At 40.2% G+C, this 110,059-nt stretch overlaps 5 protein-coding genes across 11 annotated transcripts in view; 2 read left to right on the top strand and 3 right to left on the bottom strand.

Annotated features, from left to right (window-relative positions):
• Positions 1 to 299: 299 nt before the first annotated feature.
• On the bottom strand, positions 300 to 35,487 carry INO80D (INO80 complex subunit D). 3 transcript variants are annotated; one of them, XM_080620453.1, is made up of 12 exons: positions 34,675 to 35,487; positions 33,245 to 33,314; positions 25,364 to 25,459; positions 25,006 to 25,252; positions 18,476 to 19,224; positions 15,252 to 15,360; positions 9,714 to 9,938; positions 7,567 to 7,676; positions 5,898 to 6,031; positions 4,448 to 4,665; positions 3,982 to 4,139; positions 300 to 3,013 (listed from the first exon to the last, which is right to left on the bottom strand). In XM_080620453.1, the coding sequence occupies exons 4-12, from the start codon at positions 25,221 to 25,223 to the stop codon at positions 1,845 to 1,847; spliced, it is 3,090 nt and encodes a 1,029-aa protein (XP_080476579.1). In that variant the 5' UTR covers positions 25,224 to 25,252; positions 25,364 to 25,459; positions 33,245 to 33,314; positions 34,675 to 35,487; the 3' UTR covers positions 300 to 1,844. The 3 variants fall into 3 exon arrangements, with proteins under 3 accessions (XP_080476579.1, XP_080476580.1, XP_080476581.1); XM_080620454.1 differs by lacking the exon at positions 33,245 to 33,314; XM_080620455.1 differs by lacking the exon at positions 5,898 to 6,031 and having other exon boundaries at positions 7,532 to 7,676.
• A 3,207-nt stretch (positions 35,488 to 38,694) lies between these two features.
• On the bottom strand, positions 38,695 to 61,826 carry NDUFS1 (NADH:ubiquinone oxidoreductase core subunit S1). 4 transcript variants are annotated; one of them, XM_080620458.1, is made up of 19 exons: positions 61,753 to 61,826; positions 60,909 to 60,976; positions 60,589 to 60,680; positions 59,019 to 59,126; positions 56,386 to 56,462; positions 56,213 to 56,294; positions 55,973 to 56,103; positions 55,036 to 55,221; positions 53,065 to 53,199; positions 52,546 to 52,660; positions 51,409 to 51,554; positions 50,629 to 50,757; positions 49,259 to 49,388; positions 48,609 to 48,769; positions 46,906 to 47,060; positions 46,141 to 46,316; positions 45,562 to 45,696; positions 45,297 to 45,369; positions 38,695 to 44,993 (listed from the first exon to the last, which is right to left on the bottom strand). In XM_080620458.1, exons 2-19 carry the CDS (start codon positions 60,970 to 60,972, stop codon positions 44,902 to 44,904), a joined length of 2,187 nt encoding a protein of 728 aa, XP_080476584.1. In that variant the 5' UTR covers positions 60,973 to 60,976; positions 61,753 to 61,826; the 3' UTR covers positions 38,695 to 44,901. The 4 variants fall into 4 exon arrangements, with proteins under 4 accessions (XP_080476584.1, XP_080476582.1, XP_080476583.1 ...); XM_080620456.1 differs by having other exon boundaries at positions 61,668 to 61,804; XM_080620457.1 differs by lacking the exon at positions 61,753 to 61,826 and adding an exon at positions 61,168 to 61,182.
• Positions 61,827 to 61,834: 8 nt separating this feature from the next.
• On the top strand, positions 61,835 to 66,277 carry EEF1B2 (eukaryotic translation elongation factor 1 beta 2). 2 transcript variants are annotated; one of them, XM_080620460.1, is made up of 6 exons: positions 61,835 to 62,058; positions 62,751 to 62,873; positions 64,226 to 64,349; positions 64,718 to 64,784; positions 65,458 to 65,583; positions 66,087 to 66,277. In XM_080620460.1, the coding sequence occupies exons 1-6, from the start codon at positions 61,838 to 61,840 to the stop codon at positions 66,239 to 66,241; spliced, it is 816 nt and encodes a 271-aa protein (XP_080476586.1). In that variant the 5' UTR covers positions 61,835 to 61,837; the 3' UTR covers positions 66,242 to 66,277. The 2 variants fall into 2 exon arrangements, with proteins under 2 accessions (XP_080476586.1, XP_080476587.1); XM_080620461.1 differs by lacking the exon at positions 61,835 to 62,058 and adding an exon at positions 62,173 to 62,416.
• A 4,657-nt stretch (positions 66,278 to 70,934) lies between these two features.
• CMKLR2 (chemerin chemokine-like receptor 2) lies at positions 70,935 to 71,990 on the bottom strand (the record flags this gene model as incomplete). The annotated part of the gene is made up of 1 exon (XM_080622192.1): positions 70,935 to 71,990. Exon 1 carries the CDS (start codon positions 71,985 to 71,987, stop codon positions 70,935 to 70,937), a length of 1,053 nt encoding a protein of 350 aa, XP_080478318.1. The 5' UTR covers positions 71,988 to 71,990.
• A 37,944-nt stretch (positions 71,991 to 109,934) lies between these two features.
• The window catches only part of ZDBF2 (zinc finger DBF-type containing 2), a gene marked incomplete at its 5' end in the record, with an annotated part of 2,760 nt that continues 2,635 nt past the window's right edge, over positions 109,935 to 110,059 (top strand). The window contains one exon of the mRNA XM_080622043.1: positions 109,935 to 110,059. This exon is cut by the window's right edge and continues 2,635 nt beyond it. Within this exon, the coding sequence (XP_080478169.1) occupies positions 109,935 to 110,059 (125 nt within the window).

The following is a 110,059-nucleotide window of genomic DNA, read 5'->3' on the forward strand; positions in this document are numbered from 1 at the left end:
GGTGTGGGCCTGACTGCTAACAAAATGAATTTCTATAGCAACTTAACTTTGTTCAATGATCCCTTGCTCAAATGATTTATTAGGCCTCTCTGTTACATGTGCTTAGTATCTCTTAATTTCCTGAATTAGACTGAGAATACATGCAGGTAGGATGTTTTACTGTAAGGTAGAATGAAATATGTCAGTAAGAGACTGAAATGTGGGATCTTCCATTCTCTCTCATCTGCATCTCAGAAACAAAGAAGAGTAGAGACTTGTTACATTAAGTAGGAGCTACTTTTACAGTTAAAGTCAGAGTACAGTAGCAAGTTTGAGCCCTATAAAGTCACAAGCAAGTTCCTTTTTCCCCTTCCTGATAGAGATGCAATTAAACACACCTAAGAATTTCCGCTGCTGTTATCTCTTAGATTAAAAACCATAAAATAAAATAAAAATCTAAAAGCTAGTGGACTCCTTTCTTTAAGAACTGAAATTACTACCAAAGAGCCTGAATACTACCTTTAGCAGGTGGGCAGTAAAGGCAAAACTGTGCTGTAGACGGAAGGGGTTCTTATCTATTTTGCTTTAGTGATTTCTCTTTTGGTTAGCCAGGACTGCTGATAGGTACTTGCCAGTTCCTTACACACATTCAGCTTCCTATAGAGAGCATCAAATCCTACAAGCATTGAAAAAATTATATGGCTCCCAGTGGGAGGAAAACTGTCCAAGAAAGTTTCAGTAGCTAGATATAACTTGAGAAATGCATTCAGTTGAAACTTACCAAAGGGTCTGACCTAGGCTTGTGTGGATGGGCAGAATACAAACCAAATTCTTCCCGTTTCAGCTGGGAAATGCCTGTCAGCCTGTCAGGCAAGGAGTTCTTGGACAAAGCCACACTTGAAAAGGCAAATTATCAATGCTACAAGGCCACAGTAATTCAGCAAAGGAGGGAATTTCTGCACAGGAATCTTCACTCATCTTCACTCATGCTCTATTTCAATCCTTCTGGTTTAGTTTCTTTTTTTTTCCCCCTGGGCAAACTTTGTATCAGCCTTCAGATTTCTGAGGACCCAGTCAACTGCTCCCCTTGCTGCTCAATGAATTAAAAAATCATCACAATAAAACAAAACAAAACAAACAAAAAAAAAAACCAAAACAAAAAAACCCCACAAAACAACAAAAAATCAGCATGCAAGAACAGTGACCAGTTCTGGAAGGGGACAACTCCCACTTCTTCACCAAAGAAAAGGAACTGCTGCTCCCTGCACCCCAAACACACACACGCACACAGAGGAGGTCAAGAGACTGTTTTAAGAAAATGCCAAACTCATCTTGAACCATGACCTTGATTTAGGACTTCAGTGCAGCATTCTCAAATCAATGCGTGCAGCCAAGTTTTCCATGCCAGATGCTACCTTTGGAAAAGGGTAAATTAAAAGCAAACAAAAAAAGAAACTTCTGCCCACTGGAAAACTTTCTACCAGATGCTAAAGGGATGGCAAGCACTGATCCAAACCCTAGGGAACAGTAACATGCATCAGTAATCTGAGGTATCTTTCTATTTCTAGGTCTTACTGTTAAGATCAATTGCATCCAGTAACTGTGCTGTATCCTTAAGGAATTTTTGGGAACGTTGAACCTGCCTGCAAGAAATGAGCACCGGTGCGTAACAAGCACATGTGAACGCTACAGCAAGGTTCACAGAGGGCTAACCCTGGTCAGTATTGAAGCAGGGGTTTTCTTCTCAACCCCCTCTTAAAAAACAAAAAGGAAGGGAGGACAGAAAAAAATAAAGAAAAAGGAAAAAAAGGAAAGGTAGAAAACACAGGTCCCCCATCTACCTGCACAGAGCCAGGCAGACAAGCTCAGTTGGAGGTGGTGAAGGGCGCAGATGCGTTATTGGTACTGGTAGCGGTGGCACCGGTCACTGCGAAGCCCGTGGGAGGAGCTATGGAGCTGTGGCTGGGCTGCAGGTCCTTGGGGATGCCACTGTGGGAGCTCAGCTGGTGCCCAAAGGCTGCGCTGAACTGAGGGAGCTGTTGTTTAGGGGAGGTGGAGGCCATGAGCTCAGCGGAGGCAGGACCCATGCCACTAAAACTGGTCTGCGGTAACCCCGGGAGCACACTGGAGCTGTTGGGGGTCACAGTGGCGAAGGCAGGCTGTGTGGTCTCTGAGTGCGAGGTGGTAGGTGGTGTGGACAGGGAGGTGGACAGGAGGTGTCCATCTGCACCAAGAAGGTTGCTAAACGGAGAGGGGTCCCCAAGATTGACAGGAAGATTTCCCCAGTGAGTTCTGGGGTTCACCACCCCGCTAAGTGGCACATCCAGCTGAGTTGGGAGCAAGTGCTGTGCCATCATGGGCATCTCTGCTGAGAAGGTAGCTGCCAGGTTATCACCAGAAAAGGATGTGGTGTGAGGGGATGTGATATGGTCACTGTAGGGAGACGGCACATGCTCACTATCATAATGGCTTCCATGGGGTGAGGAGTGTGAATGGTCACTGCTGTATTGCTGTCGTGAGGTGATCAGGTCATCTGCCTTGCTCAGCAGCTGGGCAGGGTGGGGCCTCTGGGAGGCATGGCTGCCATCATGAAGTCCATGAAACTGTCCTGGGAAGGCTCTCTCCCCAAGGCCACTCTGGCTTATCAGAGTGGCAGAAGTAAGGCCAACGTTGGCTGGGGCTGAGAATTGCCCCTGGATCTGCCCTGCCAGGGGCGTAGGTGGGTTGGACAAGGTAGCAGAACGGAGCAAGTTCTCATCCAGCTCCAGACCGGAGAAATTATCATGTACTATACGCCCATTCAACAGCTCCCCCAGATCCGTGTTAACCTCTCGACTCAAGGACTGCATTCCTGGAGCTCCAGCACCTGTAGAGAACACCCCTATCCCTCTATCTGACAGCTCCTGAACTGGCACACCATCTGTCTGTGTAAGTACTCCAATGGTACTCAGGCACTCAAGAGAAGTCACAGCCTGTAGGGCCCGTTCCAGTTCCTCAGCCTCTTCTGTGGTTGGAAGGAGATCTCCGTTTTTACCTGCAGAAACAAGGACACACAAGTTAGCACACTCTTTTCAGGTGAGCCCAGCACTGGCACTCTGAGGCTGCAGATGTACAGACAGTTCAGTACAGAGCAGTAGAGTATGATAACCTTCCAGAATGGCTTGTGGTACACAGAAAATTTCATTCACCTGTGTTAACTAGATAAGCAAAGTAAAAAATGAGAAATGACACCTTCCTCTTCAATGGAACTCCCTCTCTCCACCCTCCTCTTCCACTACAATATAAGATACCTCCCCAGCTTACTAGACCTAACGTAAAAGCACTTGAATGAGATTTTCTTTAATGCTGCAATAACACAAATAGTCCACAAACTCTCTCCGACTTACCACATTACAGCCTGGAACTGAAAGTCACACAGTCAGTACAAATTTTGGTTAATTTCAACTCAAACACAGTCTGATGTCACCTCATATCAAAAAATGCCCAAAGAAATCACATAGCTCAATGCTGGGTTGTTCTAATTTCTTTGTTGTATGTGATAGATACTAAGTTTTAGAATCCAGAAATTCAAGTACTGTTCTGAGCAAAAGCTAGTTTCAAAAATGTATTTAAAGATTTTATTCTCACTCTCTTCTCCTTTTATCAAAGGCCAACATTGACTGTGATTCCAGCCCCACTCGATGGCAGAAAGATGCCATTACGAAGAATACTCTTGATTAAACTGCAACACTGACAGGCAGTAAAAATGTAAAATGAATTATTAAAATCCTAAACCAATTAGGATTTTTAGAGCAGTAGTTCTAACAGCAAGCAAGAACTACACACACCAGTCTTCTTAATGTTGGCTTTACTTCAGAGCTCACAAACAATAAATGCACACTTCCTTGTCTAGAATTTATTACCTCTGTAGGAAAGCAAGCAGCCCCTCAAAATGTGCTTTAGAAACACTCCCTTTCTCAGTTCACTGTGTTCACTTTAGCATAAAACAAAATAAAACAGCACCTTCAAAGAAATCAAAATCTTGCAAGTCATCGGGCAGCCGTGGCAGGACATCAGAGAAGTCCTCCTGATTCAATTCCAAGTCATGTGGAATGTCTGTGATTTCATTGGCGATGTCATCAGGCAGCTCATCGGCACTCAGCTCTGGCGTTGAGGGGCTCCTAGACAGAAAGTACCATTAGCCCTCAGTGTTCAATTCTGGTTCCTCCAAACAACTACTACAAATGCATATCCATCTATAATGGGTGCTTCCTCACACTTTTTGTTTTGTTTTGTTTTCCACTTTTTCTAGGAAAAGAAACGCTTTGAGAAGGTTTCTTTAGGAAGCTTCTTAACCTATTGATTACATATGTAAAATCCAGCATCAGGAGCAAGACATTTCATCCAACAAACCAAATAATTGCTCAAATTTAAAACACCAACAACGTTGAAGGTAGCAATGGGAAACTGGGGCAGGGCTACCACTGACCGTATGTGGGGCATCTCTACTGGCAGTGAGACACTGGCAGGCATGGTGAGGTTCCCTTGGGGCACTGCAGGAGGAATGGGTTTCTGGGGCCGGCGTGGGCCTCGCCTTCTCTTCTTCTTGTGTTTTTTGGTAAGTGCAGGTGGCTTTGTTTTTTTCCTGGGTTTCCTCTGCTGCTGGTGCTGAACTTTACGGGAGCTGTCCCCTCTCAAGAAATTGTCCTTTGGGAATAAGACAGTAACAGTGGGAGCATATCCGGACCATGTATGCCTTTCCTTTCTTTTTTCCCCAGTCATTCCACAGACATTCACGTGTAATCCAAGAGAGACTGCTAGCTTACACCCAGGCACGGTTACAAAAATTAAGCTGTTTCCTTTCTCATCAATCCCAATGGCAAAAATCATAGATCATATTATGAGGTATGCTAAATAGGAGATCATGCAGTGTTGCTTTAAATACAATCATAACAAACCCTAACTAAAATAATTGCAAAACTGTAACCTTTGGCAGCATTCCTGTAAGTACTGAAGGCAGAACACTGTTGTGAAGTAGAGATAAAGGGAAGAGTGTGCAGCAGCTGAAGCCAACATCCTCAATTGCCCACTGCCATAAAAGAGTAGGACAGCACTGAAGAAACAGAATTAATGCTGTATGACTAGGGTAAGAATGTGGGTAAACAACTAAGGCCTCCTTGTTTTTGAACAGCAATCACTGACCAATGAAAAAAATTAATCAACCATCATCAGTCTTCAGGAGTTTTATGCCCAGTGCCTTGAAGGAGAGGCTACGCAGAAGTGGGTTTGTGAATTATTCTAAAAGCTTTGTTCTGGAAGATGGGAGGCATAAAAGGAGAGCAGAGACCATCATCTCTATTTCCGTCTTCTCTGAACTTGTAATAGGCCACTGCTTTTCCTCTGGGATTCACAGATCCCTGAAGGAGGTTAAAGATAAATTGTAATAGTCACCAACAGGTAAATAAAGTAGCAAACCCATTATTTGTATGCCTGTAACTGCTATCTACACTTCCTCTAGAAAATATTTTGGGCCCCATGTACCGACACTGCTTGAGAAGCAGTGTTCTTACCCACACCACACTCGCACTATACTCAGATCCAATGGTCAGGAGTGAGCCCAATAAAATAACCACAGGATCTCTCACAGTGATTTTCTATTTCTCAATTCAAGAGATGAATCAGATTTCTTTCAGTGAAGGATATTCTCATGCACATTTTACTATATCCTCAAAAGTATGTAAAAGATTTTCACAACTTACTTTATACTAAATGAGAATGTTTGGCATGTTTTACCCTCTTAGGAGAAATAAAAGGAAACAAGCTCTGAAGCTGATAAACTTGCTAGTTGTCAAGCAACAGTTCATAGAAAGACTGGGGTTAAAACTCCTGATAATCCCAATATACAAATATATAAATTACAGTTTTGGCTTTGTACTTACCATTTTTTTGGCATGTTCTTCGCACAGAGGTGTCTGATGTGTAATGTCAAAAACTGGCACAGAGCACTGCTGACCATCTGCAAACTTGGCTGTGCAACTTGAGAAGAGCTGCTGAGAACGGTTCAATAAGATATCTGTACATTTCTGAATCAGGAATAATACAAAAGGCAACGATGGAGGAATGCCCTTTGATTTATCAATCTGATGAAGATCAGAGCCTTCAACTCTACCTGTCCATAGATGCTATTTTTAATGAGTACCTTAACTTTGTTATGCAAGTTCAAAGCTAGATAAAGCTCAAACCCAACTTTTAAAGTGAAAAACTGCATAAATGCAGAATCTCTAATGATTTTATTATATATTGAGATAGTTTTACAGAAGCAGTCATTTCACTAATGAGTTCTTAGCAAAAAGAAGGCTTTTCCTGGAGTCTTAATCAATACATCAATAGAAGCAGTTGGAACAGTGTAGTCAACAGGACTATTTCCTTACACACTAATGACAATCCATACTGAAACATTAAAGAAAGAGTATTTCTTAATTCAATCTTTTAAGGCACATTTTTGGCATTTATCTTTAGAGCACAAAGAAGTTTCAAGATACTTCCTGCTCCTCTGAAAAAAAGATGTGCAATCAGACAGAAAGGTCAAGTAAATCCAAATGTAAGCTTGCTGAGATTTCCTTCAGAAAAATCCCTTGCAGGAGTGAAAATGTTTCCAGACTTACAGCAAATCAAACAGATATTTCATTGTGTTTTTTCAAATAACATTAGAAGCATTCCTTCCATCTTGAGCAGCTCTCACACCTCAACATCACTTTGTATGTTCATAAAATGTTAAAATGCAAAAGAAAGGACAAAGAAAACAAAAAACCTTCAGAACAGTCCAGCTGTCAGACTTGTACTGATGGGTCAGAACCAAGAGCCTGTTCATTTTAGGAGAAACAGTTTCCATTGAGATGGAAGTGCAGAGGGGAAAAAATATGGGTAAAATCACTAGCCCTGACTTCTCTGCTTTATGCACACCAACAAGCAAGACCATAAACAAGAAGAAAAAGCCCCAAGCCAAAACAAAAAAAAAATCAGGATCATGAGGCAAATCCCAAACACAGCTGTACACCATGGTGCTCCCTCATAGAGAGATTTTGAGCTGCTCTGCAGACTACTTCTAAGGAGACTGCAAAAATTAACCAAGAAAAACAAGGCATCTGCAAACCAAAAAGGCTGAAAAGGTGCTGCAGTCTGATAGCTACTGGAACAGCACTAGTCACTTATAAGCTCCAACAAAAGAAGTCACTCCAACAAAAGCACAATTCTTCAGCTGAAACCAAAAAAGACAGCCTGCAAAATTCTTAAGTATTCCAGGTCAGAAGTCTGCCTGCTTATAGCCTTCAGAATCAAGCCTCACATCAAATGTGTACCCACCAAAAACAGCTTACAAAGGTAAAATGATGTGACTATAAGAGGTGCCACTGGCAAACTACTTATCTCCACTGTCTACAGACCCAAATCATGGAGACAAATTAAGAGTGATGATGAGACACTAAGAAACAAATATTTCTTTGTGAAAACATATTTGGCAACGCAAAAACGTAACAAACAAACAAAACCCCCTAAAACAGAGCAGCACCCACACCTGAATGCAACTCCCACACTGTGTTAAGAGGATACGCTGAAAACAATGCCTGGTAAATGGAAGGGCCTTGTTAGTGCACTGTTCTCCCTTCGAAGTCCCACTACAGGTGGTTGATTCTGCATCTCTCTGCCTCACTTGGCTTGTGCTGGAAAGAAAAGAAACATAGAAGAGTTTAGAGACAAAACCACAGGCTCAGGTGGTTAGTTAGCAAAACTATTGCACTGAATGTGGCACAGTAGGATGAAAAATTGTAACACACGTGTGTGTCATGATTCAGATGGGTGCACGCTATTACCAGATTCTACACAGGGACAGATGTCAATGATAGGCGAAGGCGTGACTGCAGTAACAGGATTATTGCTTATTTCAGAGGGCCTTAATTGTAATGAAAGGTGCTGTGTGCTACTATCACGTAAATAGTACAACACCCTGCAACAGAGCCAAGGACAGCAGAAGGTGAGTGTCAACGCAGGTGACCCTTAAAATGAGTTCAACCTCTAGAATACCATGTATTGAGTATGCCCAGATGGGCAGTCAAGTGCACTTCCAAGCCTGTTCATAAATCAAAACATGCCGAGCATCCCCAGAGCTTACATGCAAGCATGTGCTCAGACAAACTTAGACTGATCTCTGGAGTGGCAGAGCCTGACTGTGCTCAACATGGGTAAAAGCTCTCCTCCAACAACGTGCTACAGCCCAATCCACCAGCAGGTGCCCAGAGCTGAGTGCTCCCTCAGCACAGCCTCAATGCTTTGAGCCTGAGCTGCAAGCAGGCAACCAGACAGCAGTGTGGATGAGTACTGTAAGCGTTACACAGCTTGCTTGGTGTTGGCCTACTCTCGAGGCATTTGTCACCTTCATGTAGACAAAGCTGGCGATTCCAGGGCTGACTTTCACGTCTGTACACGTTGTTTTCTAGGTTGACAAAAAGCTGTCTGCAGCCTGACTGTTTTCCTTCAGCCATTTCTGTCATCGACTGCACTTTGACTGAGCAAAGTTTTAGTTAGCAAAATTACTCCTGTGAAAAATTTCATAACTGAAAAGATTGTGATTACTCAAATTAACCACAGCAGTGATGACTGGCATACCTGGCTCTGTCAGTCTACCAAAACATCATCTTTTTTGCATAACAGTAGGCAAAACTGATGGAAAAAAAACCCACACAAAAACCTAAACCAAACAGCAAAAGCTTGTCAGTTCTGGTAAGGCTTTGCAGTAGTTTAAGTCTGAAGGCATTTACACAACTTTGTAAACTAGCAATGTCCCTCTACATTACACCTCTGAGCAGCTCTTCAGCATCATCCCGCCTTCCCAACAACAAACCCTCCAACTTTCAGGAACCACAGCCAGTGGTTTTGTCCAGGAACAAAAGCATCCCACAACCAGAATATACTCTCAGTACCCTACTCCAGCCTGCCTCTCATGTTAGGCTCTCCTACCCCCACAGTCACACATCCTGTAAAGCAAAACCACAACAGCAAAGGTATTCTGCTGATACCCCAGACATAACGCTAGGGTTCAGATTTACTCTGCTCCTGCACAAATACAAATCAACCGACTCTCAGTATGCTGAGAGCTGAAGGGATGTTGACATTATCTAGAAAGAATTCCCACAGAAGGTAACCTTCAGAGTTGTTAGAAGATATTTATTCTGTTGCCAGGTTTCATTTAATGTTAGATTGAGTTAAATCTAACAAAAAGCATGAACTGAAGCTTGATTTGCTGGGAAGATAATTAAGAGGAGGTACAGACTTTTCAGAAAAAGCTGTCTGAGAAACAAAATCTGAATTGAAGCAGTGACCTGCAAACCGGACTGCACACCTTCTAAAGAACCGGCCTTAGTAAAGTACCACGTATTTGAAGGCTGCCAAAATACATAGATTAATTCATAAGAATAGATTTTAGCAGGTCACTAAATTGTTTTGTAACATTTAAGGACTCGGACCCTGATACTGCTGAACAAACAATCCACATTTTAAAGCACAAAGCTGAAGAATGCCTCTCTTCATGGAAAACCCGGTATGCCATGTTTATTTTACTCCACCGACAGGCATTTATGGGGATTTTCTGCTTTGTACATGCCTACCAGTTTCAGAGCTCAGCATTTCAGCTGCTGGATATTCTTGTCCATCTCCACCCTGTCCAGACCCCAGGTTACTGCAGCCACAGGGGAAGGTCTAACCTGGTACGAGCACATGTAGCTCTTCGGAGTTCTTGTATCAGTTGCCCAGTACACTCCGGCTCTCTGCTGGCCGCCTGCAGCAAGGCTTTCCGGAGTGTGTGCCGGCATTTCTTTTGACGAGATTCTGCCCGCTCCAGGCGGCAGAGGTGCTTGTATTTCTGCTGAAAGTAAGTGCAAAGTCTGGTCACCCTGGAACTCCTGTCATCTGCATTGTCATCACTGCACCTAAAGAAGGGAAGATAAAAACAAATAGGCTTTAAGTACTTTCTGGTTTTTTTCCAAGGAAACTAATTTGTTGATTTAATAGACTGGTTAAGTTGGTATCCATCTTCTAACTCCACAAACACCCAAAGGCTGAAATCAGGCAGGGATGCTTGAGAAACGGTAACAGCAGGATTCCTTTTGAATTCTAAAGGTACTTGCCCTTCTTAGTATGTCATTATTAGCGATTACATCAATTCATCATGAAGTCTGACACATTTAAATGTCTGGAGCCTGCTGTTCAAAAAAAAATCTATACTGTTAACCTTTATTTACTGTAAATGTCTCAGCAAATGAGACAAACTCTTAAATCAAAGTGCAATTAATGGAGAGGACAAGGGTGGGGAACTACGTAGTGGAAACTTATTGAAGAAAGGTCATGCTGGAAAAGATGGTCAAATATTAACAAGTACCAAAACTGCTGACTTTTTCCAATTCCTCTTACTCCTGCAGGTAGTGTATTCCTTTCTTAAACAATATACACACTTAACACACCTAGCAGTTGATACTGCTTTCCCCTTGCTGCAGAGTTACAGTTGAGTTACAATGCAGCCACGGAGAAGAAATGCACTGAGGGAAAAATTAGACCAAGGCTAAGCAGTGAGCAGATGAAGGACTAGTCCAATTCTTTCTTTGCTTAAGAAAGCCTGTTCCCATTTATCTTGGCTTTCTGTATGTCCAGGTACATATCAACAAGACCATCAAACCATGACAACACATTCAGTTAAATGAACTAAAAATCATGTAACAATAAAACCATCACTGGGACTTGTTAAAACAACAAGGCCTATGAAGCTACCCAGAAGCCCTCCACAAGAAGAATTCTAGTTTGTAGAATGATTAATTTTTGCTCACGGAGCAACAAAGAGCATGCAGTGAATCTAAGCAAAGCAGAGTTTGTTCAGTTTTTCCTTACAGATCAGAGAAACTTTCTGCTAACTTCCCTACCTGTGAAACAAAGGAATGCCAGGGGGAAAGAACCAAGTCCAAACAAAAGAAGCAAATTAAAAGCTCCTAAGGATCAGACTGCAGAGCTTGGCCAGTGACACTGAATGCGCTTACATCCAAACCTGTGCAGAGCAAAGCAAACCCCAACTGGCTGATGATAGAAGAGATGCAAGATATCAGCCATGATATTTACTAAATAAAGCAAGATTCAGAAATGGAGGCAGCACAGCTGTCCCTGAAAGGCAGCATGACTAAGACCTACTATCCTTTCTGGAAACTCTTATTCTATTTACATGCAGGCCAAATATAACAGACTGCATCGATCTCCACTAAGGCTGCCCACAAAGAGTCCACAGGAGCAAACACTGCCTTGACACAAACACATTTTTATATAATGTTATCTAAAGTCAACCATACTACATATTTTGTTTGTTAAAACAGAATACAGGCAATTTTCTAGAAGCATAAATTACAAGTAATTAGCCTCTGCAGTTACGTGCCTAGCAACAAATACAACTTAGTAAAAATATTTAACATATGTAATGTTTAAAATAGTTTAACATTGTCAATGGAAAGATCTGGGATAGCAAGAATGGCTGCTGGCAAAAACAAACTGCTTAGAAAAATCTAATTGTGTGCTATTTAATATATATGAATGGGATCAATTAGATATAGGTAGGTTTAAGGTCTCCGATTCTGGGCCAAGATTTTTAAACGAAGTTGCATACAAAGTGATTTAATTTTAAATATGGTTACAAATTAGGTTTTTAAAAAGACAGGAATATTCCTCAGTGTTTCTTTTGGGTGAAAAGATGGTTTATTAATTCAAGTGTCCATATATTTGAGACTTTTTACTTCTTTCTTATTGAAATAGACAGAGAAAAGTCATTCTATGTTACAATATTTTGAACTGCATTTTTAAGGAAGTAGATGAAGACACACATACAAGACATAGAAAGAAATCATGCCTGCAATGGGCAAAGGCTTATTTTTAGGCAGTTTCTAAAAGTCTATTCAGAATTCTCTTTCCAGGCCAGCAAGATTAAACAAAACAAATTATATGTTTAAAGAAACCTAAAAATATCACAATAACACTGCCTTCTTTTTCTTCATTAGGCAAGTACTGAAACTGAAAGGTACTTTTATTGTTGTCTTTTCATAAACAAGTTTACCAACTTCTATTCCAGTTTATTCTCTTAAGCTGCATACAAAACTTCAGAAGTTCAACTTAATGTGTGGCATTTCATTCCTATGAAAGTGCACGCAAAACATTTGATAATCCAAAATGCTCCTTCCCAACCCTTCCCTTTAAGATTGTCATACGTAAACATCAGGGGAATTATCACTGCGTGTTCATGAACAAAACGAAGGCAGCATGAAGCAGCAGAAAGGAAGAGCAAAAGGGTAGCGGGGAGCAGCCAGGCACCACCAGGGAACCAGGAGAACACACTCTCTAGTCTGACACACCTCAACAACTATACTTCAAAACCCTCTGTAAGGAGGGATTTGAAGAACCTTCCCTTCTTCTTAGTTACAGGGAGCTAATAAATCCAACTTTCACAATACAGTGGTGGTATTTCCTCCTTTGAGTGAGTTGGTATGAGGCAGGACTCCAACCCTCACACTCCCTTTTCAAACTCGCTACTTGAAATGCTCACTTTATCTGTATTTCAGCATAAGAAGTGAAAAACTACTCTGTTTTAAAGTCATCTGTTTTCCAGCACTTTCTCAGCTGCAAGACCCAGTCACTGAATCATCTGGGGGGAAACTTCACTGGAAAGTGAACTTCACTGGGCTGGGAACAGCCCCTGCTTTCCCTCCAAATCACTGCTCCTGTGGGGAATTCCTCTCTGCACTGTGTCCAGTGCCAATTCCCTGCACTACTATTTGAACTCAAACACTTATGCCTGCCTGGAAGCACTGCATCCTGGAACCCTGTGACACAGGAACCCCAATTTTTCAGAATTAAAGGACAGAATAATAAAAGCAAACATTTGCCCTGTGTTTACACAGATGACTGCAACAACATGAATTTTACAGATTGAAAGGCCAGAATACAGGGGAACTCAAAAATGTATTACCATTAAGACGTGAATTTTAAACAAATCTGGTGAATTTTTGATAGCTTAAGAGCTGCTAGAGTATCACAAAGAAGTTCAACAGGAAGTTAGAAGATTACCCCCACAATCACACAACCAGAAATACTGAGAACAAGCTGTCCAGTAACAAAGAAACTGATTTTTGGCTTTCTTTTACTGGTCTGTTCTGAGAAGCACCACTCCTACTGTGTTCCACGAAGTCCAATGGAAAAAGACAGAATGGAGTTAGCTGGTGGAGAATTATCCCTCTTGCACAGGGCCCATGAGCTCAAACACAAGTGAACAGAGGAAAAAATAGCTTTCATTTTACTATGAAAAAAAGAAAGTAAACTCCTGTAAATTTAGGTATGTGATTTCAGAATCTAAAGGTTTTGGGGAACAACCTCCATTGGTTTTCTGGTAAAATTCAGACTCATGACAAGTCATTGTCTTACTAAGTTAGGAGCCACCATTCTGGATTAGCAAGACAGAGTCATTTTGACAACTCAAATCACCCAAGAAATAGCCTGAGCTAATTCATTTTTAGCAGCAGCCAGACCACACTGCAGAAGTGTTAAGGTGAAACATTACTGGTAATAGATGCCACTACAGAAGCTTGCATAATAGGAATTAAAGTTTAAGAAGGCTGACATCAAGTGAATGCATCAATATTTATCTATAAACAAAATTAGGAAAGTAGCTAAAGAGCTAACGCTGGGCAGGCTAATGGGAAGTACAAAACCAGCTAGTATCATGCAAAAAATTATCCATCATGATTAGTTAAGACAGTGTTTAATTGAGGTGCAAAAAATGCTAGAATGGAACAGAAAACGTCAAGGCAAGCTATTATTTTCTCCCAGTATGTGAAAAGAGTAGGAAGAATCTGAAGGAAGTTAAGACAAACAGAAGACAGAACACACAGAGATGACCTTTATAAGTTTACAAGAAAAAAAGGGATCTATGGGAAAACCAGATCAAATGTCAAAGAGAGACGAGTGCAAGTGAAGTTATTTAACAGATATATCTGCTCTGAAAATTATGTATGATTTAAAAGTCTGAAAGTCTGTTCATGTTTTCTCGAAACAGTTAATTTAAAAGTTGTCTTTTAAGTTAAAATTAGTGTTTGTGAAAGCTCACTCTCTCTCTGACTGCTGATGCCCTAAAAAACAATGGCCATTCATAACAGGAAAAACCCCTTCTTTGTAACAAAGTGAAGTCTACACAGCCTTCGATTCACTGAAGGCTCTCTGTATGTAGCATCCTGGTGTCTGTACTCATGACAGAGATAGAGCTAAGTTGTTCACCTTGTGGGCAGAATTTAGAGATGGTGAGAAGTGCTGGTAAGTTTCAGAATTTCCATGTAACAACAAAGTAACATTTCATTAACATCATTACTCTAACTGTGATATTTAAAAATTAAACAAAGGGAGAGAGTTGTAGTCTCAAAAAGTCCAGTTTCATAGTGAAAGGGAATCACATTATAAAAAGCACAAATTTTATTGAGACCCCAATTTCCTTTTGTTATCAACATGCTTCAGTTATGTTAAAATACTATGCTTAGGATGCTTTGCTTTAACTTTGCACCTTAAAATGTTTACATTAATACACATATATTATCATATTCTGCTGTAAGTTCAGATTTATCACGTAGCAGCATATGGAGAACACTGTAAGTCTTTCTGCACCAGCTCTGCTTATACCTTCAATCACAACACTTCCTGTCAAATAGCTGGGAGAATGAGAGAGGTTTATTCAACACTTAATTATGAAAAGTGCCTCAGCCTTTAAAAAAAACACATTAAAACGTCATCCTGCACAATTACTGTAAAGATTAATGAGTAAAATGTAGCAAGTTTACTAATAAAGCCATTCACAGACAGTAGAAAAGAAACCAATGGCAACTACTTTCATTTGCTTCTAATTCAGGAATTACCTCTACTCAGCAAGGCACGCAAGTTAATGAATAAATCCAACCAAACTCAATTAAATTTAGGCAAATAAGCTTGAATTATTTCCTGATGCATCCTTCTGATAGCAGACTGCACAAAGGTGTCTAAGTTAGGTAGAAACTGGGACAGAAGGTGACAAGCTGTTTCATAGTTCTTGCAAACAAATGAGTTCAAACAATCCTTTGTTTCAGCAAAGCACTTGAAGAAGTGCTTAAATTCTACTAACTCCACTTGAAGTGAAGCTCACATTTACATGATTTATTCCACCAGTGCCAACATGAATACTAAAGAATTATACTCACCCATGTCTATCATAGCCGAGGGTTTCTCGGATAGACCATGCAACCTGGTAAGGGGAGGTTTGCTCTGAATCCTCCAACTCTTCTCCACTGTCTTCAGACCAATCCAGCCCTAAGGGAATTGAAAACACGAAAGCTGGATGAGAAGTGTATCTACCTCATACAAGTCTCTGAGCAAACTATGGTACAAAAGATGAACGTGTAGTATAATCACAAGCATAATTATGTTTGAGAAAGTAATATAATATTCTCAATGATACAGGAAAAGTTACAGTGACAGTTCCATTACAGTGTGCAAATAGCATGCACTGATTTTTGTCAAAGTTGAGTTTTCCTTTTAAAATCCTTATTGGCTTCTTTATCCACAAGCAGTGGAAGCAAGATCACCAGCTTTCTCAACCACAGAAAAATATTCCAGCTTTCATACCAAGCACGTGAGATCTTTAGAGACGAGGTAACAGAGAACTCCCTGCCATGAGGAAACGAGTGCCTGGTAATTTTTAATACTATATGATCTAAATAGGTCACTTTCATTTCTGCTCATATTCTGACCCCTGCTCTGTGCCAGAAGAGAGGGAGAATAGGAAAACTGCAAAACAGAACAGCATGGACAGAGGCAGAAACACAGCTACACAGAATGTTCCTCTGCTCAGCCTCTGTAATTGTCTGCCAAATGCATACATTAGCATGAAAACAGAGCTTAAGGGAGAGATGCAAATGCTCTTACACTTTTGCTAAGCAGCATGCTTTTGCTTAATGATGATGCAGTAGGATCAACTTATTGTATGCACCAGCAGCCTCAGTCAAGCTGAACACAACTGAACAGAACAGCCAGAAACAGAGCCCAGCAAGTTCTCAGGTGGAACAGTTTATCTGGAACTTCACCCTTTGCAGTTTTTCCTACTCTCTCTCCCACATCCAGTGGAATTCTTGCCAATTCCTTGCAGCATGTGGGATCAAATCCCATAACTGCATTTACAAGCCAGCACTATTACATTTTCACTTTCTTGTGTGCTCCCTGAAAATGGAGCAGTAGCTGGGATAAAGTTAAGGAGCACTTTATTTTTGTTAAAAATAAACTAAACAACTCTGAGATGATTCTGAAGTCAGATGCTTTGAATTTGGTAAACGCATCAGTATCTGGCCACCTACTTTCAGAGTTAGACACACACACTTAGAATACCACCCATCATCAGGAGCACCTTCATCATTGAGAAGCAACGCTTCAACGTAAACCAGCAATATCAGAAATCATATTTTTCAGGAACTTTGGCAGCCTGAAAATTCTATTCTTCATTCCTATTTTCAAGATATTCATTTGAAATAAATTAAAATCTATTAAGACATTTAATGAAATGCCAGAATTTACCTTCAACTTAACTGTTTAACTCCTACACCTTCCATTAAAGAATGAAAAAACCCAACTTAATAACTAGATAAAGATGTCCACAGTTGTTACCATGTAACAAATTATTTACCCAAAGTTTAAAAATAAAACCAGAGATCGCACTGTATTGCTTCTAATGGGCATTGCAGAAATGAAGGAATAAAATCTAATCCAGATTCAGCTATACTCACACTGAAGACTGCAGTTACATTAATACCAATTACTTGGCTGTAATGTAGGTACACATAAAACTGGCTGCACCTTTTTAAAGATTCTGTGTAGTTATCTCTAGTGCTACTCTGTCATAAAAAAGAAATCCTGAAATTCTCTGAACCAGCATAACTAGTCCTTAATATAAAGGCATATTATGAATAAATAACAAATGTATTTTCCATTCTCACTTAATATGTGAATTCTGTTACTTTGCCAAACAGAAAATGTTCTAATAGCATACACATACAGTTATGCAGATGAACATGTTCATAGGTCTAATCAGTTTTTGTACTATGCCTCTTTTTCAGGAAACTGTATTCTCTTGACCACTTGAGAATGTAAACTTTAAACACAGAAAGTGATGTTTCTACAGTCTCTCAAAACATGGGTCACTTTCTAAGCTTTTGGGGTCTGTGACACTCAGAAGTGCCTCTGGAGTTGCCATTCCTCAAGAGACACGCATTATATATAGGACCATCAAAGAGGTTTTCTGAAAAACCTCCTTTGGAGACATGCTATGGGATGCTAATTATCTTCTGAACAAATAGCCAAGCTATCCCATGAGTGCCAAAGGACAGATCTTAATAGCAAATTAAAAAAGGTTAATTGAAATAGCAAAAATTACAGATGTTTGCAATTAAATAAGATGCTGTATGAAGAACATCCAGATTTATTTGAAGTCTTTTTTTTTTTTTTTTAAGAAAGGCCCATCATAAAAGGCATTCCTGCTCTAATATCATCCACGGATTCCCATTTCTCTTGACACTATCAGTATTTTACTTGCTAGAAAAGTTCAGTCTAAAACTAAGCAGAAAAGTAAGGTGACTTTGGCAGGTGAGGGAGAAAACAAGTTTGTCTAGGTCTACCTAGGTCTGTATTCATAATCAGACAAATAAGCCATAAGATCAGCCACCTTCTTAACGCTTTAGAGAGTACTACCGACCTAGCAGCAAGTTGGTTATATTAGCTTACATCTTCTCAAGCAGCAAGTGGTTGTAATGATTCCTAGATAATAAGAAGGAAACTATTCCTGCTCTGGAATGTTGACAAGACTTCACCTCCCCAGTTATCTTCTGTAACGGTGCTGCCCTCCTCCAGTAGCCTTTTGCTTTTGTTCATCCATATTCTGTACACCAATAGGCCCCATCAAGAAAAATTCTCTTGTGCTCCAATTTTCCCAGTCAACTGGAAATTTGGATCTGCAGAGAATGAGGGACCAAATCTCCAAACTTTTACTTTCGCTCATTTTGTAATGTGCACTTGTCACACAGCTAACACTCTAACTTTGCTCACTTGTGTGTGTACAGCTGGCACCACCCTTATTACTGGAGTTGCAAACCTTCTATACAACATCTATCATCCAAGCAGTGTTTTCTACACTTCTGACTGATTTCCCAAATGGTTAACAGAACATTAAGAAACAAGCAAAATGCCGTAAACCATACCGGATGGGTCCAGGCATTCTCTGAGCACTTTAGGGCTAAAGAAAACATCCAGAGATTACCTACTCAGGGTTATTTGTCAGGACAACACACAAATGCAGGACAGAGCTAGGAAGACATTTCCCCGTTGTCTTCTGATTGCAAGTTAAAAAAAAGAAGTGGCAGTGTGTCTATTATCTACCCACCTAAATGTGGAAACAGATCAGTCTCCAGCTGCTGTTTTCGAGTGCACAGTTTCACCAGTCTCTGTAGCCGGCTCATGCAGGACAAGTGCGGAGAGAAGGCTGTGGCTTTCATGAGGACCCGATCAGTCCTTGGAGGGTCTGTGACAGGAGCCCTAGCGGGTGGCAGGAGAGGCAGAGGTCTCTTGTTAGACAACTGCCGGGCTTGTGCTATAGTGTGTGTGGTGGGTGCCACTCCCTGCATTGGTAGGCTGGTGTTCGGAGGTTGAGGTGACTTGCAGACTATGCCCTGCGGTAGCCCTGTCGGCTTTAACAAAGCTGATGAAGGTGGCAGATGGGAGCGCTGCTGCTGCAGAGGCTGCTGCTGCAAAGGTGCAGGAAGGGGGCTAAAGTGCTCTTGGCGAACTTTTAAAATCTCTGTCTCTCTCTGGCGCTGCCGGTTTTGAGCCAACTTGCTCTGCAACTTTTTCCTCACCGTTGCCCCTTTCTTTAGGTCATCATCCTCCTCATTGAAAGCAAAGGGGTCTTCTAATTCTGCCTCCAGGTAGTGGAGAGGAAGCCTAGCCCCTGGAGGGGAGAGGGACATCCCATCCAGTCCATTGGGCATCTTCAAGGCTAGGGTGGGCACTGTCAGACTGAAGGCCATAGCATCCATCTGATGCCTGACCTTTACCTCCTCTATGGGATCATTCTTTTTCTTCCTCTCCTTTTTCGGTATAAAGCCAAGTACCTGCAGGTGGCTGTTGCAGTACCTTTGAAAAGTAAAAACAGTCAGTGACTAACTCAACTCCTGTAGGTAAAATCTGAAGAAAACAGACATCACTAAGGGAAGCCTCCCCAAACTCATGTGAATACAGATTGAAACACAAGAGGTTTTATAAGAAGCATCCATAACTGCTTCTAATACAACAGATAACTGTGGTGCTCCCAACCTGTAACAGAAAACAAAATCTTACAAGTGACAATTTGTAATCTCAAGATATAAAAGTCTTCATTCATTACTCACAGGAAATTCATGCACAACCATTCAAAATATTTACTCTCTAACAGGGTAAATACTCACAAAACAAAGTGAACAAAACAAATGCACTGTCTGACACATAAACCATCAAGAACTCAATACATTAAATCTGATCATTTGACAAGCTCCCAAGAAAAAGTACATTGAAGACTACTTCTTTCCATTTGACTGTTCTTTCACTGGAAGTGGCTAACATTTTCATCAACACACACATTAGTATTATTATGAATTCCGCTGTAGCAGGGAGCAGTTTCTTATATGGACAATCTCACTACAGACACCTGCTGAGAAGGGTCACTATTTGCACTGGATGAACAGTAGCATAAATATTTAATAGTAGTTTAACACGATGAATTTTGTAGCCAGAGAATTAGCTGAATGTTCTTCAAACAAAAACCTAGTTTAAAAGAAGTTCTCTGCTGCTAGAAAATGGTTACACAATGACAGGAATACGTATACATACAATCCACAAACATGGATTTTAAGCTCTTCTAATACACATATAAAAAAAAAGCTTTGAAAGTCATGCTATTAAAAGAGAAAAAAAAAGGGAAAAAAGTCTCTGAAAGTCTGCCATGAAAATTAAGAGGAAAGAGTTGCAACTTATGGCCACAGATAAAAAAAAAAAACATACTGAGAAGTAAACAATTAATCTTTGTTTGATTAAAACAAGCAGTTAACAGAAATGTAGAAACTATGATCTGATCCTTTTCCTGTTTCACACAGGCAGGCCCCTTTTGCCTCTGTAGAATGCCACCAGCAATCAAGACTTCTGCCCTTGCAGGATTCCATCTATAATGTGCAGCTTATAGATGAAAACAAAGATATAGGGAAAGAGTGATGCCTATATCAATGTATCTATGGACAAGATAAGGAAATACCCATGAAGGTATTTAAAATCCAGTCAGTATCAATCCAAGAAAGGTAAGGGTTTTTTTAAACAAATAGGTTAAAATTAAATTATTCCTGGTCTTCATGGAGAAAAAACAGCAGAAAAGCCTAAACCACCACCACCACGCCCGGGTTTAACACTTAAGTTTAGTGACTTCCAACTTGTTGAACCACCCCTAAAGAAACTATGTGTGAATTGCTTGTAAAGGGTCCATAAAAGGTAAAAACCAAAAAAGCAAATTCATATATGCTCCTTAACAATCTCCATATATGTAGCTTCTTGAAGCATCCATGCCCATAGGGCCTCATAAATCAGAAAAGGCTGAAAAGTACAGCTACTTATTATTGTCTAAATAATTAAGTTGTAAGCAATAAGTAAATCTAGATGAGGCAAGCTGAAAGCCAGCGATGTGTGAAATCCTTATTAGAACACACTGGAATACTGTAAATTCATAGTGAGATACACACTTCTAAAAATAAAATTACATAATGAGGACTCAACAAAGCTTTCCTTAAAGTCAACAGCACTATTCCCAGAATTAAAATTAAGCACTTTTAAAGTATTTTGTTTGAACAAGACTGAGATCAGTTGCAACTGCACTTTTAGTATGACAGAAAACAAAACAATAAACAGACAAAACCACAAGAGATCTTTTTCCCCCTTTAATTCCGACAAAAAGAGAGCTGTGCTGCACGTGAATGCTTCCCTCCTATTGTTCAGAACTTAAATATCACCACTTTGTGCTTGTGCCAACATGAGAAGGTAAAACTAGCTTGTGTGTTCTCATTGGGAAAAACAAAGGGAAAGCAAATAATAGATAAGGTAAATAAACAGGTAAGAAGCTTGATAACATTCTCTGAGGTTTAGGCTAGCAAGGGTTTTCCTTGTTCATTTAACTGTAACAGAATCATTTTTATACGGCACAGAATAAAGCTTTGGCTCTTACAACTGACCATACTGCATCACTGGATCAACTTTATCTTACGCAGGCATCACCTCTGGACATGAACTCATAGATGCCAGGCTACAACATAATAAAAATATAGATCACAAGCACTTGCAGACACCTGTACACATTGAGCTGGCTCTGTGCTTTAGGCTCTTATCAACTCTCTGCCTTTCAGCACAACTGAGGCTGATACACCTTGGAGTAAAAGAAGCAAGAAGAAACTGGGAAGAGCACTTAGGTCTTTCTCTCTCTGGCTAGAGAAGACTACACACAGGCAGTTTTGGCTAGACGTAATTTATTAGCACCAACCCAACCCTGGCCTTCTCAGGCTCTAGCTAGTCCCATGCAGAGCCAGGCAGGCACACACACCCACTTCCCCATCCTTGAAGTTCTAGGATGGCTTTTTTGTTGGACCTGGTTCAAACAGGCTCTGACTTTACACAGTGCTGCAGATATTAACTGACTCTGCCAGAACCAGTCTATAGCCAGCTGACTTAAGGCAATGAACACTTCGGATCAGATGTAATGCCAGGAAAGGCATTAGTAGTTTTCCTGGGTTTGGCTGGGATAGAGTTAATTTTCTTCCATGTAGCTGGTACAGTACTATGTTTTGGCTGGGTTTAAACCACAACCGTGGAAGACATTACTGGGAAGACTGGAACAGCACCTGTAAGTAGCACAGGCCCTTCCACGCAGCTCTGAGTGTGAAACCTGTTAGGGTCAAGCTGGACATATGAGAGCCAATTCTGATGTGACTGTCTTAGTGGCTCAATTTGTCACTTCTATAACCTGCCTCTGAGTTATTCCCAGATAACAGGATCACATTGAAGATCTAATATACTCTTTTCCACCCCATCATTACTCGGTGACAAAGGCACTTATTTTGTGCAGGTGAGGTCGAATGCAATGAGCACATATGGTAAGAGCAGTGGGTCGATATCCACTAAAACTATCGTAACATGAGACACACAAAAGGTGACAAGCTCTGAAAGCTTCAGCTGGACAGTTTCCTATGTACAACTTGCATTCTGCTTCCCAGCATATCCTAGGGCATGGCTTTCCACATACAACTCCATTCTGCTTTCCACTACATCCCAGACTGGTATTGCATTCTGTCCCTTTAAAGGTACATCCAAATAAACTGGAAAGCATCTTGCATATTAACAAAATATTTTAAAGATTCTCTTGAAAGAGGAGAATTAGAGATAAAATGGCATTTAACCCAGCTAAACTGTAATAACCCTGTACTTGAAAGTGAAGTTGAATTTCAGTATCTATGCATATATTTGGATAAGAAAGAATTAGGAAACGTATTCAGAGGGCATACAGATACAGAACCCATGTCTGTTATCACCCCATGCAAACTCTTTAAAAAAAGCAAGATAGTGAACAGAGAAACAAATAAGGCAGTGAATAGAGAAACTAGACTTCAAATAAGGCAGTGAAGTCATGCACTATTAATAGATCTAATTTGCAGCATGTTAATGGTTAACAAGAAATCTACTAATATGGGAGCATATTAAACATCTTTGTGGCTGGTAGCATCTCATTTGTCTGGGGTCAAGTGATAATTTTTTAATTATCTGTGGACAGACTATGAAGCTTTTGGCATGTAATGCATGTGTCCTGTTAAGACTCTTCTTTTTTTATCATCTTTAAAAGTATCCAGAAAGATAGCTGTCAGAGCATCATACAGCCTGCTTCTGATCATGTACAGTTACATGTCTACAACTGTGACAAAATGACCATCTGACAGCAATTTTGTACACAGAAAATTAAAAGCTATGAGTGAAGACCTCAGACATAGCAAAGATCTCTATATCAAATGGAGTGTGAAAAAAGTCACCTAAGAAACAGATACAGGTTTGCCTGCCAAAAAAGAGGAAATTTAGAGCAGGCACAGTCTTATCACTAGCATTCATTAAGTTTTATTGTTAAAATTAAGCTCTGCCCTAAGAAGCAGTCTTTTAAAATATTCTTTCAAACTATCACATCCTCTCATTTGAAATTAAAAGTTTATTTTCTCCTTCAGACACCTGCTGTCCTCTTCAAGTACTGTAATATGACACTCGACATGCAATTGAATTATTCTAATATAACATACACCAGATGTCATGACCACACTTCACTTTAACTTGAGAAAAATCAAAAAGAACAAAGTGTGAACTCAATTCAAGGTGTAAAGAAAAATCTCAAATTCCATGGCAACATATGAGACCTAAAAAAGTGTCATTAAGTAGTATTATTTCTATTGTTTTTAAGTATGACCCTTGGTAAACAGCAACTCTGGTTCAGTCAGCTCCTGCATCTGAAATTACAGCATACCATTTGTGTTAACAATTTCCATGATCATTTCTGCAAGCTTATTTCCAAAGAGCCTCAACTGTACAGCAGCAAAGAAACAGTCACCGACTGTCAAATTACAGCTTAAAGTTATTCATCTTGTGCCATTTGAGCATTTGCCCTACAGCTTTTGACAAACATTCATGTTTTTTTCTCACTTCATCAGTCTCCTCAACTGAAATGGCAGGTGAAGTGCAAGTTAATTTAGAGCACAGTCCAAATGTTGTTTCAGACAAGAGAGGGAGCTGTGAGCTGAGAAGGAAGTTATGTGTAGGGCACAGTGGGAACACTACTAATAATGCAAAAGGTTAGTGAATAGCAGCTCATAATGTGAAAGGTCAGAGAATGGTGGCTTGACTCCTTTTTGGCATATTTTGTTTATATTTTAGGTTAAAAAAATCACTTCTAACAGATCCAGCCTCAGATAGTTACCATACACGTTAATTAAATACTGTGTTGCATGCAAAGCCTGCAACAATGACTGAAAAACTGAAGTCATACATACCTGGCAGACAAGACAAGACAAATTCTACTATTTCAATCCAAGCAACACCAACAACACTGGTGTTCATAAAGCCTTAAAAAGCAAAGAAGAATGCCCTTGTGGTTGCAGTATGGGCCACAATTCAGTAAATCTGGTTTGAATTCCCAGCTCTCCACAAACTGCAAGTGCTATCTCTTGCAAGGCATTTAATACCTGGGCACCCTGGGCATCTCAATTTGGGAAGAGAGGGGAAGATGAAGGGGGAAAGCAAAGAAGAAATGGGAGTGGACATCACTTTCCCATCTGGTTCATCTGTTATCAAGAAATATTTATTTAATCCAGTAATACAACACGACATATCAATACCAAATCACAAACACTGAATTGTAATTCTGGATTTGGCCCCATGTGTCACTGCTCCCAAAGCCCAGAAGGTATGCATTTTCAGCCGTTTGTCATGAAAAAGCAGATGGAAGCGTGCTTTTGGCACAGCTGGCCAAACAAACAGGCCTTTCTAAGAGCATATACTGTGAGTGACAGAGCAAAATAATTAGAACAGCAGGTAGTGCATAGTAGGTTTGATCCACAGTTTGTAGTGAATTTGAGAAAAGCAAAAAACTCCCAGAAACTTCCTTGGGAGCACGTTATTGCCTCCTGAGTACTTGGCTCCCACAGAAAATAAAATACAGTTTACTGGTGTTAAAACTGTTAAAAAATTCCCTCCTGGAATTCAATCCACTTAGGCCAGTTCCTTCCCCACTCTGAAACCAGGCAGCATCTTAAAAGAAAGCTCATGCCTATGTCCCAGCCACTTACCGCTTTGTAACAGGTAACGACAACTCACCTACGATCCTCAGATTTGGGGATGGGGTTGGTGCAGCGCTGGCTGTTATACTTGGCCACATATTCACATTGCTTGAAGGGGGCAGTCTTGTCCTCCAGAACGTGTCTGATACAGAAGGCGTAGCCGTTAAGTCGCCTCTGCTTGCACAGTTTGGGGCTATATGAGCACAAGGGCTTATTGTCAACCTCAGAGAAGTGTATGTGTTTGCCTTCATACATCACGTGACTCTATTCCTTGTGAACATCAGCTGAAAGAATCATAATATTAAGATAAATCACATAAGGGGGAAAAAAATAAAAGGCATTCAGTTCTAGATTGTGTGTTTCATTTTGGTGGGACAAAGGACCCAAAACAATACCTGATTTTAAATCTTCTGTACCATATCAGTGTTAAGAGAGAGCCCCAAGGACACCTCTATCCTGGAATGATGATGAATCAAGATGAAGTAGATTGTCTAAGGAAAATATCAAAAAGGTCAAAGTTAGACAGAATAAAATAGCTACTATTACTGCTTAAGAACTAAGTGGTCAGGTGCAGTCACTAAACCTGTGGTTCAGCTAGCACTCAATAAGCCAAATCTGCTAGCACGATAGCTTTCAATCAGTATTCACAGATCTTTGGAAACCATGAAAGGAAATTACTGGGGGGGGGGGGGGGGGGGGGGAATAATGCTACTGCCACCGCACTTAAACCTGTCAAACAAAACTCTACTCATCCACCAGAAAGCCACTGGAAGCTACAAATTGAGAAAGGTTAAGTGTCAGATTAGATCACTTGCTTTCAGGAATCAAGTTGAATGATAATTAAGCCATTTGAATGCAGAGGTTTTACTTCAAGTATCTGCTTACAAAAAGGCTGGTGACTATCCCTGCTCTGCAAAATCTTAATTTCATCAGGCAGTGCAAGAAAGCTTTTTTGGTTTTAAAGCTTTCTTTGCCATGAAGACCATTACTGATAAACAGTCTTCAGAGCTTGCGGCTGCCCACAGCTTCTGCAAGCATCAATATGCAGTCTTTCCTGAGGTCATCATGGCTCTTCAGAGCTTTTCCTACCTCCTTGTACTAATTTTAGGTAAATGTGAGCATTAATAATGTCAGAGAAAGTACTCCCATCAATGCCAGGAGAGCTGAAATATTTCAGCAAGAGGCTGGGGTTTTTCCCCACTCAAAAATAGACTCCTACAGTGCAAACCCATGCAATCATAATCATACTTTTCATTTCCCAACATTATGGAGTCTTTGGCAATCATCTTTAAAAAAAAAACACAAACAAACAAGCAAACAAAAAACCCAAAAAGAAACAAAGAAAACAAACAAACCCAAAGTAGCTTCAAATAAAATTAACAGTACACATATTCTGCAGCTACTCAGCTACACTCAGCTTAGTCTTCAAAAGGCAGCTCTTACTCAGAAAGGCCATCCTAAAAGTACTGGAATAAACTCTTTGAAACACTGTATATTCACCGGAATAAACTCTTTTAAACATGGTATATTCATCACTCAGTTCAGTTTCATGTGTCATGTACCAAGCAAATGAATGTACATAGCTGTGATAATGAGGAAATACATTATAAATCAGAGGTATGTGACAAACGTACTGATTTGTCAGATTACCACCTCAATCAACGTACTTATTCCCAAGGCCTGAAATGGCAAGAACATGAGTGCAAGGAGGAAACCTACACAGCCTTTTCAGGAAAGATGCAGTTTCCTCTTGTGAAGGTATAAGGCTTCACTTTCCACTGTATAAATGTACCATGAGAAAACGAAAAGCACTATGGCACTGGAGGACCTACAAAAGCAACCAGGGCAGAACAAAACACCTCTAACAGTAAACTGTATAAACCAGGCCTTACATTAGCATATTATCTAGGAGCAGAAGGAGAGAAGACTACTAAAATTTAAAAACACTCAAAATTACTGAAACAGTTGTACATGTACACGTGCAGCATACACAGCAGACAGAATGGAGATGCGCTACAAAACATAACTAGCGCAAGTGACCTGATTACTCATTTGACAATAATAAGGATCATTTCGCATTTCCTCTTCATGCAAAATTCCCTTTCCACGCACACATGCAAGTACACACCCCCAGGGGTAGAGGCCTCCCACTTTGTTTATACTGGATAGCCACAACACAGGCACAGATATCTAATCCAGTTCCAATCACCTTTCCCAACTTCCCTCAAGGCCTGCAAGCATTATGAGTACATGAAAGTACGGAGCACTTACTACATATATTTGAAATCAATCATTGGAGTATGACCCTTCACAACCTATCAGTATTAAGAACAATAAAGTTCACCGTTGGCCGTGCTCTTCATACATACAGAATGGAAAGAGGGAACCCTCTCTTCTTTGGCATGCTAGGAAGCAAATAATCCTTTCAGACACCTTTAAGGCAGATACTGACATACACTTCAGCAACAACATGGAAGAAAAACATAAATCCCATGGTGACGTGCTCAGTACAGGAGCTGTGATCTCTGTTTGGGTCCCATATGTTTGAGATACAGCCTCCTCCATTACTAAGGCAGCAAAAAGGTTGCCTTAGTCTTAACTAATTGCATCCCATACACACAACTGAAGCTTTTATTTGGTGGCATACTGGACAGGATGAAAAATTTGACAGAATGAGCGCATCTTTCAGCTGGAGTGACTCACGTGCTGCTATTTCTGTTTTATTTACCGCCTTCTTTCAAGCTACGACCATGCTTTGCAGAGCTTTTGACAGATCAATGACCTTCTCCTTTTCTGCCACAACCCAGCAACGTTTCTTTTCTGAAGGTTATCAAGCAGCAGACCAAAGAAAAAGACTACCTCAGAACATTCCAAAGCAACCAGCAAGAAATGTATACCTGATGTGCCTTAGTTAAGCTTCTGCAAAGAAACTGCTCCACAGTTCCCAGCCACTATAATCCTGGATTTATTTTTGTGCCCCCAGTCTTACTTTGGGATTTAACTCACAATTAAGTCTTATTTTTGCATTTAACTTGACTGTGTCAAGGCAGACATAGTATTTTACTTCTCGTTCATCTGAAAGATACAGGATGCAAGTACAATGCCATATGAAACATTTAAGCAAAAATACTGACAATACTCTTCAGGGAAATCAATGAGCAGGAACATCAATTTTTGGGTCTATACACACACGAAGAGATGCTCATGCAAATATAACCATGTTAAAAATCCTGATAGGAATCAATTAGTGCAACAAACAAAAGCAAAGCTAATACACCTATCATCCAATGTTGTATTAAAAAAGCCTACAGCAACTCTCTCAAACTTGCAATTATATCTTTATTGGTAGTCTCCTACATGGACTTCCCAAAAGACAGTGGTGCTATGTGTATACACTGCCAGGATCAGAGACTGAGGTTGTACATAATCTAAAAAAATAGCTTTTTTTATTTATTAATTCCATAGCATACCATATATATATTTATATATATAAGTAACAAAGATTTTTGAATCTACTGATTATGATTTAATCTGATGGCATATTTTATTTTGAACAAAATATAGAGGAGTTCTTAACAGAGCTTTTTGTTGCTACATAAAAAGGTAGCACAAGCATGGAATAGACACATGTCGCTTAACTGAAGAGAACTGAAACTACACTTAGCTAAACAGTGGGTGGGGGAGAAACTATTTTTGTGCCACAGGATTCAGTAAGAGATGACGGAAACATGGACTTCCCCTGGAAAAAATCAAATGCTTAAGCAGCTGTACTTCACTGCAAAAATATCAGGGAACAAAACTTTCCGGAAGCTGTTTTGGGTTTTGCATTTACACTTTACATTGAAGATGTAGAAAGGTTCAACAGAAACATAACTTACGCCTGCATAGAAACATAGCTTATGCCTGCATATGCTCAAACTAACTTTAGCCACAACCCATGAAAGAGAAACCAGAGGCTGCTTCTCGAGGAATTTTCCTTAAACAACTGATTCTGAATAAAAGATTTTGAGCTGGTCAGAAGCAACAGGGCAAAGAACAAAGAAGAACCAAAAAATGTATGTGTGCCATTGCCAAATCATGTAAGACATGAGTGAGGTTTAAAAAATCCTGGTAGGGGATAAGGTCAATACAGAACAATTGTATACCATATCACACAATATTAGAACTACGGATACTTCATGAAGCTAGTAAGAGATTGACTCAAAACATTAAAGTAGCACTTCATTTTTACCACTCATGGGTAGTGAACTGCCAGACCTTGCTGTCACAAGAGGCTATAGAAGTATCATCAGGTTCAAAAAAACAATGGGAAAATTCACAGACAGTGGGGACATAAGTGATGTACCTGCTAGCCTGTCTAATTTAACAAATATGGATGGTGGACAAGGAAACACTTAAAGTGGCTGGGTCTTCATGCTCTTCCTAAATAGCATCATTTACTCCTACTGCCCAAGGCAGCATACTAGGTTGGATCAACCCCTGATCGGACCCAGCAGTGTATTTCTTATGTTCTTATGGGGATACCACTAACATTTGTAATTTTATAACACACTCGCTTCTCCCCTTCTCCCATTTTTTATTCCTGAGCAGTTGACTGGAAGAAAGTCTTATTCTTCTGGCGAAAGCCATATCTGGACACGTGAAGACCAAGAAACTTAGCATCCCAGCAAGACTTTACAGCAAGGACAGACAGGACACAGAGCAAAGCCACACTGTGACATCATCACTTAGAGCAGAGCTACTTGTCTTGCTGAGCGCAGCCACTGGTGGTCAGTAAGACACCAGAAGGTGGTTTGCAAAGTGACTGTAAAGAGAGAAATGAAGGACTTAAATACACACAAGTACACACCTGCGCAACCGTCTGTACCTGCTCTCAGGCATAGGAAGAAGCCAGCTTCCAACTGCTTTTAGTACTGGCAAGCAGGCATAATCATTTCCCTTGCAGCGCACATCAGCTCCAAAACAACAAAGCTGTAGCTCTGCACTCCACACACCCTCTCCCAAAACAGTTAAACAGTTGTTCAGAGAGGCTGGAAAACTGCACAACAGCAAACTCTGGGGGGCAATCTTTGCTAAACCATCCTGAGTATCAGCATTATGTCATATAGAAATCTGGTACCTGACATCATCTGTAGTCTACAGAGAAGTTAATGGCTTAGTCACTATTAGAAAGCCCAAAGTATTACAGCCTCAAAACTCAATCGGCAATTTTGAGGAAACACTGTGCTGAGAATATTAGAATATTTTAAATCATGTGGGTTGGATACATTCTTAAATGTATGCTCAGAACTTGACATTCAATGTACGTAAGACCCTTTTAGGCAATGGAATCCCCAAATGCATTGTAAATTGCAAGGCAATTATATGTCGGTGGTTAAAAGATGTATAATTAAGAGGACTGAACTCTGAGCTTCGCACATTGCATCCAAACAAAAGCCACGATTAAAGAAGTCTTAACTGTTGTCATTTAGCATTTGCTAATACTAGCACAAATTTCATGTTAAATTTCTTGGTGTCTTCATGAAATCTCACAGACAAAGTATAATCATCTACATATGTTTCCTAAACCATCAGCTTGGGGCCAAAAGTGGAACATGGATCTCCAAAAACGTCAGTTTTTCCACACATACAAACAGCGTCAGCAGTAGTTTCGTTGATTCCTCAACAAAGAAGGAAAGAACAATTCCTTATGTTGTCACTGCCTGACCCTTTTGCTGAAACTAACACTAAATATAGAGATCTGAAGAAGTTTGGGCAACATGGAATTATATCCATTTTTCAGAGATGAACAGAGACCATAAAAATCATTGCAAAAAGACAAGCATTTAAAGCTATTTTACAGTAAAACCCTTCAGTCAGTATTAGTAAAAATGCTATTATTAAAGAACACATCCCTTTTTTCTGTTTCATACTAAGAGACTTTAAGCAAACTAGCACCTCTCTGTGAAGTGCTCTGTTCTATCAAGAGAAGCTGCACCACACTGAATTGTGGTTGGCATCAACACAACGAAGTTATAACTTTTGTCCCCGTTCTATGACCTAACCATAACTTTGGCTTAGTTCTGGTCATTTAACAGCTCAATTCTCTACTACGCTAAGCTACCAAACCAAGCCTACTGTGATTCTGACAACAAGAGTCTTTTTGTTAGTAAAAGCATCCAAATTGAGACAGAAAACACTGGGAAGCAAAAAAAGTCAACTACAAGAGTTCCTGTGGGGAACGCTTTTATTAACTAGAGTACAATCGTTACTCAAGAGACCTCTGAAAAGCCACACACAAGTCAAGGTACTGCACTCACATGCAAGTGCCTGACATATCAAGGCACTGTAATATGTTAAGATCTTACTAGACATTTTTAGTTACCACTTGGAATCATGCTTCGGAATACTTCTTTTCACTTGTTAAAATCTACCAAGGAAGACAGAAGCAGCAACATTGTCCTCATTCTGCCTTTTTTGAAAGCTTATTACCTCAACTGTGCAAAAAGGCAGTTTATATTGTATAAGGATGTCAGATGTATTAACAGAAAAGCATCAGTGTATTTTAGGCAATACTGGTAACATAAATTTATTTCTCTATTTACTGCAGTATAATCTAAGTATTATTCCTAATAGCAATGGCTAGAAAACTTACAGACTTGTAACAAGTTTCAATCAACATCAGAAAATATAACTAAGAGGAGGGAAAAATAACCCATTTTGTTCCAAAACTGCACAGATTCTTCTCTTTTTTCCTACACAAAACTTAGGCAGGAATTTCAATTTCAGCTGATACACTCATCTGATGAACGGTACCATATAGAAAATGTGACAACGATAGCCCAAAGCCTGAAAACCAACAACCATTTAAGACTCTAGGAATTCTGGAAAATTCAAAGGATATATAAAGAGAAAAGATGTTAAGTAGGAAGATTCAAAACTGTCGCTAAGAGCACATTCCTACAGACTTCAATAAAATAATTTCCTATACATGGCTATTCCCAACCTAAGGCTCTAGACAGGCTCCTTATCTTTGAAGTCTTTCCAACAAAGATTTCTCTATGTGAGCAGAAGGTCTCAGGCCCCAGTCCTGCAATCACATCCTCACAGGCAGATTCTCGTGCTTGCACAGAAACACACTTATTTCAGTGTGGCTGTAAACAGGCCCACATTGAGAGCCCCAGGGTGAGAGGGGCTGCAGAGAGGTGGCCTTCAATCAGATACAGCAACAAATGGAACGTTAGGCCATTGCGACATTGCAGAAATGTACTTTAAAACGTTATCTCAAAGTATCAAAACCATGATCCTGAGAGAAAGCAGGGACTAAACATACCACAGCACACTTTACATCTGTACTTCAACAAAAAAAGGGCTGTAAGTCCAAGTCTTTTATTTATTCAAATAACAGACAATCTGCACTTGCATATGAGGTTAAACAAAATGCCTCAGTCTTATTTTTAGACCAAATATTGCAAAGACAAACAGGCTCATTTTCACACAATACAGGAATATCATTCTGGGTTCAGTAGGAGTACTTAGTAAAGGAGCAGAGCTCCTCACAGAGAAGCCTTTTAGCAGTAAAGAGCTATCAAAGTTTCAATATGATATTACAATATATCTGTACCTCCTGAGGATTTACCATACTGTAAGAACACAGTACACGCAACTCTGTAGGACCAGGCCCTACGTACAGATCAATTCGCTCATTGTAACAACATTGGAACATCAAAGTAACTCCCACCAGGTAAATTTTGGGTTGCTTTCTCTAGATAATTTATGATTAATAAAACTTGTCTGATACATGTATGTATTACAAATAAATCATACAAAAGGCTGAAGATGGCTGTGGAAATGCTACCAGGCTGTTAAGTGACAACACGGAATACAGGTGCTCTGCTTCAGCCATCTGCAGTGGTACCTGGTGGGTATGGGCAGCCCAAGTGTGAAACACTGACACAACAGGGGTGTCCATGGGGGAAGGCACTCAACTACAGAGGACCAATGCGTTGCCCTAAATTTGCCAATTTTAAGTCTACCAATCCTCAAGAATTGAGAACAGCCTTAAAATAAACCTTTACCGTATGTTGTTAGGTAACAAAGTTAGAAGCAACTACAGATCTACGTATCTTAATCAGATTGGTATAATACAAGGCTTTAAGGTAAGCGTTACTTTAATTTCCTAAACTCACTAGAGGCTACCTGTACAGAGCCATTAGAATTTCGGAGCCAAAAGACACAGTAAGGAGCATCTGACCAAAACCAGACACCTCCCACACTATAAACCGGAGCTAATTCACCTGTGCGGGCTGAAGCACGTTGGTGGGCTTTCCAGTGGACTCACTTCACAACTACCACACGTTCTTTTCCCTAAAAACAACAGAAAAAAACCCGATCCTTTCATTTTCAGTCCCGGGGAGCAGCAGCACCTCACAGGGAACCCCACCCCAGTAGGACCTGGGACTGTGGGCAAAGCTAGGGTCCTCCAGTGGGGACATGACAGGGGCCCAGGGCCCAAATCCAGACACAGCCTTTGCCGTTTAGGGCCGCTGAGGTGATCCCTTTCCGTGGCTGCGGGGCCAGGGGGCTGCTGACCCAGTCCTGCTGATGCCAACCGGTCCCCGGGCAGTGTGGGTGGCTGAGGGATCCCGGCCGCGCTGAGGGGGCTGCCCGCCCCGCACGTGGCGGGTCTCAAAGGCGAGGCCGAGACAGCCCCTCGCTCCTGTCCCTCGGCCCCAGCTAACGGGGCTAGTCTGGGACCCCCATGTGCCGGCAGCTTATGGGGCGGGGGGGGCACTCTGACGGCCTCCCCACCCTCCCAATACCACCTCCCCACTCTCTCCCCAAAAAGTTGTGAGGCCAGTCAGAACGGCACCGGCCCGGGCGAGGGGGTTCACCGACGGGGAGGAAGGGGGGGGGGGAGGGAACGGGACGGGCGTGGAGGGGAGCAGCGGCCGCGGCGCCCCCTCCCCGCCGGCTCCGTCCCCACGGCCGCGGGGCGGACGGCTGCGGCGGCGGGGGGAAGCACCCTAAAAACGCCGCGAAACTTTCCAGGCCGCGGCCGGAGCGGCCCCGCACGCCCCGCGGGACCGGCACCGCCTCCGCCGCGGCGGCCCCGGGCCGGGCTGGGGGAAGGGGTGCACCCCCCCCCCCCCCACCCCCACCCCCACCCCCACCGCCGCTCATTAAAAGGCGTTTCGGCAAATTAATGCCGCCCCCAGCCCCCCGTCCCGTCCCGCGGCGCCCCTTGCCCCGCTGCCCCGCGCCGAAGGGGTGGGGGGGGGAAGTGGCCCCGGCCGAAGCGTCCTCGCCGCCTCCCCTAAGTCGCCAAGCTCCGGCGGCGGCAGGGCTCGGCCCGCTTTGGGCCCGGGGCCCGGCGCGGGGGGCCCGGCAGGGCGGGGAGCGGAGCTGCCGGGCCGCGCCGCGCTGAGGCCTAGCGCCCCCCCGCCTCCGTTCTCCCCAGCCGCCCTTCACCTCCTGGGCATAGGCGCCTCGGCGCCGCACCCCGACCCTCCCCCTGGGCCCCGGCGACCGTCTCACCCCCCCTTCGGCGATCCTCTCGGCGCCCGAAAGCCTCGAACCCCCCCCGGCTCCCCTCACCCCCCGCTGCGGCCTACACCGCCCCGGCCCATCCCCGGCCTCACGTAGACCGCCTCCCCGCCCGCCCTGCACCCTTCGCACCGCCTGCCGCGCTACGCGAGCCCGGGGATGCAGGCCGGGCCTGGCTTACCTTTCCAGCTGCTTTTTTTTTCTCCTCTCTCTCCTCTCCCCCCTTTCCCTCTGTTGGGCTGACAGATCAGAGTTTCCTCCCCAGCAGAGGGACTGGGAATGGGCTCGGGCTCTGTGCTGTGGAGCTGCTGCCCCCCTGGCTCTGAGAAGATCCTGCTTTTTGTGGGGAGGAAGCTTTGGGGGCTCTTTATTATTTTAAAACTACAAAGTGCTCAGAGGGTAGGTGATTATTAAGGGGAATCCCTGAATATATTCTCCAGCAAAGAAGGCAGGGCTGCTGGGGCTGCTCAAGAAGAGAGCCAGCAGCCTCCTACAGCACCACTACAGGCACTGCGAGGACATAACATCAGAGAGCGGCTCCTCTGCCCTCCAAAACAACAACTTTCCTACCATCTTGGAGGTAGTAAAGAGGGAGAGAGGGAGGGGGGAAAAAAGTACGGAAGGTTTTTATAAAGTGTCAGTTTGCGGGAGGGAGCCAAATGGCCAAAACCAATTTTTTTATAATTTATGTGGCTTTTCATTTTAAATAAAAATAAAATACAAAGGCGTGTGGCTGAAGAAATAATTTTCTTTGTAACCTGTTAAGATCAGCTTTCTGGAAAAAAAAAAAAAATAAAGGAGGTACGGTAAAAAATATATTTTTAGTAACTTTGTTTTTCTTCAAAAATGAAAAAATTGTATTTTTTTTCTATAATGCATAAGGTTGATAACTTTGCTGTTGTGTGATAGAGTTAAAATTAATGTGTAATTATAAAAGTTAGTGTAACTTTTTTGGTAGCTTTTCAGTAGAACAGCTGAGATTGACATGGGATGGTTCCGCATAACTCTCCTATTATGTCTTTCTCTTAAAGCATTGTGAATAAAACTGAATGTACAGGTAAGAAAAAAACAGCAAGGTTTTACTTTTGGGGTGGTGGTGTTTTTTGGGAGGGGGGATTTGTTTGGGTGTTTGGGTTGGCTGGTGTTTTGGGGTGTGTTTTTTTTTTATTCTTGGAATATGTCATGTAGAGGAGCTCTGGGGGATTTAATGCGAGTGGAACCTGTGATATATTATCAGCGAAATTCTGCTAACCTGCTAATAAATGTAGCATTGTCTGCCCTTCAGGATGGGATGTGAAAAAATAAAGCTCATAGCGAGAAATTTGGTTGAGTTTTGGTTGTAATGCTTTCAAAGCGTTTTGCAGCCTTCTAAAATCAGTTTTAGTTCTTTTTAAGTTACTGCATTGATTTGGGGTCTTTGTTCCTGGTATTTATGAATAATAGTATTCCTGACTTCTTTACAGAGTTGAGAAATGCTCTAAATTTATACTGCAGTATCTTGTAATATAAAATAGTTGTGTTTTTCTTTGTTGCAGATGTTTTTATTAGACCATTTACTATTTATTTTTACTATTTATAGTAAAAGAATATAAGAAATATTGTCAAAACCGTGTGAGATGCTATGGTGTATCTATGGGTGAAGACATTGATCACTGTGTTCAGCAGACCTGTGATAATGTTTCTTGCGATAAGATTATGCACAGCCTTGCTCAGAGATGAGCTGCAAAGATTATTTGTCCTGAACAAAGAGGAAATAATTAGAAAACAAAGATAGACATTAAAAAAAAAAAAGTATTTAATTTTTTCCATTGTAAAGATTATTCAGGTGGCACGGACTAATTGAACTGCAGTCAGACTAAGGTCATAAGAATGCAGGTATTGAATTACTACTGAGTGTGTTATTAACCTCTCCCCCTTCGCTGTCAAATCTGAAATATGTTGGTTTAGCTCAGTTACTGTAATCTTTAAACAAAAAATAAAAAACCTGAATTTAGATACATTCCCTTTTCAAAACATTCTGAGTTTGCCTAGCTGGTATAGTGAGTGGTTTGTGTGTTTATAGTGGGGGTTTCATTTAGATAAGTGAGTTTTAATTATATTTGAACTCAAAGTCAGCTAGTCTTTAAGTTAAACTGTGTAGAACCAGAGAATGGTTTTGGGTTGGAAGGGGTCTTAAAGATCATCTCGTTCCAATGCCCTGCCACAGGCAGGGATGAGAGTGCAAGATCACCCTCAGTAAAATATATATCTGAATTACACTTTAAACATTGGCCAGGACTTTCAACAGTTAAACAGATTTCTATAGATACCTCCCCTCAAACATCCTGACTTAACTGTTCAATAGGTACACAACTAGATGAGCAGAACCTCACCACTATTTTCAAGTATTCCAAGTTTGGAAACTTTTTAAACTGGAAACTCTTTAATTCCGTAATTTCTTAAGAGTTTTTGTTCAGCAGGAATTTTTCTAAATCACGGTTAGCCTACCCAGCACGTTTTAATATTGTGGAGTGTTGCATTCGGTGGAGTTATTACATAAGAGGTGTTTTTCTGTATCAGATTATTAATCCATTAAATGCATTATTCTGCTCTGGTATTAGAAAAACAAAAAATAATCAAGTATGTTGCTCCTAGATTGTATTTTAAAAGATTTTCTGTTTTGTGTAGAAGTAATGCGATAATTAGGGTACTTCATAATCTTACCAGTCATTATAGTGTGCTTTGGAGCATGAAGTATAATGATTCTTTTTGTAAGATATTTAAGCAAAAAGTACTTCTATGTTCTATATCTAAAATGCATTATAGGAATGACAGGGATTACAAATGTTGGTCATATATGGGATGATTAAAACCCACACTTTTGAAATACTCAAATTATTTCAATTGATTCAGAAATTCAACAAAGGCAGCGTTAAACTAATATTTCATCTTATTTTATTCTAATAAAGGGCCAAATTCTCAGATCCCAGTTTTGCAATTGCTTGCAGGCCTGATTAGTAATTCAGAAGTGTTTGAAGAATCATTCAATGGTTACTTGCTTTAAAACTCTTACATAAAAGTCGGTAGGGTTTTGCTAGAGTACCAAATTCAAGTTTCTATCCTAAGTGATTTCTTGTATCTGGTATTACGCTAAACAACAGGATTGCTTCTTTTAACTGCAGTTCCGTAAAATTCAACTGTAATTCAAGTTCTCTTTATTGCAGTATTTTTAGTGTTTTGGGAAGAGAAGGCACATCATGAACTACCAGGCTATGCTGAGTCTTTCTGTGGTACTCTTGAGAATATCTGTACAGCTCACTGAGGGGCATCTTCGTATTTTTATTCTTTTTATAATGGGATGCAGATGATCCAACATGTTAAGAGAAATGGCAATGAAAGCACTTGAGAACCTGAACACAGAAACAATAGTAAACCTTGTCTCTGGCTATGCGTTTGACTTTGCAGATGTTGACTTTAATCGTATTACTTGCATGCCTAAATTTAAACATGCATCATAGTAGCATTATATGTTTTGGTGACATCCTGAGATCTATTTGATGTGTGTTAATTGCAAAGCCAGAAGCTTAATGATAAGGGAACTGAGAAACATTCTGAATCTACTTTGGAATAGAAAATAGACTAGAAAAGCTGAAATGGGATATTTTTTAGTGTCTTAAAAAAAACCCAGCTTTTTAAGGAGGACAAAGTAAAGAGAAAAAAAATTACTAGATCTGAGTTACATGGACTACTGTGTAATCATTCAACAGAGAAATTGAAATCTGTACATTATAGATGGATGAGTTTATTTAACAAACTTTGTTTCTTTACCTGAGAGGATTAAAAGGATTTGCTTTTCAGTAACTTACTAAAAATTGCAAGTATTATTTTACTTGTTTTGCCGGCAGTACAGTGTTATGCTGTAACACCCTAAAGTAGCATAGTCTGCTCATCTTAGTAATGCAGAATGAAAAGAAGATTTAAAAAAAGGTTTGTTTATCTTTATGGACAAGACTTGAATAGGGAGGTGCATCATTTTGATAGAAGTAGAGCAGTGCTCTGAAATAATGTTGGAGAATGAATTGGACTCTGAGTCTCCTATACAAGGATGACATGTGATACGAAAGCAACAAACATCCCCTGAACAACATAGAGAATTGTACTCTGGAAATTCTGTCTGTCTGCTGCCTTTAAAGTGTCGACATCCCTGGACCAACTGCTCCAGCCAGTAAACACATTGCACACTTGTGCACAGAGTGGTCAATGAACATTAATGTTCTCTAAATCACTAGTTTCTGGCCAATGAGGCATACTTAGCTGGTGTGTCTCACCGGTATTAATAGTGAGACAGAGGGCAGTGACATAGTAAATAAGCTTTGTGAGTCTAATAAAAGTAATAGAATAGATGCTTTAGGTTGTATACCGGTTACTGGAGGAAGCTGCATCAAGAAATGAACCCTGACTCTCTCACAAGGTCATATGTGCCCTAAGTGTAGACCTCAGGAATTTCTGGAGCATGACTTAGACTCGGCATGTGGTGAAGAGTCTGGGGTTTTCAGCAAATAGTGTTGTAACATCAGCATCTTGGTATTATTCCTCGAAAGAACAGTTCCAGCGTCTTCAAATGCTTGTGAAAGGGATCAGCAGTTTATTTAAAATGCAGATGAATATTGTGAAAGGGAGCAACAACTCTGTGTAGATGTTCATTAGAGACTTTTATACGTACAGCCACATTTCCATAGAAGATCTTGTCATATTTAAACACTGAAAAGGGTGACAAATAAAAACCAGAATTATTGATACATTTTTCTATGCAGCATCTTGAGCAGCAGCTTTTATGTGTTATCGGTTTGTTTGGTTGTGGTAATTTCTGGAGTCAAGCTAACTGGTAAAGCCCAGCATAGTAGGATTACTGAAAAATGCTTATTGTTACTTTTCAACAGTTTTTTAACATAATCATTTTATTGCAGTGGTTGTCTCTAGCACATCTGATAGCTGATTTCATAACCAGCTGTGGATTTCAGTAGGAGTGTAGTTGTGGAACTAAATAGTTCTAAATATACTAATATTTAAATAGCCAATTGGGAGCAGACGTATGCTAGCTATTGCACAATAATATCATTAATTGTGAACTATACTGAAAATAGTAATTAACTAAGACTTACTAATCTGTTCATCATCAATGTGTATTTTACTGTACATTAAATAAATGGTACTGTCTTCCTAAAGCTCAGCAACGACAAAATAGTAAGACTGTTATTTGTGGGAAGGTTGTCCAGAGTACATGAAAGGCATCTGTAGATGAAGGCTTCTTTAATTAGAAGACAAATGAATGGAATAAACTGTCCCAGCAGAATGCTCTAATACAGTCCCATTTTACTGGAAAACCCACTGTTAATTCAAAGTATGCTACTGTAGTTTTACTATCTGCTGCTGTCTATTGGTATTTCATTAACTGTAATTGCAGCAGTTAAGAAGCCACACTTCATCACCAGCTCTTCTTTCTGCTATTAGTTCACTTGTTCATTTACATTCAGGACAGAGTAGGTCTTGGTCATCACTGCAGATTGGGAAGATGAGAATTCCCACTGTGGACTAAGTCAATGATCCCTTATTCTTCTGAGAGTAGCCATAAAATGCTTTCAACAAAGGTGTGGAATAGCCTGTGATGGATAATTCAAACATGAAAAGCATGCAGGACAGGGTTTTTTCAAAAATGGTTGGTGTTTAGTTAACATCAAAGCATGAGGCTTAATTACTGTCCAGGGTCATGAGATTCCAGGGGATTTTGTAAGTTGTTACCTATGAAGGTTTTTGCTTTTAATTTGTTTCTTTTTGATGCATGGTTCTCATCTCTGATCCATTTCAAACATAGTCACAGGTGTACAGAAGGTGACAAGAAGGAATGAAATTATTTCTTTGAAATATTAGTTAAGTATATTCAAAATTCAATATTAGCACCAGAGGGAGGAGATGTCTCTACCAGATAGTATGTCTTGCTACACAGAGAGGCCTCTAAATCTCAGTAGGCTTCTCAGCATTACACACTGTGAACTGATGCTTGTGTGTAGCCAGTGGGAAACATTAACAGTGTTTGGTATAGCAGGCTTTGCTGATGGTAGAGTTTGAACTGCAGGGGTTTGTGTACATTGCTTATGACCCTGTGCTATTTCTCTGTTATGCTCAGCTGTGGATTGCTGGGGATACCCAGGTACTTTGGGACACATTGCTGACATCATTCAATCAGCTAATATGTGTTACTGTAAAGTGGCTTTTGGATGAAGACACAACAGAGAGGACTGTGATTTGTATGAGCTCCCCTCCCAGTGAGGGAGTCAATGTTTGTTTCTGAACAGTTTTCCATGTTACTCTCTAAACTTCAGTGCAAAAGGTAGCTGAGCCCATTTGATAATTAATAATAATAAATAATTATATGATAATATATAGTAACATATTAGTAATAGTTGTTTTTTTTTTTAATGGGAATTTAAAAACTGCTTTTTGAGCAAGGCAGCTTCTCGGGTAACTCTGGGAGAACTCACCCCATAGAACACATACTTCTATCCTGATACACAGCTTACTTCAGTTGTCAGTGAAATTGTTAACTTTTCCTGCTCTTCTAAATTCCATGCTTACTTATTGCTGATTTTTTTCCATGATGGTAGTCACAATCAAGTCCTGTTCTATCAGTTTGCTTGTTAGCACTTTCTCTGTTCATGTCCTGCCAGTGCCTTGAAAGAGTCAGTCTTTCAGCCCTTCATTACTAGAGGTGACTTCATCTAATTGCATATTCTAAGGGCAATACAACAAATCATTATTGAGATGGTCTTGTTTTGGAAGAGGATGTTTTGGATTAGCCACTGTTCGGAGTGTTTTGTGGGGACAGGGATGGAGATGAGGTTTTACTACCTTTTCTCTTTGGATTAAGGCTGATGCCAGGCTGCCACTCTACTTTTTTTTTTAGCTCTCTGAATCTGAGCTGCTTTTCTATAGGCTTCCAACAGTAACACACAGCACATCCCCCAACCAAGAAGAGAGTAGACACTGTCTTGCAAGATTTTATCAGCATCAGAAGGGGCATTGATCTCAAATCTTTTACTTCCCAGGGAAATGCTGCAGACACTTCCTTTTCTGCCTTGAGCTATGCTTCAAAATGCATTAAAAAAAAAAGTCAGTTATGAATGGCCTAGTTTTGTTGGCTCTCTTGCTGAGAACATACTTCAGTTTGGCTTGACTTCCATTTGGGACCACATTTTCTGGTTTCTTTTTATCAAAGCAGCTCACTAAATCAGCCAGGATTTAAAGCAGTCTCCCTCTGGGACTGCAGGGATGTACCCATGGGACACCGGTGCTTCCAGAAAGGTGGCTATTGAACAGGGTTTTTAAACTTTTGTTTGTTTTAAAATTGTATGGTGAGACTGAGATGCTTACATTTGCCTGCAGTATTTTGACAAAGTTTGTTTCTCTTTAATCTGACTGCTGGTGTTAACCTGCCCTAAACTTGCTTGAAAATTTAAGTGCATAGTATGGTTTTACCTTGCATTAACATACCCTTTTCCTTCTCCATTCCCCATAGCCTTCTGCAGAAGACAAGGCTACATAAAGGCAACATTTAATCTAAACCAGGTTTGGGGTTAATTGCTTGTATGTAAGAGCTATGTTTACACAGTGCTTTGTGGAGAGGATACTTAATGACTAAACCTACCCATCTGTCTCCCAGACACATGCCAGTTCTTTGTTATGCTGTTTGTGTGGGCAGAAGTGTACAGGAAGCAGAGATGAAGGTTAGTGAACCATAACGGGCGATGCAGCCAGAGAGACATTCTGCCAGTTGGCCACCAGGTGGTACTAGGGCTGCATTTGGGAAATCAGATCTTCAGATCTGGTCTTGGCTTTAAAATAAAGTGGGATAACCCCCCTGCCCACCTCTAACAGAGTCTGGATAAATGTACTCGCCAACACTACACTGGGAGGTTAGCTGCATCAGCAGAACTGACCCTTCAGGCAATGTACTGCCTAGCTAATATGCCCTTACTTAGACAGTCAAGAATACTTTGAGGATGTTCATCTCCCACTATCCCAGCTTTTTATTGCCACCTTCTCATAATACTCTGCTTTAATCTGAGGTTACAGCTTCAGAACCAGCAAGTACTAGCACCAACTGTAAACTTCTTAATAAACAGAACTAAGTTGCATGAATAACCCTGTTTCTATAACTTTTGCTCCAATGCTTTGCCCAGCCTATGTCATTTCTCTTCCTTTGCAGACCCATATCCTTTTATTGGTAGCTGGACAAAAGTCCACATGTACACTGACTGTCCAGCCACCAGAGCAAACAGAAGAGATAAGGGAAGATCTACACAGTAACTCAGTTGATAAGAGTGCTAATTTAGAGTTCTCATTACTATCTAGTGTCCAACAGTCAAATCTGTAGACAGGCTTGTTGCTATTACCCAGTTCAGCTGAAAAGGTCTATACTCAGTAACTAGGGAGGTAAAAGGGTAGAAGCAGGACAGACAGCACCACACGTACTTATCTTTCTTGTCTTTCAAGGTAAGGCCTGGAAACTTCCTGAATAGAAATAAGGATCTCCTACACACACTGACTGAAGGGTGCAGAGCTTTCAAAAAAAACCCTGAACAGTCTCATGTGCTAGAGCTCCTGGAGTTAAGCAACACTGTGAGATGCAAGGCAAAAAAAAGAGTCTGTAACAGTTTTTTGAACCTTCACAAATTGTGAAACGTAGAAGTGATAACTGACTTGTTGCACAGCTGAAATTATTCCTCTGTTTGTACAATATGGATTTTTCAGGAAGAACCCCAAGGTTTTCATCCTAAGGAACCTGGGAACCAAATGTTTTACTGAATACAGGATTCAGCTGCACCCTTTCCTCTTAAACCTACCATCTGTTAGAAGAGCTAACTGCCTTGCTTTTGGCATATGTTCTCACACACATTCTTTTGCTATGTCCCTGCCACAAACCCCTCTTCCTTCTAAAGAAGTAACGTTCCACAGGGACAACATGAAGGGTTTTTTTGCAATATTTGGTCACACACATGGACATACATACTAGGGGGTCCTGCGTACTGCCATTAAAAATAGACTACAGTATTTATAGATATCTTAGTTGCATGCATAGTAGTATTGTTGAATAAAGTGAATAGTTGTCTTCATACCACCAAGAGAACTGACCCTGCTGGTAATTGGAAGATGGGAAGCTGAGTTCATGTCCAACATTTAAGACTTGGTCAGCTAGTGTCAGAACTCCATGCTATGCAAGGATAACCAGGAAGAGTTTTCTTCCTGGGCAAAAGGAAGACAACTTTTTAAAACATTACTTGTTTGTTACTGAAAAATCTCAAGCATGGAACTAAACATGAATTTTATAAAGCCAAGGCTTCTACAGCAGCACTCTCGTGCACTCAGTATTGTTCTACACTGAAAAATGAAGCTTCTCCTCATGCAACTTCTTTTTTTAATAAAGTCGTAAGTGATGGCGTTATGATACTGTTCCCATTTGCATGATTCCTGGAAGGATTGCTCTAAACCTTATTACCCGAGTAGCCTGTTGAAGAGGAAGCTAACCTTCCAGACTTAACTAACATAATAGAGGAGTCTGTTCTGAAGTCATTCTAAAGCTTAAAAAAACCCAAACCCCAAAACCACCACCAACCAAAAACCCACCACATGCAACCTCTTCCCCCACTTTGCTATAATATCACAGAGAAACTGTTCTGAGATCTAGTCTATACTTGAACTGATGTAGCTAAAGGCCTTATCTTTTTGCTGAATTCTTAAAGCAGCTCAATATGAGGGAAGCTGTGTGAAAACTGCTTTTCTTTTTCATGACTTCAAAACAATTTTGATTTCCTCTGTGAGTAGTTTCTCAGCTGAGACAAAATGGAGAAGCAAGTATCTTAAGCAGTGGTAGGTCTGAACACTGATGTAAACCAGGTATGTTTGACACGAAAGAGGCACAGCTTGCTCTGACAGCACATTACAAAAATAGAATGTTCACACCCTCACCAATGCTTACAGTTAAGATACTGGATACTCTGGAAGAAGGTTAAAATCCAGTACTTTTGCCGTGTAGACTTGTTCCTAGCAAACAAGACTCCCCGAGTTACTTACTGAGTTCTTTTCAAGCAAGAAGTGTGAGCTATATGAATTACATAGGTAATGGATTGTTTGGTATTATAATTTATTTGTATACAGTCATCGTGTACCTCTGAGTACAGTATGTTGAGTGCTGCATGTTCTGTTTGACACAACAACAGTCCTATAATATTATGGAACTATTTCAACTGATGAAAATGTGAATGAAACAACATAAAATGACCAAGCAGATAGATTTTTGAAAAATAAAATTATCAGTCACAGCAGTTAACTGCAACAAATACTTGGATGGAAGTGGTAGCAGTCTGATCAGTCTCTAGCAGCTGGCTGGCTCTTCTACTGCATGAGCACCTTCAACAACAGCTTTCACACACTTGGCCATTGTCTGGGATGCTCTGCTGATTGAATCTGAAAAAAAGAAATCCAGATACACATCAGTGTGTTATAACTGTTTTCAAAATGGCACAATATAAAAGAGATTTAGAAGACTGCATACAAAAAGGATAAAGGAAAAGCACTTAGTTGAAAATACAGTCCGACAGCCTGTACTTTAGAGCCATTCCAGATGATTTTACTAGAAAAATTTTGTTTCTTCAGAAGACTCAAATCCTCCGTATCTTAGAGGAAAGCTTTAAATGCCTCCTAAGAACTTTACTGTAAAGCTAAGTAAAATGTATTGATTTCAGAATAGAAAGGCCACCCTATACATACCTGTCATATAAAAGTCTTTTATTGTGAGCTGAGGTGGAACAAGGGGATCAGCAAGAAGCTGTTGCTTCACTAACTGTGGCAGGAAAGGAAAAAAAAAAAGTCAGCTTTATGACAGGAATTCACATTTGCTTAGTGAATTCTGCATTCAGCGCAGGTCAAAGAATGCGTGTGGTACTTATTCCACATGAAGAAGGCCCATTTCTTCAAAAAGCATCAAGTTATGTAACAGCACTAAATCACAACCAGATGCTTCAGTTTCAGTTACCTTTGACAGTTCATTTGCCTGGTTGAAGTAGTTAGCCTCTTCCACATCATCATATCGAACCAGATTAGGAGATACTTCTTCTAAACGTTTCCGTATTTGATCAAGGTTCTCATAAGGCAAGGTCAAACCAGCCAACTAAGAGCATCACAGAAAGAAATGCCATCAAGTCTAGGGATTTAATTCACAGTGGTTTAGATTACCAAGCCATTAACATACCTAAAGTAAAACGAGGAAAAATCTATACTCCTGAGAACACAGGCAATTATAATGTACAAACTGAAGCAAAGTCACAGTATTTTGTTAGACTTGTGATGCCTACAGTTAAAATTTGCAGACAAAACTTCATCCATTATGCACTCAAATAGCGTACAGCAACTACAATATTAGTACTCTCCTCAAGAGGGAAACAGTATCATTTAACTCACAGAACTAACAAAGGACTCAATACAGAACATTACTTCATAAGACTACAGTCATATATTGCCCTGAGAATGTACCTCTTTTTTGGAAACACTACATGAAAAGAACCTAACCTCTCAGTATACTTTTATTAGAAGCAATTTACAACAGGAACAGTACCTCAGAGACAGCTCTAATAATTTTCCAGTCTTCCCTTGCCATCCCGGGAGGTGTAACTGCAACTCTTGTCTGCTGGGCCCTACCCTCAGTATTCACATATGTGGCTGCCTTCTCTGTATATGCTGCTCCTGGGAGAATAACATCAGCCATGGGAGCTCCCACATCCCCGTGATGTCCTAAATACATGGAAAGAGGAAACAGTACACAGCCATGGAAGATGTAAGTAAGTCAGAATAAAAAGTTACCAAGAACACAGAAATTCTGTATTGTGTAAAAATGAGTTTCTGAGGCTTGCTTAACCAGTAATATAAAGGCTATTAGGCTGACTGCTCTGAGATCTTACTTTCCTAGTGCTCTGGAGAGAACAAATGAACTACAAGCAGTAGTAAGTGCTAGTTCAGTCTCTACAGTCACTCAGCTTTGGGGGTTCCTGGAGAACAGATACTTAGTGAATTAAGAAAAGACCATGTTTTGGCATGATAGAACAGCTGAGAACCAGTGCTGTTTTGATGCTAGGTTTGAAGCCATGCTCCTGAAGACATGACTGGCTTATATTCCCTTACTACTCATCAACAGTTTCTCATTTTTACCCAAGAAATAAGTAATCAATATCTCAAGTTACGTGTTGCAAGTTCCACTTCTTGGCAGAAAATAAAGGCTAGAATTTATCAAAGAGTCAGATGTGTTTGTAAGAACATGCCACTGTTTCAGCTTTCTCTCCAACTATTAGATAGCAACATTTCTTAATTTACATCTACTAATTACCTTGATAGATGATAAAACAATCCTTTGGCAAATCCTGACGTGTTATACAACCCGAATCTGCTCCCAAAAGATACAATACTTTGGGAGGATTTTTCCTAATTACTTCCACTCCTGGTTTGAAACCCAGATCCAGAGCAGCTACCTGGCTTGCAACCCTGTAGGAACAAACACATTATGACTTTAAGTTATTTCATAATTCTGCCTCGACCATCAGAACAGAACTAACTTCTTTTTTTAACTAAATATTTGAAAGGGATGTAAGAGCAGGACAAAAAAGAAGCATAAAGGTAGCTGACAATTCCTGACAGAGCATTTAACAGAATACCAGGTTGGTTTCGCATTTTGACAGAGTAATGCCATTTGAAGTTTTCACAGTGAATCTCACCTATTTAAGATAGGATAGCAAAATAAAGGCAGACATTCCAGGTCAGGGCCTAGTGGCAGGCAGCTCACTTGTTATCTGGAACATCAAGGTTCACCTTTCAGTTATGTATTGAACTCAATGGCCTTTAATTTAGGGCACTCGCATGGAAGATAAAAGACCAGCTACCAGACCATCATCTACTCTGAAGCACTTAAGACTTAAGACCACTATTTTATCACTATTAATTTATTCACACATAAAAATACTTTTAAAAGAATGAAATAAAAATTCTTGTTTTTCTGGCAATCTCTTTCTTTTCCAAAGAAAGAATTTTGCATAATCCTACATAATCAGGTGCCAGACTTCCAATTGTATTTAAAAGAAAAGAGATTCTGTCCATAGAGTACATACCTTTCAATGCTACTCATGTTTGTCTGACCAGTCAGACACATAGGTTCCAGTAAGTTAAGTTGCTTTTTACATTTAAGGTAGAGAGGATGGTACATCAAACATGGAAGTCAGTAACGTGAAAGACTGACAAACCTCATGTAAAAAAGGTATCATGAGGCTTTAACTCATGAGTATTTTGGTATTAAATGTTTCAGTTCCAACAGCAGGATTTTATATTCAAGTTTCAAGCAGGTCCAAGTGCTGCTCTTGCTATGCTAGTTTCATGTCAATGAAGCTGATTTTGGCAGAAGGACTTGGTTGAGTCTCTGAATCTGAGCACCACTACAATTGCTGAAATAATTTTTCCTTTACAGAGTGTCAGTTTGACAGACAGAGTTTTAGAAAGAGTGGGGAAGGACTGTCCCAAGAGGAGCTTGCCTATTAAAAGGAATAATATCCCAATAAACTGAGGAACTAAGATCACAAGCCCTAAAATTAAAAGCTTTGAAGCTTTTCTATTAACTATTCAGTTAAGAAATTGCACAGTAAAAGGAATATTGTGAGAAACCATATTATTTAAATACCCTTGCCATTTTTTCTTCCTTGAGATAAAAAGCAATCATTTAGCAAGTAACCCTGGTTTGCTGTGCATTCTACTGAGCACTGTTATTAAGCTCTCTTGTATTCTATACCTTTGAATTTAAATTGTACATTTAAATATAATAGATTAATAAAATTTCATGGACAGCCTGAAAATCTTGACAGGTCAAGGAACACATTTTTATTAAGGAGTTTCTGCAAGCTGTATTTCTGGGTTTTATATTCCCTACAGGTTCTAACCTGATAAGCTTTTGTTTGTAAACCAAGAAATGTGCACTGCATAGATAGTGGTAACTTGTTAAGGCCCAGTGTGAACGAAAGTTGCTCCCCAAAAAGCTTTAAAGCAAACCTGTGGAGGATGTTCATCACTTTCCAGTCAGGATCAACACCACTCTTAGTCCTGGCATTCTGTGCAATGGTCGAAACTGCAGCATGGATAGCTGCTCCATCACTGCGCTGCAGTGCTGCGCTGCCTACCACCACCATTGGCTTTCTGGCCTCACTAAGGACCTGTGCGAGTAAAGAATCAAGAAATCCATTCCATGGCTCTGAAGACAATTCTTGGTGCAGATAAAGTAATAAATCCCATCATTTCTACATAAGTCTTCCATGCAAAACTACGGTTCTAAAATGATCATTATTTCATTTAGAGATAAAGCCAAGAGAAGGTGCTATAAGCAGGATGCTACCATGTCAATACAGAACTATACTCTTGATAAGCAGACATTTAAGTAGAAACAGCAGCAGCTGAAACAGCCTGGTTTATATCAAGAAATATTAAGAAGTTTCCTGCACTGCAAAGTTTTACACACCTGAATATATTAAACAGTTCACACATACTTGATGCACACTAATCATTACCTCATCTCTACATGTGATTAAAAGCAAACAGCCCCATATACAACATGGTACTTCTCTTCAAATCTATCTCTGTGGGGAATCCAAATTACTATCCAATAAATCTGAAATTTATCAGTCACACCCTTAAGTTGTGTGTACCTTGCAGAATGCATGTTTTCCAGAAGCAATCTCCTGCAGTATCTGTGGGGATTCTCCTAGATGATGATATGTGTAGGTCAGATTCACAGGAGAGCCAACAAGGGCCACTTGCAAGTCATTGTGAAGCCAGCTGAAAACACAGCAAACATTTTATAAGCGTTTTATAAAAATCAAAGAAACACAGAGTTTTACTCAACCAAACCCACTAATCATGATTTTAGCAATAACTTGAAATAGGATGCCAATTCTTTCAAAGGAATTCATGGCCTTCTATTAAACATGGCCTTCACTGGTTTGGTAACGCGCAGTTTAGCATTATTCTGACTTTTAAGAAAACTTAAGTTCTTTTTAGAAGGCCTGTTTCTCTATGTGCATTCTGGAGCCAGTACAGCAATACAATTTATATGGCAAGTTCATAACTCAATTGCCTCCTATCCTCAAACTTTTGCCAATTCAGTGGAAGAAAAAGTTGCACAAAATGAGGTGCTACAACCTTCAACGATCTTGTCCGGTGTTAGGCAAAATCCTACTAAACCCCACACCTGTAGCTACTATTAAGTGTATTTAGCTCGACTTAACTGTTAGCTAATTCAGAATTGAGGTTAAAGCCATTTGTATGAGGAAGGGATTCCAAATTTGACAGTGCTCACAGTTTTAGGAATCCACTTATTTCTTAGATGAACAGAAAAATTCAGCTGGTAAGAAATTTCTCCTTTTTTGCAGCTTCTCATAGCACAGACTTATAAAAAAAACCAAAAAATTGAATTGTTCATAAATTTAATTGCATTTTTTTCCTCTCAAACTTTTAAGGCCACTATTGTTCAAAATTATGTATTTTGGAAGATCCCACCACTAAGAAGGACACAGCTTTTATAAAGCTCATTGTCTCCTGCTGACATATCTTGTTAAAGTTGAATTTGCTATGTTCAAAGGTCTGGGAAAGCCACATTATTTGTCAAAGAAAACATTAAATTTGAATAATTGCTTCTAAAATCAGCAAGTCTGATTTGTTACAACAATACAAAAAGCAGCAAACTGATGCTGAAAAATTATTCTTTAAGGAATATACTTTAACAAACTTCTCTAAGAAAATCTGAAGTGTCTGTGTAATGTAACAAAGGAATAAATGTCTGAGTATATGAACTTACATAAATGTCAAAGTAAGAGCTTACAAAACATAGCTATAAACTACAGGGAGAAGAGACCCCCTTTTTCTACACATGTATCACCATTCCGTTTACTAAAAGGTGAACTAAATCCAGTGAGTCCATCTGGATGAATGCTCTCAATTTACTGCCTGCAGCTCCACCAGAGCATTGCATCAAACCCAGATGGATTTGCATGCTTGCTCACCGCCAAGGAATACAAACCTCTTTCGAATTCTAGCATTAAAAAGTGGTGCCTCAAAGCGTGGATTGGTGCCAGCCAGAAGCAGGACATCTGCCTCCTCCACTCCGGCAATCTTGGTATTAAGCAGGTAGTTGGAGCGTAAATCTGTGCTATAACAAGAAGATGTAAGAAAGGAAAAGGATAAGAATTCAGGAAAGTGAAGGAATGAATATGCAATAAAAATTCAAGATGCACAAAATAATTCTTCATTTTGGAAGAGAAAGGGAAAGAAGAGATTTCTCAATCCAAATTACTAACCCCCAAAAAAAGAGCAAACCTCTCTCTTTCATGAGTATCAAGACAGCAAAACATTAAAGGCATTACAAAGTGCGTATTTCCTACATTTACAGTCACTGACAGCCTTCAAAAACTTCATCTGCTATTACACAGTTTTCAAGATCCTAACTGTAGTAAATTTTTCACAACACAAATAGAATTATCCAATTTACAAAAGAGTGTAACTGGCTTTCAGTAGCCTACTGTTAAACTACAGCAACCTCAACACACAGTAGTGTGCAACCCTTGCTGTAATAGAGACTGTGTATCAACTAACAATCCATAAATACTCTCTATAAATGAATACCGTATATTTAAACCCTGCTTTGCATCAAAGCATAGTAATCATAGTAATCATATCATAGTAATTGCATCAGCAATTACTATTCTTAGTCATTTCAGAATCTTTCCTCCCATGAGATCATTTGCAGACTGGAAAGTTTATTAATGTGCTAATTACAACCAAACTTTGCCTGGACTCTCACCCAGCTCCAGCAGTAGGGAAGACCTCTTCAGTGCAGAGTGTATCACAATTTACTCTATTGAGTAAGTCTTTCAGAGCTATTAGTGCTTCGGCATCCACCAGTCCTCCTACAATTGCTGCTACTTCATTACCTTTTACAGCCTGAAGCTGGAGAGAGAGAAAATTTAAACATAAGCAAGAGAAACCATTGAAATACATCCCCATTTGGCCCAGTGTTTGTTACATTAGCATGTGCGAAAGCCAGCAGTGCAACCACTGGCCTGGAGCAGCACAAACTAATCAGCAGTGTCTGACTTCTCCAGGACAGCAACTCCAGCTCCTTCAGTGCTCACGATAAGCACAGAACAGCTCTCTGTATTCTATGCAGGTCTCTCCCACTTGAGTTATTACTCAGATGTGGCCAGTTCTCATTTGGTGTGGTAAGAAAGATCTTTGAATGCTTTTATTTTAATGACTATAAACTGCAGACAGAATACAAACTTCCATAACACAAGCTCAGTAAACTCAACTCAAAGGTATTATCTGAGAAGCAATAGCTTTTGCAACAAACCCTCCTACTGTACCATGGGCAAAAACATCCTTGAGGGAAGTTCAATTACAGTTATTCAGTCCTACTTTGTCCCACATAAAATTTTTAATCAAAACCCAGAGCAATCATGCAGCACTTCATTTGAACAGCAGTATCAATCACCACACAGAGAAAGCACTGAGGCAAGCACAATTCAGATATAAGTAATATAGAATTAATGGCTTTGATAGCAAAAGTGGTGATAGCAAGGTTTAAATAAATTTAAAGAAGTCTTCAGATGGATCAGAGAAATTCAGGACTAAGTTGCTTCCTCCTAACATTCTGAGGGAACAGTTTAGTTTCCCATTTAAATAAAAGTATTTTCTCTCCCAGTGCCCCAAATAAAATCATGATTAAGACAGAGTTTTTCAGATGGTCCAATCCATAAAACAGGAAATAATATTCAAAAGAAAAAAATGTAAGTGGAAATACAACAGATTGTAAGTCAAATGTTCTCCTCTAACTTTAAAGAATAAAGCCCTTTTCTGTATAACTTTTCATGTTAATCACTGTTACATGCTCAGCTTTAGATATTAATTTTACACTACATATATTGAAAATTGTTCTTACCACACCAGCAACACGAGTTAATACATCCTCCCATGAGGCATAAACAAAGAGTCCTTTCTCATTCTTGATCATTGGCTGGGTAAGTCTCTGACGCTTCAGACCATCATAAGCAAACCTAAGTGAACACCACTAACATTATTAAAGAGCAAAGATAATTGTGCATACTAAGTATTTAATATGACTTTTTTAACAGCTTGCAATGATGAGGAAAGAGAAACACAAGAAATATTTCCCCTGAAAGTTTAACTTTTCCTTCTCAAAACCAAGTAAAAAATCTGTGATACATATTAAAAAGTTACTGTAAAATACCAAAATGCTACAAAAATAAAAACATTAGAAGACTTGGTAGATTCAATTATAGCATTAAAAGCACGCTTTACCCATTAATCTTCACTAGAGCATTACCATATTAACAGTGAAATCCAAAAGTCAGTGCTATTGTCCGTATTTCTAGCTCTGCAAAGCATGCCTTTAATGTGTGTATAAATGTGCACGTGGATACAGACACCTCCCACACACCTTGTTTTGTCAGATATCCATTCCTCATTGATATCTTCATGCAGCCTTGGCAAAATCCTCATCACTTCTCCAGTTCTCGTGCTCACTATGATGTTGCTTCCAAGTGCATCAAGAACATCAATGGACTCTACCTTCCTGTTTAGAAGAACAAATAAAACCATTTGCAGTTTTCTACATATAAGCAGCAATAGTGTCCTTGTTTTGGCTGGGATAGAATTAGTTTTCTACCTAGCAGCTGGTACAGCACTGTGTTAATTCAGGATGAGAATAATGTTGATAACACACTGGCATTTCAGTTGTTGGTAAATAGTGTTTACACCAAGTCAAAGAATTTTCAGCTTCTCACACCACCTCACCAGTGAGTAGGCTGGGGGCACAAGAAGTGGGACAAAACACAGCCAGGACAGCTGATCCCAACTAGCCAAATGGATATTCCATAAGATATGACACCATGCAGAATACATAAACCGGGGGGGAAGCTGACTGTGGGCCACTGCTCAGGAACTTGCTGGGCATCAGTCAGTGGGTGGTGAGCAACTGCACTGTGCATCACATTGTATATTCTAATTCTTTTATCATTATTATTTTCTCCTCCTGTCCTATTCTCTTTATCTCAACCCACAAATTTTACTCTTTTCCCCCAATTCTGTCCCCAGTCCCACTAGGGAGGGAGGGGTAGTGAGCAAGCAGCTGTGTGCTCTTCAGCTGCCTGCTGGCTTAAACCACAAAAGTCTTTTTTGATACCCATCATGGAGCACAAAGAGTTAACAGATATGACCAGACCATGTTAAACCAAATTTGTTAAAAGCGTTCATTATATTTAATAGTCACTAGTCACAATGTTGGTTTATTTCCCCTCAGAGTTGCTATGAGTGTTCTCAGATTTGCATTATGTCACACTTTACTTGCTAAATGTCTTCCCTGGCTTATGATACAATAAAATTGCTGGTTGTGAGACTAATCTGGTATTTGTATGCAGCACTGTCATCACCTCCATACTTTGGGAGCCATCTATTGGAAACTATTAATAATTACAACTTTCTCCTTTTCTCCTTGGAGAGCCCATCTATAGGGGAGATGCCTTCGTCCACTTTTCCTCCAGGCTAATTACAATAGGTCTTGAGAATTTTCACTATTCTTAGGATGTTCAAACCAGCATGTCCCTACTGCTGTCTCCTGAATGTTTCACGTCTTGGTTATATTTAAAAATACCACACTGAGATCTGCCCCGAGGCTGGTCAGTTATGAGTGGCAAGGTATGTGGGATAGCATGAGCAAGTGCCCACGACAGCAGTCGTTTCCACGTAAGGGTGAATTATTTGTAGCCCAATGGGCCCAAGACACTTATGGCCGTCAAGGAAGAGATTCAACATATAGATGGACTCATGATCAAGGGGTGCACTTAACCACAGACACTATTGCCCAGGTTATCCATGAATGCGAAACATATGCTGCAACCAAGTGGTTAAGGCCTTTCTGGTATGGAGGATGATGGCTGCAATATAAATATGGGGGTCCTGGCAGACCGATTGTATCACACTCCACAAACCCACCAAGGTAACCACCATATTCTTACAATGGTGGCAACAAAAGTGCTGTAGTTTTAGCTTTAGATATATATATATATATAGGAGCTTAGTTTCCCGTAATATTTTAAATATCCTCAACAATTACTGAGTTAATGAATTTGATTTTTCCTTTTTAGGCTTTTTACTGAGCAATCACCACAACCAACAAGGCAAAAACATTTTAGGGTAAAAAATAAGGGAATAATAGTCTACAAACTGGAACTTCCTTCCTTTTCTTGAATAAGACGTGAGTAAATAACAGACTGCGTTAGATTCTGTCTATGGAGAAGTCTACAACAAAAATCAGAGATAACCTTTGGTATCACAGATGGATATATTCTAAGATAAAGTGTACAACAGAAAGAGAGAACACTGCATCTTCAGTATGATTTAAGATACATACCTTGTCTCCCATGGGCGTGCAGTAAAGGCATATGGCTTGGAAGTAAGAGCACCCACTGGGCAGATGTCAATAATATTCCCTGATAACTCGGACATGAACATTTTTTCAACGTAAGTACCAACTTGCATATCGTTTCCTCTCCCAGTTGTTCCCAAGTCATCTACCCCTGCAATCTCACTAGCAAACCTGGTAGGTGCAAAAAGAATGAAAAACAAAACTGGAATATACAAACAGCAACGTAGCACATTTTTCAACCCTTATCTAATTTTCTTAAGATAAAAACATTAGCCTTAGTTCATATAGCTGAAAGAAGAAAACAATTGTTTAGATGCATTAGTCAGGGCCATCACATGCAGGACTGCACATCTGAAGAATTTCATTTGATGGGGGTACACAAACTTGGTGGGGTTAAATAAAAAGCCAGATCAGTTCAGTGCTCATTGCATTTCACAGTCCGAGTCCAAGATTAGTCCTAACTAACAAAGTCTTTCTAGAACAAGGTCTTTCTAGAACTAAGAGGGTACATTGTATTCTTTTCCCTCTGGTCAAGTTAGCCAGTACTGAACCTCAGGACTATGGAACAGCATAAACACAGCTACCAGAGGCTGCCAAGAAAAACTAAATCTTGCAGCTGTGGCTGAAGAAGTCGCTGAACATTTTAAAATCCGTTCTGGCACTAACACCATGGAAACAGTTCTGCCCTGTAGTATTCTGATTTCACTTCCATGTTTTGGCCATCTCTCTCTATTTCCTGTATGCAGCTGTTTGGTGGCTCTAGGACATCAGGTATCGGACCCTACCAGAAAGCAAATCCTTACGTATAGTCAGAAAAATAGTTTTTAATAAACTGACTGCCCCTCATGGTGTTTCTTTCACAAGTAACAGATACAAATCAGCCTGCTCTGTACTCTCTCCACTGAAAAATAAAGATCATTACCTGATACATCGAGTGCACTGTATACACCGAGTCATGATTGTTTTGACTAATGGACCAATGTTCTTGTCCTCCACGGCACGCTTCCCCTCTCTAAATCTACTTCTGTCACTGCCAAACATCATTGATTGATCCTAGAACAGACAACAGAGAACAGACATATCCAGGCTGCTGGAAAGCACAACTGCACCTGAGACAAGAGTATTAATACATAACTCTACAAAATTTAATTGTATGTTGTACCTGTAGATCACATTCTCCACCCTGATCACAGATAGGACAGTCCAATGGGTGATTTGCCAGCAGGAACTCCATTACACCCTCTCTGTTGGGTTCAGGAACTGAAGTTAGTGTCAAGTTCACCTCATTTATGAGATAGTCCACTTGTCAGCTATAGGAGGCGAAAAGAAAGGTACCTTGCTTTCCTTGACTTCTCAGAGTTTGTCAGTATGTTCCAGCCCTTCATAACTGGCATGGCACAAGCAGCAACTGGCTGCAATCAACACAAAAGCAGGCATGAACACAAAATATTTCTTCTCAACATGGGCACAAACCTCAACCTCTCCCTCCCCCAAAATTCTGACACAGGCATCTATTATTAATTTAACATGTTACAGAAATAAAAAGATATATGCGAAGAAAAAAAAGAAGAAAATCTAACCACTCAAGTCACTAGAACCCACATTTATTAGTAATCTACTATATAAAAAGTTTAAATTAGTTATGACCTAAATATTTTTAAAGTTGAAAATTTTACACTTTTGGGTTCCAATTTAAGTAGTTACAGAAAGAAGAAAGTCAGTTTTAACAGATATAAATTATATCAAAGTGATTCAGCAGAGATCTGGAAAACCTCTAGAACTGAAGTTCAGAGTATGCATCATTTATGAGACATTTAATCACGGAACCATAGAATCATAGAATAGTTAGGGTTGGAAAGGACCTTAAGATCATCAAGTTCCAACCCCCTGACACGGGCAGGGACACCTCACACTAAACCATGTCACCCAAGGCTCTGTCCAACCTGGCCTTGAACACCGCCAAGGATGGAGCATTCACAACTTCCTTGGGCAACCCATTCCAGTGCCTCACCACCCTCACAGTAAAGAACTTCTTCCTTATATCCAATCTAAACTTCCCCTGTTTAAGTTTGAACCCATTACCCCTTGTCCTATCACTACAGTCCCTGATGAAGAGTCCCTCCCCAGCATCCTTGTAGGCCCCCTTCAGATACTGGAAGGCTGCTATGAGGTCTCCACGCAGCCTTCTCTTCTCCAGGCTGAACAGCCCCAACTTTCTCAGCCTGTCTTCATACAGGAGGTGCTCCAGTCCCCTGATCATCCTCGTGGCCCTCCTCTGGACTTGTTCCAACAGTTCCATGTCCTTTTTATGTTGAGGACACCAGAACTGTACACAATACTCCAAGTGAGGTCTCATGAGAGCAGAGTAGAGGGGCAGGATCACCTCCTTCGACCTGCTGGTCACGCTCCTTTTCATGCAGCCCAGGATACAGTTGGCTTTCTGGGCTGCAAGCACACGTTGAAGCCGGCTCATGTTAAGTTTCTCGTCGACCAACACCCCCAAGTCCTTCTCCTCAGGGCTGCTCTGAATCTCTTCTCTGTCCAACCTGTAGCTGTGCCTGGGATTGCTCCGACCCAGGTGTAGGACCTTGCACTTGGCATGGTTAAACTTCATCAGGTTGGCATCAGCCCACCTCACAAGCGTGTCAAGGTCCCTCTGGAGGGCATCCCTTCCCTCCAGTGTATCAACCGAACCACACAGCTTGGTGTCATCGGCAAACTTGCTGAGGGCGCACTCAATCCCACTGTCCATGTCACCGACAAAGATGTTGAACAAGATCGGTCCCAACACCCATCCCTGAGGGACACCACTCGTTACTGGTCTCCAGCTGAACATCGAGCCATTGACCACAACTCTTTGCGTGCAGCCATCCAGCCAGTTCTTTATCCACCGACTGGTCCACCCATCAAATTGATGTCTCTCCAGTTTAGAAACAAGGATGTCATGTGGGACAGTGTTGAACGCTTTGCACAAGTCCAGGTAAATGACACCAACTGCTCTACCCCTGTCCATCAGTTCCATAGCCCCATCATAGAAGGCCACCAAATTGGTCAGGCAGGATTTCCCCTTAGTGAAGATATGCTGGCTGTCACCAAGCACCTTGTTGTTTTTCATGTGCCTTAGCATGCCTTCCAGGAGAATCTGCTCCAAGATTCTGCCAGGCACAGAGGTGAGACTGACTGGTCTGTAATTCCCTGAGTCATCCATTTATCTGGACAAAGCCTATACAAAAAAGTCTTGGAATAAAATTCTTCACAAGATTACTGCAAGTTTAACAAATCTGCTCAGAAAACAAATTCCTTCTACTTTTTGGTCACATCTTGACATAGATCATCCTGCCTTCCATCTGTAGTGGTAACCCAACATTTCCAGAGACACAAAGGTCAAACAATGGAATTCAAGTTAAGGTGAGCTAAAGTGTTTTACTTGTGAATATAGATGTGTAATCCAAGACTGAAATCCAAAAGAACATCTCAACTATCTGCATAGATTTCTTAATACTGCTGAAGAAAGCATTCAATCCAGGAGTCTATTATTTTACAACAGACATCAATGCATTAAAATATAAATTAATAAGTAACTACAATCTCTACTTGGCTAGAAAAAACCTGCGGACACTAATTCCACAGCTGAATTCATACAGTATCTGAAGTTTACTATTTGTGTAGTTAACAGCTGAAAATATGCAGTTGAAGCCTGACTTACAGAACGTAAAAATACATCTGATTGAAAGCACACAGCCATGAAATGCTCATGTCCAGGAGCAAGATAATCCGGAATAACCTAAGAACTCACTTTGACCCATAGGCAATCACTGCAGTCTGATGGGGAGAAGGAAAACAGCTGCTTCAAGCAGCTGAATGACAACAATCTGTGTGCTAATGAGAGTACAAACAATTATTTACAGGACTTAACTAGACTCTAAGCACAGCAGAAAATTGCAGTTCCAATGAAATACACACAATACCTTTGGAGCTTTCTCAATTTCCACAAGGCACATCCTACAGTTTCCAGCAACAGAGAGACGATCATGGTAACAAAACCGAGGTATCTGAATTCCAGCCTTTTCGCAGGCCTATCATGAATAAAAACCAAAGGAAAACTAAATTTCAGTTAGACCTTTCAGTTCCACCTCATAAAACATTATGCGGTTATTCGAAGAATAACTGTGTTAGTGCTCAGGAATATAGTGCCTTTGCCCTTTCACTTTACTAAGTGACCATAAAGAAAAGATTGTGACCAAGCAGAAACATGTCAGGTTATCAATTACAAATATATTTTTTCCAAAATGTGTAACCGATTTAAGAAATGAGAACTGACCCCCTCTCTTTAGAGAATAGGGAGAATTCTCTCTAACAGACAGCACCCGAGCAGTACAAGTAAGTTTTTAAAAAACACACAATTTAAAGAAAAGTGCATAAAATGAAAATCTGAAAAATATAAAGGAAACAAGAATAAGTTCTGATAATTCAGCAATATGGACACTCTCCATAGAGGTACTCGAGCACAGTAACTCATCAACTCCAGTAGAATGCCAAACTCAAAGAAACATTCTTCTGTCACATGAGTGAAAAAGAGACAGGAGGACAGAGGCAACAGACTTCCACAGAGCAGATAAATACGTCCTTTCCTGTGTAAAATCTCCACAGCTGGTGGGGTCTATGCTATAGCACTAGCTATGCCTGCCAGAAGAAATACCACTGAGTTCAATAGAAAAGAACTAACAAGATTTAATTTTTCTGATTATTTCTAAGAAAACACCAAAACAAGCCAAGAACAAGCCCCCTAAAAACCGCCCCAAAAAACCACAAACAAAACACATGTAAGCAAAAGTAAAAAAAGTATCATCATTTAAGAAAATTTCACACTAGACTCCTGCTGGGGGCATTCTAATGCCTTAACAAATTAGCAACTTGTACCCAAAACATGATGTATTTTGTACATTTTGTACTTTAATGTCCTAACTCAGCATACTATGGCCCCATTTAATGGCTTCTTAAAGAGAAGTTGGACTGGAAAAATATCGACTTGAAAATTTGGCCCGAAAAGCAGCAATGCTGAGTATAGGCCAGGAGATTCAGGTTGCATTTCTTCCCACACCAAGAACAAAAGAAGCAAAGGATCAATGTTCTGGATCATAAGAACTAATAACCAAAAGGAGATAAGCCTTCAATTACCTGAGACAACAAGTTAACAACATAGAAAATTAACAGGTTCTGAAGGACTATCAGGCCACACACGGTTCAGAGCTAGAATTTCAACCAGGATTTATCAAAGTCTGTTACTGCATTGCACAGATCTTTGCAGCCGCAATTCCAGCTACATGCATCATCTTTCAGACAATCACAGCTGAATTGCCCAAAGGATTTCTGCCATATGAAATTACATCAGTCAGTGAAAACACCGCTGAACAACACAAAGAACAATGTAAAGGGGTTTTGTTTGGGTTTTTGTTTTATTTCCTATATAGAATAAAACATGCTGCCAAGGAGTGAGATAGGGAGTCCAGGAACAATTCAACATGCCACTCCCCATACCTGAAGTACTGTGGTTCCAGGGTTCACCAACACAGGATGCCCATCCACAAACACCTCTATTTGGTTGCTGGCTGCTGTTGCAGTTGTACGCCCTGAGAAAAATGGAAAAAGAACACAAAAACCTTCAGTTACTGCTAGGTGCAAACCATCAGACCCCATGCTCCTTATCTTACACACTACTGAGAGAATTCCAGTTCCAGGAACAGCACAACGCAGAACTCCACAGTTGCAAGTGAAATACGCATATATGCCCTTCAGTAAGTCAATTACACACGTTAATTTTATCACCATACACATACGCATAAACTAGAGACACTTACCACATACTTTGGAGGACTGGGTGACCCCAGCTAAGGTCCTCTGGACAGCAAGCAGTCGAAGCATGGTGCTTTGGTAAGACAGAAAACAGCATAAAGCTTTTATCAGTTTAAATGTTTGCTGACAGGTGGCAAACAAGCAGAGCAAAAACTTCTAGACCAGCTGCCAAAAAGCATACATGCGTCTATATACAAGAATAAGTTACTTTCATAAACTGAAAGACATGGTTCTCTTTTTATACTTCACACATAGGTATGTCACCTCACGTTAAAACCGGTGACTGTTAGCACGATAAACAGCCGGCAGCCCAGCTCAAGGCACTAACTCTGCAAGAGCCGCCACTGAGAACGGGTGACAGCTCCACCGCAACCGGTTTGCGCTCACAAACAAACGCAAAGGCTCCCGAGGGGCGGCTCCGCTAGCAGCCGGGCAGCCCCTCCGCCTGCAGCGGGCCAAGAGCGGGGCGCCCGCCCGGCTCGTCTCCCCAGGCCCCGCTCCTCAGGGTCCGCGCTAAGGCACCATCCCAGGGGCCGAGGTCACGGCCGGCGGCAGCGCTGCTCGGCCCGGCGGTCACCTTGGGGGAGCCTCCGCCGCTGCCCGCCGGGCAGCCCCCGGCCCGCCGCCGAGCCCGTCAAGGGCACCGGGAGCGGCGACAGCAGGAAGGAGACGGCAGCAGGGCGCCCATGGCGGAGCCGCCGCAGCCCACCGATCCCGCGCTGTGGAAGAGCCACAGCTGTCCCCGCCGCGGCGTCCGCCATTACCTGGCGCGGGACGGGCGGCGGAGGCGCCTCGGCCTTCCCCGCCGCTGAACAGGCTGCCCTTAGCCTCAGCCTCTATGGCGGCTACCTCGGGTATTTCCGCCACTTCTCGTCGTCTCCTTCGGCAATCTCCGGAGCGATCAGCCTCAGAGACGTGTGCTGCGCGCTGACGTATGCGGTCGGCAATCTTCGGAACGAACCGCTTCGGGCATTTCCGTAAAATCTTTGGCAAACGATGGAACTCGGCAATTTCCGCCTTTCTCCCAGCGCCTTCTCGGCCACCGTCGGGCACGCTGCACTCGGCAGTTTCCGTCTACTGCCGAATTTTTCTTCTTCCAACTCCTGCCACTTCCGCTGGTGCCTGCGGCGCGGGAGGGGGGGGGAGCACGCGACGGTACGGAGGGTGCCACAATACCCCTATGACACTATCATTAACTTCATGTTCGTTACTCCGATCCTTCTCCGCACCGCTAATGTCCCTGCCGCTGCACGCCGTGAGCTGCAGCATCCAACCTGTGAGGAACTACTTCGCGGTTTATTCTTGCGGAGGGATACTTAAGCATGCAACTGCGCGGAGGGATCTCATGCGCTATATAACGGAGGCGCGGGGGTTGCTGGGCCTTTTTGAGCGGCGGTGTGGCTTGGCGAGCGGGTGTTCGCGGCGCTGCCGCCATGGGCTTCGGGGATCTGAAGTCCGCCGCTGGCCTCCGGGTCCTCAATGATTTCCTGGCAGACAGGAGCTATATCGAGGGGTGAGAAGCGGCTGGGCCTCGGGGGAGGCGGGCATAGCCAGGCCGCGGTGAGGCCCGCCGGCCTGACGGGAGCTGGCGGGATGGGGCCTTTCGGCAGCTGCCGTCTGGGGCCGCTATGCAGGGCGCAGGGCCGGAGCTGGCAGAGCTCGTGAGCCACCACAGCCCGCCTGGCTTTGGGCACTTAACGCGGAGCTCGTTCCTGGGCCCAGGAGCAGCCCGAGGGACGCACAGAGCTGCTGGTGCGGTGCGGTCGTCTCAGTGCTTGGTGGCTGCTGCTTTACTTCGTTCTGCGTGCACCGAAGAAGGGAGTTAATCTTAGGTTTGTTCTCTGCAGGTACGTCCCATCTCAGGCTGATATAGCAGTCTTCGAAGCAATCAGTGCCCCACCTCCTGCAGACTTGTTTCATGCTCTTCGGTGGTACAATCATATTAAGTCGTACGAAAAGCAAAAGGCAAGGTATGTCTTGTATAAAGAGTTTAAATATGTACGCAAACTGGTTTACGAAGTGTTGCATTTCTTTCCTCGAATTTGAGCAAACCATTGTTTTTGACTGGTACCATGTGGCTTTTTGGGTTGCTGTTGGAACAGGAACAGGTCTAGCAACAGAGCAGGCCTCTTCTGTCAGTACTTTACATTCCTCAGTATTTAGGCAATGTGATTCTGTCTCTGTTCAGTTGTTGTTTCTGCTAAAGCTCATAAGGAAGGCTTGAGTGTTGTTGCTGCCATTTACACAGAGAACTGCTGAAAGCTGGAAATTACTTACTAGTAATCAACTCTGTAAAGGTGACACCAAAATGGATTGGAAAGTGTTACAGGAGTCTTGAGGGATAAATATACAATACATAGATGATAGATAAGGAAAGTGCTTCATTCAGGTTTTTAGTCCTGATAGGTAAAACAAAATAGATTATTTGCAATGCAGAAGCACATACAAAGAAGGAGAGATGTGAAAGCAAATGCTATCTTTTTTCTTTTTTAGTGATTTTAGTGTTCATGAAAGGTGCTGTATTGACATCCATGGAGACTGCAGGCCTCTCTAAAAAGGTACAGCATAGGTAGTGTCAGTGTTGCTGCACTGCCTCCTCTATGTGCCTCAGTCCGGTTTGGAGGGAACTCCTGTAAAGTTTCTGAAGCTCTTACAGTGCTAAAGGGAACTGAGGTTATAAAGTTGCTTAAAAAAGTTTGCTCGTGGAAACTACTCACAGTTCCTGAAGCTAAAGCTGGTTTTATGATTTGTAAAAGCAGTTCACAGTAATAGTAGAACTACAAGCTTACCCTAAAACTACAGAACTATATGAGCTGCAGGAGAACAATTAAGTCAGGGGTTGTGGTCCCTCCTTGTGCTGTTGAGAGCCAGCTTTCAGGGTAGAGCATTCACTGAAACTTCCAAAGTTTGCAGCAAGGTGGTTTTTGTCACTGTTTGTTTTTAAGCAAAATATTCATAGAAGACCATGAACAGGAAGTTGATAACTTTTCATACATAGACTATACTACAGATAAAAATCAGCTTCTTATTGGTATTACTTATCTATACACTTCAGTAGAACAGCAGTGTTGGGCAGGATCATGTCAGTTCAGATGAACAGTCTTTGGATATGGGACTTCAGTTGCAGCAGTATGTCAAACACATCAGGAGTCATCTTTGGGGAGGTTCCTTTTCAAGCAGCAGAATTGGATTTAAATGTTGTTGTTTTGGGGGTTTTTTTGAGCAGTATTTGATTCTGAATGCACTTGTAGTTTCATTGACAGAGTGTTGGTATTTGTATTGACACTTGAGTAGGTTCCTAATACCTGCTTTTTTCTTTCAGCTTGCCAGGAGTAAAAAAGGCTTTGGGGAAATATGGTCCCGCTGATGTGGAGGACACAACAGGGGCAGCCACAGATAGCAAAGATGATGATGACATTGATCTTTTTGGATCTGATGATGAGGAGGTACGTGTGACCTTTTTGTATTACATTTGGGGTTTTAGGAATACCCAGGTATGCAGATCTTTGCCTCAACTAGTTTAAGTTACTTAAATTTGTGACCTTGATACCAGATTCTACTTGGAATTCTCAAATTCAGCTCTCTTTGCGAAACAGAAGAGCTTGGAAGGTAGAAAGGGTTAGAAAGGAATGGGTTGCAATGGAATGAATTGCCTGCTTTGACTGGCTACATGATGAATAAAACAAAAAAAAATCACCATCTTTCGGCTGATGGTTGTGATGATTTGTTTTTGCCTGAGAAGATGCCAGTCAGTTTGGTAATGCTTTGAAGAGGCAGGGTTTGGTGCTTTTCTGTAACTTCAGATTTCTTTCAGGAAAGTGAAGAAGCAAAGAAACTAAGGGAAGAACGTCTGGCCCAATATGAATCAAAGAAGTCCAAAAGTATGTCTACCAGGAACTTTTTAATCTCTTACACTAGGGTTAATTTTCATACACTTGAACAGGGGGGCTAGAAATACTAATTAACTGTAACATAGAGGCTCGACTGGAATGAGAAAGGGAGTAATTAGCTTCACTTGAATGGCCTGTGGGCTTAGCCTTTCCCCATAGCAAATAGGAACATTAACATAGCCTTTGTCCTGTTAATACACTCTTGTTTGATTTAATCCAGAGGCTGAGCTTTCTGTTTAAATGGAGATAACCCCAGGATTTTCTTGTAAAAGTTTATGGAAAAGGATGTACTACTCAAGTGCCTCCACAGCTACTGGTCTGGAACTGTTCAGAATTGTAGCAGTTGCAGTATTCCCTCTGTGGCAAATAAACTGTTACACAGGATTAAGCTCTTTCTCAGATCCTCTGAAAAGGACTTCCTATGTAACAAACAACGTAAATTTCTTAATCTGTGTTTTCTCATGAGACTTTCTGAAGAGCATATGTACATCTACATAGGTAGAGCTGAAATATTCTAAGAAATGTATGTTGGTACAAGAGGCCTGTCACAAGAGGAAGTTCTTGTTGGTGAAATTGGAAAAATAGCTCTTGTAAAGGTAGTTTGCAAGTATATGATGAGGTTTTGAACATTTCCTAGTCTTTAATGGTGGTTTTCTTCCCCCAGAACCAGCTGTTGTTGCCAAATCATCGATCTTGCTTGATGTGAAACCTTGGGATGATGAGACAGACATGGCCAAGCTAGAGGAATGTGTTCGAAGCATTCAAGCAGATGGATTGGTTTGGGGATCCTGTAAGTAGAAGATTTCAAGGCAGGAAGATAGTGCAGTTCCTTAACATGCAGCATATGAATGGATAGAGTTGTGCTTGCTGTTCCCTGATCTGTTAAAATGTAGGTAGCTGCAACAGTGCAGGAATTGCATTCCTGCATTGTATCTTGACATAGTCAAAGAGGTGTATTAGTGCAGCAGCCAGGTTAAGATCCAAATGCAGGTTTCAGAAGCTTTAAAACTGGCTCTGCTACCCTGCAGCTCCCTGTAGAGTTCTTAATGCAGCAAGCAGACACCCATTCGCCCACATCACTGGTTTAGTTGGCGGGACATCCACAAAAAGAAACCCTTTTCCAACCGCTTTGTGAATGCTGTGTTGTTAATGAGGCAGTCTGTAATCTGGAGCAAATTATGCTGTTTATGTATTTCTGCAGACTCATTCAGTTCAATCTTAGATCTGCATTTTTAAGAGATCCCACCAGTCAAAGAGTACTAATGCTATTTTTTTCTTCCTTTGTTTTTGCAGCCAAGCTGGTACCAGTTGGCTATGGTATCAAAAAGCTTCAGATCCAGTGCGTTGTTGAAGATGATAAAGTTGGAACAGATATGCTGGAAGAGAGAATAACAGCTTTTGAAGATTACGTACAATCAATGGATGTAGCTGCTTTCAATAAGATTTAAGTCTTGAGATACCTAGAATAAATGCAATTGCAAAAATGGGGCCTTGTCTGTGGTTATTTCAAAATCATCATGTGATCAAACCCTTAAAATTTGGTTGAGGGGTAACGTAGAAGCTAAAACTGAATTTCAGGGTTGCTCCAACATCCCACTGTAGTACCCAAGGGCATGAGCCAAAGAAAGAGGAAATTTATACAGTCAGTCCAGGTTTAACATCTACTTGACTTGAAAAATCTGAACTGCTCTTGGGGGATGCTGCATCTTTAGACATTTCTGTAATTCTTCCGGAAAAAGGGATGGTTTCCAAGGGGAAAGCACAGGGCTCCGGCAAAGTGCAGGTAATTCCTCTTAACAGATAAGCACAGTAGTATGAATTCTTTTGTCTGTTAAAGTTGATGACTAACCAAATACACTCTGGCTTTTGTTGAAAGCTAAAACTTGGCTTCACTGAGGGGGATGGAGGTGAAGGTAAGTTAGAAGCCACTGCTATGCTCTAATGATGACAAGGCATGTAGTGAAACACTTTATTGGACTGGAGACCAGCATGGTGCCTTGTGTCTCCCGTGGCATGGACTTGGACCTCTTTTTCTCTGAGGTCTGAAAACATTTGCAGTGAAAGTACTGTAAATTTTTCATCTTTTCCGGGGCTTCTTAATTAGTACAGCAAAGAATGGGGTTGGTAAAAGCTCTTGCTTTTATTCGTATTCAAAGGTCCTTGTGCATCCTGCACCTTAAAATAGCCCAGGCAAGCACTGGTTAGCTTCGGAGTGGAGTTGTGCTCTGAAGGCGCTGCAACCCAAAGGCGACCAGAGGGCGGCATGCACCTTCCAACAGGACTCCGGGCACCAGCCCCTCTGCAGGGTAGTGCTGGGACGAAGAGGCTGTAGCGACCAAGGCTGCAGCTAATGCAGATGGGTATTTTACTTGTGTAATAAGCAACGCACACTCCAGGCTAAAACCAACAAAAAAACAAGCGTTCAATTAAACTGTAAAGGTAAAGTAGTGTCACTAACACCAGCTTGAGCTGCTTGCTTCACTCCAGATTGGTTTCTAGATTGATTTTAGTGGGTTTTTTTTAAAGCTTGAAGAACCTATCAGAACTGTTCTCCATTCCTTATCCATAGGAATGATACAAATGTAAAGGCTGTCAAAGTTGTGAAGCTTATGATTAAAGTAACATTTCTAGGCCTTCCGTCGGACTCAGAAATTGCGACCCTGAAGTGGAAGCCTTTTATGTGCCATGCTGGTCACTCAGTGCTGAAGCCTGACAGCAGCAGCTAAGACAAGTTTTTGCTCTGTTTCACAGAGCATGTGTGTGTGGTTGTCTAGGGCAGCAGGTCCTGTTTCTCCTGCTGGAATGTTTGCCAGCTTCACATTATGCAAGAGCTTTGTTTTATAATTTGTCTCAGAGGAAAAAAAAATACCTGCCTGCTAGAGGTTTATAGCATGATTCAACAATTGAAAGTAAGTATAATTACAGGCTTCAGTCCCACCTCCCATAAACTTAAAGGACTGGCTTCATCCTGTGTGTATTAATGCACAGTGCCTGTCTGTGTAAATTTTCTAGCTGCTGCTTCTGCTACATCAGGTAGCTAAGTTTTATCAATTCTTTCATGGTGCTGTTAAAAGCAAGAAACCAGCAAATGCCACATCAGAAAAAAACATCAGGAAAAAAAATTCTGCCACAAAAATGTAATTTTTATTGTCACTGGCCATCACTGTTTCTGACCTCCCATCCAACATGCTTCTTACCTTTAAACTCTTTCCTTGACCTTGAAATTAAAGTTCTAGGTAGATAAAATGGTTTGGTTTATAGGCTAACTGTTTAAATACAGCCCTGTGAGCCATTCATCTGACCTGCTAGGTTGGATTCCTCTCTGTGTGTATATGTTAGGCTAAGCATACATGTACAAACTCTTCAGTTGTTGGGATTTCTTTTGTGGGTTTCTTTTCCTTGATCTTAGAAGGAAATTTGCTGCATAGGAACAAGACAAAAGCTAAAAAGCACAGTCTCTGCAGCTGACAGAGAGATAGGGCAAGAGAACTCCACAGAATCAACATATCTTTATGTTAGGGGGTTTTGTGTAGTATTTGGGTATGTGTTTGGGGTGTCATTGTGCCTGTAAAAAAATCAGCATCTTACAGTAAATGAGACACTTCTATCTCAAGTGTCTTAACAGAAAGATCAGCAGGAAGTTCTGTAATTTAAATATGTGATAGACAGGAATACTGGGAAAACAGCTTCAACAGAAGTAATGGTTACAAACTGATCTACATAACAACCTTCACAAGTACAAACTGCTCAGGAAGCAGATAAGAGCAAGTAACCAGAACTTGTCTATTATGAAGCATGCCAATAGCTATTATTCTTGAATGAATGGTTGATCACAGAGCTATTTCCTATGAAGTGTTTTTTCTACAGTATCTTATAGCATGATAAGATACATCCCCTTCTTTGGGCTGCTTTTTCCATTGTGTTGGGTTAAACGAGTGTTCCTTAGTCCAAGCAGCAGAGAACTGTTGGTACTGTTTTAGATTCTCTTTGGAAACAGAAACTTACAGCATTATCAGTTTTGTTGAGGTATCTTCCATTACTCTTGCAGAAAACATTTGGAGACAATTCTGTAGCTGATCTTGGTGTGAATAAGGTAGTAATTATATTGCAAAATTATTAATCCACTTAATTGCATAGACCAGGGCTGACTTTGGCTGTATTCCATTCTGTTTCCATATCCCTGTTCTCTACTTCAGGGGAGGCTTTCTGATAAACTACGTAAGACAGCATAAGTCTGTTTCCCCCATTTGAAAATCAATCTCTTTACTGTATAGCAGTATTTGTGCTCACATAGCTGACACACAGAAGGAAAGCTGATATAAACCTTATTCCTGTAGTAGAAAGGGTCAGGGCTTGCTTTCATCTTCCAAGATCTTTGAGTAGGAGGTCTTCTAATGGAAAGTCACCGCATATTGCTGCCGAGAAAAGCAAATGACCACATTCTCTGGAAACAACATTATTTTATTACTTCACTTGGAGTACAGTCAGGAGAGTGGTACTACTGCATCGCTCTTAGGAGTATGTCAGGGAACATGTGAAGGAAAACAGCGAAATGTTTGATTTTGGCACATTCAGCAGCACCGTGCCAAATACTATGATGAGTCAGTATGTACCAGGCAGCAAATGACTCAATGGAATGGTGCTGCTTACCAACTTTCCAGCCCCAAGTGAAATACGCTGAAATTCCACTGATCCTGCCTGACTCCCAAACTCCCTGAAAGCAAAGCTCAAAGAAAGAGTTTCAGGCCATAGTCAGATGATTTGTATTTGTACAGGCACCAGTACTGGATGTGCTTATGCATGCAGATGTACATATTTTATACAAAAGCAAATATATTTACATATAAGGCCTCAGTTGCAGTATAAATGCACTTACATGTGTTGTCAGGCCATAGAAACTAGGTAGATTATCTGAAAGGCAGTTTTATTCTACGTACCTGGGCCAATAACAATTCCTTTCCTTTTTTCCAACAAGGAAAAACCAGTTTCAATTTACTCAAACCTTTATGTTTTTACTTTTAGTGGAGTTTTATCCCACATTCAACTCTTTAATTAAAGTGGTATTTAATCAGAAATTGGTCCACTCCACTTAGTATATATATTTGCATCAGTGCACATTGATTCTACAGCAACCAACAAGTTGGAACAGAACACAGTGTAGCTGGAGCTCTGTAATCTTTCTTAGTGAAGTGGGCTCCATTTCCATTTGCCTCTCATTTGGCAAAGAAATCCAAATCTGGCTACGGACTTGTTACAGAATATTGTTGAAATCACCCTGCCCATTTTTTGAAAACTGGCATTAAGGCAAACAAAACGTTATATCATTTCTTTACCTTTGTTCGACAGAGCAATAAAGAAGAACTGACAGTTGTAAACTGCTTTGAGCCTGAAAGTTTAAACAGAAAAAGAACAAGTGTGGCACAGAGTCTTTAATCTCAGCTTCTGTAAGAAACCCTTCCACTAATTCTTTGCACATTTCAAATGATCCTAAAACCTAGATGAAACACCTACTCACTATTTTGCATCCAACTCGCCCTAGAAGTATAAGAACAAGTGACCAGAAAACACAGAATCTCCTGTCTTAGAGTATAACATAAAAAGTGCTGGGAGAAAACAGGTTTTCTTCTCTGTTTCAGGATTCTTCTTCAGCTGGGGAGTGGAGCCGCCAATAGCTCTGCCTAGCTGGGATGTAGCCAGGTGATTCCTACTTAAAGCAACACTGGATAATCAGGAGACTCGAGCCACTCGGGCCATGCCCTCTTGGCTGAGAATGCTTGATCAAGAGTGTCATCAGTGATGGCAAGGAGGCACATTTTTATTATATGCTCTTTTGATGTCAACGAGGTATGGAACCACAACACAACAACAGGATTACAACAGCATTCCCAATCAAAAATCCAGTTGGAGCAATTCCGCTTATGCTGACAACTCTCAGTTCAGGCTGTGTGTGCACTGCAAGTTCACCACACCCAAACGATGTGTCCCTTCTAACCTTTCCAAGGAGAGCAGCGAGTGCAAAGAAGCCAGCTGTTTACATACAACTGTAGATGCAAAGATGCGCATCTGACTGACAGATGCAAAGTCAAGAACACCTCCAAATCTCCTGCTGGCTGTTCTGGAGACGGATGGTGACAGGAGCAGTCACTGGGCAGTTTCACAATAGCGCACAGGCGCATGGGTGTTGTCCGAGCTCCACAGCTGCTCGCTGACAGTTCCAGAGCGGCTCACCTCCCACAGTGCCAACTTCAGCACCTCAGAGACCGTAGTCTTGACCTCGGCCTGGAACTTTTTGCTAATAAGAACGTAAAGGATTGGATTGAGGCAACTGTTGATGAACCCAAGGCTGGTGGAGAGGGGAATGCCATCCTGCAGTAAGTCGTGCAAGTTTTCATCATGGTGAGCTGACAGCTCCACGATGCTGAATATGTGATATGGTGTCCAGCAAACAAAAAAAGCTACAACTACAGCAATGATGGTCCAGAAAAGCCTGCTGGAAGTCAATACAGTTCTCCTCTTCACTTTGACAATCAGCAATGAGTAGCAAATGACCATGGTCACTAGAGGAAAGAGGTAACCAAATGCAAGCCTCACCCAAATGAGAATGTGATGCGTCAGCAAAATAAGTTCTCTGTTATGCACGTGGAAGTTGTTGTAGCAAATGGTGACGTTGTTGAGGACTGTAATTGTGTCTCTAAAGTATAAGGCAGGGCCACCAATAATTGCAGCTGACATCCAAATGATCCCACTAAGAATAAGCGTGTTCCGTACAGTCCGATACTTGTAGGAAAAGACTGGATGGACAAGGCGGATGTAGCGGTCAAGGCTGATGAATGTCAGGAAGAAAACACTGGCAAACATATTAAGTAGCGCAATGAATGAGTTCATTTTGCAGAGCCACTTCCCAAAAGGCCAGTGGAAGCCCATTGCCACATATGTAATATAGAGGGGCAAGAAGAGAACAAAAATGAAATCTGCAATGGCCAGATTGAGGAACCAGAGTGTAGAGACAGATTTATCCCACTTAAAGCCCATAAACCAGATGACGATGGCATTACCTGGCACTCCCAGCAGAAATGCCACACTGTACAAGGAAAGGGAAATTATATGGGCAATGCTGAGGGAGGACTGGGGTGATTCATCTTCCTCAGACAGGTCGTAGAAGTACGAGTAGTTCTCAAAATCTTCAAATGTCATGTTGCAGAGTTGCTTTCTAGGGAAGAAAATAAATGGAACAGTCAAAGGGGAAGTGTTTTAGGGCACTGCAAATAGTAACCTGCAATTCCTTTAGGTTCTTGGTCCTAAAAAAACCCCAAACATTGACTTAAGTTTCATATGTCTATCACTTCTTAGCTGTCAATCACTAGCACAAAGCTTGTGGAGTATTTTGGTTACAGGCATTTATAGAAATGCTCAAATCAAGACAACACTTGAAATCTTCAGGAACTGTCTTCCTTGCATTTATTTCTTAACACAGAGCACTGAGCACAGCATCACTGATAAATCCCTGGGAGACCAAATGCAAAGTTTCACTTAAGTGTGATTTTTCTATTCTTTTCTAGTCAGATTTTATATTTTACTGCTCTGTTCCTCTTTGAAGAAAGTTTAGGGATTATATCTGTCAGAAACCAGAGAAGCACCTAGCAAATGTAGGCAAAAAAAGCAAAGTTAAAATGTCAGGAAGCTATTTCTTATAAAATTACTACCCACACACACCTCAAATTACAGTTCACAAAATCATAGACAGTCATTTCATTGCTCCAGCAACTGAAAGTTCATGGATTTATTCCTCTGCATCACATATCTAGCTATGTATAAAGGAATGCTGATTTTCAGATACATTCAATGCATTAGATTTCCATAACACAGCAAAAGAGGTAGAGAACTAAACATATAGAAGATATTTCAGGGACAACACATATAACTGTGGTAATTCTTCCGCTAGTGAGCTGAGAAACAAGAGATGAAAGAAAATAAAGCTTCCCAGGAGAATGAGACACACTGTAAGAGCTATAAATGAGAATATGCCTGTCTGGTTTGTTGGGGTTTTTTTTTAAGACAGATCCCACAGACAGATCATCTGTTTTCTTCTGTTGAAAAAGCTTCTGGAACTTACAAGTACAACATGATATTTCAGATAGGAATTTCCTTGTAAAACTCCAAAGGAAGAGTGTGGGAGGGACAGAATGGGGGCAGAGGGGGAAAGGAAGGAGAGAACAAAAACCAAGCAAAAACCCAGAAAAAAAGAAATGAATGGGAAAATAAATAGCAAACAGAGGTTGAACAGGAAAGAGCACTCAGACTTCATGTGCTCATTGCAACACACCACAGACGGCCACAGTCTTACAGAAGTATCCGCAATGGTCAAAACAAATATTCTGCTAAATTCTGTTATAATTTAAAGCTCTATTGTCCGGCTGGGCTCAGCTGCACCACGAACCTGTCCCTGAGATGAGGGTATGACCAGCCCATTGTACTACGGATGAGCTCACCGGTACTTTGCTGGGCGCTAGCTCCATTCAGAAGCTGAAATTCAGCCCCTCGCTTTTGGAACTCAGCCCTGCATTCCTGCAATTCCACTGATTTTAGCATGCTAAGGACAACAGGAGAGGGGTCTCCAGAGTACGCTGCCTGCAGAAACACCTCTGCAAGTTTGTATTCATGTACATACCTTTCCTCCAAGAGTAGTTCGCTTACTTGGAAAGGATTACTCCTGCAAGTGAAGCTACGCATGTGCACACACATTAGCAGGATTAGATTTCTCATTCGTAGTTGGATAGGCAAGGGTGGAGAGGGGGGAGAAAGTTGTGTAATTTTATATCTCTTAATTAAAGAAAAATATGTAGCAAGAGTCAATACAGCCTGTTCTGTCAAGAGGCTATGATAACATTTGCCTGTCATAATTTTCATCAGGCTGAAGGAATGTTATTTGGTTGCTGTCCTGATAAAATGATACATACTGGGCTGCATTCATGTAATTACATGCCCCTTGGGGGTAGGTTCTGCACTAAATACCAGTACCACCCATCTGAGTAATTTTTTCAAATAGCTTAACAGCTGCTGAGAAATAGCATAAACAAAGCGCAGTACCACTAACATCTGCAACAACATTACATTTGGGCAGTTTTAGAGGACAGTCAGGTTAATAACTGGACTTTTAAGTGTCTTTACCTATATACAGAACAATACCTTCAAATTGAATTATCCAATTAAATAACAAAAAATATCCTATTTTTAGACTCTTGTTTATTACAATCCTGTATCCCAGTCTCTAATAAATTTTGCTTTTAAGTGTCTCAAGAGCTAGCACAACACAACCATACTTGGATTCTAACATTTCCTCCCAAACTTCTGTTTTTCCTAATGGTGCTCAAAAAAACCCCTAATGACAATAACAAACATTTGCCTACTGCCCAACAATGGTGATTACATATTTAGAATTTCAAACACCATGTATAGCAGGAGAAAGAAAATGCACCAAAATAAATACCAAATATTTACCAAGCCTCCTGTAGTTTAAAACTCCTCAACTGAAAGAGCGTACCTTTATAATGCAATTATTTCTCAAAGCTTGCATTTTTCCTTATCTCCAACTCTTACTCTTCCCACGCAGTAACTCTTCATCAGCGTGGAGGAAAAAAGCAGGAGGAACATTGCTTACGATTGCTCCCAGTGCAGATGCTGAAACTAGATTCTATGGCTAGAGCTCAGGAAAGACTTACAATTAACCTCTGCAAAGCCCAGACACTTTTACCTCTGGAATCCACGTATATGAATCACTTCAACAGGACTCATGGTGTTGAGCCCTGCCCTGAAAAAGGTAAGCAGTAAAGGACTGTCAGTGGAGTTGTGCTGGTTAACATCACCAAGGACCCAAATTTTTTCATCTGGGATAACTGCGAATCATCATTCAGAAGGGTATTTCTTTGTGTTCTTGAAACATATGCAGCCTCATATATATGCATTTGCTGGGGGGGTTTATTTATTAATAAACTTTAGAGTCAGAACTGTCTTGCAGTTCAAGTCTAGGTCTCAAAAGTGAAGAAATCTAATATTACTCCTTATTCTGTCATTGATTTCCTGTATGATCTTCGATAAACTGCCTAATTTCCAGGCTGGAAAAGCCTCTCATGAACCTATTTGCAAACAAAGGCTCAGCAGAGGAAACAAGACTTTTTGCCAGCAGTTTCCACTTGGCTTTCAGGCCAGCTGCTAGAAAGGGTAAGGGAGGTTCAGTGCAGTTCACTGGCTCAGTCCCTGCTGGTCCAGGGCTGTGAGAAGGAGCCAGAGCAAGGAAAGTACTTTTCAATAAACAGGAATGTGTGGTCAGAGGCCTGCCAATAGGACCTGGGGGCAGCCACAGGTTACAGAACAGTCTTGTACTGCATGTGGATGAATATAACAAGTTTAGACTTCATCCTGTCGCTTTCTTTCTTTCTTTTTTTTAAACAGTAAACAGCCTGTGTACACTGAGCAGTTGTTTGACTGGAGCCTGTTCCCGTTTGCTGAGGTAACAAGCAGCTCTGAAAACTGAGCCTCCTTGATTCAGTTGCTTAATCATGAATATAGTTGCTTAATTTTAAGCAAATAGGTTCCAGAATGCTTATCAGGAGGTTTCATTTCCTGTCTTCTTCTGTAAAACAGAAGTTAATTATGAAGTTACTTCAGCGGAATATCACAAACCAGCACTTGGTCCTGGTACCTTTTAAATCCTGGGACAGAAAACAGAATTACCAAGAAATACAGATCATTACGAAGTATTTCTAAGACACAAAGCCATGGAATTGCTGTGAAGAGGCTTCCACCATGTGCTATATGTGCCATCTTTCTCTGAATTTCAGCAGGGAATTACAGAGTTGCATCTCAAGTGACATATTCATAGCTTTTTATTACAAGTACATACAGCTCATTTTCTCTGCTACTACTATAGCAATTCATAAAGTTGATCCACAAAGACAAGTTGGATAAACAATTTGATCTGCTTAAAACAGAACAGCTTTTGTCACACTAAGAATGGCCTTCATGGGACCAGTACTTTAGACTCTATTCATGGCTAACGCCACATGCATCCTGTTTGACTAGGGGAAGTCATTTGACCTCTTCACGCCCCAGCTCTGAGGTCAGTGGAATGGCTTTTGAATTAAATTACATTGGGTTTTCAGTTTAAAATAGGAGAAAACAAACAAAACAGTTGCAATTTCCACTCACTTCATTTGATGCTGTCTTCCTGGGGGTTTGAATTCTCTAAGCACCATACAAGTTAGGTTCCAACCTTATTACACTACATGTGGTAGTTTATGCCGTATGTTTGGACTGCACAACCCCTCTCTCACATTTGGTCCTCATTACTTATGGAATTTACAGAGAGGTCCAATGGAAGAGCTTATTCATCCTCTGTGTTGGCTAAAAGTTAACACAAATGTATGAGTTGTAGTCCTTAGATCTATTTGTTCAGTGTGATAAACAGTGCTCAGAGCCTCTGGCCAGCCAAATTGATTTCAGAGGTCACAATAGTAGCTCCTGACTTAATAGGAAAAATATGGCTCACAGAGCTGGCTATCTCAACAGTTAACTTCATATATTATGACGGAAATATATTACATAAACCCACCTTTTAATGCCTTTACGAATAATTCTGAGCTTATCACATTCCACATGTATCATCTATGGCTAAATAAAAGCTTATTTGGCTGATTCACTTCAACTTTTGTCATTTCCAAGAGTCAAATGTTGGAGAAAAACTGGTTTCTCAAAAGGTCACCTAAAGCCTGCTTGTCATGCTGTGTCTCAGCAAGTTTGTCTGGTTGTTGAAATAATGTAAGACCCTCAAAAAATGTCTTCAAACATTTAAGATGCTAGATTTTGAATTTATCTAACTTCAAAAACACAGGCATAAAATAACCCAGTAGTTTATCTGTAAAGTTCAGAACACAGAAGGCTGAGTAATTTTATTAGAGGTATGTACATATTTCTGGCAAGTATTTTACAAAGACATAAGAAAAGATCCTAAAAATTACGAGGAATACCGATGAGATTACAAACTGTCATAGATTCATACTTCTGCCTCAGAAGAACAAAGCTAAGATGACCATTTGCCTCCATTTAGAAACATTCCTATAATAGGAAGTGCCTGATACACTCATACTACAAAATTAAACCATAGCTATGCTATAATTTAAGCCTAAAGTTGGCCCTGCAGACAAAGCTACGGGGAAACAAGCATTTTAAGCTAGTATACACAAAAGCAGAATCAAGTCTTGTGTGGATGTTTTCTGTTTCACATACACATATACAATGCCTACCTCTTGAATAGCATTTTAATCATCATTAGATGTATGGTAACAATAACTTTATAAGCCATCCTGAATTCAGCAACTAGAATGGGTTATAATAGATAGGGTATGTGACCAGAAACCTTTTCAAGTCATAATACAGATGTGTTTGTTCTAGCAGACAAGAAAGAATGCAAATAACCATCATTCTCCATTATGTCTCTCAGTGAAGCAGTGTTAACGTAGATACAATGTACTAGATAAAAATCTCCTACAATTAATGCCAAAACCAACTAACTTAAAGCAAGGCCAAACATGACCTTGTTAGTCATAACACACCACTTCATCTGTGGTATTGAAGTCATTTGACCCAATAATAGCCTCATAACATTTTATGAAGAGTGAGTGTTACAGCAGGATTAACAAACCCTTACAGAGCAGGCTCAGTTAATACTGGTAAAGCAATGACTTCAAACCTGCACTTTTGCTGCCACAGAGATGTTAAATAATCAATGGAGAAAATAGCTTTATATCTAAATAATAATGCTGTAATAGGAAAAGAATATATAGTAGGTCTGGCCGGAATATAACAAATCATCCAGACAACTGCTGCAACTGAGCACCGTATCATTTCCACAATCGGGTAATTCAAATGTCTGCAAATGTCTGCGTATCATCAAAACTGATTTATTTTCATGCTGTTCCTAAGCACCAAGACTTCCGTCCCCAAAGAAGACAAAAAACTCGGATGTCCTTGGGATATGCACTGGATGGGGAGAAGCTGTAGACAGGGCACTTGGTAACTGCGTAGTTAACACTTGCTCCTGCTCTTATTCACTTCCATTAATACAGCTAAAAGTAGAAATATAGATTTTTAACATTCCTTCTGAATGTAAAGATTTGCTGTAACCACTGCAAGTCTGTCATGTGACCACAAACATATTCCATGAAGTCAAGAAAATGACAAGTGAAGCACTTAAAGTGGCTCCATTCTGAAAAAAAGAAAAAAAGAAGGAAAAAGAAAAGGGGGGGGAAGTAAAAAAGACTATCTAAGCATTCTTCCAAGTGGGTAAAAATAGAAGTTTAGGTAAACAGTGCCACTTGAGATTTAAAGTATGGTCCTATATTGCATGCGTCAGCACTGCCCAGGTATTTACATAACCACTCATAAAGCCTTCAGTATTCGTAACCCTTAGTGGAAGTGGGCTCAAGTGAGAAGTATTATCAGTCTGTTTACAGACGAGAAGGCTGAGGATCACCTACAGGAAGTCTCTGATCAAACCAGGTGCTAAACCTGCCTAGTGGTTCAACCACAGTCATATCCTCCTTTCTTAAATATAACTGTCCCCTCACTCATGATGGAGCGGAAAAACCACAGCTTCACCTCTGGCAGACCTTCGCCTTCCTGAAGAGGGACTCTCCCCTGTACCATCATGCCCTCTGCGTTGGAGGGAACCAGCACCTACCTGGGCAACCCTTGCAGATTGTGGTCTGTTTTCTCTACACTGAAGAGAAAAGGAATCTGGATCTCACCATTTGTTTGTCACATACAATAATCTGTCTCTGCAGGCACAGCAAGTACCTCAGAGCCATTAAGCACAGCTCTCAGATGACAAAGCCAGCAGGTACGTGATACATCATTTTGGCTGTGCCCTCAGCAAGTAAGATATGCACACTAATGAAATATTGTTCCACAGAACTTTTACGTGTTCTCTATTCCTCCACAAATGCCTGCAGTATTTTCTTTGGTGATAAATCACCCTAATAACAACATCCCTCAAGTAATGGAGATACCTGATTTAAAATTTTCAAGAGCCTCAGCTTCACAGTGACTGTATTGATTTGACATGGATGCTTGTATTTCTAATCAAGAATGGCTTTTTAGGTTTCTCATGCAAAATTTGTTCGAAATTTTAACTTTGCAACTGTTCAATGTATTTGTGACAGAAGAAGATTTTGATTAGCATTCATATGACCATTACATGAGCATGCAGCTCTGAGCATGTTTCATAAATGGTTGTACTCCTCCAGCAAACACATGCTTTAATCACAACTCCCTTCTAACAGGAAGTAGCAAAGTGAGAGCAGAGAATAAAGAGTGAAAGCAGAGATTTCTTTCAGACTATCAGCTGTTGTCTCAGCAGATTGATTTAAGGCCAATTAACATATGCTAGACAAGAGCCATTCTAAAGTTACTGCAGGGTAACAACAGGTCATTACAGAAAAATGAAAATAACCCTCTCCAGCAAGATACAAAATCTCTATAGAATAACAGATAAAGAAGCTTACAATCCATTATACTTTGTCATCTTGACAAGAAGATTTAGAAGCTAAACCCAAAGAAAATTAGCAATATAACTCATTCCGCAAATATGCCTTCTTATTCCATTTCACATATTAATTTCTCAGTCACTCCTAACAGTATGCTTGGTTATGTACTGCCTTCTAAATATATCTCTGTTCTTCTAGGTTTATTCTTCTGCTCATTAAATCTGCATCAGCAGTTTCTTCTAACATGATTGTAATATTGTTATGGTTCTATTACTCTAAACAACATTCTTGCATGGGTATATCAGAACATTCAGTTCCAAAACTGCCTAATATATAACCAAAATATTCCAGCTGATAACCTACTTTATTTTGTCTTCACAGTTAATATACTGGGTTCACTGCATACTGTATACTGTGTACAATAGATTAAAGGTGTCTACTTCAGTATCAGTGTAACTCTTAATATTCCTACTCATACAAAGCCAACTCTTTACTTTCAGGTCAAGTCTAAAATAAGCAGTGCTTGTATTCCTGCAAAACTACAAAATTCACCTTATTAACACTATTTCAGGAGAGCTGGATATTTATCTATCTCCCTAATATGGCATTGGGAACACTCCCTAGCACTGACAAGAATAGACAGCACCTATGATTAAGGCATTATATTAGGGGCTTGGAAATACAGGTTTTACAGGCTTCCCATATTACCTTTGCAAATCACAACTCATTTGAACAGATATGGTACAACATCCTCAGTTAAAGAGTTTAGGACCTCAACAACATGTTACTCAGTTTTCTTAAATCAACAATGGTTCTTAACATTTCTAAAATGCCTCTTGAAAATGAAGGGGGGCTAAGCTCATTAAAAAAGGATTACTAGAAAGGAGAAATGTGAGTGTAGAAAGTGATATTACATTGATGGTACAGGACTTACTACTCACCACTGTCTCTTGTCTAGGCTTCAGAAGAGAATAAAACTCTGTGCCAGGCTCACACTTGCTGAAAGCAGCAAGTATTTTATGTTGGGAAAGTACCCAAAGGCCCTAGGCCTTTGAGATCAAAGCCTAAATGGATCTAGACATTACAAGCACGTAATGAGAGACAATTCCCACTTTGTTTATAATTAAACAAAATAAACAGACACAAGAAGAGTAGGGAAAGGAACGTAACTATCTCGCCCAAAGCCAAACAGTAGATTCAAATGTAGAGTTGGCAGCAGGATTCAGACCTTGACAAAATAATGAAGAGGCAAATATCTTTTATGGATAGAGAAAAAAGGTGCCAGTTCTTCATACTTGTGTCTTGTGATTCTCAAAATACATTCTTCAAGAAGTACCAAAATGGGACAAGACAGCCTGGGCTGGAGAAGCAGAAGACTGCAAACTCTTTGCTAGCTCACGTTCCTGGCAAGGACTGGAGACTTCTAGAGTGCTGGCCTTTGCAAATAATCCCTGCAATCAAATGTGACTCATAGCAATGGGTTTGAATAGTTTCCCTTTGAGCCAGCTTATGAAAAAGTATTGTATCTGCAGCAGGTCAGTTCATCCACAGAATGTAATGAAGTAAAACAGTGTAAGAGAGCTGCAGCAAGCTAGCAAAAATTCGCTCTGGAAAAGAACAGCCGTGGACTGATACAGGGCTTTTTGCTCCTGTTTCCAGACCCTCAAACTCTGGAACATACTGAAGATACAAAGAATGAGCTCAGCTCCCCTGGAAGTACTATATGGTTCTTCTGAGGACAAATATTCTTTCCCTTCTTGTCTCAGGATGCTCAAGCACACTGTAAAAGTAGTAGCAACTGTGGAAGAGTTGATCTGTGCATTATGGCATCTTCCCTTCTAAAACCAAGTGCCTCTTGGACACTGCCACCGAAGTAACAGCAATCCCTTCTTCTTTAACAGGCCATGAGAAACTCTTCCTCCCACTCTGCTCTCTTCTGCAAAGCCAGCAACAACACAGCCCTGCACTGTTGTGAAACAGCTAGCTTTAGACTGAATGAACACAAATCACACCATTATCAGAAATAATGAGTGAAAATTAGCCAGACAACCAGCCACCACAGTAAGAGACAGCTGAACTGTTGGCACATTTTGTAAGACAAAATGAATAAATAAGCTAACAAGACGACCATTCAACAGACTCTCTGCAAAACTAGCTGCGTAGTGCTTGGCATAGCAGTTATTAGTAACAAATTAATATCTTAGAACAGATCACAAACTTCAAGTGGCTTTTAAGAAACACAAGGAGAAGAAAATTCTTTAAGCAAGCTGTCTTTAGTAGGAAACAGAGATGTAAATTTTCATCTTGAATCTATCAGAGATAAACACAAATCTGACTATTTCAGAATGGTCATTTCATTAGGTTGCCTGCAGAGAAAGAAATTCTTAAAATGAAAAGGAAGTATTTATAATCTATGATCTTGTTGGCATCATGGAGACATGGTGGGATAGCTCCTGTGACTGGAGTGAAGGCACATGGAAAATGAAGGAGTGATCGGTAACAGTCAACAAGGCTTCACTTGGGGCCTGACAAATTTGGTGGTCTTCTCCAATGGGGTGAGAGTGTTGGTGAATAAGGGAGGAAGTGACTGACATCATCTACCTGGACTTGTGCAAATGATTTGACACTGTCCTGGATGACATCCTTGTCTCAAAGCTGGAGAAGTATGGATTTGACAGACGGATCAGTTGGTGGATAAGGAATTGCCTGAGTGGTTGCACTTAAAAGAGTTGTGGTCAACAGCTTGACATCTAAGTGGAGAGCAGTGATGAGTGGCATTCCTCAGGGGTCAGTACTGGGACCAGAGCCATTGAACATCTCCATCAGCAACATGGACAGTGGGACTGAGTGCACTCTCACTGAGCAAATTTGCTGAAAACAACAAGCTATGTGGTGCAGTTGACACACTGGGGGGAAGGGATGCCATCCAGAGGGACCTTGATAGGCTCAAAAGGTGGGCCAGTGCAAACCTCATGATGTTCAACTAGGCCAAGTGCAAGGCTCTGCACCTGGGTCAGGGCAATCCCAAGCACAAATACAGGTGGGGTAGAGAATGGACTGAGAGCAGCCCTGAGGAGAAGGACTTAGGGGTATTGATTGATGAGAAACTGGCTCAACATGAGCCAGCAGTGTGCATTCTCAGCCCAGAAGGCCAACCACATCCTGGATGGCATCAAAAGGAGCAGGGCAGCAATTCAATTCTGCTCCCTCTACTCAGCTCTCATGAGACCCCACCTGCAGTCCTGCATTCAGCTCTGGGAGCCCCAACATAAGATGGACATGGTGCTGTGGGAGTGAATCCAGAGGTGGGCCCTGAAGATGATCAGAGGACAGGAGCATCTCTCCTATGAAGACAGGATGAGAAAGTTGGGCTTGTTCAGCCTGGAGAAGGCTCTGGGAAGACCTTAGAGCAGCCTTCCAGTGCCTAAAGGGGGCCTACAAGAAATCTGGACAGGGACTTTTTACAAGGGCATGTAGTGATAGAGAAGTGGTAATAGCTTTAAACTGAAAGAGGGAAGATTTAGATTGGATATTAGGAGTAAGTTATTTACTATGAGAGTGGTAAGACTCTAGTACAGGGTGCCCAGAGAAGCTGTGGCTGCCCCATCTATGTTCAAGGCCAGGCTGCACGGAGCGTTGGTCAATCGGGTCTAGTGGAAAGTGTCCCTGCCCACGGCAGCGGAGTTGGAACTAGCTGATCCTTAAGGTCTTTTGCAACCCAAAACATTCTATGATTCTATGATAATTTATAGCACATACAAATTGCATTACTGTCATCAAGAGCTTTCCTCTGGTGCCAACCATGCAGTAAAAATCTGTAGTGAGATCCTGCCTAGGAATCCTTACATAAGAGTTTCCCTGACTTATGATCCCTTTCCACAAAGGCAACTAGAGAATCCAAACCGTAAGTTCATGCTCCAGAGTCAAATAACTTCCACTATGGTACACTCAGAGAGATTCTAAGTGCAATAAAAGTAGACTCTAATATATAAGTGGACTCATAGCATATATAAAATCCCTATCACTAAAGTAAACTTGGTAAAACCTCTATCCTGTCTGCCTGGCATAAGTGGCTGATAAGGTTTTAAATTCAGGCAGAAGCTGCAGTGACATTCAACAAAAGTAAATTGGGTTTTCGAAATATTTGCACTTCCTAGCTCAGCTGAGGCAAAATAATAATATGAAGCTAGCGGAAGTAAGGTGTCATAACCAGTTAATCATTAAATCGGTTTCTACAAACCTGGTCTGACAAATTCTTTTACTCTGACATACCCTCACTCACTTCTCCTTAGCTATGAATTAATAAATATTTAAAATTGTCCAGTAATACAGTTTTATTCAGCTGGAAAGCAAATGTGTTTTAATTCATAGACAATCTATTTATCTTCTGTAAATCTGCAGAAACCAGGTCTGGGATATTGTTTGGCTTTGCAAGATCACATTTAGAAAGGCCACAGGTGACAATGACATTGCTATCACCAAGTCTGAACAGCAGGTGGAATCTAGCCCTGCCTCACTGTGCAGTAGTATAAAAGGCTTCAAACCTTCGTGTTGCTTCATAGGAAAAACATTCCCATGCTCCTAATGACAGCTTTCTACCTCATTCCACATTCTACCTCATTCCATGATGGTTAGGGAAAACACACTCACCTCCCAACTCAGATCATAGAAGCCTTTTTTAATTCTGCATGACTACTTCAGTTGAAATGATTTACAGTTTCTGTCCTATAATTTGTTCTGATCAGAACTGATGTACTTATTTCTAATAATACTGGGAATTGCTATAGGGGACACACTATTTGTAAGCAAACAAAAAAAAAAAAACCCAAAAAAATTAAAACCAACACACAAGAGTGGTGAATTAGGGGGAGAAAGATATTTAAGTCAAGGTCACTTACCACTCTCTTACAGGATAAAAGACTCCTTGAAGTGTGTACAAACACATTCAAAAGTCAATAAAAATTATATTCACATGAACTTTCATATCTTCTCTTGCTGAAATAAGTATCACATTCTTTCTTCCGAGAAGCTCTTTTAGCAAGTATATGCTACACTACCTCACAGGATTTGTCTGCAAGTGTTGCAGCTATAGAAACACATTATTTAGAAGAGAGGGAAAGAAAGATTTAATATATAACAGAGAGACTGACCTACCTTGTTTAGTTCTTTGGAACAAAACACTGTAAATCAGAGATGTGCGCTCTGTAGCAGAAGGAAGAATGAAGTGATCTGCAGAGTTCAGAGCGACTTCAGTGTGACCCCAGCTGCTTCACTTGGCTACTGCCTTCCTCCTAATAAAGCTGCAGAATGATACTCTCTGTTTGTCTTCAGCTGAGGAAGTTGGTTCCTCCGTTTTGAAATACTGGCTTTCTGTATAATCCCAGTATTTCACCAAAATAAGTTCATGAATCATTTTGGTCAGTGTCCAAGCAAGCAACAGATGTGGTGAATGATGAATAGAAAGAGACCTTACAGTTGTAGGCTGCTTTTTGTTATAGAGATGAGGTTGAACAGTATCCCTTTGTAAGCACTCTGGTTTATAGAACACAATGTTGAATGAGCAGAAAGATTCTTAAAAACTCACACTGAAAGCATAATTTTGTAACTCTTTGGTGAGATAAATTCATTTTGTATTTACAATTAGTAGATTAATTTTGTGCATAAGACAGAAGTGAGCTCCTCAAAACATGACTACTTAGTGCCCGTGTCTGTCACTGCAACACCGGTCAGAAATTTTAACTGGGTTTTAGGAGACATCATGGCTTGATTCCCAGATCCATAACAGCCTGCTGAATTTTTGTGGCCAGGCCTTATGATCTCAATGTCACTTAGTTTCTCAGTCAGTAAAAGGGGAATATTATTCCACTAGTGTCTACATACGATAGCTTCACCCAACTCTGACGGTACAACACTCATCATACCATTGTAAATCAGTTGAGCACCTCTCAGTCCACCCTCACTGAAAATCAGATCTTCTAGGAGAAGAAATAACCCAACAGTAGTACTCCTCTGTCATTAATGCAAAACATGTAAAACATTCAGCACTGATTGAATCTAGTCAATTCCAAGTTTTCCAGATACCAACTCTACCGATTCCAGTGAAAATCAGAAAAACAAATAAAATACCAAAACCAAAAGAAACAAACAGAAGAGGGAAGTGCTTAGTGAAAAGCAGCAAAACTGAAACTTCGGCATCTGGTTAGCAAGGCTACCAGTTTTAAGCACCTCTCTCACGGTCCACAGATCCTCTTTACAGGAACCAGAAACTCCTTCCAGCCAAACTACCCTGTGTTGTGTCTCTTCCATTACAGCTTGTTCTGTTCTGCCAGTATAACTTAAAATGCTGATAGCTTGTACATGAGGCGGGAAAGCTACAAATGAAAGGAGGATGAAGATTACGCAACGGTGGGACAGAGTCCCTGGAGCATGAGGAAAGGGCAGGGAGGTATGATTCCTGTTAATATATGACACAGGAGGGGGGCGCCTTAAGAAAGAGTATAGAAAGACTCAAGGACCTAATGATTTAGCACCTCATTTAATTCTTGTATTTTAAAGATTTTCTGTTTTCTTCAGGTAACCTATTGGTGTGCCTTCACTGATAAAAGCTGTTTTAATAGTAGTTATCATATTTTGTAAATATCAGGATAAGGTAAATTCAGGCACCATTTAACAGCAGATTTGCTGAGGTTTTTTTGCTTGTAATGGCACGAGTCTGTGTGTCTCTAGGTACTTTGCCAAATCAAGTTATTGTAAGCCAGTTAATTCAAGGGCTTGCTCAGTACTATTTCAGTAAGATAAAAGACAAAATTACTGGGTAGATAACCCTTACCCACAACCTACAGTGAAAGAAAAAAACCTTAGCAAGCAAACTAGAGCTACATATGTGCCAAGCATTGTTCACCTCAGTGAAGAGAGCATTCTGGAGAGCACAATGGATGCTAGCAGTTTTGAGCAGTGAGGAACCGTCCTTAAGGGAATGTTTCCTTCACCATATAAATCAAACAAGCTTGGGACTACTTTAACATGTCAGAAGGATCATTCAGTTCCTTCATCCTTCAGAATCAAGGAGGATTAAACCTCACAGCAATTTTCCTCATCCTTTCTACCACTGTACCAAATAAGAAATCACAACAGCTAAGGACCCAGAAGACATTTTGTGGTGTCCTGGTTCAGCAGCAGCAGTCAGTTTTTCTCCTTCTTAGTAGCTGGTGCAGCGCTGTGGTTTTGACTTTCGGCCTGGGAATAATACTGATAAAGCCGATGTTTTCAGTTGCTGGTCAGAATGTTTACCCTGACCAAGGACTTTGTGAGTCTCATGCTCTGACAGGGAGGAGGGGAAGCCGGGAGGAAGCAGAGACAGGACACCTGACCCAAACTAACCAAAGAGGTATTCCTTACCACAGCACGTCATGCCCAGGATATAACTGAGAGTTCCCGGAAGGGCTGGATCGCTGCGGGGTGGGGGGCGAGGTACCGGTTGGTGAGCAGTTGTATTCTCTTCTCTTGTTATTTCCTTTATCATTATTATTGGTGGTAGCAGTAGTGATTTGTGTTACACCTTAGTTATTAAACTGTTCTTATCTCAACCCATGGGAGCTGCATTCTTTTGATTCTCTTCCCCGTCCCTCCAGGAGCTGGGGGGAAGAAAGGTGGGGGGGGGAAGTAGACTGCGTGGTTCTAATTTACAGCCTGGGCTTAAACCACAACATGTGGCAATAAGTTTCAAGAGAAAATTCGGGGGTTTTCCCCTCAAGAACAGACTACTGCATTTAAAAGAGTTTTTTTCCACCTATCTGTCCTACCTAAATTTGCTCCTTTTCAATTGAAAAGGACTTTTGCTCTATGAGCAATTACCCAATTTGCACAGTATAACCAGCATATGTAACTGGGAGTAAAGAAAAAAGGTAACAGAATTTTGCAGACAAAATTGCATTTAATCTAAAAGGATTTTGTTCTGTTTTCTGTGTAGAGCTAAATGCAGCTTTTTATTCTTCTACAGTTCTGATTAAACACAGTGGGAATCTTGAGTCTCTGAAGAATGTAAACTTGGGCCCTGAAATTTTCTTTGGTTTACTTCCTTCTATGCTCAGACACAGTAGAACTGGAATGGCGGGTCCCAAATTACATAGTTTTTTAATATACACTTTCATGCAATCCATTAGCCATTGACATAATTTTATAAGTGTGATCTCTTCAGATAATTTTGCAAAAGTTATATGCTTGGAAGAAAATTTATGAAGTAAAAAAAAATGTAGTTTGTTTGCTTCCATGCCTTCTCCTTTTTCTACTTGGAATTTGTATTTATTTTACCATGTCATTTGTGCTTTTTCAACAGGTAAGTTAATGAAATCTTGGAGTTTTTACTCTATGTTAAGTATGGCAATATGCCAGAGCTATACTGAACAGGGACATGCATTCATGAACATACAGTGCATGTAGGACTTGCAAAGCAGAGAAATACTACTTTATACCTGATGGAAAAACAACAAAGGCGACCATTGTCATACAAATAACAGACATTGGGTTACCCGGCAGTGAATAAAGTAGGTCTATTGAAAAGCAAATTTTAAAAGCACTTTTGATTCTTTATGGGTTTTTTTAACCCTATTAAACAAAGCAAAAGCAGAGGATGTATGGAAAAAAACTTTCAGAAATACTTTACCAGTACTGACCAAAGCACAAATTAAAAAGCAATAAACACAACCAAAGTAGCTTTAATTTACCTACATTACCAAAAAAATTGCCTGATAGTTCTAACAATTATTTCCCACTGCTGGGATCTTATCAAGCTGCCTATTAGTATGTGCAGATAATCTCAGCACTAATGAACGCCCCTGTTTGAATTCAGTGTGCACTAATTCAATGAAGTTGTACCAACCCTGTACGTGCAAATTAGGTCAGACAAAAGATATTTAGTTTTTTCTCAGGGTTAATTTAGGATGATCAACACAAGAATGAAATCACTTACCTTTAAGGATTCAGCTGTTCTTACAGTTCTGTTTAAAAAACAAACAAAAATACCCAACCAAACTTCACTGTTCCTCTGTCCACACTGTTTGAATTAACACCTCATTGATTAAAATCGGCTCTGGAAAGGCAGAATTTAACTACCAGACAATCAGGAAAAAGGTAATTTCCTCCCTTCCTGTGAAACTAATGACTATTCATGACTATCCTTGACTATCCTTTTGGTAAAGCTGTAATGTTTGCTTGAGGCTTAACTGCGCACTATATATTATAGTCAGCAACTGTGACAAAATTCTGCAGCAACACATGTAAAACAAACCACCTCATGAAGCTTTGGCTCATTCAGACAAGTCCACATCCTTTTTCTATGCTGATATTAGAAATCTGAAGAATTTAATGTATAATGTGTTGAAGAAATTCAGTAATTCTGCAGAAGGCAAAAATCCTTCATGTAATTATTACTTTAGTCAGGTCAAAACACATAAGCATATAAATTAACTGCTGTATGTGTTTGTATATGTATGTATATACATACAAGTTTGAGCAGAATCTTTGAAAGCAGCACTTTCTTGTAACTCCTGCAAAGAAAGTCAGCAGGGTGTTACATTCTATGTAACTGTGAATACTGGACAATAACTTACAAGGAAGGGAAAAAAAGATGGTGTTTTGGTTTTTTTTATCATGAAGAATGATACCTGGAAAAACACTACCAGAAACAGCCTCTTATTTTTAATTTCCCCTCATAGATTTTGCTTTTATACTTGCATTCTTTCTCATTTTCCACAAATAATTAGGAATTATTTTCTACATTATTTTTAGACTAGAGCTATTCAAATTTTGTATTCATAGGAGGCTCAAGTAAGAGATTATACCTGCCACTCCAACAACACTCGAAATCCATGGAATTTTCTGAGGGTGCCTTAAAAACAAACCTCCTGGTATGTATTTAAGTGCTAAAGATTAAAGTCATTCAAGAGATAAATAGTCAACTTGACAACAGTATTTTTCCATTTTAGCAAAAGTGCTGTCTCCTCCCATAGAAAGGAATGCCAGTATTTATAAAACTAATCTCAGAGAACTACAGAGATTACAGAAACAGAAGTAAGGCTACCCAAACTAGTCGTTTCATTACGCATTTCTCATTCTTTAGTACTGCTATAGGGATTAACAAACTCGTACTTTTTCACATCACATAAATTACCAGAAACTACAGTCACTTAGAAACATCTTAGGAGAGAAGCATAGCTGCCTACACCTATTCTTTCAAAGACCTGAGATCTTATTTCCCATTTAAAGTATAAACTCTGGAGATTCAGTCATCCACCTTCTATGTGATAGGTGTTCTGATTAAAACCCCAAATCCACAGCTCAAACAGGATTATACTATGGCATTACATACAACGGACATGACTCAGTGACCCAAAAAGCATGTAAGTTTCCTGTTCTGCATTCATCTATTAACAATTCACAGCTAAATTGTTTAAGTCTGTTGTGATGAGTAATAATGCACAAAACAAGCAGATCCATGGGGAGAAGACATTACAAGTTCCAGCCCCTCACTATTCTGTAGCTAGACTATTACTCTGGGCTACTGTGCTCACTGTGACAGAGGCGGTCTTAAACACTAACAAACTTTAGAGAAATTGAAAAGGAGTTCCAATTCTCTGCAAAAGACACAGAGAAAATCAGAGGGTTAATACAAAATTAGGGACAGCTCCCTGAAAATACATGCTAACAGGCAGGGTACCTATACAGGCCTCGTGTGATCAAGCAAGCTTGTTCCTTTGCAGCACTACTACTCAAAAATCTTAACTAAGAGAAATATCTATGCACATGCGGAATTGTGGAGCCTGCTGGTTACTCTGTCAGACTGACCAGCTATTGACATTCCCTAGGATTTATGGAGATGCAAAGGTTTTAAATTAGGCAGTTGCTCCTTGCAATGGAGAATGGTTCCTGAACATCAGTGCAAAGCTGGTGCAAACCCAAATCCAAATCAATCAACTACAAAGTTCTGAGAAGCTGTGGTCAGTGGTTTAAGCACATATTCATTTGTATTTTTAAAGCTGCTTTTTTTCAGTCAGCTACATTTGTCAGATATTTTTTTTTTTCTGCATAGTGGATGAAAACATATTTTGTGAAAGGTGCCAGGCGACCTTGACTCCGTGGGGATTTAAGTTATTTATCCATAGAAATGACTGTGAGACAGGGAGAACCAATGCAAGTTTCTGCCTACTTCTCTGTATTTGCTATCTCCTCTGATCCCTCTCAAGGGGGAGAACAGTTTTGCTTCTAAACCCTACCCATCCCTCAGCCTCTCTAATGAGACGGGACCTTATAAATCCCAATAAACCTGCTGCTTGTGATACTGACAAAGCAAATTATTAAAGGCTCTGAAAAACGCTTTGTTAAGGAGTCAGTCTATAAAGGCAATGTTAACTCTTCCACTGCCTTCAAATGAAAGCAAAACTGGGCTCAGGAAAGGAAGCATAGGAAAACAGTCTAAGGAAAGAGGCAGCTAAAACTCCCAGTATTTATTTGCTCATTCTAGTGCTACTCCTCAAGCTGTACCAACACACATAAAGGTTTATTTTAAACCTTTCTCACCTGGATTTTTTTTTTTTTTTTTGGTAGAAACCAGAAGTGCAGCATTTTCTGTAAAGGCTATTTAAGCAGCTACTTGTCTTTTCAAGACAAATAGGCTCCCTTCTTTTAAAAGGATCAGAAGGGAACATTTCAAAATGAGAAACTAAGCAAAGGGGAATTACATCAACTGTATGTAGCTTGGCCGCAAACCAGAAACTGAATTCTGATCACTTTGATATTAGATCATCCAACAACATAGAAGTTTTAATGATGGACTAGAAAAGAGACAAAACTCTGGTCCAAAGAACCACTACAGTTGAAGTAATAGTATATGAAATCCTGAAGAAAATCAAAAGCTTTTTGTTCAAAAGTTCTTTTTCCCACTTTCTCTCTTTAAAAATTTTTCCATGAAAAGGTCTCTGTATTTTCAAACTATAAAAGAAAGTGGTGGTTTTTTTTTTAAAGGCAGATGTTTTTCCTTATCAGCATTCCTGGCCTAAAATTAAGTCTTATCCTTGGAAAAAACCCACAGAACTTCTCTTGTTTAACTGTCTGCTTTTTTCCTAAATAGGAGAAAGAAATCTTTCTTTAAATTATTCTCAGGATAAAGCAGGCTAGAGAGTCTGTTGGCTCTCAGACGTAAGAAAATATGCGGTTTATTGTGGGAACATTAAAAAAATGAAACAGGATTTAGAACAGCCAGTGCAGAGGAAAATAACGCATACTTAACTACCTTGGGAATACATTCTAACCCCACCTTAAATTGACTGCAGAACATCCAGTGATGCAACGTAATAGTATATGTATTTGGAACTCCCTGACAAGGAAGCTGCCTAGGCATATTACATTCAGTATCATCTTACATCCATCTGCATCTATTTAAAACCAGAACAGTTCCACTGAAACTGATGAATATAAACATTTAATTTAGAATATCCTGAGAGGTCAAGGCAGGTTCTCAACTTCTCGGAGCCTGAAAATTCTTTTAAAAAACAGAACGATTAACCTTCCAGGAAGCTTTGGAAAATCACCTCTTTGTATCAGAAATACATTATTTGTTGCTTGAGTAATGGGAATTAATATTTACTTTTACAAAAATACCTTGGAGTTCCTACCATGATAGAATGTGAGGTAGGTTAGAAGAGAGTAATAGTCACCTACTATACTTACTTAAAATATTCAAGACTCTCACACTAGCACCTGATTAAAACATCCACATTCATTTTGTCCCTTATCTATAATAATAAAAAGAAGAATGGCTTAAAACATGCTAATCAAAATATTTTGCCATGCAAATGAGAATAATTCTGTTCTCAATGTAAGTGCATTTCAATCATGTTATATGACTAGTTAATATAAGAACCTGTTGGTCTTTGCTCCCTTCATAGTTGAAGACTCTTTCCATAGAGCTCCCTTCAGCATGGGAAAATAGTCATCTTATGGCTTTCTACTGTATTTTCCAGCATGTACATGTTGGAAATTATCATACATTTCCAAGTAATTTGGTAATGAACAATTATACTTGAAAACTTTGCCAGTTCTCAAGGGCTGATCTGACCATATTACTCAGTCAATTTTGAAATTGGTGGTTTTTAAAAAGTAAATAGGAAACAATGCCAAATAGAATTGAGAAACTCTAAGAGACTATTTTTGAATCTTAAAAAAATTCCATGCACAACATGAAGGTCAAAGAATATCCTGCAATTCATGAGCATTCACCTACAAGCAACCCCTGACCTACTTCCTGAGCTAGCCCTTTTGTTTGTGTCACTTCCCTAAAAAACTAGGCATAGTTATTTCAGAGTTGAACAGACTGAACAATCATTAACAGAAGAGAGAAATAACTGTGAATGTAACAGTAAACTTTGCAGCATTTTATGATGAAAGCTGTACTCTCTGAAAGCTGAATGCTCTTTCACGTTACAAACAGGAAAAGGATCTGGAGACAAATTTCCCTTTAACTCAAGTGAATTTTACTGTGCTTCACAAGTGGGCTCTCTAGACACTAAGACCATGTTTTCTCCATGTTGTCTTAGGTACAGATGGTTAGCCTTCATCCAGCAAAGAAACAGTTCATGCAGTGTTAGAGCCATGGCACACAAACCTCACAACTGCTGATTTAATTCCTTCAAGGTTTCTTTTAGAGCAGAAAGTCATAAAGCCACGTTAATTTAAGCTAACAGACAGATTCAAAACAACTGCAGCAAAGCTAGGGTATGGATTTGAAATGTAGTATAAGAACATTAGTAGCCTGTCTGCAGAAAATTTCGGAAACCGCTGAATTTGGACAAATTTTGTAGCCATATTGTTCAAAGTAACACATTTACAGTTGTCACATCAGCTGTTCCTTCTGAATGACCTGCCAGCAAATACCAATAGCAGCTGTAACAGCAACAGTAGAACGCTCTGAGATCAGCATGAGTACCTCAGAGTTTTGCTAAGCATTATTAAAATCAAAATCTCTGTATTCTTCAAAGTACACATATACAGACATATACTACTGAAAGCTATTTTAGTGCACAAAAAGAAGCACAAACCCACAAACTCTGAAAATGTAAGCCCATGTAAGCAGCAGCACTGCCTTCAAATAATAGCCAAAGATATGCAAAAAGATTCAAACTGCAAAGTCCTTCAAGTAACCTTTTAAAAATTAATGACCTGACTACATGAAAGTAAAATATTTTTAAGACAAATTTCTCGGTCCATGCATTTCAAACCCCCTTTTTATATAACCCTCTCAGTTTTAAAAGGTATTTTAAAGTTCCTTGGTCACTATCCAATCACACTAAGCTTTTTGGTTGTTTAAATGATTAAACAATTAAAATTATAATTTAATTTGAAATTTTTTTAATCTTAAGAAGGTACTTCTGGCAAGAGAACGAAAACTAGAAAGAACAACCTTTAGACTACCCCTTAAGTTTGGGGGTTAAGCTAATATTCCATACAGTGAGGATGCTTTTATTGTTAAGTAAAGCTCTTATTGTAAAATTTACAAAACATTGAGTACAACATAAAAAAGACAGCTCAGTTTTAAATAAAGTGCACAGAATGCCCATAAGAAGTGTGCTTTCTTGTAAAACAGGATTCTATTAAAAAAAAAAAGAGATACAATTTATTTTCTTTTTGGCTTGCATTTAGTTCTAATGCCATACCAAAGTGGTATTAATATTTTTTAAAAAACATTTTGAATTTTAAAAATAAAAACATGCTTATAATAAAATCAATGTATAATAACAATCTGCCAACCCCAGTCTAAGTAAAGCAAACCAAAAAAACCAAGAGCTATTTTGAGAAAAGATTACCCTTGCCTTTTACACAGAGGATGAATTCTTTTCTTTTACTCCAAAACCCCTTATTATTAAATATAACTGAATTGATATTAAAGGGGAAAAGAATAAGTATCATAGATAAACTCATTGCTCCATTTAGTCTCATATGAGATACTGGACTGTGGCCTTCATCAGAACATTCAGAGAAAAACAATAAAATCCTTCTAAGAGAATTTTGCACTTCTTGTAATTAAAGATTTTAATGTAGCACCAGGCATTATGGATCATCCATTCTGCTATGAAGTCGAAAAGATCCCCCTTTCCAAAGCTTAGTCAGAATGTGAAGCGCTCCAAAATCTACACATGTACTCAGACTGCCCTGAAAGTTGCAGTGCTTGTTAGAATCCAGGCTAGATCTAGCAATCAATCTTTGTGGACATTTGGCAATAGTATTCCCTCTATGGCCCTAACCCCAGCCCTCCACTGCTGACAGTCAGTCAGCATTTAGCTCAAATCCTTTGACAACTATTACCAAAACAACAATTTAAGGATAAATTAGGCTTTTAAAATTAGAACATACAAAGCACATACGCAGCAGACTAAAAACCTAGGTAAGTCTCCTGCCAGCTAGTTTTGCCGACCTTGATTTTCTTCTGTCATGTTCTCCCTTTACAATCTGAACCCAACTGTTGGAAGAAATCTGAGACTCTGTCTAGGAAAATAGCTGTGGTTCACCTTTGTCATTTTTTCTTAATGTTTTTCATAGGTATAACCTTGACACATATTTAGGTAATGGGAGTGGAAAAACAGCAAGTCAAAGTAAAAGCAGAAAGCGAAGCAGTGAAAAGTGTAAAGGACATTTTATGGAAATTGAACAGATGAGTATAGGTATCAGCAAAGAGAAGAAAGTCTAATGGTCAGACAAGGAGAATTTTCAAAAGGGGAAAGGAAGTTTGCCACCCTTGCTCAGTGTTCATGCACATATGTGAGGAGTGGGTTCCTAAGAGGGGAAAAGGAGACTGAGGGACAAGAGCATCTCTCAATACCTTACCTGAGCTTCAATCAGGGTGCAACCTCAAGTTCAAAATACAGAAAGAGCTGAAAGCCAATAAATACTTGGCAAACAAGCCTAAGTTCTGCTATCTTTGAATGACTGTCCAAAATACAGAGTATTACATTCCATCCTTGCAAAAATATTCAGGAACATTCCAAGAACAAGTTATATGGCATTATAAGGCAGACTCTATAGCCTTCTCTTTGCAAAGAAGGACTTCCATTTTCCATGAGCCATTCTGGTAAAGAAACATCAGTACTTCAGGTACCTAACTAAGCTTACTTTGTTTCAACAAGTTATGAAAGGTTAGCTGAGCCATAGTAGCTCTCACCAAGCCTGCTACAAACCATCATAAAGGTAAACTATTTTAGCCCAACATAACATGTTTCAAAGCGGTTTTGCCATGTTTAAACAATGCAGTTCCGCTGACATGCAACAATCTGGGCACATGCTGGAGCTTTCACACACATAAACCTTCTCCACAGAAATACTGCATCTGCAAAATTTTATGATTGCTTCTTACAGAACTCCACTCTTACCCGTAAGATTTCAGCTAAAACTAGGTTTTCACTTGTCCAGCACTGAAGTAAAAAAATCCTTTCTATGTTAACAAAGTGATTGATTCTCCCACGTATGTGTTTGGACCCTTCATCAGGGACTGTAGCGATAGGACAAGGGTAATGGGTTCAAAGTTAAACAGAGGAAGTTTAGGTTAGACATAAGGAAGAAGTTCTTTACTGTGAGGTTGGTGAGTGACTGGAAGGGGTTGCCCAAGGAAGTTGTGAATGCTCCATCCCTGGCAGTGTTCAAGGCGAGGCTGGACAGAGCCTTGGGTGACATAGTTTAGTGTGAGGTGTCCCTGCCCATGGCAGGGGGATTGGAACTGGATGATCTTAAGGTTCTTTCCAACCCAAACCATTCTATGATTCTATATACTTGTATTAAAACTTTGTATCTGCCAAGATGCTTCAACTAAGCCAGCATTTTATTCAGTTATCCCAACACAATAACCATAGCTGAGTGTAAAATGAATACAGGATCCTCTCAACCTTAAAGGCAGTATTATTACGTTCCAAACGACTGAAAAGTTGTATTCTCCCCTGCTCTTTTTTTTTTCCTAATAAGTTCCAGTTTTGCCAAGCTCTGTACTACACAAGACAACAAAATATCACCAGGGAATTTTAGGCCTGTAATAAGTACTTCTTTTTGGCAATAAAAACATATTCGTATCTATGCACATATCAAAAAAATCCAACAGCAAGTAAGGTAGTCTCCTCCTAAAGAACAGCCTCCTCCTGCTGTGCTGCCATTTGAGATTTGCGTTCAATTACTTACTCAGTGTGGGTGGACATTCCTAAGCTATGGTTTCATAATCACACAAAGTCTTCTAACAGAAGCCTCTGTTTAAACTTTCTGTAATATGATGCATTCACAATCCCCCCACCACCACTGCACAATCCAAGCCTGTATCTGCACCTGTCTTTGCACAAGAGTGTTGACTGTGTCTACAGAGATTGCTTAAAAATCCTGCTGCTTCAGCAGGAGAGAAACACGCTAGCTGCTTTCCCATGGGAGATTAGAGAAACATTAAAAACACCCTACAACTGAAAACAAAAGAGAACCTGAACTAAGGTCATATCCTTAAGTCTGTTTCCGAGTAAAAGAAATGCAGGTCTATTATTAACTCTATCAAAACCTCAAACTAAGACCTTCCACTTTCCGACAAAATACACTGTAAACAAGGTGCACCATGGAAAGCAAGCTATTTTTAATGACAGAAAACGAACAACAAACCAAAAGTATAAACGCTACAGCCCACTCTCAAGCATATGAAATGATGTGTTTTAAAGAAGTCGTTGACATAAAACTTATCAAAGATGCCACCTCCCAAAACAGAATAACCCCGAACGGAGCGGAACAAAAACACACAACCCCCGGGTTTTCGGAGCGAGTTTCCAGAGCCACGGCTGGGGGAACCGAGGCTTTCCAGACTCCGCTCAAGCTGTGTTCACACACCTACACGGCAAGAGAGCCGTCCAGGGCCGAAAGGACAGCATAAGCGCTCGGCAGCTCCCCGCTCTCCTCAGGCAGCCATTAGAGAGCTGCCACCTGCTACAGGCCGGCGGCGCAGGGACGGCAGTACGAGCTCGCCTCCCACACCCCAGCCGCGGCTAGCCCGGAACATGCGCTCGATGGAGCCCGAGGGGGCGGAGAGAATAGAAGCGGAATCCCGAAACCCGGGAGACGGCGACGGCGCAGGCCCCCACCGCGGGGGGGAAACATAAAGCCCTCCTCCAGCCTCCTCCTCCCACAGGGCAGCCCTAGGCCCCGCCCGCGCCGACCCGGAGCAGGAAGCAGAGGATGGCGTCCCTTGACCTCAGCGTGCCACGGAACGGCTCACCGGAAAGTGATGGAGGTGAGGCGGCGCCGGGGCGGGAGCGGGCGGCGGGAGCGGCAGGGATGAGGGCTGGCCTCGAGCGGGAGGGGCCGTTGTGGTGGGGTGCGCGGGCGTTAACGCGTGTGAGTGCCTCCGGCGCCCCGCAGCCCCGCCGCGGGCGCAGCGCCCTCACGGCACCCGGTCCTGGCCCCTCACGGCTGCCGGCGGCCCCCCGGTGGGACGGGGCGGGGCGGGCGGAGAGCCGCGGGCGCGCCTCCCGGCGGGGTTCATGGGGCCTCAGGTAGAGGACCTATGGAGCTGGTACTGTGCGGCCGTGAAGCAAAAGCAGCTCCTGAAATGGATTCCCGCCTCTTTGTGCTGGCGCTGCTGGAAAACAGATAACTTTGTTTCAGGGAGAGCTTTTCAACCTTATTTTCCTTCTTGTTTACCCAGCGTAGGCTTTCTCAGGTGAAGGGGCAGTAGAGTTTTTTGTGAGGTGATTTTGGAGGAGCCGTTTCGATTCGCCTTTTTACTCTTTTTTTACTTATATGTAACCTATTGCAGTGCAAGAGTGACACTGTCTGGAGAGTTTCTTTGATGCCTTTGACACTTCCAGATAGTGTCAGAATGCACCACTAATTTATTTATTTATTATTGATTCATGTGTGCATTTCATGGCTTTTGGTTGTCTATGGATTTCTCTTGTTAAATGGAGTTATCTGAGGCTTTTCATTCTCTGGCTGCTATGTACAGCATAATTCAGTAAAACCAAAAAGAAACATTGGTATTAGAGGCTGTGGAAGTAGCCTGGTTAGAAACTCACCAAATCAAACGTTTATGTATGTAGCCAGGTTTAATTACCTTTGTTACAATTTGCAGGATTTTGTAATGGTAAAATGTTGAAGCTATCACTTGTACAGATATAACTTTTTTAATTCAACTGTTTAAAACATTTACAGTTTAAAGTATCTCAGCAAAGATAGAATTTCACAGGCTTTGCGTGGACATCTGGAAAAGCTTTTGTGGAGTTATAGCTGTAGGTTCTGTTTTGATAAAGTCAGGATTGCAGTTAGGCTGCCCAGATTTTGGCAACGTAAATAAGGCATCTGCACATCCTTCACGTTCCTAGCCTGTGGTTTGAACTTGACTTCAGATAGTAAGCAAGCTGTGTGTTGTTTTGAGTTCAGGTTTGTATGTCTGGGTGTTTCTGTGCTGTATTATCATGTCGAGTTCAGGTTGGTTTGCTTGCTTTTTTGTCCTGTACACTGATGTTCTTTATGAAACACTTGAGACAAAAAAAATAGGTATTTCTCTCTTGTAAGCTTTATAGGTAAATATCTCCTCTAATATTTTTCTGACAGTTATTAAGCGATAGCCAGGCTTTTACAAGTTTTACCTAACGTGTTGCTCTTCCAGTGAGAAAATCTGGTCCATTGAATCTCCTTGAACTGTAGAAAGATGATGAGGAGATCCAGACTGGAGTAATTAATTATAATTATAGGACATAGTCCTGTCCTGTTTAACGTTACTATGCTCGTTGCTCAGTTTAGATGTGCACAAGTCTGTGTCTTGACCTAAGGCTGTAACTTACAGAATTGTACTTGCAGATGTGTGAACTCTCTGTAGTGCACCACTACTGGAATTATTCCTTGAAATAAGGAAGTAATGAACTGTTGTAGTAGTTGTCCTTCAACATATTGCAGTTGCCGTTGCTTGCTGTCTGTGAGATTAAACTCGATATTTGTATATCACAGTGCTTTAATTCAGTTTTGTGAAATGAATGGTTGTGGCCTCCCCTGCTGATGACGGAAACACTGCCCTATCAATGGGGTAGCCCCGTCTCTGGTTACTCTGCTGTTGTCACTCTCTACATTTGTAGCTTTATCTAGAGTATATGTATCTATAGCAAGACCTTGAAAAATTTGTCAGTTGACTTTGAGCACATGGAACAAGTTATTTGCCATAAAGCATCATTCATGAAAGATAGTCTTGTGGACTTTCCCCTCACTTTCTTTTGGGTCCTGACTGTGAATAGGACACAGAACAGGGTGACTGAGATCAGTTTATCCATAAAGAAAATTTTTCTCAGTTACCTGATTAAGAATCTTTGAGAACAGCTGTTTTTTGGGGGTTTGTTTGTTTAATATTACATGAATTGATACACTATGGGAAGGAGAAGGAGTCTGGTGGTTTGGGTGTGTGGTTTGTTGGTGTTTTTTTGGAGAGTGAGGGTTCTTTTGTTTTTTTTTGAGTTGAGATATTAAGATACTCCTTCTGACTACAACTGCTATAACAGCTCTTCTATTTTATAATGACCAGTGAAAACAAATTTAAAGAAAACAAAAAACAAACCACAAATCTCTCAAGCCTGATGATATGTAGCTTCATATAGGAGTATCTTTTCTACGTATGTGGGAACGGGAATTGAGGAGGGAAGGGATGATTCTTGTAAAAACAGTTTATAAAGCATAGAAAGTAAAAGTGGTTGATTTGAAACTTTGCTTGTCATCGCACAATTACATAAATGGTAAGCCAAGAGCAGATCTACGAATTGTGAAGCCCTGGGTTTTGCGATAGGATATAGTACTTTCACTGTGATGCTGGGGATAGTGATTGTGTAAATTATTGTGGCCTTTCTGTTTTCCTGTCTATAATGCTAATAATAATACTTCATTGAGCATATATAATGATTAATTTATAACATGCTTTGAGCATCCAGCCTACTCTTAAATTTCCAGTTAATGCATTATTGCAATATCTAAATAGCTTATGTAACATAAGCAAAATAAAGCATTCATTTTCTGAGCAGGTTCATGAACAATGCTCAAAATAGATTCATTTCAATTTGGTTGATTGTCGTGGTTTAAGCCCAGGCCGTAAATCAGAGCCACGAAGTCCACTTCCCCCCCCACCTTTCTTCCCTCCGCTCCTGGAGGGACGGGGAGGAGAATCAAAAGAATGCAACTCCCACGGGTTGAAATAAGAACAGTTTAATAACTAAGGTATAACACAAATCACTACTGCTACCACTAATAGTAATAATGATAAAGGAAATAACAAGGAAGAGAATACAACCGCTCACCAACTGGTACCTCGTCCCCACCCCGCAGTGTTCCAGCCCTTCCGGGCCACTCTCAGTTCTACATCCTGGGCATGACGTGCTGTGGTATGGAATACCTCTTTGGCTAGTTTGGGTCAGGTGTCCTGTCCCTGCTTCTTCCTGGCTTCTCCTCCTCCCTGGCAGAGCATGAGACTCACAAAGTCCTTGGTCAGTCTAAACATCTGTGTTATCAGCTCCATTCCCAGGCCGAAAGTCAAAAACACAGTGCTGCAACAGCTACTAAGAAGGAGAAAAACTGACTGCTACTGCTGAACCCAGGACATTGATGTAGAGGAATTTGTTTGCTGTTACTGTAGAATATATTAGTATATATTGTATTATAGACTTTATATCTTGAGTGCTGGCATCCAAAACGATAACAATATTTAATACATAGGGACTATGAGAAAGAAGGAACAAAGTTATTCCAGAAAGAATAAATAACATTTGTGTAGGAAAGTCTGTCAAAACAACTTCCATAACAAAAAAGAAGGATGTACTGCAGACTTTAAAAGAGGTTTATCCATTCTATTGACTGAATTGTTTGCAAGGTGGTACAGAAAAATTTACATGCCCTAGAGCATGGAAAATATGCATTATTAACTTTATTTTAAAAAGCTCTTTAACTTCCTTGTTGCCAGATGGGATGAGAAGAGATAAGTGTCCGGCACTGCAAATGGCCTCCTGCTCGGCATTTGTTGTTTACTAGTCTGGAGTCAGCTTTGGTGGATAAAGAAGGCTGATGACTCTAAGGTTTGTACTAGAAAGCTGATTTTATGCTTGAATTCTCTAAGGTAAAAGGCCCGTGTGAAACTTGGAAGCTCTTTGTGTTTGGGCACCCTAAAGCATGTAACTGTATGTTGCTGCAGTCATATGTTAATTAAAAATTGTGGGATTCAATATTGGTTTGCAGGTCTTTTGAGCAATAAGGTTTACTTTTTCAGCCTGGGTAATTATTTTGTTTGGTCTAGGTATATATAATACCTAGATTTTATTAGCATACATCCTTCATCTTTGTTGTAAAGGCAACTCAGGAAATTAATTAAATGAATTTGACAAGGTTATTGCTTAATAACGTAACAGTCTAAGTCATATTCATAAGTATAGTATTCAGCTTCATTAATTAGAACAGCAATTAGCCCCTTCTGTCAAAGCAAATGTGCATTATTAAATATAATATTGGGGTAACCTAGTAAAGCAGAAGTTTATTTTTACAGTGCAGCTTCATATAAGTCAAGTCTTGGCTGTAGCCAAAACAATACAGTGCTTCTGAACAGCTTGGACTGAAGGATGAACTTAAGGATGGGCTTTACTGTGGGTTTTAAAACATTGTGTGTTCTCAGTTATTTTGGTTTTTACTTACAGATGTTTGACAGAATCAAAGCATCTGATGAAGCTTCTGCTTCTTCAGCACAAGGTGAGAAGTTTAAAAGTAAATGGTTTTGCTACAGTTTTTTTGGTTTTTTGTTGTTTTTTTGTTTTTTTTTTTAAGTCTAGTAATAGTAGAAGCATCAGTTCACCTTGTAGTTTCAATTGCACACTTTGATTTCCTAGGTTTTGGTACAGAACTTAGGTGGAATCAGTGAATTCTGAATTGTCCACAGTTTCTATGTCAGTGGAATTTCCTTGTCCTGTAATAAGCTATTAAAGACCTGTTACATTTTATCTCGGTGATCGTGGATATGGCAGTATAAGTGCAGATTGCTTAGTCTTGATCCCAGACAAATCAGTAGAAAAAAATTCCCACTCACCTCAACCATGGAAGAGTAAAGCTTATTTTATGAAGCTCACAGAGGAACTTTGAGGACAAAAGGATCTCTCTTTACACATGCTTTCTTTTTTAATCTTCCTTTAAAATAGTAGGTTTGACAAATGTAATGTAAGAGAAGTAATTAATTGCAGGTGAAACTCTATTTCGACTCTTTGATACTCTGTTTGGTTTGTTTTCCCTATAGGAACTGAAAGGCATGGTGTTGAAGGCTCTGTACGACAGGACAGCAGTAGCAGGTAAGTTAGGTCATGATCTAACTGGCATCCAGTTTACTGCTTACACAAAGTAAACCAGAAAGAATTGGGTTTTCAACCTTATCTGTTATCTTGTATAATGGATGACAGTGATACAATATAGGTCAAGTATATGATGGATGTCCTTTTTATCTGTAACCACGTACTATTAAAAACTGTGGGGAAGGTGCATTGTAGTGCCCAAAACTAATGTGTGGGTGTCAAGATTTCTTTATCTTTAGTCTTTTTTTTTTTTTTTTTCTTTTTTTAAATAATAAGATCCCAGAAGAATTTAAAAATGACTCTGCCTTTTTCTGGTGAGACAGTTCTCTTCAGATTTCAGCCAACTGAAATTAGTATTTGTGTTAGCTGTGCCTTCAACCTGTTACCCTTTATTCTGCATTGAAGAAAAAATTTGCTTAGTGATATTTGTTTGGGAATACCTTAAAATATGTAGTCCTACTTGCCATTACAACACTGAAATAGAAGCATTGATCTTGCAAATTTGTTCCAGCTCTATAGTAAGATAGCTGGGTAGAATTTCCATATTAAGAGCATGAATTAAACATCCCAAATATTACCTGCTTCTTTCAGTTTACACACAAGACGGCAAGAGCATTCTTGGCCTGGAGTACCTACTGTGCAAAATAGACAAGGATACTGCAACTGTTGCCATGTGCACTACAGTAACCTGGAACAGGTAAGAAGGCTTCTGTATAATTCAGCAACAGATAGCAAAGAGTACGAGAAGGCTTTATCTTATATCAGTCTTTACACTGAACAACCAATACTGAATGAAAACCAATCAATTTATGAATTACACAGTGTATGCACCGAGAAGATGATACCCCCCTTATCTATTACCTGTTAAAAAGATACTGACGGAGTGGCATGGCTACTGCAGTCTGCTTTTCTGAAGTGGCACACTGCTGTGCGTTGCATCCAGTGGGTTTATTTCTGTAGCTTTAATCTTGAGATCTGTATATATTGTATTAGAGTTAATATGTTAGGTATGTTCCAACTCAGAAAGATGTTTCAGCACATTTCAGTATTATTTGAGACTTTCTAAGCATGCTTAAAAATCTCATTGGATCAAGGTTTCTTAAAGAAGAAAAGGCGGAAAATTTTTCTTTTTATTTAAATATTTTCATAGCAACAGTGTAATGTTTAATTTGAGAAGTAGTTTTTAGGAACAGGCCAGTGTGTTAACAGTAGTATTGAACTAGTTGTCTCTTTTATCTTTCATCAGCATGTTTTCAGCTCCCAGCACAGACATTTTACCACTTACTGCAGGAATCGTATGGGTGCCAGTAGCTTGATGGAGCGTTTCTTGCAAGATGTTTTGCAGCATCATCCACACAGATACCATGACAACAGGTATAATACAGCTGGCTTTTTTTTGTTTTCAAGTATGTGTTGGTAGAATGCGTGCATTATGAGTTCTGTTCCACTGCTGAGCAGTAAATTTGGCCATTTGAGGTGAAGCTTTCATATTGAAGAAAATTTTGAAAGGAGTGTATCTACAGAAACAATATCCATGTATACTGCTTTTGTGTTATCTCTGTACTTTTAAGCTTTGTTTCACTACTTAAGGATTTGGTACAACACTGTTGATGGTAATTAACTGTGAGGACTTGAAAAAGGAAACAACATATGGGTTGTGGGTGTAATGGCAGACTGTCCAGTCTGACATGCATTTACGAATTCTTGTAATTTGGGCTTTGTATACCTATATTATCATAATTCTAGGCTTTATATATAGCAGTGTATTTTATGGTATGTTTTGAAAGAGTTCATAGTTCTGGTTTGTTGCTTTTGGATAATCAGGTGAATATTTCTATGCTTATTTCTTCATTATCCTTGCAGCTCACACATTCAGTTAATACGTGGATTACATTAATTGGCCAATTCATTAATACTCAGATTTTCAAAAGTGTTCTCCTTATTTATCATAAGAGGGTTGGTGTGTAAGTTTTTTCCTTGTGGAAGAAGGGAAATCAATTAAATCTCATTCCTTGTTTGTTATGTTCTGCAAGGCAGCCAAAAATCCCAGTCTGACCCAGTACAGTGTATCTTGATATATAACTCTGCTATAGATCTGACAAACAAGTATAAGGGTATTTTGTCTGGAGGCAGTCATATTGATATTATGAGGGATGTGACAGAACAAGAAAATAGACATGTCTATGACAAATGAGCTCAGGACATGTACACATCACTGCTAATAAGCTTCCATCTTAAATAAGTTAAATCCTGCTAGTATAAGAGCATGCATATTTTTTTGCCATGGAAAAAATATAGTATTCACTTTAAGGCAACACCTAATGGAAAAAAAGCCCTGTCTTGATGTGTCACTAACAAAAGGTTATTTCTTTGGTGAACAAAACTTAATAGCTAGGAGCAACAAGCTACCCATGTTCCTCTAAGTTGTTGAAAGAAGGAATGTAATGAGAAAAATAATGCACAAAATCTAGATGAAGTTGGGGGGAGAAAGTGGAGGAGTAATCCCAAGAGTAGACAGAGTTTGGAGGAAGAAGAAAGCAAAGATGGAAAAGAAAGTGTGAATAGACTTATGCTGCAATCGTGCTTTGAAGCAAACAACCCCTCCACACACGTTCTTAACTGACAGCTGAAGTAAGAACTGGGTTGTCTTTGTTCATATGTAAGACCGCTTGGATTGATACATGGTTTCATTCAGTTCTTAAATACCTGTTTTTATTTTTCAGCTGAATTTACAGAAGATATCTTAACAGTGTAATTTAAAAGGATTATAGAAATATTTGAGAGACTTGATTTGTTTTGCAGAGCCAGTATACCTAGTAGTGATGTGGAAAAAGTAAATATTGACCAGAGCTTTGCCTTATACTGGATTTCAGAGGATGTTGGTGTTTTGCCTCTCCCCCCCACCGCCCCAAAAAAAAGCCACCAAACCAAACAAAAACCAAATCAATCAAACTTTTTTGTTGTTGTTGTTGTTTTTTGTGTGGGGTTTTTTACCCCACACAAATCAAGAAATCATTCCTTCCTCCAAACTGTTGGTGTAGAAGTTTTTATGTAAAGAAATACTGAGCATTTAAGAGAGTAAATCTTCACTCTGCTTTTGAGGGTAATTTGTATCAGAACTGTCAGAAGTTCCTAACTGTATAGAACTGTAGTTCCATTACCACAAAAGACAGTCAAAGAAACTCTCTACGGCTTGATTTGAAGCTCTAGAAAGCATTCTTTGTTGCACCGCTGGGTGCACATGTGAATCATTTCTCAAAGGTGAGCGCACCTGAGGTCTACAAGCAGCATCCATATATCCATCAAACTTATATGCATATTTACAAACTTTCTGGAAAATGTTTTACATATTCATTACATTTTGTGGAACTAATTCATTAAAAACTAACTAATATTTGCATTTTAATTGTGCATATGCTTTCTTGCTGAGTGGTGGTCTTGAGGGGTCTCAGGCAGTCTTTGATAGTCTTCCTCACTGTGTCCACTGATTGACCTCTGTGCTTGCACATGTAGAAAAGACTCTTGTGAATTACTTAACAATTGTGTCCATGTTTTAGGTCAGTTTGTTCCTTATCTTGAAGAACTGGCCTCATCTATCTTAGTTGTTCCTTTATTATCTTCACACTAGGTTGACTATAGAGGGAGGAACTACCTTGCCCCATCATTACTCCTTCCTTATCTTCAAAGGCTACTCTTGTTTTGTACATACCCCAAGGCCACACCAGCCAATCTTGTTCTCAATAGAGCAGTCCCAATTTACAACTCGTCATTTTAGCTTACATTACCTCCACCTCAGAGACATTAGTTTGTAAGTAATTTTTGAAAATTGAATACAGACTGCTAAGTGAGCTAGAAGCCTGGGTATTTGATGCAGTTTATCCATACCAAAATCAGTTTAGTCCTATATTCAGTCTTCCAGCAATATCCAGATGATGCCATGTGTTTATCACAAAGTAGAAGAACTCTGAAATGAGAAAGTTAAAGGATTATTTCTACTGCCTTTAGCCTTCCCTTCCAGTCTAATTCTGATTTGAACAAAGGTGCTTTATCTCAGATCTTAGGTGGAAAAGAATGCATGCAGCAGTGAGGCACAGCAGTTCAGCTGACAGGCATTGTTTGATCATTTGATAATAGAAACAATCTTGGGTTTGGTTTTTTTTTTTTGTTGACACTTCTTTATATGAGGTTTTTCTTTTTACTTATTCAGTCCTATAACCCTTATCAGTACTCTGATGAATTCAGTCCTCTTTACTTAGATAACCAGAATTCCACTGTATTCTAAAAGATGATACACCTTTGAGAAAAGTGTTACTTTTTCTGGAGTACACAAGGAATATTGCAGGTTTTGTTATAAAGTTTTATTAATTTTTTCAGGGAGGGGGTTTTATACTGCAGCTGGTGAATTAGTGTGGTTTGGTAGGGTTATACAAAGTGCATCCCTACTTTTTATGTATCACTTTTTATGTAGCCAGTGTGATTTCTGCCATCCCACGTCCCACCCCCCTGCATTATGAATTGCAGTGATTTGAGGGGACTTTGTTTCCTTAGAAGGCCTTTTTTGTTTGTTTGATGGACAGTGCTTCAGGCCCTGTGTTGTGAACAAGACCTTTGTAGCTCTTGATTTTCTGATAAATTTCATTTCCATGTTGTTTTGAATAAAAAAGTTGCTTTGTTTATGACTGTTAGTGGCTCTGTAGTTCTCCTCAAATGACCTCAGTAAACAGGGATTTGAGCATGATACTTAGTACACTCTGAAGCATTCTGGGAGCTGATAGTAGTTATTTTTCAGAGGCCACAGAGAATATGTGATGGTTCAGAAGGACTGGGGAAAAAAAACAAATGGAGTGATTGTCGATTATCATTGAGGGCAGAGAAGAGGATCTGCCTACAGACTTCTTTGCTTAAATTACAGTGTTTCCATGAGAACGGAATAACCAAACTGTTCATAATAACCTAGAAGACAATGAAATGATGAGTAATGGTCACTGCTGCTTTTGTCAAGAAAAATCGCATCAGGTCATCCTAAATTCCTCCTCTGGCAGGATAATGGACCTTATATAGAGAGTAGAATTGTGTATCTATCATCTCTCATGTCACACCTATCATGACATCTCTCAGAAGCCCAGCTTTTGGCATGTTCTTTTATGAGGTTTGTAAGCAAGCTAAGGAAAATTTGGTTTCTTATTAAATGATGATGAAATGAATAAGTAGCTGGCTGGAAAACTGTTTTCTTAATTGTTATTGGCTCAGAGAGGGAGAGAACAAAATCTAATGGTAGATCATGAGCTCAGTCACTGAAACCTTTTCCTACCACTAAGCCCTATCCTGAGGTTTGAAGTAGGTGCTTTGAAATATAAGGAGGGGGGGAAGGCAGGAATTTTGGTTTGGTGGTGATTTTATGAAGTATACTTTTCTGGACTAAATCTTGTTAACTCTATACAGTTCAAATGTCAGGTTTAAATTTTATTTTCTAAACATTTGCAAAACCTATCATTTTTTCATCTATAAAATAGTTTTTCCAAGCTGACAATTCTTCTTTATCTGTCATCTCTCAGTAAAAGGCTGAAACATAGCTATATTCAGCTAAGTTCTCCTCTAATAGTTTTTCAGTGTTAAGGAGCTACTTAGAAATACTTGCTGCAAGGTTGCTTGGTATCAGCTGTCTTTAACAATAACGGATATCCAAGTCTTTCAGAGACTTCTGCAGATGTTGACTATTACGCATTCTAAGTCTGTTGGCTCCTGATTTTTTTTTTTTTTTAAACTTTAAATAAATGTGGAAGCTGAACATTTATAACCAAGGAAGTTACTGCACAGTAAAATCTATTCACAATACTTTTAGCAGATGAATACACCATGAGAGGTGCATGGATGTCTGCCATGTATTAAAGCAAGTACCACCTGGGTCTCACAAGGTCTGGTTATAACTTTCAAATGAAACATAATATTCTCTTCTCTCTGCAGTTATTTTTACTTTTTTTTTTTTTACAACTATTTTCATTAGATTTGCCCAGCTGTTACACATTGAAGCCTTATGGGTTCCTGTGTTGCAGAAGTCTGTATCTGTTAGTTCTGCAAGACATAAACACTTGTATTTGAGGCAGTCATAAAGATAGAGCAGCCAGTTACAGAATATATAAAAATCTGCTGTTGTCACTGTGAGGATGAGCAATCATAAACTTGGCTTCTTATAGCGGGGAGTCAGAAGTTATGGTATGTCTGTGTGAAATAGTGAGCATGGAATTCCTTGGCAACATGTGCAGAGTTCCTATCATGCAGCCACCTTTCATAGAGAAAGGGGCATTTATACTCAATAGTATTCTTATACTGTGCCATATTATAATGTTGTGTTTCTCTACAAAAGCTCAGTATTAACTGATAGCTTTACCAGTGAAATAACCTCTTTATAAGCTCCCAACTTCAAACAAAAGAAATATCTTTACTTTTTCTTTCTTTACTGTATTTATAAAATGATTGTAATGTGTTTGCCTGTTCTTAATGGGTGGTTGCATGAAGAGGGTAACCAACTAGTTGTCATCTTTAGCTTTCTGGAACGTTGCCCCCTCACCCTCTGCCCTTTTTACAGATGGGCTATCTCTGCTAAAGTAAGCAGAGGTGGTAACTTGTGTTTGTTCATTAGATGTGATGCATTCTAGGTAATTACTCTTAAAAAAAAAACCAAACCCAACAAACTATTGTTTGAAAAACCTTAATTGTATTTACAGTATTTATATAAGGTGCTTTTTTCCCTCCTCTTTAGACCAAGCTATGATGACATGCCACTCCCCGTCACTCCAGAGCCTGCTAGGACTGCTTGCCTGTCCCTGGAAGAGATGGACAGAAAGAGGAACAGAGAGAGACAGGAGATTTCCAGCAAAGACCAAGAGTCCACTGGTGAAATACGATCTTCTGCTCCATGCCTGTCTCGTAAGGGTACAAAGAAAACATCTGCGACGCAAGTATTTATTGAAAAACTAGAAAGAGGGCAGCAACACACTATAAGAATATCCAAGCACTCTGTGGGCATTTGTAGCAATGAGAAGCGGGACACCCTGAAAGATGCTCAGATCGCAAATTGTAGCCATGAAGGTCAGTTTACAGCTCTGAGTCCTGTACCTCAGCGATTTTCTGTCAGTCCTTTAATCCATAGTTCTTCTGTTAATCCTAAAACAGGAAAAAATGTTAGGAATTTGGCAGCAGCATCAAATCTGATTTCACAGAGTGGATGTGGTAAAACGGGAATGGAGGTACACAATAGTGATGTGTTATTGAAATCATGCTTGAATCCTGGTCCGGCACTGGTTCACTCAAAACGCCCTTCCGTTTCTTATCGGAATACTCTGTGCAGCAACAGCAATCCTTTATG

This window comes from Psittacula echo (assembly GCF_963264785.1).
Source record: "Psittacula echo genome assembly, chromosome: 6".
Classification (NCBI taxonomy): domain Eukaryota; kingdom Metazoa; phylum Chordata; class Aves; order Psittaciformes; family Psittacidae; genus Psittacula; species Psittacula echo.

Excerpts from the sequence above, each read along its gene's own strand:
- INO80D (XM_080620454.1), bottom strand. The coding sequence starts at position 25,223 with ATGTATGAAGGCAAACACATACACTTCTCTGAGGTTGACAATAAGCCC. Across the intron at positions 9,939-15,251 it reads CTCGGCTATGATAGACATGG|GTGCAGTGATGACAATGCAG; the intron begins GTGAGTATAATT and ends TCCCTTCTTTAG. Across the intron at positions 4,666-5,897 it reads AAGAACATGCCAAAAAAATG|GACAATTTCTTGAGAGGGGA; the intron begins GTAAGTACAAAG and ends TTATTCCCAAAG.
- NDUFS1 (XM_080620458.1), bottom strand. The coding sequence starts at position 60,972 with ATGCTTCGACTGCTTGCTGTCCAGAGGACCTTAGCTGGGGTCACCCAG. Across the intron at positions 56,104-56,212 it reads GTGGAGAATGTGATCTACAG|GATCAATCAATGATGTTTGG; the intron begins GTACAACATACA and ends TGTCTGTTCTAG. Across the intron at positions 51,555-52,545 it reads TAACTCGTGTTGCTGGTGTG|CTTCAGGCTGTAAAAGGTAA; the intron begins GTAAGAACAATT and ends CTCTCTCTCCAG.
- EEF1B2 (XM_080620460.1), top strand. The coding sequence starts at position 61,838 with ATGCGGTCGGCAATCTTCGGAACGAACCGCTTCGGGCATTTCCGTAAA. Across the intron at positions 62,874-64,225 it reads TACGAAAAGCAAAAGGCAAG|CTTGCCAGGAGTAAAAAAGG; the intron begins GTATGTCTTGTA and ends TTTTTCTTTCAG. Across the intron at positions 64,785-65,457 it reads TGAATCAAAGAAGTCCAAAA|AACCAGCTGTTGTTGCCAAA; the intron begins GTATGTCTACCA and ends TTCTTCCCCCAG.